Source organism: Pinus tabuliformis, chromosome 2_2 (assembly GCF_031772625.1).
Source record: "Pinus tabuliformis cultivar Carrire ecotype Pingquan chromosome 2_2, CPIR1, whole genome shotgun sequence".
NCBI lineage: Eukaryota > Viridiplantae > Streptophyta > Pinopsida > Pinales > Pinaceae > Pinus > Pinus tabuliformis.
In genome coordinates, this window is record NC_142300.1 from 1215736743 (window position 1) to 1215880921 (window position 144179).

General features: G+C 38.6%; 1 protein-coding gene across 3 annotated transcripts; it reads right to left on the bottom strand.

The window, feature by feature from the left end:
• Window positions 1-689: 689 nt before the first annotated feature.
• ATIM (timeless family protein) lies at window positions 690-120303 on the bottom strand. 3 transcript variants are annotated; one of them, XM_089406000.1, is made up of 27 exons: window positions 120104-120303; window positions 119778-119936; window positions 101360-101512; window positions 100408-100567; window positions 99983-100301; window positions 99693-99830; window positions 99207-99399; window positions 98879-99009; window positions 98053-98262; window positions 62142-62320; window positions 61150-61231; window positions 59658-60230; window positions 59156-59550; window positions 58839-58943; window positions 57968-58273; window positions 57770-57847; window positions 36531-36644; window positions 35737-36147; window positions 35232-35573; window positions 34932-35069; window positions 15654-15770; window positions 15224-15445; window positions 14893-15060; window positions 14569-14736; window positions 1831-1926; window positions 1556-1720; window positions 690-1138 (listed from the first exon to the last, which is right to left on the bottom strand). In XM_089406000.1, exons 2-27 carry the CDS (start codon window positions 119878-119880, stop codon window positions 829-831), a joined length of 5376 nt encoding a protein of 1791 aa, XP_089262126.1. In that variant the 5' UTR covers window positions 119881-119936; window positions 120104-120303; the 3' UTR covers window positions 690-828. The 3 variants fall into 3 exon arrangements, with proteins under 3 accessions (XP_089262126.1, XP_089262125.1, XP_089262127.1); XM_089405999.1 differs by having other exon boundaries at window positions 1556-1726; XM_089406001.1 differs by lacking the exon at window positions 690-1138 and having other exon boundaries at window positions 1633-1720; window positions 1836-1926.
• Window positions 120304-144179: the final 23876 nt, after the last annotated feature.

A 144179-nucleotide genomic window follows, 5' to 3' on the forward strand; every position in this document is an offset into this window, starting at 1 on the left:
CTTCTTTTGACAATGATGCATTTCGTGTAGTCTAAGCAAAGAAGTAAAGAAGTATAATGGAGGATGGAGTTGTGCACTCCATTATCTTTTTTTTCAGCCATGGTGAATCGGTAACTCGTTCGAGTTTGTGCACTCCATTATCCTTTTTTTTAACCATGGTGAATCGGTAACTCATTGAAGTAATCTAGGCAAAGCCCAAGATCAAGCTTGTGCACTCCATTATCAAGATCAACAAAAACAAAAAATTAAAGATTCCCAATTAGTTACCTAAACTTAAAGAACCTTAATAAAAAATAAACGTAATATGTGAATCAATCACAAGTTTATATAAATAATCAAATTGAGTGATTAAAACTCGTGTTCAAACTACTACTATACTTGATTGTGGGAAAATTCTTTTTAAGATCGTTGCTTCAAATGTTGTAATATTATTGGAGTCAACTTTCATCTCCCTATAACCTCAAAATTGCCTCCATTATTGTTAACACGTGTAGACTAAATGCGAAGCCCCACTCTCATAGAGATGGAAAGGTTGGAAACACAAAAAGGTATGTAGAAAGGAGACAAACATGGTTAAGTGTGAAAACAAATTAGAAAGATGAGAAATCCAAACTGAATGAACCAATTAGCCTGGAAAGAGCCTCACTAATTTGTATGGAGCAAGGACTGCTTTTTTTTCGATAATCTAATTGGAGGAACAACTATACACACCTTGTTTTACAAAATTACAATTCAGCTAGTGTACACAACTCGATAAAGAAACATCGAACCACAAATAGTGGATCATAAAGCGACGCTTCAGTAAAGAAAAATCGATTCAATTACTGTCTAATCATCATCTTCAGTAATCATGTGCATCTTCCTCTTACCCCTACTAAACATCGTTTTGCCTTCAAACATTGCTGTACCATACTCCTTGGCAGAAGTGTTGTCATTATTGTCACCTTTTGATATATTTTCTTCTATATCCATTTGCACATTATCTTCCAAGCCCATAGATTCATCCTCCATCTTTTTATAACTTTTATACAAAGAATCATCCTCTACAGATAAAGCTCTCCAATTTTCTTTCCTTGAATGCTTCTTGTCCTGTGGCAGGGCATTGGTATCTCTGACTCCATTTTCGGTAGCCAAAATACTGGATCGAAGAAAATCAGTTAAAACAACTGTTATTTAAAACTCCAAAACAAAATATAAATTGCCAAATATAAAGATATTATTGCAGAACCTCAAAGAACACGTCTTGTACTTCTTGATGACCACTTTTCATTGATAGTGTCAGGGTGAATTTACCCATTAAAAAACAGTACTTGGAAAATGTTTTTAAAGGCACCCTTAGGATACATTTAAATGACTTCAAACCTATTGTGCTACTACTTTGCCAAGGTAATTCAAATGCCCAATAGATCACAACTATATATTGTAAACAATCATTCAAAATGGATGTGAACTTTGCAGCCTAAAGAAACAGACTGCTTAATAGGAATCCAACTGGATCTTCTTGCATATTGCATGGCCTGTGCTTGAAGAAAGAAGATAAAATTGAAGTGCATACCTGTCAGTCACATCATATGATTTCCCCGATGGTGTACTGTCTGCCATGCTCCGTAAACTCGTTCCAGTTTCTAGATCTGAGAGGTCACCTAAGTTTACTTGGGATCGGTTTGTGTTATTAAATCCACCAGCTTTGCCAATTTTAGTACTTGAAAGTTTCTCTAATCTGCTCCTGCGTTAAATTTGTGTAATCATTCTTTTGGCATGGTGCAAGCATTAAAATACAAAGAGGTACACACGACATCCAATTTTTTGTGTTAACAAAAGAATGCTTACTTTACCAGGTGACCTTTGAGCAGTTCATCATCCAACTCTTTGATGTTATCTATTTTCCTGTTGGCATCAGTAGTCTCCAATGTCGTGTCTTTACTCCTGGAATTCAAATTGCCATGAAATATTTTAATCATCAGAAACAATACGAAGGTTTTAGATCATAAAGAACTGTAATTTTAAAACTCCTCCAAATTTCAAACTCTAACAAGATTCCGAGGATAGAGATCTGTTTTTCAACTTCCAAAATAGAATTTTGTTTGGGATAGACTAATCTACTAATAGTATACCTACCTTTTCTTAATCAGTAGGAGAATAATAGTCACAAAACTTAGAATGCATATTTTAACAGTTCGAATTCATGTTGGAGACAATTTTCCAGAAATTTTGTCTCCAATAGTCACAATTGTTTAGCTCTGAAGGACAGGAACAGATAAGATAATTTATTAATGTCCAAGTGACCGCAAAGTTGGTCAATGGACTCTAAAGTACAGCCAATGTAAATAAACAGTGGGAGTGTGAAAGCAACTCTTACCACTACACACATTTAGCTCCGAAAGTTAGGGACAGATTGTTTAGCTCTGAAGGACAGGAACAGATAAGATAATTTATTAATGTCCAAGTGACCACAAAGCTGGTCAATGGACTCTAAAGTACAGCCAATGTGAATAAATAGTGGGAGTGTGAAAGCAACTCTTACCACTACAAACATTTAGCTCCGAAAGATAGGGACAGATGAGATAAGATTAATTAATGTCCAAGTCACCACAAAGTTGGTCAATGGGACTCAAAAGTATAGTCAATGTAAATAAATTGTGGAATACGAAAGCAACTCCTATCATGACAAATGAGATTTTAAAGTCTAGATGTTAGAAACTATTCCAAGACACCAAACACAATGCAGCCCCCTTGTTTATTATTCAAACATAAACACACACAACACATCCAATGGAGGGGAAAGCTGAACAAAAACATGTATTCATCCCATACCATAAAAAATTAGCAATTATATTAGTAGGATGGCCATCACCTCTATGGATACCCCCATTGGTTTAAGGATCATGGTATATCAGGACCTTTATGCTGTCGTGCACACAAAATTATAAACAAAGAAGCGTGATTTATACACTAATAGAGTTAACTATCATTGAGTGGTGTGTTTGATCGACTATCCATGAAATATTCCATTTAAATGATCCATAAACTGTCAAGGATACTCCACTGCACAGTTCGTCGCAATAGATCTGATAAAATTATACTTAAAAATTCAAAATCTATATTTTGCGAGTTATTTTTTCCCTTAGACTTATGGATTTATTAAGTTATTGTTTCGTTCATGCAATATGTAAAATGTGTAAATTAGAGAACAAACAAAAATATAATCACTCAACCATAAGAACACAAGATATACCCTGGGAAACGCTTTTGGAAAAAAACCTAGCTAGAAGGTGAGGCTACTCTACTCTCTATTTCTCTAAATGGAAATGAATGCAAGTACAAAGAAATAAGACTTATGACACGTGGGTTGCTACAGTGCACAAATCTTCTCTGATTGCTCTCTCTCTATCCACTCTTAGCTACTCTGCTTATCTATGGAGCAAAATGCACTTGAATAGAATGGAACCCCTTCACCTAATAGTGGCCCAATTATAACACATCCCAATAGCTTACTAGTGGTTAAGTTTGACTCCTCCAACTCTTAACTAGAGTTACAATATTGACTCTTCTATAATCTTCTTCATCATGATCACGTGGCTAGCCCTTTATCCATTAATAACAGGACTGATGTGGCATCCTCTTAAATTATGGTGATCAATTTCGATAAGTCAACTTCTAAGAGGCATAACTTTCTCATTGAGCTCCAATTGAGGTGATTCTATTGTCATAAAAATGGTCCTGTGTGTTTATTGCTCCACTTTTTCCACTCTAAAAGCATCAAGATGGATGACAAATAAGGAAATGATCTAATCCAGATCATACCTCCCCGTGGGAAGCTTTTGGCCACAAAAAGCTTCTGTTGAATGAGGTGAGGAAATCTCCAAAACCCAAAAAAGGTTTCAAGAGAAAACACCTAGAGATGGCCCAATTAAGTTGATTGATCAATAATTAAATATTTCCTGAGTCTAACTTAGGGAAAGTAATTAATTAACAACGATTAATTGAAAAAGGTGAGATTTCTCTAAAAACTCACGAATCAAGTTGGAGATGATATTATCCTTTGATGGGGATCTAATCATGGTTGTTGGTTCACCAATTGGAGATTATAAGAGCAACTCGATGGGTAGATGGAGAACACAGAAGCGAGGTTGAGTTCCTTAGCAAATCGAGCTATCCAACAACAGCAGTTGAGTAGGGAAGAAGAGTTCGAGCCAGAAGGGACACATAGGCTAGGAGGGAGCAGCAGAAGTGATTCCAGAGGAAGTTTCCAATTCTGGAGAGGCAACAGCAAGAGGCAAAGTTATTCCATAGATAGACTACACAAGGACTATGTAGGCAGCGTTAGTGAGCAGTTCGATTTGGCTGAGGAGCGGGTCTATTCAGGTTCCAGAGGCCGAGATAATTTTCCATGGGGCAGAGAGTCACTTCCAGCAATAGCGGTACGCAGGGCACCTTGATCAAAGGCAGTTTCAAGCCACACAAGTGAGCGTTTGCGCAAGCACTATGCAAAGGATATGTGCAAGGGTTTGGACGACCAGTTTTTCTGAGGTAGGTTGTGTTGGGATTGCTCGTGGAGAAGGGGAAAATTCCCTCAATAATTTTGCCAAAATATCTTGTTGATGATAGCCATGTTTGGGCATCCAGATTGTACTCAAGTTTTACTACTCCTTAATAATAAAAATAAACCCTCATTTGTTGCACCAATTTTCCCTTCGGGGTTTTTTGGGGACATTTATCCAAAAATAACAACGTCAAATTTATTGTGTGTGCTCTATATTTCTTAGTTCCAGTATTTTATTTTCCGAAGCGTTTTTATTTGTGAATAATTGTAGTGTGATTTATTCATTGTTTGTTGTAGCAAATAATTGCATAATCAGTTAGAAGAATAAATTTCCAATTTTCAAGGAAATTTCACATTTCTGTAGCACCTTTGGTCTAATTCTTTAGTGTTTTCAGCCCTCCAACTGCTCGCACCTGAGGCTAATACCTGGATCCATATGCACCCTGATGCAAACCATTTTATGAGATTAGTCATGGAAGACAAGGCCCTTGTGTGGATTGTTCTAAGCAAGCATTGCAGGCCTAATCACACATTAGCTAAGGTGTATTCTCTGGTGTACTTAGCACATATTCTAAGGGCTTAATTGAATATTTGTGGCCTCTCTTTCTAACCCTATTCACTAAAAAACAAGGTACATATTAGCTTGATTTTGACAAACCTATTCAACCCTTCCAAAGGAAACATTTTCTTAGGTGAAATATGACAAATTTCTGAGGTTGCTCTAAGCTGAGAATCCTTCGCTCAAATTAGTCACCTCTGTTCATGCTTCTAGTCACCGCCTTGAGGATCTCTGTTAACATACTTTTGATTTTGGTTAGCTCTAGGGTTTTCTAATTTTTAGAAGTTTGAAATTATTATCTAGACACATATCTGAGCTCCTCTTAAAGTCAAATCCAAAGTTGACTATGGTTTTCTTTTGATATTGAACAATGATATATGATGTGGTGGATTTCTTACACTGATTTCCGTAGCATATTGTAGGCCTTGATCAGTGACCTATTTGTCAGTTTTGTTCTAAGTTTTTAAGTTTGTTCTCAAGGCAAAGTTTAGAAATTGCATATGCCTTAAACCTTTACTAAAAAAAGTAACTTGCATTTGGAAGCTATTCAAGGTTGATCTAGGGTTTGCAAAACATTGTTTCTTAAACATTGTGGAGATTTCTAGTCTATATTTTTAAAGTATCTCAAGCATAAAATTGAAGCAAATAAGGAAGTTGCATTGGGGCAAGATTTTAATCTTAATAGAGTAATCGTAATCAGAAATTTTGAGGACAATCTTGCATTAGCAAATCTTTAGTGGCACCTTTTTCATCAAGAAAACAAAGATCAAAGCTGACCTAAAGCTTTTGAAATCTCTCAAGGGCATCGTTATGGACTGCTATAGCACATCACCAAACTTGAGGTATGAAACATGTTTAATAATTGTTGGAGTAAATATTGTTGACTGAAGGCTCTATATTGTTGCAATCAAAAGAGCAAAGGTTGTCTATTTCAAGTGACAGTTCTAAGGTTTTGAACAGTCAAGGAAGGTTACCCCACCATTGCATTTTTTAAGCCTACATCAGCATCCTAAAGGGTCTACTCTGTATTGATTTAACACGTGTAGAGAAGTTGTCTTGTTGACTATTGCCATCATCATATGCTATTGTCAAAATTTGATTAAGAAGTTGGCGTATTTTTGTATCATTGTTGCTAAGATGACTGTCAAGAAGTAGCTAAGGTTTTGGTATGATGTTGATCATTACTGATGCCTATGTTTTGGCATTGATGCATGCTTGACATGTTATTGTTGAGTTAGGGTTTGACAAAATCTGTTGAGATGTGTTGAGCAAGCAGAGTTATTATTGTTGATGTCTGAGAATGCTATTAGAAGTGTTATTATCTCCAAAGAGAGTTAATGTTACTGATAGAATTTGACAACTTGATGAGCGGAGAGTATTGTTGACAGCTCAATCTCATAAAAGAGAAAAGAGAAGATAGGGTTGTTGAGGTCTACTGAGTAAAGAGCATTGGGTGTTGCTAAATTTTCCAGCTAGGGTTTGGTATTGTTGAAGAATGTAACTACGTTCGGTCTTCATACTTGTATTTGAGTCATAGTGAAATGTATTTATCAAAAGAAAGAAAAAGGAATTTTTATTATTATTATGACTTATTAAAGCATGGGTTTCATGCTTAGGTCATCATGTTATAGGTCAAAATCCCCATTGAGGACTTCTAGATTTTGTTTTGAGTCATTAGAGTCATTATCCATTTTATGAGACCCCTCTTTGGCTTTTGAATCATGTAAAAATATTTTTTATTGAGTCAAATAAGACATTTGTCACCTCCACACCACGCCGACCCTTACCTGATCAAGTCGGCCTACATCAAGGTACTTCGAACTCCATAAGAGGCTATAAATACAGTGCAGATCGATTCATTTGGATCATCCACTCACAAGTTCGATGTTCAAGAGAGAGAAGCAAAAGAATATGAAATTGCATAAGAAATAGAAGGAGATTTGCTGGAGAAAAAAAATCGAAGTTTATGGGTTACCTCTCTCTCACACATGCGAAGTTATTGGGCTACTGTTGGGGTCGAAATTTTGGATTCTACTACAGGTCGAAGTTTTGTTGTTGGGTCAAAGTTATGTTGCTGGGGAGGTCGAAATTCGATCGCTACAAGATCGAAGTGCTAGGTGGAAGTCGTTGCCGGAAGGTCATCATCTGCAGAAGAAAGGAAGGGTTGACTTGGTGATTGGAGGAAGTTTGTGTCTAGGTCAAGGAGTCTTGGACCATCTCGTGAAACTATTATAGGAAGAGTTGTTCACTGTGTTTTCCCCTAGATAGGGGGTTTTCCCTGGATGTTTGCCTACATCTAGTGTCTTTGATCTTTGTGTTATGGTTTTGGTAATTGCTTGATGAACTAAGTTAAAAGAACAACACAAAAAAGTTAATAAAAACATAAGAATATCACGAGTAATTATCAACATAAAGAATATTTTGCCTTTCTAATTTTCTAACATGGTATCAGAGTGAAGGTGAAGAAGAAGGAAAAAGGTTGCCTGGAGATCTATTGAAAAGAAGTCTGAATAAGGGTCATCAAGGAAAAGGATCATATAAGGAGTCAAGCCTATTATCTTCAAGAACCATGTCTAACTCTTTGAAGGGAGAAAACAAATTAAAGGAGCACCCAATTACAGAGCATGGAAAAAGAGGATAGATATCATCCTCAAGAAGAATAAAGTCTTATATCTAGTTAAAAGAAAAGTAAAGAAGCCCACAAATGAATCAAGTGATGCAAAAAAGGCAAATTTCAAAGAAACAGAAACAGAGATATTAGCCATGACCCTAATGGTGGATGGAATAAAGGACAACCTCATCCCATGCATATCCAACATAGATTCTGCTCAAGAGATGTATGAGGCCTTATCGAAATTGTTGACAATCAAGAATCTTGGTCAAATTGCAGTCTTAAGAATGAACTAAGAACTATGAAGATGGCAAAGGATGACATTGTGGCATCTTTCTTTGTAAGAATAGCTAGAATCAGAGACGAACTCCAGGCAATAGATGAGAAAGTACCTGAAAAAGAGCTAGTAATCAATGCACTTCTAGTATTACCAACATCTTGGAGTGCCTTTTCATCAGGTATCAACAGTTGGAAGTAAACTCCTACATTCGAAAAACTATGTAATGCATGCAGCCAAAAAGAAGTCAAATTTTCATTGGTAAGCAACAAAGAGAATGAAGAGGAGAAAACTTCAAATGCCTATCCCGCTCATCACAAGAACAAAGGAAACTTCAAGAAGTCTAAAGGCCCTAGAAGGAAGGTAGACCTATCCAAGCTAGAATGCTACAATTGTCACAAGATGGGTCACTATAGAAATGATTGTCTTGACAATCCTAGGAATAAAAATAGAAACAAGGATCAAGCAAATGTTGCCCAAGAAGGATCTCCAAAGAAGAACAAGACCAAAGAATCGAAAATAAGGGACTTACACTACTAAGTCCTCTACTCTAAAAGTTTTGAATTATTTTCCTTTATGCTTTGATTTCTAGTACTTGTAGGTTTAACATGCATTGAAAAAACATTTTTTGAATTGTTTTGATCAAGTTATAAGTATCCCTCACCGGAGCCCTCACCATTTTTCAAAGATAAGTATCTTACTTCTTGTATTATCCTTTTATATTTGGTTTCCTTCTCTTATCTAAATGAGTCTGTATTAGATGCTAATAACATTTCTTTTTCATATTTTCCTTGTTTAGGAAAGGCTTGATAAATACTCAAGGGCTGTGGAGAAGATCCTACAAGACAAAGCATGATAGAAGTTCTATTCGAATTGATGTCCTATAAGGTTTGTCTAGAAAACAACTCAAAGGTATGTCTTAGACCATAAGCTTTGTTCTCTTCATGATAAAGGTATATTCATTCTAATAAATTTGCTTTACATTACTAACAAGGGTTATGTCTAGGACCTGTGAATCATAAAGATATTATTTGGGTGATTCATTATTAGATTGAATCTACCCTCATTAAAATCATCATGTTTATCGAACCCTAAAAGGTTCTTTGTAAAACCCTAACCTAAGGGTATATCAATGCTAATGTGAAAAACCCTAGTCTACTTAGGGTTACTGATGAAATCTAGAAAAATACTATTCTTTCAATGTTTGGGGTGTTGATGGTAATGTCATGTTTGAAGTTTTAGTATTGTTCTGAAACCCTAGTCCTTTAGGGTTGGATGGTAATATATTCCTATGCCTTGAGGTTTTGGCAAATTAGGGTTTATGATCAAAACCCTTATAATATCCAGAGTAAGCTCCTAGGAATGAAACCTTAGGTGTATGTTTGTTTGTCTGATCAAAACCCTAACCTAATCAAGATTGTTATATGTCTGACTTTAAATGTATCAATATTTGTGTCTTTGGATATCGATATGCTTGTGCATGATTATGAAATCCTAGATATGTATATGTACTAACCTAATTGTTGATGCTAATAGTGTGTAAATTCTAGGGTTTGTAACTAAGCCCCAGTAGCAGTTTAATATTATAAGATATGGTGATAAAATCTAGGGTTTACAACAAACTCTAGTAGAAGTTGATCATATTGTGTTTGGTTTTATTTGTTGACATCTAAGGCTTAGCATCTCAAAGATAGAATCTAGGGTTTGCATTAAATCCTAGTATAAGTCTAACATACAAATTCTGAAAATTGCTAGATGTATTGTAGAATTGTACTTGTTTGAGTTGCTTCTAGGGTTTGCAATATATTATAAAAGAGTCTCTCGTATCTCTGAAAGTAATACTGAGGCCCTAGATATAATGAGATTGTTATCTTGATTGAGTTACTAATGTAATCTAGGCGTTATAACCAAACCTGAGCAACAAGTTGAAGTTTAAAAGTATGTGTCTCTTGTTGATTATGACCCTAACTAAGTTCAGGTATTTGATGTCTAAAGTCTAATTCTTCTATGATTCTGATATAGTTGAATTCATGCTTCTATATGTATTTGGTTGTACGTGTTGTTTAAGTTGTGCATGTACATAATCATCAAGATGTTGAAGATATTTGTAAGAAAAGTTGACTTGATTGGCAAGCATGATGAAGTTATATGAATGATGATGATCAAGATGACTCTGATAAGAAGAAGTGAAGCCATGAAAGATTCTTCGATGTCATAGAAAGTAGTTGATCTCCCTAAGTTAAGAGGGAGCATAGATAAAGGAAAGGGCATATCTCCCAAGTTAAGAGCAGTGTTTTTAAAACCGGAACCGGTGACCGAACCGGTCCACCTAATGAACCGGTTTACCGACCGGAACCGGTCTAACCGGGACTGGTTTGGTCTAAACGAACCGGTTTTTAAAAAATACATTAAATAATTAATTTTTAATGAAACAAAACTATTTTTAAGATGTAAAACCATGATTCCAAGCCAATAGAGACAAAATATGCAAAGTTTGCTCATTTATATACCATGCAAAAGTGAATATATCAAAATGGCACCGAGTGCAATACATATCATCGACAAAATAGCAAAATACATAAGAAATGAGGCTCTAAATGGCCTATAAAGTCCAAAAACAATGCTGCAAGCTATGAGGCCATTGGCCTACTACAAGTCTTCAGTTAAGTTATAAACCGGCCGGATGTAATGTCCTTCAGTCTGCATATTTATTCTCTCTACAAATCTATAGAAGTTAGGAGTAGGACATCTCTTGTTAAGGGAAAAATTTCAACTCTTATTGGTGAATAAATATTATTAGGATCCTTGAGTTGACTGTTGAACAGATCAAAGCTATCCTTTTGCAGTCATTGGTGAATCTTGATAAGCCCTGGATTTATGAGTTTTCGGACTTTGCAATAAGCAAAAGATTAGCAAGTGTTGAAGTGACATATGTGATATATGAATAAAAGACACCTTTGTTAGGTATCCCATTGTGAATATATGAAATTGACCCCCTCCGCAATCTCATTGTCTTGTTGAACAACTTAAAGTATCAAAATGCACTAAGCCAATGATTGAATTTAGTGTTGTGTTTTAGCTCAGAGCATTATAATTGAAGGCATATCTTTAGTTATACTAAGAACAATTGGAGTCATCTTTGCAAGTCAAAAGGCAACAACATTAAGCAAAAGCATCTTGATAATATAACCAAAAAAGGGACTATTATTTCATATTTAATCACAGTGAGAATTTTAAAAACTACACAGTTCATGACTAAGGGTTTTCATCATTTACAGTAACACTAACAGTGACAAGTAGCATTGTATCTTGAGAAAGTCTTTTGTAGAAGGTGACTTTGTATTTATTAGGAAAGTTCAAATGATGTAGGACAACAAGATATTGACTGTCCTATTTTGGTTTTAGCAACAATATTATTGATCATAAGAAGTGACAGTGGTACAATGATAATAACTTAACAGTGAACAGTGTCCATAAACCGGCCGGTTTAGGACGGAACCGGCCGGTTTGCTATAAATCGGCCGGTTCCGCCTTAAACCGGCCGGTTTTTACCGGTTAGGGCCTATTTTTGGGCACGTTGGGGTGTAAACCGGATTAGAAGGGCCGGTTCGGACCGGCCAGCCCTCCAACCAGCCGGTTAGACCGGTAACCGGTTTTCTGGGCCGGTTTTAAAAACTATGGTTAAGAGGGAGGGCATATTATAGTCATGATGGGTACCTTGAAGAAGAAGGAAAGCAAGATCAGGTTGTAGAATATGTTTTTGCATGTGAAGTAGGAAAGGAAATTGTATGGTTGGGGAAATTTCTGTCAAGATTCGTTTGGGAAGTCTCCAAGTCCTACTATGATAAATTGAGACAATCAAGGCAGAGTCAAGATGTCTAAAGACCCCGAAGGTTTGTGTTTACTTATGTATATTTGAAAGCTTGTTACTGATTGGGGTAATGATTGTTCAAGTAAATCTCTCAAAGTTTTGGAAGCATGCTTGATGTTATCGATTTGTTTGATCGGAAGAGATTTGATGTGTTGAGGCATTGTGTGTAACACAAAATGCCTGGGAGGACATCTGGTTGGCCTGTGTGTTGATGTCTAGTTCCCAAAGTAGGGAGGGTGGCGTTGGTCATAGAGCTCTAACCTTGCATTACACACCTAGTTCCTTGGGTTGATGGTTAGCAAGTAAGCCTGATGGTACCTAAAGTGGTTGAAAGCTTTAGTCCATCTTAGTCCCACCCAGATAGATTGCCCTAGTCAGGAATCTAGTTCGTGGCACTGTGTGCCTAAACTCTTTGTGGTTCATGTGTTTTGAGATCTTCCATGTACTTGTATATATGTGTAATTATGAATACCTCCCTAGTTAAGAGGGAGTTTTGAAGAATGTAACTAGGTTCATCTTTATACTTGTATTTGAGTCATAGTGAAATGTATTTATCAAAAGAAAGAAAAAGAAATTACTATTATTATTATGACTTATTAAAGCATGGGTTTCATGCTTGGGTCATCATGTTATAAGTCAAAGTCCCCATTGAGGACTTCGAGGTTTTGTTTTGAGTCATTAGAGCCATTATCCATTTTATGAGACCCTCCTTGGGCTTTTGAATCATGTAAAAAAAAAATATTGAGTCAAATAAGGCATTCGTCACCTCCACACCAAGTCGGCTCTTATATGATTATGTTGGCCTACATCAGGGTAATTCAAGCTCCAAAAGAGGCTATAAATACAGTGTAGTTCAATTCATTTGGATCATCCACTCACAAGTTCGATATTCAAGAGAGAGAAGCAGAAGAAATACAAGGAGATTCGCTAGAGAAGAAAAATCAAAGTTTTTGGGTTACCACTCTCAAACGTGCGAAATTATTGGGCCACTGTTGGGGTCGAAATTTTGGATTCTATTACAGGTTGAAATCCTGGAATCTACTACAAGTCGAAGTCCTATTGTTGGGGAGGTCAAAATTCTGCTGCTACAAGATCTAAGTGCTAAGTCAAAGTTGTTGTTGGAAGGTCATCATCTACGGAAGAAAAGGAAGGGTTGACTTGGTGATTGGAGGAAGTTTGTGTCTAGGTCAAAGAGTCTTGCATCATCTCATGAAACTATTAAAGGAAGAGTTGTTGATTGGGTTTTCCCCTAGATAGGGGTTTTTCCCTAGATGTCTACCTACATCTGGTGTCTTTGATATTTATGTTATGGTTTTGGTAATTGCTTGATGAACTAAGTTAAAAGAACACAAGAAAGTTAATAAGAACATAAGAATATCACAAGTAATTATTAACATAAAGAAAATCTTTTTGCCTTTCTGATTTTCTAACAGGTATTGATGTTGAGCAAAAGCAAATTTGATTGTGACAATGGATTTGACAAATTTTATGCTACTAGTGTTTGATCTTTTGAGAGGAAGTTGTTATTGTTGTTGACGACCTTGTGCCAGTATTGCAAATCAACAAAGGCAACAAATTGTTTTGATATTATTTATTTTATTTAACCCAGGTGGATCCAGTCTGAAAATTGTTAAACATGGTCAACTTGTTGAATAGCGTGTCAGGGTGGTGCACGGAAGGAGATTGGAGTCACCTTCAAGTTGGAGCCTGAAAACACTTCAGGGCGACAAGGTGGTGCTAGGGCAGTTTGGATCCTGTGCAGGGTGTTGCAGCATCCTTCCAGTGAGAGTTGGTAAACCAGGGCATTGGAGTGTCCTTCCAATTGGAGCTAGTAAACCAAGGTGTTGAAGCATCCTTCTAGTGGGAGCTAGTAAACCAAAGCATTGGAGCATCCTTCCAAATGGAGATAGTAAACTAGGTTGTTGGAGCATCTTTTCAGTTGGAGCTAATAAATTTGGAAGTTGGATCTTCCCATTGATGTAACATTGTAATTTGGAAAAGACCTATATTAAGAAGCATTCGATGGTTTTTCTCCCTAAAGGGTTTCCACATAAAAATCTTGTGTATTGTCTTTGATATTGTGCATTGTTGAATGTAATTGTTGATTTATATTTTAATCTTATGCTAATGTTAATTAATGCTCTAAAGATTAAAAATTTGATTAATTGAAGTGAAATACTAATTCGCCCCCTCTTAGTATTTCCAACAGTTTCCCTTTGGGTTTAACAACTTGTGCTTAGGGAACTTTTGCACCACACAAGAACCTATAATTCAACATGGGGCATCATTAAATGGACAGGAGAGGGGTTCAGACTTGGTTTTAGGGTTACAATTTTAGGTTTCATTTTCAATTGAATGTAGTAGGCCATGGTACTCTATTACATAACTGGACAGTTCAAACTGAAAAGACTGGTTCCATACAAAACTGGCCAATTCAATCATTTTTGGCCTGAAGGGCCAGTTCTGACCAGGAATCCCCTAGAACCAGTCCAACCAGCCAACTTAGTCAATTCCACTTTGGGTCTAATAAATTGACTTATAAGTTATCACATTTTCAATCTCTACAATTCACACCCCCTATGCTTAATTTTTTGGAAAAAACTTGTTTAGTAAAAATTCAAATGATGCTTCATCTATAAATCCAAATAGATCCAACTTATGAAAAAAAAATTAACACCGAAATAGTGGCAAAAAACTAAAAGCATACTTCAACAATCTCATCACAAGAGCCTCATCATCTGAGTCATCTTGGCCTCCCAACCCTGCTGCATTCTGATCATTGTTATCACCGACATGCCTCGCAGCTCCAGATTTCTTGACAGATTCATTGCATGCTTCTATTGTCCTTGTCTTATGTCCTTTTATGTTTTGAGCACTGCAAGTTAATTTCATTGTTGTTAGTACGACGGTATACTGATTTATGGACAAATCCTGATCAAGGGAAAAACAATTAACACACTATCTCCAAATGAAATAAACTTAATCGTATGCAAACCAAGTTAACACAGGAACGTCAAAATATGCCATTTACATTAACAATTTAGTCATAAGTGGCTCATCATCAGAGTCAGCTTTGTCTCCCACCCCTGCTGCAGTCTCAACATCTTTATCACTGACATGCTCAGCAACAGCAGATTTCTTTCCAGGTTCATTACATGCTTCTGTTGTTTTTGCTTTGTGTACTTTCATGTGTTGACCTCTGCATGTTATTTTCATTGATGGAGAATTTCAGTACACTGCTACAACTCTTTGTGAACATATCTCGATCAGGGAAAAATATAAAATCATCCCCAAATGCAAATAAGGTTTAATCATATAAAAAAGATTAACATAGAAACAACGGAAAACGGAATTTATAGTACTTATATAATTTCGCTGCAAGTGGTTCATCATCGGAGGTATCTTCATCTTCCACCCCTACTGCAGATTTATCATTCTTATCAGTGAAATTCTCAAAAACTCGAGATTTGGCTTTTCTTGAGGCAACACTAAGGCCAAGCATCTTGAGTTTGCGCTTGACTTGAGCTACTGATAGACCAACTGCTTCAGCAATCAGAGTGCTGCACTTCACATTTTCTTTGTGCCTGCAAATGGGGAAAGCTTTATGAGAAACATGGTAACCAATACACTGCAATCTATCATTCAAAGACCCCCCATTATTTCAATAACAAATAATTTCCCTGCAAAGATAACGCTACATAGTATCCTCAAGATAAAGTCAAAAGGAAGTCCAACAACACTGAACATTAAGACATGTTTCAAGATCAATATCCCGTCTAGAGAGAATCTTACTGCTTGAAAAGATCCTTGATAAGACCCTCCTGTTCTCCACTGGAAGGAAAGCTCTTCCTCCTCCTGGGAGATTTGTTGTTCTTATCTTTCACGAGAGACTTCTTTTTCTCGAAAACCCTGCAAGGAGAATTATAACAAGAATCTCTGAATAATGAAGTAGAAGAAAGACTCCAGCAAAAAACCATGATGATGTTTGTCAAATGTCATTACAAAGGTAGCCAACAGAAGGGGCACAAACATGCAATATAAATTTAGTTATATATTTTACACAATGTTTGGTAATGTCATAGTTAAGCTGAATACATGCATCTTGTATTACTCCTTAAATCATAATTGGTTCAATTATCAATTTGTTTACAGAAAAATTACTCTATTCTCAAAAATCATGATTCAATGTTTATGCTTTATTCACCTTTTTACTTCTGTATTATCTATGTTCTGTTATCGTTAAGCCAATATAATTGTTAAAGCACTCCTTTCACACATGCAAGAGTAGCAGGCCAAAATTCGACCTATTGACCAGAATTGACTGAATTCTCTGAGCAACAGTTGGGCTTGGCTTGTGGACAGTTTGACCAGGTTTGACCTGGGTTTTGTTGCTGGTCTGTTTGACTTTATTTTGACTAGAAAGGCCAGATTGCATCTCTTGTTGAATTGAATAATTTCTCTAAGAAAAGGTTGCTGGGTTTTTCCCTAGAAGAGGGATTTCCCAAGGTAAATCTTGTTGTCTTTGTGCATCATTATTCTATTGTGATCTCTCTGTCCTACAGCATTTTATGGTTGAATTTATGAAGTGTAATTGCTTAATGATATAGAAGTGCTAAAGATAATATCAATATCCTTAGAAGTAACTATCAGTTTCAGAAATTCGTGCTTGTATCTATTGCACTTCAACATGTAAAATCCTAGGGTAATTGTTTCCCTTGGGATTTCTAATGTTGGCTACGACTCCTTCAATAAATCATTACAATAGTACACATTTATAAACAGTGTGCATGCACTATTGTACAGACTTTCATCAACAAGATAACGGAAAGTTTTCACAGCAGTATATTACTTCAATCAAGAACAACAACTTAGAACTGACTGCCCAATACAATGGATATGCCCAATCAGAAAGTGCAATAGAGTGTCAACAAATTTGTAAACCAGTACTATAACTATGCTATATTAAATAAGCAGTATCAATTTGTCATGTACTATATGATTTCTAAGCTTACTACACAACCCAAATTGTTCTAGGGATAGCTCGCGGATCTGTGACTGTTGACTTCAGAAACTCCTCTGATTTCAACCTGTGGCCTGCAGTACTGCAGCGCTGCGACACTGCAGCCAGCAAATTTTGCTATCTTCAATTATCTGCAGACCAAACTCCTTCACTGTCCTCAAATCAGACTTTTCCTTACAAGCTGCAGACAAAATTCATGGTATCAAACAGTGAAGAGTTTTCCCTAAACAGTGATGACCTTCTGCGGCTTCCTAAACAAAGATTGTAGCTAATTGGTAACCAGAAGAATTGCTTCAGAATAGGGCCAAGCTACTTCAAGATGAGTTGTTGTGCCAGAACAAGAAAATCGGGTGTCTAGGTAGAGTGGGATCGACTCCACCAATACTAGAAGAAAGAATTAACAAGGGTGGGATCACCTCCAACAAAACTAATCAAAGAGAAGGGATCTTAAAACCCTCAGCGCCTCAAGATCAAGAAAATCAGAGATATTTCAATCCAAATTGATGATGTCAATTTGATTCCAACTCTCCTCTATCTATAGATATCTCTATGGGCTCAATAATGTGACGGGTTGTGAGTGCAACCCCCAAATTTGGGTTTTTTTTTTGCCCCAGCCGACCCAAATTTTGCACAATGCTGCCCCAACATTAAAAAATTTGGGTTTTTACACATTTATCAAGACTATAGCCTACAGTGTTGGATAGGCTACTTCGTCCCCCTTGGCCACTCAATCAATAGGGAACATTACAGTCCCCCCTTCCCAACATTGCTTGTCCTCAAGCAATTGCAAGTTCTGGTGCTGCCAACTTTGTTCTCCTTTGATATTAGAAATCAAACCAAGTAGTTGTTCAATAATTTTGATGGCTCCTTCAAATTCACACTCCTTATAGCCATATCCACAATAGGTTGCCCAATGTTCTTTAGCAGTGTCTGCAACAGCTACCAACTTTTCACCAACCCTTTTATCTTTATTCTTATGAGCAATAATTGAAAGCCAAGCTAATACAACCCAGATTTCATCCTTCTCATGAATGTGATCAGTACCAGTCTCGATTCTACCCTCCCCACATAGTGACAGTCTCCCTATATCCATTTGATTGCCAAGAAATCTAGCAGCTCCAACTTCTGGTGCATTTATTTTATGCATAATATTCACCAACTCCTAAGCAGGCATTAGGTTGGGGTCTGGATGTCAAATCCAAAAGTCCAGGTATCCATCCTTCCTTAACATTGCTTCCAGAATTGCATATGCCATATCTTGTATTGTTCTTCTCTTGAATACCAAGAAGCTAGGATAATCTTCAGAATTGCAACTTTTTTCTAAAATATCTTGTTTAAAAGCATAATTTGAACGGCCTCTTGAAATGCAATAAGAGCATGTGTTTTCATTCCTATTATGCAAACCTTCTTCTACATCAATATTGTTTCTATTGCTATCAGACATACCTCCTGTTCGTCACCTCTTGATTATCCTCATCTGTTATTGTTCTAACACCTAAATTTTTGGGTGCACAATTTTCAACAATACGATCTTTTGTTTGTGTCATGGTACCAAACATATGGTCAATAGCTATGTTGCACAAGACTTCTAGGAAACCAATTGAATGTGGGTAACTTGATTCATTTACAAGAATCTCTTTTATGTACATGATCGCAAGAAGAACCTGGTGTCCATTTCGACAATGGAAGTCAAAGGTTTCAGGGTGGCATTCATCAATGGAGAGGTATGTGTTTGAAAATAGAATTTTCAAAGATGCTTTTACCCATGGGTTCAGGGTTGGCAATTTGTATCAAGTTGCAGGATGGTCCATTGGGGACCATGTCAGTTGACACATCTCATCTATAGCACCAGAGGTCTACTTATTGTGGGGCCCTACCCGATGTGAGTCAGATGGTGACTGGGATGCCTGAATTCAAAAAGAGCATGAGGGTACATGTCTAAGATGTACCGAAGGAAAATCTTACAAGGGGACCATTCCCCTCCTGTAGCAGGTCCACAAATTTGGAACAAAACGAGGGGTTTGAGATTCATGATCGGGAATCTCATGTATGCAAGTGGAAGAAAGCCCTCTACGGCTTCAAGCAAAACACCCCGAGCATAGTATGAGAGGATTGATAGTCGTCTGATGACGCTGAAATTCACTAGGAGTGAAACTAATCCAAACCATTGCTCGAAGGTTGTGGATAATAGACCTCTCATACCGGCACCTTCTCAGGACGACCTATTTCTGACAAGTGCAAACCCTCTCATTTACAGAAGTAAGAGGGAGTTGGATTCCGAATGTGGAACGGTAAACTGCAAGCCTGTGACTACCTCGAGGACCTTAACTTTCAGAAGTTATATGGTGGTGATGCCGGACCAGATTTGGGAGAATACCTCTGAGTTTCATAAACTCATTCGTGTTGATGTTCTTGGTGAACTTTCGTCCGGACATATGATTTGCAGTTAGCATGGTGAGCTCATATATGGTTGAGCCACACTAGATTGGTGCCTAGAATCTTCTGAGATATCTTCGGGGCACAATCTCTCATGGATTGAGATACACTGCCGGAAACATGAAGCTGCATGATTATTCAAATGCTGACTGGGTAGGCAGTGTGGGGGATCACTAGAGCACTTCTCAGTGCTGGTTCTCTTTCGATTCTACTTCGATATCATGGATGAGCAGGAAGCAGAAGTCGGTTGCTATAAGCATCGCCGAGACTGAATACATAGCTACAAGTATGATCTCGTATGAAGCTGCCTGGTTGTGGAAGTTCTTCAGTGAGCTGTTTGTACACATGATGAATACCACCATGATCCTCTGTGACAACCAAGGGGGGATTCGATTATTGAGGAAATCTTGTATTCGATGATTGCTCCAACAGATAGACATCAGATACTACCTTATCTAGGATATGGTAAGTCGATGAGTGAGGAGGCTCCGTCGCATTGAGACTGATGTACAGGTCGTAGACATTTTGTCAACGCCCCAGGGAAAGGCCAAATCTGTGACTTTCTCGAACGACTTGGAGCCGTTGTGAGACCTTCTTATAAGGGTCCTGCATGTTGCCTCTGGGGGCTTCGGGCACTTACTGGAGCAACACACGACCATAGGGCGACTCACCCTCCCCTAATGGTGCGTTGTGTACAGGGTGAATGGCTCAGCCTTCCCCTGTAATACCCCGAGGCGACTTTGGGACAGGATGATTAGTTCTCTTGTCGAGGCATCCTACCCATGCAGTCTGGGACTCATGGGAAGTACCTCTCATCTAATCAATGAGCAAGGAAATGAGGTTAGGCACCATAGTAGTACTATCAATGGACGCATCGTTGTATCTATCGTACTCCATATGCTAGAATGACCTCCATTGATCTGGGATCAATATGAGTAGTTTGAGATACTCTCTTGTGATATTGATCTGCGATCAATAAAACTGACTTCGGGTAAGTAGAGAATTGTATGAGACATTCTCGATCAATTCTTCTTCTTCATGGTTCAGCAGAGAAGAGCAGAGCATAACAGAGCAGAGCCCAACAAAGCAGAGCAGTGCAGGGCACTGATGACAGAGATAGTACAGTCGGACATATGGATTAGCAGATGGAGTTCTCCCTAGTTAAAATTGGCAACTAGGGCCAAACTCCATGTGGGTCATCTTATTAATGGCAGCTGATATTTTTCTTGGATCCCTCTCATCGATAGGTGTAGGATTGATCGAAAGACCATCCGATTCCGATAAGTATTCATGGAGATATGAATTTATTTGTGTTATGGGACAATTTGTCAAGGTCGGCCAGCAACCAAATAAACCCCACTTGTGCTCAATGTTTTAGTATAAATAGAGGTGGCCTTCAAGTCATTTCAACACACTCACTTGGGATCTCTTCCTCTCTACTTGTCTTTGGGTTTTAGTAGGAGGAGAGATCCTAAGGGATAATGTTTCCCTAATGGATAAAGGCTCTACGCTGCCCTAATGAAGAAGCCCTAATCAACCTTAACGCAGTCATGAAGGAGACTACTATAGCGCAGCAACGAGAAGTCCTAGCTGCCCTCAACGTTGGTATAGAAGAAATCTAACTTGTTGTCCTAAAGAAGAGACCTAGCCCTAGCCGCAGTTATAAATGGAGCCACAAACAAGCCCTAGCCACAGTTGAAGAGGTGCCCTAGCTGCAGACAAGAGAAGAGGCCATACCCTAGCCGCAGTAAAGAGCAAGCCCTAGCCACAGTGTTTGAAGTACGGATTTTGGTGTGGTTTCTCTGTGGAATAAGGCTGCAGCTCTAAGCAGCTAGGAAGTTGCTTAAGGGCAACTTTATGGGCAGCATAGGTATGTCTTCTTAGTCAAATTACGCTGCAGCAAATCAGAGGTAAGTTATTTATGTGTGGGTTATCTCTGTCACAAGGCCACTGAATAGGTTTGTTGCTACAGCTACGTGGGAGGACATTTTGTGAGGGCCGAAAGGCTAGTTGAGGCCCTCTCTCTAGGCCGCATATGCCCGAACAAAGCGCAGTAGAACAGAGGTTCTTATTGTTTGGGGCTGCTTTATGTTGCTGGTTGGTACAAGTTGGCCGTAGGATACGTGGAGGAGGAGCCTCATACCCTACAACAGATTTGGATGCCTATCATTGGACAGCAAATCCTTGATGTAGCAGCTCCGAGATCTGTAGGGTGCCTTGAGGTGATTGGGACAGCTAGTACATGGCAGCAAGGTACAACATGTCTAGATGGGACAGCTAGTACATGGTGCACCATGGTGATGTGTACAACATGGTCATGAGGTCCAACAATGTCGTGATGGGTGCAGCATGAGCAAGTAAATGAGACAGCAGTACAGCATGTACATGATGCAATACATGGATAGCAGTACATGAAACAATAGATGGGACAGCTAATACATGGTGCAGCAAAGTGCAGTATGGTACATGGGACAACAATGGCAACATAAGGTGCAACATGATGATGTGTACAGCATAGTCATGAGGTATAGCAATGTGGTGATGGGTGCAGCACGGTGAGGTGCAGCGTGATGACGAGATGCAACACAATGATAAGTGAAGGAGTCACCTTGGAGAATCAGTTGAAGCAGCGTGTCTTCAACTGATCTCATGTAGAGATGATCAATTCTCTTATCTAGAAAGTCTAAGTGTTGACTTATGTTGTAAATGTACTATCTCTCTCTCTCTCTCTGTCCATTGAACTATTGAAGAACATATAAGAAGAATTGATCAAGGGTTTCCCCACATTGCGGTTTGTCCCTGGCTAGTGCCACATCTTGTGTCCTCTTGTCTTGGCTTGTCATTTGCGATTTATGTTTATGTTCTATCTGCAGTTTACTTTAATGCTGATGTAATTGCTAATCTGGACAAGATATTGAGCTAACTATGAAAATTGAAATAAATTGCTCTTAGCATAGAACATACCTAAAATTAACATTATCGACAGCCATAGTCATATCAATATTGTGAAATCCTTCATCAACTGCCATATTACAATCAAATTTGCATGCATTCTTGTCAACTGCAATGGTAGGAGCAACAACCTTACAAAAATTTTCATCTGTAGTGTTACAAGTTGGGTCAGAAATTTATTGTGATAGAGCAATGGGTAGATTCCAACTATATTCACTGCAAGAGCCATTTGATGTAGAGACACTCATTTCCAAAGAATCATGGTTAGCGAACACTTCATCATGAGATAACTGACATTTAAAATCAATATCAAAGTGGAAGCCAAGAGAAATAGTAGAATATATAGGCTTAATTGGTAAGAGTTGTTCCAAAATCTTTGACTGGTGAACATTCATACCATCACCCCTCCTTTTTGTAATGACCCATCTCGAATTAAAGGGAGCATAGGAATATTAGCTATGCATATGAGGCAAGCATAAGATAGCTACCTATGCATGCATACCATGTACTGCACTAGTACACATACTAGCTAATACTGAAAAATGTTTAAGTTTAGGGTAACGAATTGATTAATGAAGTAAATACCTAACTCACCAGAATATAATGAATATATCGACTTCAAGTGGAGTACTTGATATTTATACCACCATCATAATATGTAATTAATACATTATTCAAGAATAAAGTAAATACCATGGACTATACAAAAATAAAAGGGAATTATAATTATATATTATTTATTATAGTAACTAAAATAAATTATATATATTATGTTAACTAAATAGAACTAAACAAATATGTTCAAAGGACGTATGACAATATCATTTCAATAATTAAAACCAAACAGCATCAATAATTAATTTAAAAAAATAAATGTATAAGATATGAAGTAATAAACTTTAATAAAAATGTAAGTCAATAAATAAAACTTGAATTAAAGTTTTTAAATGAAAAATGAAACTCTTAAAACTTGGTTGCCTCATGAACTAAATAAATATAAACTTGCAACCATTATTCATAACACTATAAAAAAGTGACCGCCTCTTCGGGGATGTCAGGTGACTGACAGAAGGCAAGGAAAACCTTGTTATAATTGGGAAGGCAGTGAAATTTCGAGATATAAGGAGGACAAAGAGGGCATAGAAAGGGAGGATTTTCATTTGGTCTTTCCGAAGAAGCGAAGATTGAGGAGGGAATACTGAGAGAGCCACAATTTGGAAGACTTGAGTAATTGCTCTTGGAACTTTGGACACGGGCAAAAATACCTCTATTTCGAAGTCTTCTATATTTGGAAACCCAATAGGTGGATCCCAAATAGGCTGGGAGGAAACAGCCAGTTTGGTAGGCATATTGCGAGCAACAACAACCGGAATCGACCCCACAAAGGATTTCCAAGTATCGACATTTAAATTTTGGTATCAGTAAAATTCCCAGTTAACTGTAAAATAGGCATTAAATTTGGTTAAATTAGGTTTAAATTTGTTGTATGGTTAATTTTAAAAAATTTGGGCACTAAACTTTCTGACTTGAACTCCTGAGTTTCAACATGGGACTGTGTAATTTTGAAAACCATGACCTGATTTACTTGCAAGGAAGTGGCACTATGAACTTCAACACTCTCCTGAACATGAGAGGCTTTATGACTGTTACTGATTTCACTTGAATTTCTCTGATGCTGGGAAACACTTACTTTATTTTCCCCAACAGGTGAGTGTTGTTGTCGTATTTCAGCAATATCTGCGTTTTTAGTTGTCCCCTGTTGACAATATCATTGGTCAATTTGAACTTGAGTTCATATTGATGAAGCTACCTGCTGATGGTAATTCTCATGAATTTGTGCCTGCTCATTAGCAACAGGTTTTTCATTATTTTTCAAAGCATATAGCCATGACCAATCATTTGGACGTGCATTTGCCCCAGCTTCAGCTTCTCTTGTATTTTGTTTTTTCGTCTTGGGTTTACCATCCAGTATCACCAAATTTGTCTCTCCTCCAGCTAGCCCAATAATCACTGATTGTTTTTTGTTGTGTGCCCCTATCCTTCAATTCAAGTGCTTGATCAGTCTTGGGAGTCACATGTGTTTGACCCTTGCAATCCTTTGCAGTCTCTGATCCTTGCACACTGATCCCAATGCTAATTTGCCCGAGGGCATTAAATTGAACAAGAACAAGTGGGGCAAGAAGCTGAGACATCACCTGCTGGTGTTGCTTCCACAACTTTTCCCAAAACTATTTGTTCTCCATTGAGCCTTACCTGAAGACCCCGAGTCCTTGAATCAACCTTATTTCTCACAAGCTGGCAAGGTGAGGTAGCTCTGATACATTGTAATATCCTAGGGTAATTGTTGCCCTTAAGGTTTCTAATGTTGGCTACGACTCATTCAATAAATCATTACGATAGTACACATTTATTGAGCCGAGAGGCTCATTCTACAGCCCAGTATGGTGTGTAACGTTGTCCATCCATCATCAAAGTTGAAATTTTGTTCATGTCAGCCAAAATTAAAAGAACAACAAAAAAATAAAAAAATAAATATCTACAAGTAAAATAAAAAAAATAAAAATAAAAAAATAAAAAACTATACAAAACATTTTAATAATGTCAACACATAAAAAAATGCACGTAAAGAAATTTGATCCCTCTTGGCTCATGTTAGATTCGTACTTAAGATGGATCTATGCTGGTAAATAGTCTGCATGCATGAATGTACAGACTTTCAACAACCAGATAATGGAAAGTTTTCACAACATATATTACTTTAATCAAACACAACAATTTAGGGTTGACTACCCAATACAATGAATATGCCCAATCAGAAAGTCCTCAATATAGAGATGATATACAGTGCCAACAAATTTGTAAACCAGTATTATAACTATGCTATATAAAGCAGTATCGATTGTTCATGTATTGTACTATTTTTAAGCCTACTGCACAAAACCCGAATTGTTCTAGAGATAGCTCTTGTATCTATGACTGTTGACTTCAGAAAACCCTTCGGTTTCATCCTGCATCCAGGCTACAATCTGCAACACCGCGACCTGCAGTATTGCGGCCCTATAACACTGTGGCCTACAAATTTTGTTGTCTTCAATTATCTGTTGATCGAACTCCACTATCTTCAAATCAGACCCGTCCTTACAAGCTACAGACGGAATTCATGGTATCAAATAGTGAAGAATTTACCCTAGACAGTGATGAACTTTTGCGGCTTCTTAAACAAGATTTGTAGCCAATTCTTAACCAGAATAATTGCTTCAGAACAAGACCAAGCTGCTTCAATATGAGGAGTTGTGCAAGAACAAGAAAATTGGGCGTCTAAGTAAGGTGGGATCAACTCCATTGAAACTAGATGAAAGGATTAGCTAAGGTGGGCTCACCTCCACTGACACTAATCAAAGAGAAGGGGTCTTAAAACCCTCAGAGCCTCAAGCTCAAGAAAATCAGAGATATTTCAAACCAAATTGATGATAGCAATTTGATTCCAACTCTCCTCTATTTATAGATTTCTCCATGGGCTCACAAATGTGCAGGGTTGTGAGTGCAACTACCACTTTTGAGGTTTTTTTTGCCCCAACCTACCCAACTTTTGCACAATGTTTCCCCGACATTGGAAAATTTGGGTTTTTACCCTTTTATCACGACTATAGCCCATAAGGTCATATAGGCTACTTTGCCCCCCTTGGCCAATCAATTAATAGAGAACATTACACAACATATCTTATAATGAATCTTGGTCAGAAAAAGTTCAAAAGATGCCTCATCTCTAAATTCAAATAATGTTAGCAAATGAAAACAAAATCAATATGGAAAGATTTTCATGTTACTCCAAAAGTGATTACCCCGTGATTGGGGACCATTTCATGAAATTTTTTAGTACAAGGTATATGTTCAACCCCTGGATGGTCCAAGATGGATCGTACCATGAGAGATGGTCCATCATGGATATGCACAATTGAAATAACATGCTTAGAGAATGCTTGACCCCAACTAATTGTAGGCTCAATGTTCTTCCCTTAGGCATTGGAGATCTCTTGGTAGTTTTGTGGATGCCCTTCACTGAGGCCTCATGGATGAGTCACATGTTTAAAGAGTGCTACAAGGAATGTGGAGTATTGTGCATTATGGAGGGCTTCAAGCCCTAGTTGACATCTAGCAATTTGGTTTCCTTTTTGGAGGTTGGAGATGGCAAGGGGACACCTGGGGCTTCAAAACATGTCACACAATTCAAGGTCAAGTTCGGGTTTGACAACAATTATGTTTGATTTGAATATGAATTTTCAAATAAGATTCAAATAAGGTCTAACATTAAGCTTAGAATTATATGTGTGTGAGTGTGTGTGTATGTGTGTGGCAAGGGAACTCCTAGGGCTTCAAACCATGTCATTCAGTTCAAGTTTGACAACAATTATGTTTGATTCGAATATGAATTTTCAAATAAGATTCAAATGAAGTTCGACAGTAAGCTCAACTATGTACATTTTTCTATATATATATATATATGGGGCAAGGGAACGCATAAGGCTTCAAAGTTCAAACCATGTCATTCAATTCAAGTTTGAGTTCGTGTTTGACAATAATTATGTTCAATTCAAATTTGAATTTTCAAATAAGGTTCAAATGAGGTTCAACATTAAGCTCAGCTATATACATTTTGTTGGAAATAAGGAGGTTTTTAACTTATTACCATTACATGATAATTACTTGACAATCTAACAATATTATTATTATTATTGTTTTCTTTCTTCATCAAGCAATTACATAAAACATGAAGATCACAAAAGACAATAGAACACAAGATATAAGCTCCAAGCCAGGGCAAAACCCCTCCTAGGTGAAAACTCACAAAAATCTCTTCTTATAGAATCAAATCGAAGGAGATATCCAAGACCCATAACCAAATAAATCTCCACCTCTAGATTCCAAGTCAAATTATTCTTCCTTCCAACATATTCATTAGCAAGAAAACAACAACAAGAGATGTATCAAGGTAGATCTTCTTTCAAACTTCAGCCTTCCTCATCTTCCTCATCTTCTCTGCAATATTTCAGACCAAAACCATCCAAGTGTGTGTATCCAAATGAGCTCCATCTATCCTCTATTTGTACAATTCAGAGAGGTGTGAATAGACATGTCCATTGGGGCAAGGCTGACTTGACATGTAAGCTGACTTGGCATCTAGAGGGGAATCTGACCCAAAACCTAAAAGCACAAAGAACGTGCTTATCTAGAAAATAATAATAATTTTTCTTTTTCTTTTCATTTGCTTTTTGCATAAAATACATAATGGTACAAATTATGAAGACCGAAACTAGTTACATTCTCCAACACTCCCTCTTAACTAGGGAGGTATTGATAATTGTACACCTGGTGCATGGATATTCTCAAACTAAAATATTCTCATAAGAAGAGTCAGATTGGTAAGCCATTTGTAAGCATCAACATCATAATCAACATTGTCATTGAGGCCTAACTTGACAAGCTCAACTTCATTCGAGAGCATTATGCTGGGAGGCTTTACGTGAGATACCACACTACATCTAAGGCACATACCCCACCCGAATGTTCACCAAGTATGTCCCTTTAAGATTATTCTTATCTTGGATTTCCAATCCTGAATCATCAAAGAATATCAATCCCATCTTTGACCACTCTTATCTTCAATACCTATCCAATCCTCAAAGAGTGTCGATACTTTTCCTTTCTTGGATTGTTTATCCTCAAGGAAACCACAAAGTCTTATCCAATCCTCCACCATTCTCCCTCCATGGCCTTCACTTAGACTTGCGGTTGTTAGTCCTAGTCAAGTGCATGACACATGAAGAAGAGAATGCACATGTGATGTTTTAATCATCATCCCTCTCAACCAAAGAAGAGATCCCTATTCCCATTTGAAATAGCTCCTTTCTTCTTCACAAATATCAAGAGACTTCATACTTCTTCTAAGGCATAGAAGAGATCCTTTCACTTCCTTTTAGTTGGGAAGTCATAACCACAAGCTCTCTAGCTTGTTCTCATAACTATCAAATTATTTGTTCTTTATGGAGATATATGCATGGTTCCTTCTTTCCTCAGTATCTCTTCCTTCAATCTAGTGAAAGGGTTTGGGCTATCGACCTTGCATATCACTTTCCTTTCTTCATCATCAAAGAAGGCATTATATTGAGCCTTATCAAACTTCAAGCCAATCATAGCTCCCTATAAAAGTGATCTTCATTGTACGAACTTGAATTTCAGGTCATCTCTTCACACTGCTACCTTTCAATCCCAAGATGATGATGCAAACACCTTGACTACATGATTGCCAAAACCATATATTCAATCCATACAGTTGAACTTGCCTACAATAATGGTACAAATTATGAAGACCAAAACTAGTTACATTCTCCAACACTCCCTCTTAACTAAGGAGGTATTCATAATTGTACACCTGGTACATGGATATTCTTAAACTGAAATATTCTCATAAGAAGAGTCAAATTGGTAAGCCATCTGTAAGCATCAACATCATAATCAACAATGTCATTGAGGCCTAACTTGACAAGCTCAACTTCATTCGAGAGCATTATGATGGGAGGCTTTACGTGAGATACCGCACTACGTCTAAGGCACATACCCCACCCGGATGTTCACCGGGTATGTCCGTTTAAGATTATTCTTATCTTGGATTTCCAATCTTGAATCCTCAAAGAATATCAATCATCTTTGTCCACTCTTATCTTCAACACCTATCCAATCCTCAAAGAGTGTTGGTACCTTTCCTTTCTTGGATTTTCTATAATCAAGGAAACCACAAATGCTTATCTAATCCTCCACCATTCTCCCTCCATGGCCTTCACTTAGACTTGTGGTTGTTAGTCCTAGTCAAGTGCATGAAACATGAAGAGGAGAATGTACATGTGATGTTTTAATCATCACTCCCTCTCAACCAAAGAAGAGATCACTATTCCCATTTGGAATAGATCCTTGCTCCTTCACAGATATTAGGAGACTTCATACTTCTTCCAAGGCATAGAAGAGATCCTTTCACTTCCTTTTAGTTGGGAAGTCATAACCACAAGCTCTCTAGCTTGTTCTCATAAGAGCATCAACCATCTATTCTTTATGGAGATATCTGCATGGTTCCTTCTTTCCTCAGTATCTCTTCCTCCAATCTAATGACAAGGTTTGGGCCATTGACCTTGAATATCACTTTCCTTTCTTTATCATCAAAGAAAGCATTATATTGAGCCTTATCAAACTTCAAACCCATCATAGCTCCCTCTAAAAGTGATCTCCATTGTACGAACTTGAATTTCAAGTTATCTCTTCACACTGCTACCTTTCAATCCCAAGATGATGATTCAAATATCTTGACTAAACGATTGCCAAAACCATATATTGAATCCATATAGTTGAACTTGCCTCAATTGTCATCATGTATTCATGCAATATCCTTCCAGGTAGCAAAACAATGCATTAACCAAATAACTAATAACAAAAATATTAACATCAGAGTCCAGACTTACCTTATCACAATGGCTTTCTCATCAAAGCATTAGTTTACTTGAGTTATTCGAGGTCAACATCCTTTCACATAATCCATCTCCACATGAATCTTTCTTCATGCATTCATTTTAACGAGTGCCCATGGATCGAGCTTGATTACCAAGTTGTAATATCTTCCTTGGAGTTGTCATTGTTAACTCCCTTTCTTTCTTTCGAAGACTATACTTGATGTTGATCTTTATGATCTCTTTCTATACCAAAGCATGTCACATTTCTTCTTTCGAACATCATGCATCCATATGGAAGGCTTACCGAGCACATTTTATATCCAACTCTGTTTGCAAGATTCTTATAGATATGAACCTTTCCCTGAAGAGTTACTTACAATATGCATACCTTTGCTTTTCATACAATCATCTAGCCATCCCTTCTGAATGAGCTTACTTCTTGCCCCTAGAACTTTGACCATCCGCATTCTTTCATCCTCCAAGAGTATTGATTCCATACTAGATGGAATATATATCAATCATAATGTTGCTACCAAGAATCTTCCAAAATGAGGATTCTTATAGGATCTTTATGATCCCTCTTTGCAAAATGACTCCCTCTAACATGATGTTAGAAAATACTTGGATGAATAATAATATGCAATATGATTCCAATTTTCTCATTCTCTTTAAACTAGATGATCTTTCCCAAAGCAAATCAAATAAGTAGATTCTAATTTTTCTACTATCATGTGCTTCTATCTATGATGCCATGCTTCATAACAACAAAGACTCTTTTAGAAAATGCAACAATGCATGCTTACTCTTTTAATCATTAATGAACTTGTTTCAAGGTCCTTATAGTTCCCTCTTTCCATCATGCTCATCATTTTCAAAAAGTCATTAACAAGCGTAAGAACTACTTTGCATTGCCATCTTTCTCTACTTGCTTCCTTTATATGTACCTGCAATGTTCACCAACAAGTACAACCAAGCACAACATACAAATACAAAAGCATGATGTCAATTCTATCAATCTAGGGTATCTATGGTACCTCAAAGGGTGAACTCTTAGGGTTTTTAAATACAAACCCTAAATTCCTTGATCTTATCCTTGATAAGATTTTTACTTTCAGCGGAAACATTAGCCCTATGGTTTTGATGTCACAACTTAGGGTTTATCCAATTCAATTCTTGTTATGGTTTACCATATACCCGAGATTATCTGTAAACCCTAGTATTTTAAATTCAATTGCAAGGGTTTCTATATAGGAATAACTACAAATTAGGGTTAGGGTTTTTCATCTTTCTAGGGTTTTCCAATCCAGGTCCCATCAAGGGTTTACAAGCCTTAGATACAAAAAAAAACTTGGAAAATCTACAAACCTTAGCTACAAAACCCTGATTACTTTATCGACCCTTTCTAATGACAAGAAACAATATTGTACATACCTTTGCACTAGTTTCATCTGATCTTTCTATGCAAGGATCCATTCTTTCTTTACGTGTCTTTTCTAGCTACGTCCATCAGTTCAAAACACTGCCTTTCTTACACGTCGGCTACATGATGACTGATTCTTCTTGTCCATATCCATGCCTTATAATCTCTCATAGATTTTTGTTGTAAATCACAGCATCAAGTCTTCTTGCTAGTTACATTCGCACTTGTATCAAACATTAGATAAATGTCATTCCTCTTCTAGGAATATTATATGAGCCATAGGAACTACGTATGTGATCTACAAAAGCCACAGTCTTATGTTTGATGTCAATGTACAACCATATTGTATACAAGTCACTGTGTAAACCACAAAACGAGCCATCGAATGATGTAGTGCAATTTGTCGTGTGATAACATCATATTAGAGCCATTTCTCATAATTAAACCAACTGACGCCTCTTTTCAGAATCAAACAACACCATTCTTTAGAACGATGCCAAATGTTAATTAGAATAGCGAGCCGAGAAAATGTGAATAACATAATGCCATTGACATGTATCTTTGTTACGACCACTTCTCAAATAAGACTCGACACTGCACAACACCAAGCCATTGTAACAATGCAGCCCTTTGCTACAATCTGCATACGAATCACAAGATCCATACAATTTTACGCGGGCCACAAGAATTAAAAAGGTGTGGACCTTAGTCAACCCAGTGCCATCAAAACTAACGAGTAATTTCCGTCGCACTGTATAACAAATGCGAGCCCTTCACCTTAACTATATGCAAATCAATACAAGTCTTTGTGTCATAAATATAAGGTCACAATATATATACCACAGAGCTTGTGTTATATTGGAGAAAGAGTTATTTCTTGCTTTTATAACCATCTTTGATCGTCTGTCATATATTCTTGTCACCACAAAAAAGAGCTACAGGGTAATATGATCAATAATTACTGTGATCAATCTCAAAAATTTACAACGAGCGAATGATATTGTAAATCTCTGTGAGTGTGAGGGCTCCAGATTAAGCAAGCCAAAACCATTGAATGCGAACTTCACAGAATCGACTCTCTTGAGTAGGGTTTCCACAAAGTCTTCAATTTAATGCTAACCGAGTGATCTCCAAACCTCCTTCTATAAAGTGCCTTGCTCTGATACAATGTTGGAAATCAAGAGGTTTTTAACCTATTGTCAGATTCCCATTCCATAATGATTATTTGAGAATCTGAGAGTATTATTATTATTATGTTTTCTTTCTTCATCAAGCAATTACATAAAACATGAAGATCACAAAAGACAATAGAACACAAGATATAGGCTCCAAGCCAGGGCAGAACCCCTCCAAAGGGGAAACACAGAAAAATCTCTTCTTATAGAATCAGATTGAATGAAATATCAAAAACCCATAACCACAGAAATCTCCACCTCTAGATGCCAAGTCACATCATTCTTCCTTCCAGCAGATTCACCAGCAAGAAACCAGCAACAAGAGATGTATCAAGGCAGATCCTTTTTCAGACTTCGGCCTTCATCTTTTTCATCTTCTCTGTGATATTTTGGACCAAAACCATCCAAGTGTGTGTGTCCAAATGAGCTCCATCTATTCTCTATTTATATAGTTCATATACAGTTCAGAGAGGTGCAATAGACATGTCCATTGGGGCAAGGCCAATTTGAGGGGTAGAGGGGTTTCTGTCCCAAAATTTACATTTAAATGTTTCTTTTTCCTTTTCTTTTTTCTTTTCCTTTTTCTTTACAATTGGTCCAAAATAGGACTCTGACTCTGTGACTCAAAAGCCTAAAAACACGAAGAACATGCTTACCTAGAAAATAATAATAATTTTTCTTTTTCTTTTCATTTATTTTTTACATAAAATACATAATGGTACAAATTATGAAAACCGAAACTAGTTACATTCTCTAACACATTTTTCAGTGTGTGTGTGTATACACACCCCTTAAAATAAAATATAACATAAAATAATAAGAAATCAATCTAAATAAATATAATGAGTAAGAATTATATCTAAGATAAATACATAATAAGTTATATAATATTTAACTTAAATAGATTAATTTATAACCATATAACAAAATTTATATATTTTAAATTTTATATTCATTTTATAAAATTAAGATAAATTTATATTGTAATATAAGTTACTTTTATATAATGAATATTATATTTTACATAATATATATGTAATTAATTACCCTTCAACAGTAGCAGGGGCTGATTTTACTGCTGTAAAACTGCACTTTCAGGTCTGATTACTGGCTGATGTGTTGCCCTAGAAGGGGCAGAGACTTATCTCTTTGTTTGGCATCTTTTCTCCTCAAATCGCTAGGAAGTTTGAGGTGCTTGAACTTTGAAGTGAATTATTGTGAGCTTTCCGATATTGTTTTATACTCTAATCTACAGCAGTCCTAAAGGCTGAAAATTCTAGCACTAAGATCTGAGAAACCTTCTAGGAAGAAGGCGACATTTCTGTTTTGCATCAATTGCCCAAGGGCATGAAATTTCTACAATTCATAATTGGTTCAATTATCAATTTGTCTATGTTGCATGGGATTCTGGACCATGGGAATGTTAGGAACTTGGGTACGGGTGTCGGGAACGACTAGAGATTTCCCCAAAATTTACAGGAAACGGCTAATTGGGAGCGGTAATATTATATAATAATAAAAAATTAAAAATATAAAAACAAAAAATATTTTTTTAATTATATAATTTATATAATAATTAAAATTAATAATGAATCAAAATATTCAAATATTAAAATCAATCTAAATATATAGATAATAAATATATAATCTCTCTTATATATAAATATATTCTCTGGTTGTCTCTCTCCCCAAGTCTCTCCCTTTTATATATATAATATTAAAATGTCAAGTTCATTATCAGTTTTCTGACACATGACCAGTCTTTGAAACACTCTGGCTTAAAAATACAAAGGAACAGTTTTACATATGTTTCTCTAGTTATTCTTAAGAGAAAAATTAAAGCAACTCTAATGTTTAAACATCGATTGCCACATACAATATGCACACACAATCTTCTGGGATATATATACATAAACAGCGAAAGAAATACTCATCAGCATGACATCTCAGATATTGCCCTTACATCGAGGTACCACACGCTTCCTTAACCCATCAAGAGATTACTTCAGTTTCTCAATTAAGGATATCGGTGTTAAGGATTTCTTTGGCCTTTCTTCCTGCGAAAGTTTCAACATAGGCTTATGTTTTGTGGGCAGTTCAGCATATTTTTCTACAGGCTTTGTATTCACCAACCCCAGGGAACGCCGAAACTCCAAAAAAAACAGTCTTCAAAGCTCCCGGAACTTTCCCCAGCTCCCATTGCAGCGTCCGTTGAAAAGGGAACGTTCCCATACAGTTCCAAAGCTCCCAGGAGAGCGGGAACCATTGGAACGGGTTTCCCACCTCTCGAGAGTGGTTCCCTCGTAACATGAATTTGTTAATAGATAATACTATATTCTCAAAAGTCGCATTTCAATGTTTATGCTTCATTCATTATTTGCTTCTATACTATCTATGTTCTGTAATCCACAAACTAATATTAATGCTGAAGCACTGTACTGCAACCCTATGCCTATATCTCACAACAAAGATGAATGAAAAAGGTTTGAATGATGCTTCATCTCTAAATTCAAACAATGCCAGCAGATGAAAACTAAATCAGTATGCAAAGCTTGACAAATAAAATTGTACTTCAATAATCTTGTCATGAGAATCTCATCATCCAAGTTATTTCCATCTCCCACTCCTTGCGTATTCTCGTAATCCTTGTCACACAAATGTTCATCAACTCCAGATTTATTTTCCTCCTGTATTCTCATGTTTTGAGATCTGCAAGTCAATATATCAGAGACCGTAAGTATACCAGTATTGTTTCTAAAGACAGTATGATAAGTGAAAATTCAAGTAGAGGTTCATTTACAACCATAAATAAAACTAACTGTATGGAAAACAAGATAACATTTAACATTTGAGAAAGGACGTCCAAGGTACTTCTCTAATTTGGTTATAAGTGGCTCATCATCTGAATCATCTGCTTCCCCCACCCCTACTGCAGCCTTATCATCCTTATTGGTGGACTGTCTAACTCCAGAACTGGATTTTCTTGAAGTGACCTTAACGCTAAGCATCTTAAGCTTGCGCTCAACTTGTGTTACTGGTAGACCAACTGCTTCACTAATAAGACGACTGCACTTCCTGATTTCATCATCATCTCCCTGCCCAACGGCAATCTCATCATCCTTACCACTCAAATGCTCATCAACTCCAGATTCCTTGACAGACTTGTTGCATGCTTCAGCCGTATTCCCCTTTTGTATGCTCATGTTCTGAGATCTGCAGGTCAATATCAATGTCAGACCTTAAGTACACCAGTGCTGTTTTTATAGACATCTTGATAAGTGAAATGTGAGAAGTGCTTCATCTCCAATTGCAAAATAAAATGAATATGTGAAAAACAAAATAAAATTGAAAATTGAAAAAATGTCATTTCCAGTACTCTAATAATTTGGTCATAAGTGGCTCATTATCAGAGTCATCTGCATCCGCCACCCCTACTGTAGCCTCATCATCTTTAGCAGTAGAATCCTTAACTCCAGATTTGGATTTTCTTGAGGTGGCTTTAAAGCTAAGCATCTTAAGCTTGCGCTTGACTTGAGCTACCGGTAGACCAATTGCTTCAGCAATCAGACAGCTGCAACTTCTGAATTCTTCATCATCATAAAGCTTAACAACTCCAGATTTCTGTTTCCTTGAGGTGGCCTTCTCACTAGAATTCTTAACAATTCCAGATTCTCGTTTTCTCGAGGTGACCTTAAGACCAAGGAGCTTAAGCCTCTGATTCACTTGAGCTACTGTCAGTCCAACTGACTCCGCAATTAGATGGCTGCACTTTCGGTATTCTTTGTGTCTGCAGACAACATCAATCAATGATGAGCAGAAAGCTTCTGAAAAGTAAAGCAACCTCAGATTATTTAAAGCCATTTGCTGATGTCCCCGTATCTTAACAATAACAAATATTAAAGAAATAGCTGCAGAAATCCTCAAGATAGGTAAGATAAGATAATTTTATTAGTGCACATGAATGACTTGTGACAACTGTAGGAGTACCAGAGCGACTCCCATAAGCTAAAAGAAGCTAAACTACTTTAAGAGAGAAGTAAACAACAACATAACCCTAGAAATAACAAGATAAAGGGCTACACATCATCAGAAGCAGGTGCAACGTAGTCAAACCAAAGTTCTAACACAGGCTTGGAAATAAATAAATGAATGTTTTACAGAGAAGCTTACTGCTCAAAAAGCTCCTTAAGAAGACTGTCCTGTTCTTCACTTGGTACAAAGCTCTTTCTCTTCTTAGGAGATTTCTTCTTATGTTTTAATACAGAGTTCTTTCTCTCTGAAATCCTGCAACAAGAATTATGACATGAATCTCTATTAAGAAAGCAGAATAAAGAGCCCTGGAAAAATGAGATCAAGGTGCAGACTTACCCAATACAAAACATTACAAAAATTTTGCTGACGCTTTTGCTGTGAATGTTAGGTAATGTCTTGTTATGCTTAGGGTTACTAGAAAGTATAAATACAATATTACAATATCATTGCTGAGTTTTTCAATTGCATTTAGGATGGGTAAGAATCTACATATATTCGGCCCTAATAATGTCAGTAGCTATCATAGCAACTAATCTGCCATTCATGATGAAGCAGATTGCTTTTACTTTCACTTGCATATTTTGAATGGCAATTCTTTCTTGATTCAAAATTATTTGTATCAGATGAATCACATATCAGTATCACCTACATTATCAAATCCTTACAGCTTGCTCCTGAATCCTCACAAATATGATTTGGATCTGGATACTCCAAAATATGAATTGGATCAGGATACTTCCTGGATGTCTTGGATACTTCTTAGACGCATGTCTGAAATAGAGTATAGCATGGATAGGTAGATAATCTCATATAAACACAAACAAAAGGCAGAGAGCCAAGAGAAAATAAACAATCAAACAAAAGGACACGAGAAAGGCCAGAGTTGTACAGCTACACATGCTTTACACAACATTCATGTCTTTAAATGGGCTTAGGGTCACATAAAACCCACTCTAAAAAACTGTGGTTGCCCAAAACTAGCTGGAAACCACGACTCGAATCAAACCTGGAAACAAAAGTACCATTATATTTTATTGACTAGTGCGTTATGCACTGCTAGTAGGTGAGAAGGATTAATGTATGAATAGTATAATTGTAGTATTACTTGTTCTACTAATTGTTATGTACTGAATACCAAACATAGCATAATAAACCAGAATATACACAATGTACATGATACTTTAGCATGGAGCACTATTCCAAAACAGATAAGAGAGATGAGTTACACAATAACTCCTTACATAATAGAAAAACCTCCTCCAAATATCCCAATACATTCATATATCCAAATCATTTGTTCCCTTTCAATAATGACTACATAATCTCAATATATACTTATTCACACATTGCGCATGCAGGTCCTTTATTAGGCCGACCACCCTCACATATACAATTACCCTACTACGTATGCATTTAAACGCCATATATTCCCTCCTCAGGGTCATAATACTAACCTACACCTCTCATCATTTCCTCCCTATTTCGAGTAATGTGTCTACAATTTCTACAGTAAGTGGGAGAAACTGCTGCTCAAAATCCAATTGATGCAGTCACTTAGCTAGGGTAAGTAGTTTGCTTTCCATCCAACCAAATACAAGGTTGTCTGCTTCAGCCATACGGTTCTGGTTTAGACATCAAGCAATATATCATCAAACAAACGAGGCTGAAAGTTGGGAATAGTTGCTCAAGGACGAGTAACAGCAACCTATTCTTCCAAATGTGATAGCTCATGTAACTTTAGTTGGCTAACATCTACAATGTCGTGGTGATCCAAGTGGATATCGGTGGCCACCCCACCATGCCACTGGCTCAGAGCACATTTCTCCATCTTTGCAGTTTTTCAACAGTTTTTTGGGTCCTAAACTTCTAGGGCCATTTTGAGGCCCTAAACCACATTTTTTTGATGTGGCAAGGGCCCAAGCGATAGCCACAGGGATAGCCTAAGCTTGATCAAAATGTACACTTCTCAACTACACCTTTACAACAAGCTACCAAGCGCGTGAAACAGAGATTATATGCAAAAGTTATGACTGGGAAGTTGAGGTACCAACTATAACCCCATCAGGGCCCGAAATCTTTTAGCATTTCATCTCCCAAGGATAGGTTTTTGGAAGTTTAAAGTTTCCTCATTGTTTTATGTTAAAACCAACCTAGATCCATCTTAATTCCGCATCTACCAAGCGCCAAGAGGGATCAAATCTCTTTTCACTCTAAAAGATGTTTACATATCAAGAGATTTGATCCCTCTCAGCACTTGGCAGATCCAGAGTTAAGATGGATCTAGCCTAGTTTAATTTCTCCTTTAAATAGGCTTATATTCCACATGAATACCATGGGTTCTAAGTACCATGGGCCATTTTTAGTTTTATTATTATTTTATTTTTATAGTTATTTTTATTTTGTCATTTTTATTTTTATTTTATTTTATTTCGACTGAGTTAAAATGTTTACATTACATTAATCTTTCTTTCTTTTTTCCCTTATTTCTTTTTTATCTAAACATTACATTAATCTTTCTTTCTTTTTTCCCTTTTTTAATTTTTTATATAAACATTACATTAAAACATCTCTACCATACTAGGTTGGAGAGTTCCTCTCGGCGCGAAGAGTTTTTCGGCCTCATTGTAATGCGCTCTGGCAAATGCGCGTAGCCATCACATCTATTTTCAGAGATAAGCTACCTCCATTCGAGAGAGTTTGTTTCAGTACACATTATTTACAGTTTCAACACATTCCATTTATTAACAGAAGTCACATTTTATTGTATCTCTATGTTGTTGTTATAGATGTAATTCATTTCGTTCCCTTCATAAATCCAGATAAGTGGTATAAGAGTGGTTTGCTCTTTATCTGTCTTTTTGTGCATGTCCCCAACAAGGTCAAGGTATAAGGAGTTGGAACTCGAACTACTTGAGCCTTTACAAGACTATCCTCACCAACCCCAACAACCCCCCATGGCAAAAGAAAAGAAAGGCGATGGAGCAGGAGATCTTATTAAACCATTGTTAGAGGAAGCCCTCGCACAACAAAGGAACGAGATGATGGATATTTTTTCTCATATTCTTTGATGGATTCCAACAGTCAATGCATCTTTGTCAAGAGACAATTATGAAGGCGTCACCCCCTTCAAGGTACAAGTTATTTTTTATATTCCTATATTTGAAGGCCAAATAATTGTGGATGCTTTAGATAAATGGTTAAATTTGCTAGAAGGCTACTTTTTTGTCCACAATTTTTCCGATAGAGGAAAGATTACCTTTGCGCTCCTTATGGTTGTCCCCCATGTAAACACCTCCTCATTGGGCGTGACGTATTAATATGTCGTCAAAATTGAGCAAAAATTCAAACAAAAGAAGTGTGAGTATGGATCTACGAATTCCTTATAACAAAAGTAAGGCAAAGGCAACACTAATCCACAAAAGAAAGGATAGAGCCAAGATGGACCACCCCAAGACAACCCCTCAACCACAAACAAAGAAGGCTAATAAGAAGACAAAGAAAGAAATAAGAAAGTGGTGCGAGTTCCATAAGAGCCCTTGGCATAACACTGATGAATTTCGCTCAAAGCAATCATTGGTGGTCGAGCTAAAATTCTCAAAAGTCAAATATAGGTTCTGACTCTGAATCAGATCTAGACAAGGGGAAGCGAATCATTGACACAGAACACAACGCAACCATCACTACCACCAAGGTCCATCCAAGTGAACTCGAAGAATCGAAGGAAGGTGAGCGCCCTTTTCACAGAGGTCATCAAGCAGTCGGATCTATAAATAACACCACACACACAACCATACACCGTAGGGTGGCTCTGCCAAGGGCGAGAGCTCCACGTCAACCAACAGTGCCACCTACCCTACAGCATCAAGCTTTTCAGGATTGAGATATCGTATGATATTTCCCCCTTTGAATTTTGTGATGTTCTTTTAGGCCAACTGTACTTGTGGATGTGTCATGTTATATATGAGTCTAGGCCTCACAGTGTTATTATTACTTTGGGTACACAACTATGCAAGATACCAGAGGTATTTGTGATGTTCTTTTAGGCCAACTGTACTTGTGTAAGTGTCATGTGGTATATGAGTCTATACCTCGCAGTGTTATTATTACTTTGGGCACACAACTATGCAGGATACTAGAGGTAGCTCCACCTACCAATGTTTCTTTGATCTCTACTACGTAATGCACGAAGGTCATCTTCCAGACTAGGAAATGTGTCTTCTTCTTGATTCGCACTCAAAGTGAGGAGAATGTCTCAGCCACATCCATGGCCTCCACACAAGGCCTCTCCACGCAGTAGAAGCAAGTGAGCAAGGTCATGGAAGAATATAAAGATGGTTTATCCTCATCCACGAGGATTGATAAATTGGTATCGTGGTGATCCAAGTGGACTTCAAATCAATCTAATCCCCGAAATCGTGCATCGTGCAAAACCACGACCAAAATGCCCTTGGAACCACACTTCCAAAAAACAAAATCATGCTTCAAGCTAGATTTGCACGTTTCCTCGAATTTTGGAACTGTTATGTGACAAATCGTGCTTTCCTAGACAGTCCCTAGGTGCTCCCTTGATGCTCCTTGAGTCTTCCTAGATGCTCCCTAATGGTCATGTTAAATTCTGGAAGTAAAAGCATCATCCTTTTACTTAAATTTTTACCATGACCATGAATTGACCCAAGTTGTTTGAGTGCTTCCAACCTCATCATACTTCAAATGGAGAAAATATGATTTCATATCCCATTCAAAATTCAGCAAACTTAACAATTTTCATGATTTCAAGATCAATGAGATTGTGATGTTTCATTAGATTCTATCACGTATGGAGGTATGTACTGGCATTTAATCAAGAGCACCAAGCCCTATATGTACCCCAACGTTGATGGTATTAATTGTTGAACTCCTTTGTCATGATCTTAGCAAAAATGTACCCTTCACTCAAGCCAAAACCATTGCAAGCATGTTAATCTTTTTCTACCATATTTTAAGGCTTGGATTAGGAAGTTTAATAAAAATTGGGTGATGTTGATTAATGTCCCTAGTGAATTGAGGTAGAGGCAAAGGCTAGACAAGAGGAGATGAATGAAGAATGATACTAGTGATGAGGATCTCGATATAAGTGATGGCTAAACATTGTTTGTGAAGTTGTGATGGAACATGCATGGCGATTCTGCCACATAGCTACAACATTTGGTAACATGGGTGCTTTCACAATTGATGAAAAATTCTTCTGTACAGAGGTGCGTAGCAACTAGCTCATTTTGGTGTGTATATGGCCTATTTTGGAAACATAACAATTTGGTCATGTTATTGTTGACAGTTGCTAGATAACTGATGGTCTACTTTCTATTATATGACTCAAAAATTTGTACGTCTCTTTGTGATTGATAGAATCTAGATTCTAGATGGTTGATGCAAGAATAACTAATCATTAATGTACTATAAATGCCACTTCTGTGAAAATTCCTTATATGCAACAACTAGAGTTTAATCTTCTAATTGTTAGCAATTTATTTGTCTTTTGTTAATTATTAACGGAAAATAACAATTAAATCATTGATGCATTCTTCACCATTAAAAAAAAAAACGTTGCGGAAATACAGAATACAAAACTAAGAAATAGATGTATACACACAAAAATTGACACCGTTATTTTTGGACAATTGTCCCTAGAAAAAACACTAAGGGAAAATCAGTGCAACAGACGAGTTTATATTATTCTTCAACAAATTGCGGATTATAATAATTTGCCTACAAGATTGCAAGGCTCCGACAATCTACAATTATCAAAATATAATGGAAGACACCCTTGTCTCCCTTTGCGACTGATCTGGCATCTTCTAGCTTGCTCACAATCTCCTTGGCCACTTGCACTGCAGCCCAAAATATGCATTGGTTGGTTGAATAAATTTGTACAACCCCGGATCTGCCTCCAGTTGAGACAAGCCTCCCTCTGCCTTTGGAACCTACTCGCTCTGCCTCCGAAACACCAATCCGGCATCTAGCAACTGAAACAAGTCCCTTCCGACAACTCACACTGGGGTTTCTGGTTATTCGCACTGCTCTGTACCGCCTCCTCTACAGATAATTCGGCCTCTCTCTTTCCTGTCTCCCACACACTGGAAATACTGAGGAAATCTTCCTCCAGAACCTCTTCTCCCAAAAACATGTTGATCCCTCACTCTAATGCTTTCCCTAGCTTCAACTACGCCCTTGTTGAATGTTGCAAACTAAGTAGTCGAACTGCTCAAATGTTACTCGATGCCCCTTCTCCAAGCCCTCAACTTGCTCTTATAATCTTTTGTTGGGCAACCAATGGCCAGGATGTAGTCTCGATCAATGGCTTAGATCACTTTGACTCCATCAATAGAAGTCTCTAGAGGAAAATCAAATTACCTTAATTAATTAACTTTAATTGACCAACTTCCCTAAGTTAGGCTTAGGAAAAATTAAGTTATTGGCTACTTAATTTAATTAAGGCATTTCTAAGTATTATCTCAAGAAACATTTTCTAAGTTTTGGAGATCTTGTGTTCCTTAGACTCTTAGACATCATAGAGACTAGAACACTTGTCCGCTGCAACCATAAACTAACAATTTCTATCTTGACTTATTTACAAGTATGCATTCTCTCATATATTATGCAACTAATTTGGTATTCTGGATATTTTTTAATATAAATGCAATGATATATATATCAATGTTGCAAGATCCACCCCCCCCCCCCCGCAAGGATGAGGAGGTCAAACTGCATCTTGTATGGATCCGCCACCGATCCTCTGGTGGAACTGCGGATCCAAAAATCTAATCTGCGTTCCTGCCATTGTTTGGCAATTCCTGGAAAATTGGATCAGTGAGGACTTGATCCGTGGATCTGTGGAGGTTCAGGGGTGTATCTGTCGCAGATCGCGGGAAGATCCGAAAGAAGGTGGACGATTCACATGGTTTTGTGGGGCTTTTAAAGTTTTTTTGGGAAATTTCAAACTGTTATGTGATGAATTATGCTTTCCAAATACTCCCAAGGTGCCTTTTGATGCTCCCTAGACACTTCATAGATGCTCACTAACAATAATGTTAAATTTTTAAAGTAAAAGTGACATTCTCCTTTATCTTTCATTTTCATCCTTTTACTTAAATTTTTAACATTACCATGAAATGACTTTGGATGTTTGAGAGTGGTTCCAACCTCATCAAACTTCATATGGAGAAAATAGAATTTCATATCCCATTCAAAATTCAACAGACCTAATAGTTTTCATGATCAATGGGATTGTGGTGTTTCATTGGATTATATCATGTATGAGGCTTGTGATTGACATTCTTTCAATTCATGACTCGTGCTCCCTGTCGCAGGTTACCCCTGTCGTCGTCCGCACCACGTCCCAATCTGCCTACGTTATCTTCGTCCACATTGTTCATACAATCTTCTCCTGACCGTCCGACTATCTAGGCCACTTGCATCTCCCTGTCGTCGTTGTTCACCGCTTTCTACTCCCCAATAGCCCATTCCCTTCTTCGTTGTAACATTGTTCCTTGTTCGCTGATTTCCGTCCATCCTTCCCCACCATTTGTTGACCCACACCAGTCGTCGTCCATTCTGCTCCCATGCTCCCCAACATCCCTACCCTTTTACCTTCCAAATCACATATGTTCACCACCACAACCATATTCGTTGGATATATATATATATATATATATATATATATATATATAATGTTATAATTATATTATATAAATATAACTATATAATTGATTAATTAAATTATACTATTTTTTTTAAATTAAGTTGAATAAATATGCACCACCACATACCCAATCAATGTAGTCATCAATATCAATGGCTGATTTTAATAAAAAAAATTGATAGATCTTGAGACTAAGGTCACCGGATATGTCAAAAAAATCGAGGAGCTCCAAGATGCAACGAAGAGAATAGAGAATCAACTCAAGCAGAATCATAACGAATTTAAAAAAGATCATGCGATCTTTTAAAATAAGGTGGATCGAAATCATAATGCAGCATCAATAGCTCATGATCAAGCAATGGCGATGTTGAAATGTATTTGTGGAAGGTTGAAAATTACAATTGCTATCCCAGAATGGCTTAATGAAATTCGAAGTGAGTATGCAAGAGATCCACAAACAAGTGTTATAATCAATAAACCTCCTCATAATTTAAAATTTGAATGGAAAACAATATTTTGTGATACAAAAGGGAGAATTTACGTAAGTCCAAATTCTAAATTTCAAGTCAAAGTCCCATGACTCAATGTCAGCTAGACATGTAGGTTTCTTTAAAACCTACTATAATGCATGCCAATCATTTTCTGGAAGGGAATAATGATATTAAAAAATATGTAGCAGAATGCAATAAATGTCAGAGAAACAAAAATGAGAACATTATGACACCCGGATTGCTCCATCCCTTAAATATTCCAAATTAAAAGTGGTAGGAAATATCAATGGATTGTATCAAATGATCAACTGTGTCGGATGGCAAGGACAAAATTCTCGTAGTAGTCGACAAACTCACCAAGTATGCACACTTCATTGAAATGAAGAAATCAAACTCAACAAAACAAATCGCAGAGATATTTTGCAAGAATGTCTACAAATTACATGGGTTTCGCAAAGTCATTGTTAGTGATAGAGATGCCAGATTCAAAGGTAATTTCTAAAAGGAATTTTTCAAACATATAGGAACCTACCTCAACATGTGTTCAGCATACCATCCTCAAACAGATGGTCAAACAAAAGTTGTCAATAAATGTCTAGAAGCCTACCTACGTTATTATGCAATAGACAAACAAAATAAGTGGGCTCAATGGTTACATCTCACCGAATGGTGGTACAATTCCACTTACCACACTTCAGTGAAAATGACTCCATTTCAAGCTCTGTACAATTACGAACCTCCTAAATGGAAGGACCTTGCCATTATCAAGACAAAACTTCCAATAGTTAAAGATCAGTTAGAAGAAACCCAAAAGGTCGTCCAAGCACTAAAGGAAAATCTAAATATTGCAAGAAATCGTATGAAGTAGTAGGCTGACCGAAACAGAACAGAGAGAGAATTTGAAGTTGGAGAATGGGTATTTGTTAAACTTCAGCCTTACAAGCAGTTATCCTTAAAACAGAAGGGAAAAAACAAATTGGCACCAAAATTCTATGGACCATACCAGATTAACAAAAAGATTATCCAAGTAGCATACAACTTAAGCCTTCCTGATAAAAATCGTGTTCACAATGTTTTCCATGTATCTTGCCCATGGTTGCGAGGGAGCAACCCTCCTTGTCAAATCTGCTCTCGAAGCACATCAAGAGTGACCCCGGGAGTGCACTCCCGAATTTGCTCCCTATGGGAGTGAACTTCGGGAGCGTGCTCCCTAAAAAAAAATCAATCCCTGCATTTTAAGGAGTGATAGAGGGAACTATTACAATTTTTTTCGAGTGTGGCAGCCTAATGTTCAATCCTATGGCCCTAGTGTTGATATGTAGTTCATGGTAATGTTAAATTCTTAAAGTAAAAGTGTCATTCTTCTTTATCTTTCATTTTCATCCTTTTATTTAAATTTTTAACATCACCATGAAATGACTCAAGATGTTTGAGAATGGTTTCGACCTCATTGGATTTCATATGAAGAAAGTAGAATTTTAGATCTCACTCAAAATCCATCAGACTTGTCATTTTATTAGGATTTCAAGATTGTGGGGGATTACAATGTTTCCATTTGTTAATTTTAGGTATGTTCTATGCTTAGAGCAATTTACTTCAATTTTCTTATTATCTCAACATCAATATCCAGATTAGCAATCAAATCAGCATGATAGTAAAGTGCAGATAGAACATAAACAAAAACAGTACAAAACAAGCCAAGACAAGAGGACACAAGATGTGGCACCAGCCAGGGACAAACCCCAATGTGGGGAAACCCTTGATCAATTCTTCTTATATTCTTCAATAGTTCAGCAGAGAGAGAGATAGTACAAATACATAAATCTGAGATTTTATGACAGCAGTAGAAAGACCATCATTCTACTAATGATGACAGTTCAGAGATGCAGTCCTGAATTCCCATGACAGTCTTCAACCAATAAGAGTGTTGTAGTAGATCATCAATCTAGAAGCCCTCCTTACTGCTGCAACATTCCACTGATAGCTTGCAGCACCTACAGACTTCAAACACTCATGAAGAGTAATGCATCATATCCTTTTGGTAGATCATCAATGCTGCTGCAATATTCCTCTAATTGCCTACTCCTGCAATTCTAGTTAGGGCACGAGAAGAAGCCCTTTAACCTTTTACGTTGTTTGCCAACTAAGCCTACCAAGGGTTGCAATCCACCTAGGAGAGTCCCTCCTAATCCATGTTGCCACCTATACTCAATGTATACGGCAATGTTGCCTTGGAACAACCTTAGCTGCTTGTTATGGCTTGCAACCTAGCAAAGTAGCTAGTTGTAGCTTTAGATTCTTCCAACAGGCCCAAGTAAATCCCTAACACATGACTAGTCATAGCCTTTAATGCAACGTTGTCACCTACAGCAATTTATGCTGCGATAGGACTCCTTTCGTTGTGGCTAAGGGTCTCTCTTAATAGTGAATAAGGGCCTTTCTTAATTGTGGTTAGAGTTCTTGACAGCAGATAAGAACCCTTCTTAACTGCATATAGCAACCTTCCCTTTGACTGCGGCTAGGGCAAGATAAAAGCCTCTTGAGACTGCGGATTAGGGTTCCTTGTTTGGACTGTGGATTAGGGCCTCTTGACTGTGTTTTAGACTGCAGATTAGGGGAGCTTTTAGGCTACGTATTGAAGCTCCCTTAGACTGTGTCTAGGGCTAGAGCTCTCCTCTAATACAGCGGCCAGATCTATGCGGCTAAGACTCTTCCTCACTACAGCTAGGGTAAGGTTAGATCCCTCCCTTTAGGACTGTGGCTAGCTGTGAATAGAACCCTTCCTCTTGTCTGCGGCTTAGGGCTCTTTTAGAGCTTCCTTTGACAGTGAATAGAAGCTTCCTTAGGCAACATATTGAAGCCTCTCCTTGCTGCGTAGAAGAGCCTCCTTTAGGACAGCATATAGGGCCTTCTCTACTAGATCTCTCCTTCCACCAAAACCCAAACGAGTGGAGTGAGAGATCACAAGAGATGAATGTGTATGAAATGACTTGAAGGCCACCTCTATGAATACATGTTGGAATCGGATGATCTTTAGATCAATCCTACACCTCTCGACGAGAGGAATCCAAGAAAAATGTCAACTGCTATAAATAATAAGAGCCACATGGAGTTTGGCCCTAGTTGCCAATTTTAACACCATTAGATTTTGTCATGTACTAGGGTATGGAACTTGTATTTAATCAAGAGCACCAAGCCCTCTTTGCGGGGAGACTCCCAATGATCAAGAGCACCAAGGTCGTTCAACTATGCAGGAGGAGACTCCCAATAAAGCACGAGACAAGAAATTAGAAATTTCTCATAGCAAGAGGGTAGGGTCAAGCCGTAGATAATAGATTTACTTGTCTTTTCTAGTTTCTAGTACTTTTTATAACTATTGACTCTTTCATATTTATTATGGTATTTTTTGTAAACAATATATGACAATTTAAGTTTGAAGTCTAAAGTTGGCATTTATAACTCATTGGTAATGAATTATGAATATGATGCTTCGTGAAAGTTGAAACATTTCATTTCATGTTAGATATTCTTTGTTATAGTTTGGTTACATCATAATGGTAATGGTTAGTGATAAATGATGACAAATGTTATATATTGAACTTTGAAAGCTTGAAACTTTAAGATTGATGAATAGTGAGACTCGATATGTTGTATGTTACTAACTTGTGGACATGGTTGATGAAGATTATAACTTCTAGATGACTAATGTTATATGGTTCAAACCATGTTTTTATGTTTTTTTATATATAATTCATCATTCTACATGCTTTTGTTGACATATGCATCAAAATATATAAAAAATATATATTATATAAAAATTCACTCCTGCCTCGCTCTCAAACCGGGAGCTTTTGAAAATGTCGCTCCCCGCTCCCGCTTTCGCTCCCACTCCCCACTTCCTGTCCCGGTCCCAAGTAACCTTGATCTTGCCTAAAAAGGCACTTAGCAAACACAAACCAACACAAACAACAATTCCAACTTTCGATACAAAGGGAGGATCATTTTAGAACGAGGAGTCATCACTGTCAAGGAAAAGAAGCTGTGATCACGAGTAATCAAGGAATACTTGATTAAGTGGAAGGACTTACCAGAAAAAGAAGCTTCTTGGGAGACCGAAGCATTCCTTTAGCAACATTCTTCGTTACCTACGTTTTGAGGACAAAGCATTCTTTCGAGAGGAAGGCAATGTTATGTATAAAATTATTGTATCATTCATTTAATTTAATTCCTAAACTAAGGGGCAAGATCAAAGATCATGCCCCCTCATGTAATGGCCCCTAGGTTGTATTTAAAGCCAAGGTTTGTCTTCATTGTAATCATCATTCAATCATAAATAAAATATTTATAAATATTCATGTTTGATCAATTAATGAGCTTGTACACTCCAAGCATTGTGACCTATATGTACCCCAGTGTTGGTGTTGTTGATTGTTGAACTCCCTTGACATGGCCTTAGCAAAAATGTAGCCTTCACTCAAGTCAAAATCATTGATCATGTTAAGCTTTCTCTACCATATTATAAGGCTTTGATTAGGTCAGTTGATCAAAGTTGGCCATTGTTGACTAATATCCCTAGAGAATCGAAGTAGAGGAAAAGGCTAGACAAGAGAAAAGGCATCTAGATTCTAGATGGTTGATGCATCTAGATGGTTGATGCATCTAGATGGTTGATGCTGGAATAATTAATCATTGATGTACAATGGATGCCATATCTATCTTTATTTAAGTAAACATATGCATGTTTTCATGTCTCCTACAACTAATTTGGTATTCTGGATTTTTATTTTTAATATGCATGCAAAAAATATATAAAATATACATATATATATATATAGTAGATGCTTCTGAGACACTTTGCTTCCTAGATTTTTGGGAAATGACGCTACCGCGGATCTACTTCCATAAAACATCCCCACTTAGTGCAACACTGATATATATAGACACTTCTGGAACACTTTGCATCCGAGGATTTTTGGAAAATGATGCTTCACTTCCAAAAAACACAACCACTTCATCCCTGCTTCATGCAACATTGAACTAGACAGAGGTCGCCAATAGGATGACCGTGCACATCTTGCGCATGTATAACTCCAAGCATCAATGCACATGGGATGAAAGTCTCCCCTCTGTTCAGCACAGTTATAATAGAGCTCTCCATAGCTCAATCGGCCACAACGCTTTTCAAGTGGGCCTCAGATTTCAACCATTGGGTCTCTCGAGGTAGCACTACCCCTTGTGTCCACACAAGCAGCGCCTTCACATGCTCACTCTAAGACCAAGAAAGCCACCAAATTCTTTGAACATATCCAGCACATTCGTCAATAGGTACATGATAGTTTACAGAAAACCAAACTAAGAATAAGCAATGCCATGATCAACATCAGGTGCTACATAAATTCCAGGTGGGAGACAAGTTTTGGTCGCATTTGCAAAAAGAATGCCTTAACGGACCCCATCAAAAGCTTCATCCACGATGTTATGGACCTTACACCATCACCAAGGCTATGGGTGACAATGCTTTTGAATCAAGTATTCCTCCCTTCCTTGGCTTACACCTATTGTTCAATGTGGACCTCTTTCAACCATACTTTCCATCATTATTCCAAAAATCAAAGATAACAGAGCAATTGACATTGACAAAGCTCAACCCCGATTGCATGGAACAGGCAACCATTGATCAGATCGTGGACACATTGGTTAAGGTCACTCGCTAACAAAGGATGTAGCTTTATCAAGTTGTCAAGGCAAGGCAGCGCTTGCACCAAGGCAAGTGGCTCACCTAGGGCCAAGTTCAATGGAAATTTCCCCATCTAATGGGAGCTCTCAACACAATGGAGACAATTGCTTCCTGAAGGGGGAGGACTGATTCAAGTGGATATCAATGACTGATCCAGGAGGATATCAGTGGCCACCCACTTATGCCACTGGCTCAAAGCACATTTTTCCATCTTGGTAGTTTCTCTACATTTTTTCGAGTCTTGGGTATCCAGGGCCGTTTTGAGGCCCTAAACAATGCTTTTTCAATGTGACAGTCGTAGGCATTGCCTAGGCCCTATCAAAATGTGTATTTCTTGGCTAGACCTTTTCAACGAGCTACCAATGTTGGAAGAATGTTTGTTATTGATGTCAATGGGCGATAGATTGGAAGAATAATTGTCATTAATATCCAAAGAAACACCATCTTGAGAAGATTATTTCACAAGCTTGTAGACGGCTTAGAGCCCTTTCCAACGGGTATTTACTTTCCCTCTAACTCCTATTTGTTGGAGAGAAAATGAATTTACAAGTTGAAAATCCATTTTGTTCAAGCCTACATGAGTCATCCTACATGAAGTCAAGTCAGCCCTACCCCAACTGTCACGTCTTTTCACATGGTCAAATAAGTATATATTACGGCTAGACCTCCTTTTGAGCACCGAATTCAAGCAAGAGTGATTCATTTCAAAGGTCATTTCGTGGGTAAATCCAAGGTCCTGAGGCAAGAACTATCTCCTTTATTTAGCTTGGAACCAGACCTAATCTTGTCCTCCCTCAACCCTATAACCAGGCATTTTTTGGCCCTTAGATAGAGGGCAGTCCATTGTGACTTTCAGCCGTATTGAACAGACCTTTATTTTCGACCGAAGGCGCCTCCTAGTCTTGGACCTGTGGTTGTCATATTTCGGACTTGAGGGCCCTCCTAGACTCAAACCTGTGGTTGTCATATTTCGAGCCTAAGACCTTTGTTTATATCGAAATTGTGGCTCGACTGTCCCTCATTGTCGGCCCCCTGTGACTATTTTCTAAGATTCGACAACCCACTATATTCGACCTTCTACAACCCATCATACTTGGCCTTCTCGTGCTCAAACTTAAGGCTTGATCAAACCTATGTCCCAACCTATTGTCCTCAAACCTGTGACCTTTTACCTTTGGACCTAAGGCCTCCTACAACCTTTGTTTTGTGGCCTACAATCTCAAATCAATGGCCTTCTATACTCAATCCTATGACTTGAATTAAAACTTTGATTTATGGCTTGAATGGGCCACTATATTCAGCCTTCCTCATTTGTCTCGAGGCTTGAACAGGGCATCATCTAAGTCCTCTATACTCGGATCTGAAATTTGAACAAATCTGTCTTTGGACATAGTTTGGAATTCGTCTCCCTGTGGCTCAATCAGACAAAACCTCTTGTACAATTGTTAGATTTGTGGAGATGATCGAGACATCTTTTGAGCAGCCTAGTTACATATTTTGGAGTAGACCAGAAGCATCTTTTGGAGCAGCATCATTGAAGATTTTTGTGTTGACTTGAAGAAGCAAGAGCAAGCATATTTGCATACACTTGGAGCACTATTGGTGGCAGCCTTTAAAGCATCTTTGAAGTTGCTCTTGGAAGCAATTTGCAAGGACTATTGAAGACATTTTGGAGCACTAAAGATTGTTGAAGACACTTCAAGTGAAGCTTTGTTGAAGATCTTACTAGAGAAGTGTTGAAACCTATTGATGACAGCATATTTGCATACACTTGGAGCCCTGTTGGTGGCAGCCTTTAAAGCATCTTTGAAGTTGATCTTGGAAGCAATTTGCAAGGACTATTGAAGACATTTTGGAGCACTAAAGATTGTTGAAGACACTTCAAGTGAAGCTTTGTTGAAGATCTTACTGGAGAAGTGTTAAAACCTATTGATGACAACAAACTTGTTAGAGAAGCTTGACACCATGATGTCATCAAGTACAGCAGAGCTCAAGTTGACCTTGGATAATGTACCAATCATTTAAGACTTTTGAGATAATCCTTGTGAAGTCATGAAGCGATGTTAAAGAATGTAGCTAGTGTCGGTCTTCATAATTGTATTTTTCAAAAGAAAAATTCATTGAAGGCTTCTAGGTTTTGTCAAATGTCAAGAGAGTCATTGTCATATTTATTAGACCCTTCTTAGGCTTTTATATCAGGTAAAGAAATTTATTTTTGAGTCAAAATAGTCATTTTGTCCCTCCTCATCAAGTTGGCCCATTCGGAGAAGTCGACCCTATTAGAGGCAATTCGACCCTATGGAAGCAATATAAATAGAGGCAACTCGAATCACTTGGAAGTACACTCACACAAGTTCAATCTACAAAGAAAAAGAGGACGAAAAAGAGAGTGAAGTGCAGGAGAAGAAGACCTAATCCAAGAAAGAAGGAAAATCAAAGTTTTTGGGCATCTCTCTCACACGTGCAAAGTTTACTAGGGTTTTTGGACTAAAGTTGGGGGTTGATATTTCTAAATTAATTACAAGTCCGAAATTCTGAAGCTGAGGGTCGGAATTCTGGATTGAAGCTACATTTGAGGAAGCTGACACGTGGAAACTTTACCTAAGATCATCTACTTAAAGGAACGACTGACTTCGTGATTGGAGGAGGTCTTTGTCTAGGTCTAAAGGGTCATGGATTGTCTCATCTTGATTTGAATCTACAAGTGGAAGAGTTGGATTGGGTTTTCCCCTCACTAGGGGTTTTTCCCTAGTTGAGTGTCGACATCTTATGTCTCTTGTTCTTGTGATCTTCATACATGTTTAATTTGGTAATTGCTTGATGAAAGACGAAATAATAAATAAGTAAAAGAAGCCAACATAAATCATAAGAAAGAGGAATCAAACCCTAATACCTCTACATACATTGATTTCTCAACATTGGAGACTCCTTCAATGAATCTTAAAGCCTTGCTAAACTGAACTAGACCTTGAAACATATCGGAAACTCCCTTGAAGATTGTTGTAGTATAGTTGGAGATGTTCTTGGATGCCTTGTTGAAGACAGTGACTATTGATGCCATTTGAAGCATTTGCTAAAGCAGATCTTGGAGCTATTTAAAGGCATTGTTGGAGTAGTAGCATTGTTGAAGAAATCCTTCAAAACTTGTTGAAGAAGCTTTTGGAAGTCTTGAGGAAGCATTAGAGCCATCTTGAAGAACTAAAGTGAATTGAGAGGGTTGGAGCCCAAGAGGATTGGATTCCTCGGACAAGATTGGAGCCTTGTGAATAACTAGGTTGGAGCCTGGATTGAGATTTGAGGAGTGGAGTCCTCGAGTAGACCAAGTTGGAGATTGGATTTTTAGTGAGGATTGGAGTCCTCACCCAAGGTTGGAGCCTTGGAGAAATTGAAGAACCTAATGTACAAGTTGGAGCCTAGTTGTTTGTAAGAGGACTGGAGTCCTCATCATTTCTTATTAATAAAATGATTCTCTTGGTGTACATCTTGTGTTATGATTTTATTAATGATCTTAAATGACATAATTTAACAATTGCGAAGAAATATTGATTCACCCTCATGCCCTCTCAATATTTCCAGCAACGAAGTGCGCCAAACAAAGATCATATGCAAAAGTTACAACCCCAAGAAGTTGATGTACCAACTAACCCCATCGAGGCCACCAACCTTTTGGCATTTAATCTACTAGGGTTAGGTTTTGGGGCATTTAGGGTTTCCTCAATGCTGCTTTATGTTAAAAAGGGCCTATCAGCCTCATTGTAATGCGCTCTAGCAAATACCTGTAGTTGTCAAACCTCATCTTAGAGATAAGCTACCACCATTCGAGCGAGTTTGTTTCATTCCACATTATTTATTGTTTCAGCACATTCCATTTATTAATAGAAGTATAAATATGTATTTCATTTCTTTCCCTTCATAAATCTGGATCATGTCGATGCCAAACAGAGCTAGTAAGCCCACCAGAAAGGCACTGAGGCCACTACATGAGGAATAGTATATGTCCCATAATGGATTGGATTGAGCTGGCAATATTTATTCATGAATTGTTGCTTATACAAATGTAGCCACACAAACTAGCCAACCCGGAATTGACGAGGGACTCTGTGCAAGTCATTAAATGTTCCAGATTTGGCTTATGTTTGAATCAAGATGTCATGCCCCTTGGCATTCATTTTGGCTAAATTTTAGACGAATGCAGCTTTATATTGTTCCCCCATGAATGGGACGTGGATGGTGCAGGAAGAACAATTGGTATCTAAAGGAGCTAAAGGTCAGTACACATAACATACCTCAATGGGGATAATCTCCTGTAGATGCATGAGTTTCTATAGTGTAGTTGTGCTGGATTATCCCATTGCTTGTCTTTGTGGTAAACAAGAAGAACATGGACTAATAAAGTTCTGTTTATGGCCTAAATCTAGCCATCAGTTCGAGGATAAAAGGTAGATGGCAACTGATAAATGAAAATTTTTCCTAACGACAACCAAAAGTGACTAACAACTTTGGAATCATGGTCAGAGATAATGACAAATGGTTGCCTAAATAGTAAAATGTGTTCAGACATGTCAAAAAAATATGTCAGCAATTGTAGGGGCATCGGTGGACTTGTTGCTAAGGAACACAAACAACAATTTTGGACAATCAACAAAAAAAGACAAAAATGCAGTCATGTTGACTCTGAGTTGTGGAAAAACCATCAATAAATCCCATAGAAATAGATTCCCATTGTCTTGAGGGCACCAGCGAAGGCTAACACAATCCAAGTTTCTGATTGGAAAGCTTAACTAGACGGCAGAAAGAGCACATCTGAATGAAGTCCTCCACATTGTTAATAGAAGGAAGGTTTTGCAGCATTTTTAAAGCATTTAAGTGGCCCCCATAAGGGTAAGTCTCATTTGGATAATGTTATCAGGTGAATGCAACTGGGCACAACACTGATTGAGCTTATATAATAACCCATCTCACAAAGTTAGTTGACCCTGGTTAAGCACAATTCTAGATTTGCACATACAAAGGGAAGCCTAGCCAATCTGTGACATGTGTATGCCTGCTTGGTGATTAACAATCAGGGAAACTGCGCTGGGAATCATGTTTATTATTGGCATTGTTTGCTAACTGTTTTGTGCAGGCTATACTGACAACAGAGGCTGTGTAGCCATTTCGACGGCAGAGATCTCTGCATATGACAGATAGAGAGATTAGAAGTGAATTCTGCAGAGTATCTGTGTTGTAAAGCAAGTGGACTATAATTCCCTTATTTATGGATCATAAGATATCAAAGAAGTTGAATCCTCGCCTATGACATGACTGTAAGAACTTAGAAGAGAATGCAGACCTAGCATGGAAGATGACGCGGCCTTGGCAAGCCTCAACCTCCACCTATACTTAATTTAGCCTCCCTGTATGGCTGTGCTGGCAGCTACGGTGGTTCCGGAACTGGCGGCGACACCTTTGCGGAAATCTGTCTACTGTGTATGGTAGCGCGGGAGGAGCTAGCCACAACACGGTTTGTTTTTTTTTTAATACATAACTTTTATATAGTTTTTTTTACAAAAATAACTTTTTTTTAATTTTTAATTCTTTTATTTTTTTATATAATTTTCTTTTAATTATTTTTTTCAATTAATCTCTTTTTTTTATATGTAATTTTTTTTCTTCTTAAAATAAATGGCCAAGGGCCTTTGATGAATCAACAGCGGAGAAACTCCAAACGTGTAGTGAATGCTTCAGTCACGACGGCAACAAGGTTGACGATTTTCGATGGTCAAAGACCTGGATCAGAAAACGAGCTCTGTGCAGCGGTTAAGCGGCCTAGAGGACCGAACTGCTCCAATACCAAATGAAGCGAACAAGGTTCATTCTTCAGGTTAAATGCTCCAGAAGACTTGGAATATAAAGATCTCCATTGAGATACAATAATATATATTAATTGTATGAATAAGAATGATACAATGAGAGTGAGAAGCTTGCTTATATACCAAGCAGGTGTCTCTTCATGGGAGTCATGTCTCATTTAAACATGACTCTTCAACCTAATTACTAATTAACTAATCATTATTTATGATTATTATCATTTACATTATTTCCTATATATTTGATCATAACAGTTGGAAGACCTGCAAGCCATCAATGTGCAACGTAAAGAAGAGAATAAGCACTTAAGGAGGAGGTCCTGATGTTTGACCAAAAGATGGCAGAGTTGGAGAAGACACTTGAGAGTCAAGACCTCTACCAAACCGATGCCATTGCTAAAGAACCAATTTGATGAATGCCAAGGCTACCTCACAGCTGTCATGGAAGATTGGGACAAGTCACAAGATCATAGTGCAATTGGGAGAAAAGATCATCCAGATGGATAACTGGTAAGAAGAGAGGCTAACTGGGATAATGGCTCAACTGCAAGAGTTGGAAAAGAAGAAAGAAGCATTGGGAAAATTTTCACATAGAAAAACAAGAATATCCTAGAACATGTCTGGCTAAAATGAGCATCTACATCTACACACTGGAAAAATGCCACAAATGTTATGAGCCCACAAATTAAAGATAATAGCCAACGAAAAACAAACAAGAAATCAACTAGACAAAAATGCAGAAGGTACTAATCAGGGGTACATGTGATTTACACTCAATATTTCATGCCCTAAATAGGACTAAGGTTTCATAAAACCTACTCCACAAAGTTGTGGCTGCTTGAAACTATAGCCATTAAACCACAATCAAGGTCAAACATCTGTCCTCATGAATACAATCTTTTATGAATAGCGTGTGCTATGTGTGGTTAGTAAGTGAGAAGGGGAGTAAAATTTTAGCACAACTGGCCCAACTACCTACAATCTCATCAGGATCTATTCCAAATAAGTCTCAGACAAAATGCAATGTTGCATTCCCACCAACCCTAGTCCCCTCAAGAAAAGAACATAGAAATAATAAATCATCATTCGTAGCTATCTCAACAACTAGAAACTGAATATGTCACGAGACTTGATTTGTGGTATACAGCTGCCCATCAACTACATCTCCCTGTCTGGGATATTTTATCATGTATTTAGTTAATGGCCACATTTTGAATAAAACTTTCAAACTACTTTTGGTTCTTGCATCCTAGAAAGCATTTGATGTAGAATTAGAAAGATATTCTCTATCACCTATCCACTAGGCCATTGTTTCAGTAGTCATTTAAATTTACAAGTTAAAATATTAAGAACCAAATAAAATTGCAAAGAGGGTCAAACATAAGAATACTTATTTTGATGAATACCTCTACTTCTCAAAGAAATCTGATTTATAAGAAGTATTATACATAAGAACAAATATATCTATATCATTGATCCATGTGTATCCTTCTCCATTCTCTTTTGAAATCACAATTTCCTGATTAACTTGTTTCCTTATCTATATATCCTTTTGAAATTGAGACAGCAACCAAATAAAAGAAAATGTAATAAAAAACTATAGTGGGGAATTTAGAAACTACTTCAACTGATCATTCTGTTTTGTCTCATCCTCTGACTCATTCTCTGAATCCAAAAATTGTCTTTTTCTGCTTGTTTTCCTGTGAAATCACATTTTTCTGATTAGTATTTCCTTATCTGTAAATCCTTTCACAGTTGAGTCAGCAATCCAATCAAAAGAATATGCAACAGAAAACTATAGGGAGAATGTTGGAAATTACTTCAACAGATCAGTCTGTTGTGTTGCATCTTCTGAGTCATCCTCTGAATCCAAAATTTGTCTTTTTCTGCCAGTCTTGCCATGGATACCAACAGAAAGAGGCTTGTCCAGAACACCATCTTCAACTTCTTCGGCAGTCTCATCATCCTCATCATTAAAAAGCTCAACAACTCGAGATTTCTGTTTGTTTGAGCCAACCTTGAGACCAAGTTGTTTAAGCTTGCGAGAAACTTGGACCGCTGAAATTTTTCCATCAGAATGAAGTGCCTCTGCAATCATATGGCTGCACCTTCTGTTGCCTTTGTACCTGTAAAAATACATTAGATATAATCAATAAAGATTATGAATGAACCTGCAGGACAGTTTAGATAATGCAAGCTTGCTGATCAAAACATGCATTTATAAAATTAGAAATAGCCTATCGATTGGCTTATCTATTTGTGGTGCTATTTGATGCTTTTTCAGTAGAATAAATTTGATATGTACAACATGAATATGGGCAGACAACTATCCACATGATCTAGCAAATTACCACAATACATCCTTAACTCCATTGCATATGGCAAAGGCATTCTTTTAAGACCTTCAATCCTATCTAACATTTTTGATACATTTTTTTTCAGGCTCTGTTCTCTATTAAGAATAATTAGAAAAACCTATTTATCTATGCTCTCTTGCATAGAAAATTTTGAATTCTATATTCACAATTCTACTGTTCCAGCTATACATTATAGAGATGTCATGTCCTTTGATATACACAGTTTAGGCTCCAGAAAACACAGACTAACAAATGAAGTTAACAAAAAAAAAAAAAGCTTCTGCCAGGATTTTAACTTCACCAAAACTTTCGAGGCGTACAACAAGAAACTTACTGCTCAAAAAGCTCTTTAATCTGAGCTTCTTGTTCATCATTAAAAATAAGGCTTTTCCTCTTCTTAGGAGATCTCCTGTTCCACTCTTTTCCAAGGGTCTTCTTCCTAAATAATCTCCAAGAAGGTAGCTTTTTAGATACTGTCTAAACAACAGGAAACAATCTTTAATCTGGTAAAATACTTCTGAAATAAGGAAAACTAAGATGTAGCAAATTAGAAGAGAATTGAGTTTCCATGAGTGGCCTTCTAGAAAAACCATCAGAAAGAAGAAAAAACTAGCATTAGCATATCTACAGTCAGTGAAGACAGTTTCTTACTCATGATGATCAAGTTCATCTAATGGCAGCCCAGCCTCATCATCACCAAGGGCTTCAGCAAGATTTCTCTTATATGACCCCACTGTACTCTTTCCCGTGTTAGTGCCATCAGCTTCATCATCACCCAGAGCACCAGCAAGGCCTCCTTCCTTGGATGAATCCCCTTTTCTCTTCAATTTGTTCATCTCAGACAACAAGTGATCTGTACTAATAAAATTACACTCCCTACGGGTCTTCCAGAAAAGTATCTCCAACAAAAGAAAAGGCTGATTCTTCATCTTTTTGAAAAATGTACGCAACAGTTTTGTGAGGAATTCAACAATACTTTTGTAGCTGTCTGACTGCAATGTCTTTTGATCAGAAAGAATCTCATAGAATGTACAAAATAGAGATAGCTGCACAAAATATTTCTTCATTAGAATCTTAAAAACACCTTAAATAAGGAATTAAACATTCCAGGACCTCAAAGATCGTTATAATTGTAATTTAAGGTTAAAATGACCTGGTAGAGCATTGGTGACAACATGCAATCATCACAAATACGCTGCAACATGCGGATTATATAATGGTTTGTGGCAGGAGAGTTGGTCTTGTAAAATTTAAGCAACCAACAGTAATTCTGAATAATAGTGTTGTCAGCAAAAGAGGAGATATATTTGGCAATATCAAAATTTGCTTCTATCCTGCCTGCATGGTTGTCATCTTCTGAGATACCTTCAGTGTCATCTGGTAGGTTTTCTGATCTATCATCACAGTTCTCTTCCATGCATTCTATTTCTTCTTCTTCACATTCATCAGCATTATTCAAAGAGCTCTTGTGCTGCACTTTTCTATCTCTATCATCTTTGAACAACCTGTCACCTTGCTCTGCATCATCTGTTTGCACATCTGAGTTATCTTTCTCTTTATGGAATTCCACTGTCCCATCTGTTACTTTTTCATCATGGTAATCTTTCATTTTGCTCGCATCTTCAGTGGCGTCTTGCAAGCCACTATTGTCCCTAGATTGAACTGGATCTAGTTGACTATCATCCATCTTTTTCTTCTTCCTCCCTTTCTGAGTTTTTCTGAGAACCTGAAATGGAAGAAGTAAATTTATTAATAATATAGTTGGATCTAAGTTATCTGAAAGGAGAAAACATATACGAGTTTGGAAAACATCTTCAAACTTCTAGGAAATGGGAAAATGTTAGTGTGGGTGTGTGTTTAAAGAGAGAAAAATGAAATGAAATTTTATGAATGACCACCAATGACCAAAATAGGTCAATGGAACTCAAGATTAAAGTAAGCACTAATAGCAAAATAAAGAGAAATGATGAACCCCAGACCTGCCCTCTTTTGCTCATTCTTATTCTGTCTACTTACCCACAATAAGCCCCAAACATTCCATTTTTTCCATCTTAGTTTATCTAGTTATTACTTGTATATTGATGTATTTTGGCAGCTTTAAGGATTGTGATGGATTATTTGGTTTGCAAGTGTTATTAGATCTGAATGTGCTAAGTATTCCATACTTATCGTCATGTCTTATACCGAATGCAATGTGTTACTCCATAAGAACTAAGTTGCACGAAACATCGAAACCTTTCGGAGTTTCCGAAATTGGTACGTTTAGAAACGTCACCTCCCAAAAATGGAAACGTTGGCCGAAACGTTGTCTGAAACGTCATATATACATACATACATATATATATAAATAAGTGAATAATACAATATCTTGCAAAAAAAAAAGGGGACTAAGACCCATAGATGACAATTTAGAAGGAAAACCAAGTCTATATTAACTCTCATAGATGATTACATTATGGTCGAGTTTCAGTCGAGTTTCAGCCGAGTTTCGGGTACGGGTACATCCCAAAACGTCAGGTTCCTAGAAGTTTTGTGCAACATAGCATAAGAATTAAGGTAATTTTAAAAAATACATAAAATTACAATTCTATGCTATTCAAAATACAATCCATGTCTGGAACATAATATGAGAAGACTTCACACACCCTCAAAGTACCATCTGCTTCTTTGAGAGCTTCCATTAGTCGTAACATGATATGTGTTATTTCCACCAAATCTGCTAAGTAACTGCAAAACAAGAAAACAAACATAACATGATCATTTGACTTAAAAGTTAAAATATAGATCATTGTATGTAGTGTTGTAATGAAAATCCTGGACACTGGTGTACTTGAAAATTTTATTTACTATAACTTATTGTTTTCACATAAATATTTGAGCTGGGCAGTGGTCAAAAAATTAGCAAAGCAAGGAGAAAACATATTCAGGAGCTTAGCTCAGCAGAAGAACTCCAATGTCCACTAGATACAATTTCAACCAGCAATTCCAATTAAGCATGAACATCTCGGCCATAATAAAATTAGCTGTGGACATAATAAATACTTCCACATAATAGACATCTAAAACATTGTATCAAGCTGCAAGCAGAAAAATCACAAGTACAAACTTACCCATTAGACAGAATGCTACAGAGTAAAAATTTAACAGACTTAATTCAAAGTTAACCTAATATCCCAAATCTGGTCAAAATGTCAAGGTCTTATTCAATAAGAAATGTCGGTCATAAAAAAACCCAAATATATAAAGATAAAAATGCTCCAAGGGTCTCAATAACAGTCATTTCATCACTAAATGGCATTGCTAAAATATAAAGATATTTTGGAAAAACAGGAACGCACAGGTCACATTATGTTGGAAGATTCAAAACGACCAGTCATTTGAGATGAAAAGTTTAAACCCCAAAATGCAAGCAATCAATCAAGCACGAGATCTTTCCCACACCAAGGAAACACGATTGCTTCTGACGATTAAGATCCTATTAATATCAATTCCCTTCTTCTGTTTAAATTGATTATATATTACAACCACAACTCCAGAAACTATGTTTTAAAATTTATATATATATCAGATATTTAAATACCAGTCCTTTTGCAGAATAGCAATATGTTGTATGATCACAACCCAAAACTAACTTCACCTTCGTGGTTGTTTATGATAATCAAAGGATTTTATGAGTGTCCGAAGAAACACAGAAATTCCATTCTCAGTCTGATCATAGAACACTTTATAAAGAAGTATCCGTGCAGTACGAGCCTCATGTTCTCTCTCTCTCGAACCATTGCGGGAAATTTTAAGCACAAGATCTAACATGTGAATCTGCAAACAAGAAACCTAAAACTTTTAGTCAAGACTCAAGAAAGTCGCAATTTTACACTTTTACAAAAAAAATACATGATTGTAGCAAGGAATGAATAAGCTGCAAGTCCATATTCTCCAAATATGCATTAATTTCAAAGCAACATAAACACACGCCTTAAATATGTGAATTAATCTCCTATAACGACAGTATTCAGATGGCAGACACCTTATAAACTACAATGAGATGAGATAGGATAATTTTTTGAATGTCCAACAAATGACCACAATAATAGGTACAGAGCAGGAGTGCAAAAGAAACTCCTATGACTAATCTACAAAAAGGATAAAAAGATAAATAGCTAGACAACAGTGATCATAAATAATATAGTGACAAACAAATGTAAAAAATGTGGACATCAAGGCAAGTAAAAGTTAGAAGCAGAATGAGGTGAGCAAGAATAAGAGAAAGGGCCAATACACTATCCGATAATTAATTCCAGAAAGAAACCTACACTGACGAGACCAGGGTGTGTGATCCTGAGCAGAAGTCAACCGTCTGCTGCAATTCTTCTAATGCTCAACACCATTAAGAAGAATCTTGTGATGGAGCTCAGTGTACTTGAGATGATGGAGGGGCAAGCGACAAAACTGTGTTGTGAATGAAGCCTACTAGAGACCCTAATGCAAACCAGTCTGCCCACTGCAAGTCTAGAAGTGTGGGTTCTCACCAATCTGGAAGTTGATGTCACATGGGACTCTGCATGTTGCTTATAATGATCTTCTACTAAGAGGGAAAAAACAGAGTGATTAGCCTAACAAGGTTTGTCTTGGGTGGATCTTGTAGAATTTGCCTCTTAAAACTCTGTACTACCTCAGAAAGAGAGTTACACACATATGGTCCAAACATTGGAATTAAACGTAGGTTCTAATATTACATTAATAAAAATCCAATAATGGTTAGAGAAGCCTGCTACTTGACAATAAGTAGATCAGCTCCACTTCCACTGTTGAAAATGTTGTCAACTTTACTTTCAGCTAAGGCTGATCTCATTACTATATTTAAGTTTGGCTAAGGCCAACCTAGCCAACATGGGCCCAAAGCCCCTATTGGGGAAAGCACACAAACACTTTAGTTGTGTATATATACACAACTATCATTTGTAGTATTCTATATCCTGTGATCATTCTTTAATTCTCTATAAAAGTGATTGAGCGTATGGTACCATAAACTCTAGCTACTCTCTTGTTCTTCACTTCTATTTCTGTCTAGCACTCTTGTACTTGGCTAGTTTTACTCCCTCTCAGGGCTGCGCTATTTATTGTTGTCCTAGCGTTATTATTTTTTTTCTCTTATTGCAAAATTTGAATTTGTTGGTTGGTCCCTGTTGCCTCAAAATCTAGCAAGTTTTGTGAGAGACCTCACAAGGCAAGAGCCAAACTAAGACACAACAATGAGGTGGATGCCACTGTCACCTTACCACTCCACCTCTTGCTCTTTAATGGAATTTCATCACACAGGAGGCTTCCCAATATAGATCACCTAAGGGTATTCTAGGTTGATAGGATCAAAGTGATACTTCAAGAAGTTTGACCAAGGTACTTCTCACTTGGAACAAGGCACAATTCTCTGTAATAAGGAACAGCATACCTATGAAGAAGCCTAGGAAATAGGGGTTGTGGCCTAGGATTTCAAGATGTAGCTCAACAATGCCACTGAAGCGAACAAAGTTCCTTCTACAGATTAATTACTCCAAAAAACTTGGAATGTCAAATTATCCATTAAGGATATAGATATTATATTAAAATATATGAATAAGAATAGAATGAATGAGAATGATTTACAATGGGAATGAGAGGCTTGCTTATATACCAAGCAAGTGTCTCTTCATGAAGAGTCATGTCTCATTTAAACATGCCTCTTCAACCTAATTACTACTTAACTAATTATTATTTATGATTATTATCATTTACATTATATTTATATTATTTATATATTTTATTCGTTACATTGCCACCTTCCTCAAAAAGCTTTGTCCTCAAAGCTTGTCGATGAAAAAAGGCTTGATCTCTTTTTCGGCTTTGAAAGTCTTTCTCTTGGAACAGTCATCTTCGTCGATACAAGCTGATATGATCTTCTTAGTGACAAACAGAATTGTTGCACCGAGAAGGGATCACACCATCCCAAATTAATTTTCTGTATAGTATTCTGATCACTGGAATTTTGTAACGACTTGTCAGTGTAAGACTGGATGGATGTTACGTCATTATTCTCTGAAACATTAATTTGTTGTCTTTGGTTTGAAGGGTCCTGATACGTAGCTTGGTTGATTTGTCTACTCTCGTGATTCGGATAACGATATAAAGTTTGTAGATTTTCTTTTGGTGAAGATGTTGTTGAATTGGTTATGGAACATTCACTTGGGATGTCCATTGTTTGAACTGCAACATCTAAGCGTGTCGTTTCTTCAACTGACTTGTCTTCTTGAGTTGTCATATTCACTGGATCGGTATTCGTTCCCTTATTTTCAACTTGAATTGTTGTGACTGGAGATTTCAATACTTCTTCTTGAGTGACTTGTTCCAACTTATCTTTTAATGCTTTCTTATCCTCCTTAAGTTTCTTAGTTTGATTGAGCAGACTTTGATTATGGTTTCTCAGCAGTAAAATTTCTTCGGTTTTTGATTCATCAGCGTTATTTTCAGTGTTTTGAATTTTAAGTTTTTCATCTTTTAGATCTCTGATTTGTTCTAATAAATTTTTATTAAGGTTCTTTAAATGCAAATTTTCCTCTTCTTGTTCTGATAAATGTTGCTTGAGTTCTTTCTTTGAGACTTTAGTCTTCTTTACTTGCGCTAGTAATTTTTCGACGTGGTCCTTGAGACGAGAAATTTCTTCGTCCTTTTCCATTATTTCTTTGTAATGTATATCCACAAGATTTTTATGTTCGCATTCTAACACTTCCTTGCTTTGTTGAATCTTGGCTATTTTGTCATTCTCTTGATCTTTTAGCTGCACTTTCTCAGTACACTGGATAACATCATTCTGTGGAAGTGATGATGGATATAGAGAATCTAAGAAGGAATTCATTCTCTTTCTCTCCTCAGCCCGTCGCTCCATTCTTGTAATTAATTGTTCTATATCTCTTGCGATTGATTGTTTTTGTTCCCAACTCAAGGATTCCATATTTTTTTCTTTTTTTTTATTATATAATTTCTCTCTTCTTTTTTTTACTCTCTTTTTATAAAAAATTTATATAATAATAATTTTTTTTAATATATATAATTATAAATTATATATATTATATAATTTTAATTTATATATATTGTAAAATTATAATTATATAAAATTTATATATAATTATTTTGAGACCCGCTTTTCCTTTTATATGTAACTATATAAGGCTTGTATAGTATCCCTTTTTATAATTATAATAATATTTCTTTTTCTCAGAAATTTTGGATGAGACGTGACTCTTGGTACCGTCACAATCTTTAGATTTGAACGATTAAAATTATTTAGATCACACCTTTTTTCTCCAATGTTATCAAAATATCTTTTACTTTTAAAATACCATGGGTTGTTTTTAAAACCTCCTGTAAAAAGTAATATTTACCTTTCACGTAAGAGCTTTTGTATCCTTGTTTTTTCTTTAACTTTTAAAATACCATGGGCTATTACCATGGGTTGTTTTTAAAACCTCCGTTAAAATGTTCTCCACGTAAAAAGTAAAATGTATTCCTTTTGTTTTTTGTTTTTCTTTTTTTTCTTTTAACTTTTTAAAATACCATGGGCAATTACCATGGGTTGTTTTTAAAACCGCGGGCTTCTCCACGTAAAAAGTTTTAAATATACTTGAAAAGATTCCCGCTTATCTTTATTATAAACTTTTATCAATAATGTAACACCCTTATATATATATATATATATATATATATATATATATATATATATATTTCACTTTTTTTTGGTTTGTTCGGAATATATTATTTCCTTTCCTATTTTTTTTATATGCCCTTCTTCTTTATTCTTTATTAATTTTTTCTTAAATAATGGCCAAAGACCTAAAAAATGGAGAATCTCCCAATATGTAGCAAAACGCTTCAATTATGACAGCAACGAAGTTGATGATAAGTTGATAGCCAAAGGCCTGGTGATCAGCCAACGTGGCTCTGATACCAAATGAAGCGAACAAAGTTCCTTCTACAGATTAATTACTCCAAAAAACTTGGAATATCAAATTATCCATTAAGGATATAAATATTATATTAAAATATATGAATAAGAATAGAATGAATGAGAATGATTTACAATGAGAATGAGAGGCTTGCTTATATACCAAGCAAGTGTCTCTTCATGAAGAGTCATGTCTCATTTAGACATGCCTCTTCAACCTAATTACTACTTAACTAATTATTATTTATGATTATTATCATTTACATTATATTTATATTATTTATATATTTTATTCGTTACAGCCACATCTAGATATACAAGCAAAAGGAAAAGGTTAACTTTACAAAGATATGATCAACCAATGGTGTGACAAACCTTCAAATAGCCCTAATTTAAAGCTTTTGTGTAGGATTAGGGTTTTATAAGGCCTAGAATTATCGAGGGTTGATGACATCAGCCCTAGTGAGAAACTTTTTACCTTGCAATATACTAGATTTTGATTTTGTAGGATCGAGCAAAGTTGGGGAGTGCCAAATCAGCTCCAACATTCATTTCCTAGTTGAATTCATCCTTAACCCTAACCCTAGTGGCTTTCCTTGAAGGGCCAAAAATAGAGAGAGAGAGAGAGAGGGAAATATAAAGTTTTTGGAGTTTTTGGTCATCAAGATGGTTGCCAATTATTTCCCCCTACTTGGTCGATGGAGTCTTATGAACTTTAACCATGGAAATATCAAATTTTTGAAGGGAGTAAGGGGGAAAACCCTAGTTTTCACTTCCTAACCCTAACTGTCATTTTATGAGGAGAGAAATTCACTACAAAAAAGGATCTTTATGAGGTTTTCTAGGGAGTTCAAGGATACAAAATTAAAACATGCAGTAATTACCAAGCATTTCATGTAAACATATGCTTTTAGACAAGGAAAAAAAAACCTAGCCATATTTCATTAAATGCAATAATCATAAAAGATATTTAACAAAAATACTCGCAATATATCCAAGAACCCGTCTTCTTTCAATCCCAAAATGACATATGTGATCATGATTTTATGTATTTGATGTAATGAGAAAAATAAATTTATTATTGTTGATCTTGAGGCATGGGTTTCATGCTTAAGGAAATCTGTTTTTAGGACAAGCTCTCATTGTGAGCTCCTAGGGCTTGTCATTGAGTCTACAAGTCATTAAAACCATTGTCATGTATGAAAGACCCATTTGGGGCTTGTTACATATTGTAAGGAAATTTATTTGAGTCAATGTTAGAGTCAAAAGACCCTCCAAGACCTCGTCACAAGTGCTACAAGAAGTCAACCTTCAAAAGGAGGAATCGGCATATCTAGAAGGACATGTTGACCTAGGAATGATGACAACTCGGCCTAATAGCATGGGAGAGGAGCCTATATATAGGAGGACTCGACCTCACTCAAGAGATCATCCATCAAGCATCCACAAAAAGGAGAGAAGTGTGAACAGGAAAGGAAGAAAGCCTCTTGAGCAACGAAGAGAAGGGGAAGAAGGTCGAAGTCTTTTAGCATTGTTTTTGGGTCATTCATCTCACGTGTATGACTGCATCTAGGGTTTCTGCAGTTAGGTATTGCAAACCTGAAGGACCCAAAATATAGCCCAAGGAAGAAGTGTATTTGCTAGCTGAATTCACCAAAAGAAGTGTCTAAGACAAAGGAGAGAAGCCTCACAAATCTGCCCCAATCAACTCACACAAGTGGGATCTCTGAAATTGCAGGCATGCCGAAAATTGCAGGCCTGTAATAAGAGGCTGAATTGAAGAAGAAATCAAAAACAGAGGTGTAGCAATCAGTTTGACCAGCGTTGACTTGAAAGGAAGAAAAGATCTTCAAGGAAAGAATTGTGCATTGGTCTTGGAGAGGTTCTTTGGTCAAGGGTCTAGATCAGGAATTCATCAATTGAAGATTCTATAAGAAGAAGAATTCTTGCGAGTTTTCCTCTCAGAGTTGGAGAGGTTTTGGCCCTGGCTGATCACCTATATCTTGTGTCCTTTGTCTTATTGTTCTTTATGGTTTGGTAGTTGTTTGATGAAGAAAAACACTAATAATAACAAGTGAAAGAAGAAGCTAATTAAGTGAAGTAAAAATGCATCACAAACAATTATCAAAGAAGAGAAATCACCCTATATTCTTGTCCCTAAATTTCTCAACATAGTATCGGAGCTAAGGTGACAAGACAAGGAAGGACGGCTTAAAGAAGGACACTCAAGGACCAAAACACTAGAAGATCATCAAGAGCATCAATCATCAAGGACCTCTCATCTCAAAGGCATTACAAGGACAAGGATTACATCATCATCTTGAAGAAGGAAGTTTCTAAAGAAGACCTCAAAAACCCTAGTTCGTTCAAAGGACTCTACACTTGAAGCATTCTTGGGAACCTTGCACGATCATCACCTCGAAGAAGGAGACCTCAGGAGACCCTACCTCTACTCAAATAAAGAATAAATACAGATTGGGGCATCTTGAAGAAAAAGGCAAGGAGAAGGCATTATCATCATCATCATCATCAAGAAATCAAGGTGATCTCCTTCTCTTGGAAGACCACTTTTGAAGGAGGACACCTTCATCAAGAAGACATATTTTATCAATATCATCATAAAAATCAAGAAGGCAACAGATTGAAGATATTGTCATCAAGGAGTTCTTCTCAAGTATGTATCTTTATGTCCACATCTAAATCTATCAAAATGTCTTTTTTCATGGAAAGGAACAAGTTAGTTGGGGCATCAAACTTTCTTGTATGGAAGAAGAGGACAAATTTGATCCTCATAGAAAATGAAGTTGCAAAACATGTTAAGGGACCAATCACTAAACCTCCAAAGGAAGAAGCTCAAGCTCTTACAATGTACATGAAAGGGGAAGTAAGGGCTCAAAGGATTCTCATAGACTCCATCAAAGATCACCTCATTCCCTATGTATCAAAGTTGGAAACATCCAAAGAAATATATGACAAACTTGTAGAATTGTTCTCCATAAGCATTGCAGCAGAAGTGATATCATTAAGACAAGAACTCTACAAGATGAATATATCAAAACAAGAATGAATAGCCTAATACTTTATGAGGGTGTTAGAAATTAGAGACCAACTACAACAGTTGGGAGAAATAATGTCTAATAAGGAAATGACCACCGTAGTGCTCAATGCACTACCAGAGGAATGGGGCAACTTTACATCAAGCATCTATGGAAATAAGGAAGCTACTCCATACAATGAACTTTGGTCACTATGCAAAATTGAAGAAACCAAGCTGAAGGCAAAAAGCGATGTAGGATCAAATGAACAAACACAAGCATTTGCTGCCATGGCTAAGAGAAAAGGGAAGTTTGGGAAGTTTGGTCCTCAAAAAAAGAAGAATAATATGGCCAAGGTCCAATGCTATGGTTGTCATGAATATGGGCACTACAAGAGAGATTGTCCAAAGCTTAAGAAGGACAACAACAAAAGAGGAAGGGAAGAAGCCCATATCACTGAAGAAGTGGAAGAAGTTGAAAAGAAGAAATCAAATAAGGAAGAAGTGAAAGATCTCTACTATGATTGAGATAATCTTCTCCACCAAGTTCTTTTCAGTTTTTGTATAGCTATCATGGTAGGAAACATTAGGAACATGATAGGATGCATCATTTTAGTAGATGGCATCATAAGAGCATACGATTGAAGCAAGAGTTCATGACATCATCATAAGAAGCTTGAAAGATAGTTGAAGTAGAAGTCTATGGCTAAATGGCAATCATCATTAGAAGGAAGTAGCTTTTGGTAACCTCATTGGAAGCATAAGTAGAACTTATGAGTAGAAGAGAGTCATCTAGTATAGAACTCATCATACATCATTGGGAAGGAGTATTTGCAAGATGAAGATAATCAAGATCCTTTGTTGGAATCTTCATTAGAAGATTCCTCTCTTAGAAGAAGCGTCTTGCTAAGAATTCCATCTTAGATGGGATTCATGAATGATGGTATGATGACAAGGGAATGTAGCAGATCAAGATGACTGAAGTACTTTCAATCAAAAGAAAGAAGTTGTTGAAATAAGTCTGGATGACCAAAAGAAGAAAAGAGGCATGTATGCATATGTTTGATAAATTAAGTCATGTCATCATAGCATGGGAAAATACTCTACCTCATGAGTATGATCAAAGAAAAGGGATCTCTTTCAAGGATTCATAAAGGCATGGTTCACATATTGACTAGATGAAATCAACATAATATGTCCCCATATGGAATATGAGCTCGTTGACAAAAATGAAGAAATTGTGAATGGAAATTCCTAGGAAGCAATATGTGAAGAGAGAAAGAAGAGATCATGCAAGATGCAATTACAAAAAAGAAAATCAACATCCGAAGACTAAAAAAACTGGCCATGATATCTCCATGGGAAAGATATGAAGACTTTGGGATAGTCTGGAAAGAAAGAAGACCCTTGACAATTGAATATCTTGGAGATGTGTCAATATGTATGCAGGATGTTGATTTTGCAACAAGCAGATGTCATGATGAAGGGCCATCACAAAAAGTAATTTTGATTTGATGTTCATTTTTTATTTTTGAACAACATTTGGATGGGTTGATACAGGGCTACCAAAAGGGAGTAGTAGATGTTATCTACAACTACCACTCATGTGATTGCATGGAAGATCTTGAAGGAAATATAACGTGGAAGAGGTAGTTGTATGAAGGAAAGCAAGATGTGAACTAGAAGATCACTTTCAAACAAGAGGAAGGATGACATGACTAACTTGAGGAAAGTGTTGGATGGCCAATACCCTACAAGATGAAGGCTCCATAAAGATAAAGATAAAATTCATGACTTCGAATGGAGGAGCCATACAAGCAGTTGAAGGTCCCATGAACTCCACCAAAGAAAAGATAGTTGATGTTGGAAACAAGTCCCTAGGTAAGAGGGAGCTTGGAAGCAAGTTGTTGGTTAAGAAGGAACTTGGAAGCAACTCCCTTGCTAAGAGGGAGCTTGGACAAGTCCCTGGTTAAGAGGGAGCTTGGGTACATTCCTTCATAGGAATGGCCATATCCTCCCTAGTTGAGAGGGAGAGATAGACACGTGAATCTTGTCTTCACTTTGGAAGAAAGAATGGAGGATTGGGTAAGCATCTCGCCTCTGATACTCTTTGAAGATGTGGTAGGAGATCCAAGATAAGAGTAGTCGTAAAGGACTAATATTCTTTGAGGATTGGGAATCCAAGATAAGAATAGTCTTGGAAGGACATACCCTGTGAACACCCGGGTGGGGTATGTTCCTTGAAAAACAATGATGAAGGTGTCTATAAATCATTGGTCACACTAGCATTGTGCTCTGATCTTGTGGAGAGATAGAGCTATTAGTCAAGGCCTTGCTATGTGACAATGTTGGATGATATGATGCTAAGCAATGGGTTACCAATCTACCTCTTCTTATGAGAATTCTACATATTGAGAATGTCCAAGTACCTTGTATGGATTATGATTACCTCCATAGTTAAGAGGGAGTGTTGAAATATGTAACTAGGTTTGGTCTTCACAATGACATAAGTGATCATGATTTTATGTATTTGATGTAATGAGAAAAATGGTTTTCCTCTCTAAGAGAGAGAGGTTTTGCCCTCGCAAAGAGCCAACATCTTGTGTTCTTGTTCTTATGTTTTTGGTTGCAGTTTGATGAAGTAAACACACATGCATTAATAAGAAGAGAAGAAGATTAAGCTAACAAGATAAATTGTAAAAGAGCTTCACAAATTGTTATCAAGTCTAGAAGAATCCTACTATACATTATTGCCCTTGATTCTTCAACATGGTATCAGAGGTACGGTGACACATCAAGGAGAGGGCATCTCTAGAACACTCATAAGGTGACTCATCAAGGAAGAACATCTCAAGGACATCTACAAAATCACATCAAGAACAAGAAAGGACTAAAAGAAGACTACAAAAGCAGGAGGGGAAGCCTTTTGTATAAAGGCACCTACAAGAAGAGCAAATCAAGGAGGGACCTACATCAACCCACACCATATTCAAAAGGAAAAGCACTACAAGCCAAGTCATCAAGCAATCAAACAAGTCCATTTGAAGAAAGAAACTTGAAGAACATCAAGATCTAAGGAAGGCAAGCCATCAAGCCTTCAAGAAAAATGCAAGTCCACCACTTTTCAAATTCTATCAAGTAAGTATATGTCCCCTACTGATTATACCTCAATGTCTTTTTGCAAGGAAAGCAACAAATTGGTTGGGACCACTTGTTGGAAATACTGAGGGGGGGGGGGGTGAATCAGTATTTCTTTTTCCCACTATTGTTTTACCAATTAAAACATATATATTCAGAACACAAGATGAACAGCAAGAATAAATGCTTTTATTAATATAAATTGTGCGGTAAAATAGATACATTATATAGATGGTTACAATCAGTTGCCAAGCTCCAACTTGGACTTTGGTGAGGCTCCAACCTCCAGAGCACCAACTCTATTTCGCCAAGACACCAATCTTGGACTTAGGAGCACAAACTCCCAAGGACTTCAATCCTTCCTACTTCTGAGGCATCAACCCCAAGGACTCCAATCCTACTCACTTATGAGGCACCAGCCCTAAGGACTCCAATCCTTCTCACTTCTAAGGCACCAGCCCCAAGGGTTCTAATCCAATCTTGTCAAGGCACTTTTGATAATAATCTTTTGCTCTCAGAACTCTTCTCTGCTGAGTTCTGTCTATTTACAACTTCTCTGTAGTCTCCAAGCTACAGCATCAATGACAGCCAGTATTCTTATGAAGTAGTCTTCCCAATTCTTCATACTGCCCACACAGAGTGTCCAGTACCCTTCATGACTTCTGATAATGTCTTCACACAGCTTTAGTCAGTCTACTATTAGCTGCACTAAGCTCTGCATAAAGAACAACTTTCTATTCAAGCTTATGTTCTCTGTTGGCTACTTCTCCCCTTCAACTGTCTGTTGTCTTGTTGGCCCTTCGGCCCTCTTTCTGTTCTGTTGGATCCTCTCGCTCCCTCTGTCTCCTCCAGCTTATTTTCCACAAAAATGTTCAACAGCGTTCAACAGCATTCACCACTCCAACGGTCACCACAATCTTGTGTTTTTACTGTTTTATGCATTCCTCATTCTTCTATCCATTCGTTTCCTCTTACACCGCCTCTTAGACTTCCTCAACGCTCGCTGTCATTTCCTCTGTGCTCGCTTGCTTCTTCAACTTCCCATCTTTCGGTTCCCTCTGTCTATTCATGCTCACAAGACACGTTGAATCAATGGCAAGAACTGAGTTATACGCAGAGGACACATATTCAAAAAACAGTAATAGCGCTCCTGTTTTCTCATGATAGCAGGCATACACAAGGATGGCATTATTTAACGGACCTGCCACGTCCTGATCGCAATCGCCATCAACATTATTTCAGCCTCCTGAACTTATCGGGACCATTCCTTAATGTATTTCTGCCTCTAAATGCCGCGTAAGCCAAAAAATTCATTTACACAGGAAACACAGGCAAAATGGCTAAAGGGCGGACTTCAATATTAATTCACCCGCAACTATACTGTATCGGGTCCGCAGCTTAAATCGCAATCGGCAATTCGTGAGGTCCTTTATATATCAGCACCCATGACTCCGCCGATGGCCGACGGCCGATCCTCCACTGCTCCGATGGACCGGATGCGATATGGTATTAAACCATAATTTATATGCCCGTTGGGTCCACATGCTTTATCGCAATCGGCAATCGCGGCTTCTGGGGGTCCTTTACACATCGAGACCATGGCATCGTCGATGGCCGATGGCCGATTCTCCTACGGACGCGATATTATATTAAGCTATATTGCAATGGTGTAGTCTGGTCCGCATGCACATCGCTATCGCAGTTTTAACGTGACAAGGCTTAAACACTGCGATACATAACTCCCGATATGACGGACGCGATATATCATAAGGGGGCAATATAATAGGACCATCGGGTTCGCAATTATATATCGCAATTGGAGGTTTCGAGGGTGACAGCCCTTTGAGACTAGCGACACAGCGGATGCGATATTACATTAAGGCGGTTTATAATGGAGCTGCAGGTCCGTGTTATTATATCGCATCTATATATATATCTATATATATATATATATATATATATATATATATACTCCTCCGCTCTTTGTACTCCTCCGTCACATATTGGATATCTGAATCTGCAGAGATATGTACAAGAACACAAGGAAAATATGGCTCATAGGAAGGAGAATGTTGTGCAGTCAAGCATAACTTAAGCTGATACAGATCACTTAAGAAATATAGCAACAGTAAGGCACAACCCCTCACATTTTTGTCCAAATGCAATGATGATTGAATACTAGATGGCAGTAACTTAAGAAGAAGCACAGAGACACAAAGGAACTCAGATCTGAAGAAAGATAGCAAGAAAGACAATCTCAAGGGCATTTTCTCTTGATTCGGACTATGAAGGTCTCTCAATTCTGCCTATGGAGACATCAATATGGATTGAAGCATGAAAGCCTGGACTTGGACACTTGGTGTATGGCCGTTTGCAATCTAAATGAAAGCATTAAAGTAGAGCATCCTTAAGCATTGTTGAAGCCATGATAAAGCAGTTCTGAAACATGAAGAGGGAATAATGTGCAAATTGATGATAAAATATCAATTCCTCTATCTTGAGTAAAAAGAAGAAGAGCACTATGACAGGGGGAGTCACAGACCCGTGAAGATCTACCATTCATGAAGAACAGAAGCAGTTTGATAGGGGGAGTCCCAGAGCACTCCTTTGCCATTGATGTCAAAGGGGGAGAGAAGAAGAATATTGCCATATTGACATCAATGACAACCTAGATCAACACCACTAACTTCCTTGCATGGAAGAATAGGATTGATTTACTTCTCAAGGAAAATGAACTTCTAGAACACATCAAAGGGAACATCAATATCCTTGTTAAGGAACAAACTCAAGCCTTAGCCAAGTACAATAAGGATGAGACAAGAGCTCAAAGGATTCTAACAGAATACATCAAAGACTCTCTCATTCCTTATGTCTCCAAACTTGAAACATCAAAAGAAATCTATGACAAGCTAATAGAGTTATTCTCAGTAAGCACAGTTGGAGAAGTGATATCTCTTCGAAATGATTTGTATAAGATGAAGATATCAAAGGAAGGAATAGCTCCATATTTCATGAAGATCTCTGAGATGAGGGATCAACTTCAAGAGTTGGGAGAAGTCATGTCTGACAGAGAAATGACAACCATAGTACTCAATGCTCTACTTGAGGATTGGGGCAACTTCACATCAAGCATATATGCCAAGAAGGAAGCTACCCCACTAAGTGAATTATGGTCTCTATGCAAGATAGAGGAAACTAGACTCAAAGCAAAAGAGGATGTGGGATCAAAGGAGCAAGCATTTGCAACCATGGCCAAGAAAAAGGGAAAATTTGGCAAATTTGGTCCACGAAGAACAAACAATAGAGATATGTCCAAAATCCAATGCTTTGGATGCCAAGAATATGGACACTACAAAAGGAATTGTCCAAAACTTAAGAAGGACAACAACAACAAAAGAAAAAGGGAAGAAGCTCACATGACTCAAGAGGTGAAAGAAGAAGACAAGAAGCAAAATAAGGAATAAAAATGCATGGCTAGAAACATCTTCTAGAATCTAGAAGCATGATGTACATAGAGTTCAAAATACTCATGTAGAAGGAGCATTTAGAAATAGAACAAAATGCATGGTTAGAAATATCTTCTAGAATATAGGAGCATAGTGTACATATAGCTCAAGATATTCATATAGAAGGAGCATACCTATTATAAGACCTCATCCATGATAAAAGAATAAGTGATCATGATTGTAAATCCTAGAAGGCCACCATCATCAAAAGAAAGAGACATTTGCAAGATGAGGATCTACAAGATCCTATGACAAGAATCTTCAAAAGAAGGTTCATAAATAAGAGCAAATGCGTCAACAAGAATTCCATTCTTGGAATACAAGGAAGAATGATGTGTAGGCAAGAATGGATGAAGCAAAGAAGGGCTACATCAATCAAGAAGGACCATCGAATGATGCCGAGATGATCAAAGCAGAATCAAGATGAGGTATGTATGCACTAAAAGGTAAAGTCATGTCATCTTATATATTATTAAAGTCATGGGAATAGATCTAAGACATGATCAAGTACAAAAAGATCTCTTTCACTGAAGACATACTCAAGAGCATGTACAAGTCAACAAGAGAAGTGCTCACATAAGGAGCATAAGGTTGTTGACTACTCCATGAAGCAAGTGAAGAAGAAATACTCTCCTAAGGAGTATAAGATTGTTGACTAAGAAGCAAGTGAAGAAGAAATGTTGACTAGTCCAAGAAGTAGGTAATGAAGAAAGTGCTCTCATGAGGAAGTATAAGGTTGTTATCTAAACAATTCAAGAAGAAGCAAATGAAGAAAGAGATCAAGCATGTGAAGAACACCATGGTCATAAAGAATCACTATCTGACAAGATCCATTAAAGACATCTCCCGAAAGAAGGCATGACAACTCTGACAAAGGAAGAAAAAGATCAAAGGACCCTTGACACCTATGAAGGCCTTGGAGATATTAAGGTGCAGATAACTTATTCAACTCTACAAAGATGTCATGATGAAGAAGCCATCCAACAAAAGCACTATTGAATGTTGAAACAATGTCAGGATGACGGAATGAAGAGCTACTAAGTTGAAGAATGTAAACAAGCAAGTGCAACTAAGCATCTATGTAATAAGTATTCTAAAGCATAGACAGATGACAAAGGAGTAGACAGATGACAAAAGAACCTGACATACATCAAGAAGGACACTTTCCACGAAGGAACAATGACATGACAAGCCAGGAAGGAAAGTGATCGATGGTCAATGCCCTATCAAGAAGAAGTTTAAACAAAAGACTTCATGACATCAAAGGAAGGAAGGAGATCAAGCAACTGAAGGACCCACAAAGAAGAAGTAGTTGATGAATGGACGAGTCCCTAGCTAAGAGGGAGTTATATCAAGTTCCCAATTTCAAAGGAGCTTGGACAAGATCCTTGTCAGAGGATACTTGGGCATGTCTTTCTCAATTAAGAGGAAGAGATAGACACAACATTCTTGTCTTCACTCGGGAAGAAAGAATGGGAGGATTGGGTAATCATCTGGCATCCGATATTCTTTGAGGATGTGAAGGGCATCCAAGACAAGAGTAGGCAAGAGGACCGATATTCTTTGAGGGTTGGGAACCCAAGACAAGAATAGTCCTAGAAAGTCATACTCAGTGAACACCAGGGTGGGTATGTACCTTGAGAGACAATGATTAAGGTGTCTATAAGCCATTGGTCTCGCCAACATCGTGCTCTGATATTATGAGAGAGTTGTTAGTCAAGGCCTTGCTATGGACAATGTTGGTTACTATGATGCTATAACAGATGGATCGCCAATCCGGTTTCTCTTATGTGAATTCTTCGAGATTGAAAAATAGCCAAACACCTTGTAATGATCTATGAATACCTCCCTAGTTAAGAGGGAGCGTTGAAGAAAGTGTAACTAGGTTCGGTTTTGATAAATGTACTTTTGATATTTGTATTTATTCAAGAAAAAAGAAAATTATTTTTGTTATATTTATCAATGAGTTTCTTGCTCATTGAAGTAGGTCAAGCACATATTTAAGTGCTTCTAGGAAGTCAAAGAATCAATGTATTTATTGAAGACCCTTAAGGGCATGTTACACCATGTATATACTTCTATAGAAGTTAAAATAAATCTCTCCAAGCAAAGTCAAGTCCTCTCCATGCAACGACATCATCCAAGGAGCAAAAAACGGTGAAGAATCTCCAAGTTAGCCTAAAGACATCAATTCAGCCTCAAGTCGGCCTAAAGGAGGGACATTCCTCTATATATAGAGATTGTCCACTCCCTCATAACGACAAGCAAGTATCTCTCAAATCAGCGAAGACAAGAAGCCGAGAAAAGAATGAAATAGGACAAAGATAAGAAGCCTCTAGTGTAGTGAAGGAGAAGAAATTCTAAGAAAAGGTTGTAAGACTGTTTCTAGGGCAAAACACAGTCACACGTGCAAGAAAAGAAGGGCTTACTGTGGTCATAACAGCAGCAAGACAACAATCTCATACTCCTCATTGTTTGGGCTTGAAACTTAGGCCTATAAGGCCTCCCATTAGAGCGAAGAGACTCTCATATGAAGGAGAAAGGAACCAAATACACCACGAAACCTCCCACACGTGAGGGAATTTAGGGCTGCTGGACTGTCATATCAAGTCTACACCTACACATTGAAGAAGGAGCTCGGTTGGTCAAGAAGGAAGAAATCATCTTTAGTAAAGGGCCTCACTAGAGACCAAGCATAAGTGTCTCTTCTAGGGCAAGTATAACAAGGGCTAACAACAAGTTGTAAGAAGAATGAAGTGCCGAGAGAAGGAGAACAAAGTGTCAGGGAACGAAGTGCAGAAAGGAAGGACTTGACTTGTGCTTGGAGGACATTCTTGTCTAGGGTCTAGGGTTTGGCATTGATCAATAGAAGCTTCAATAAGAGAAACTTACAAAAGGGTTTTCCTCTCTAAAAGAGAGAAGTTTTGCCCTGGTAGAGAGCCAATATCTTGTGTTCTTGTTCTTATGTTTTTGGTAGCAGTTTGATGAAGTAAACACACATGCATTAATAAGAAGAGAAGAAGATTAAGCTAACAAGATAAATTGTAAAAGAGCTTCACAAATTGTTATTAAGTCTAGAAGAATCCTACTATACGCTATTGCCCTTGATTCTTCAACAGAAGTGTCTGAGACAAAAGAGAGAAGCCTCACAAATCTGCCCCAATCAACTCACACGTGTGGGATCTCTGAAATTGCAGGCCTGTAATAAGAGGCTGAAATTGAAGAAGAAACCAAAAACAAAGGTGTAGCAATCAATTTGACCAGCGTTGACTTGAAAGGAAGAAAATATCTTCAAGGAAAGAAATGTAACTTGATCTTCGAGAGGTTCTTTGGTCAAGGGTCTAGGTCTTGGAATTCGTCAATTGAAGATTCTATAAGAAGAAGAATTGTTGCGGGTTTTCGTCTCATAGTTGGAGAGGTTTTGACCCTAGTTGATCGCCTATATCTTGAGTCCTTTGTCTTATTGTTCTTTATGATTTGGTATTTGTTTGATGAAGAAAAACACTAATAATAACAAGAGAAAGAAGAAGCTAATTAAGTGAAGTAAAAATACATCACAAATAGTTATCAAATAAGTGAAATCACCCTATGTTGTTGCCCCTAGATTTCTCAACAGGTTAGGGTCTTAGAATCACTGACGCTACCAATCCAAATACCACAACAAACTAATTTGCACAACAGAATATAAACAGCAGTAAATCAAAACATGCACAATATAGACAACTTTTTACAATTTTTACAACTCAACTTTGTTATATTAACAAATTGTAATACAACTATCTAGGGCTCTCATACCAAGGATAATGGCTCTCATACCGAGGATAATGGCCCTCATACATCCACTGACACAAGACTACAATTGGGACTTGGTGTCAACAACTATGACAACCAAACTACCCGAACAAGATACATTAACTGTATGCCTGATGTAGTGCGCTCTCTCAGCTCCTCTTGTCGTATCCTGAACACACATGCCCAGTCCTTTGGCCCGTGATCTGTAGCAACACCTCTCTGCCTCTAACAATGTCCCAACTCCTTTAGGTCACTGAACATGGCTCCAATCTACCCTCTAGTTGACCATTTGCCCATCAATGCATCAATACATAAGGTCTTCTTGTGAGTTGTTCACAACTCCGTTTGTGAACAACTCTAGACTGCCCACTACTGCTCCTCGGCTCCTTTGGGACTTCTTGCCCACTAACTGCTCCTTAGTCCTTCAAGGACACAACTCTTAGGGACTTTCGTCCCACCATTGTCTTCATGTGTTGCCCGATGAAGACAATCCTTAGGGCATGGAGGGTTGCCCACTTCTGTTGTAGATGTCCTTCTTTACACACAATCTAGGGCTATTCAAATAGCTCCCTTTGACCTCTTTTTGTCCTTCAAAGATCAGTCACTAAGCATCCAAGTTCGCCTTTCCTAGCAGTCCAAAAGTCCTTTGTCTTGCACTTAGGGCTCCTAAGTCGATCCACTTGCTACCCTCCTTACAGCCTTAGGATGACCTTATACTTCTATCCAAAATGGACTCTATCCTCTAACAAATAACATCAACCATGGGCGAGAGTCTTCATACCTTTTCTATCCCGATTCTTCTAGATTGGTGCTCCACTACAGATCTACACTTTCAACCTGGTTAGGATTGTTGTAACAGCTGCTACAGCCTACCAACATGACCTCAAAACCCACGCACTTCCAACTTAACCACTATTTGCGTTGACCCTTATTACAGCTTTGCCCTCAATGCAACCACTTGTTAATGTTGAGAAATCTAGGGCATTCAGAGTTACAAGATTTCTCTGCTTGATAATTGCTTGTGATATACTTTTACCTCTTAACTTATAGTCTTCTTTCCGTTAGCTTATTAATGTGTTCTTCTCATCAAGACAGTTACCAATATGCACAATAAAAGACAAGTGACACAGTAAGTAGGCTTCTCAGCCAAGGCCAAAACCTCTCACTTCTCGAGAGGAAAATCCAATCAAAATTCTTCTTCTAGATCTTCAATTGATAAGTACCAAGACCATGACACAGACCCTTGACTCTAGTATCCTCCCAAGAACCTTGTCACTAACCTTGATGCTCTACCTCTTCCCTTCCTCACCTTTCTTCTTGACCTTGAACTGCTCTCCTCGGCTAGAATCCTTCTAGAGAAACACGGTCTCTATCCTTCACAATCCTTCTTCTTCACTTCCTCTAGAGAAACTCGGTCTCTAAGATATCACTGTTCCTCTAGAGAATCTAGGTCTCTAGATCTATATCTCGATCTCCTAGAAGGATCCTTCCTTCACTGCCCTAGGAGAAACTTCTCCTTCGTTGCCCCAGAAGAAACTTCTCCTTCGCTGCCCAAGAAGAATCTCTTCTTTGCTGCCCAGAAGAAACCTCCTTCTTAGTTGGTCCAGAAGAACCCTTCTTGGCTACCCAATTAGAATGTCTTTCGCTGCCCTAGAAGAAACTCTTTCATTACCTTTTCTTCGCACTTCTCTTCTGCCTCTTCTTCGCACTTCTCTTCTGCCTCTTCTTCGCACTTCTACTTAACCTTTGCTTCACACTTTTCCTTCATCGAATTCAAGTTGAGTTGCTTGACCAAATGTATGACCTCAAGTGAGGCCGAGTTGGGCTATTTATACACCTACACACATGTCCTTTAGGCTGACATGTTCACTTGAGATTAGGCCGAATTCATTTAGCAATTTCTCCCATCGTTGTAGGCCGACTTGAAGAGGATAGGTGACAAGGTCTTGGAGGATACTTTACATAGACAAGATTGACTCTTTTACAAAGTATAACATGACTTCATTACATGACAATGACTCTAAAATTTTATGACTAGATGACAAATAAATCCTAAAGACTCTCAATGGGAGTCTTGACTCAAAACAAAATCCCTTGCTCATGAAACCCATGAAGCAAGTCAATATAATAAATTTATTTTTCTTATTAACATCTCATTACATAAAATCATATTTACATGTCATTATGAAGACCAAACCTAGTTACAATTTTCAACACTCCCTCTTAACTAGGGAGGTATTCATAACGGTACTTGGACTTTCTCAATTTGAAGAATCTCTCATAAGAAGAATTCGGATTTGTAACTCATTTGTATAGCATCATATCAACCAGCATTGTTACATAGCAAGGCCTTGACTAACAACTCCATCTCTCCACAAGATCTAAGCTCAATACTAGCGAGACCAATGATTTATAGACACACTCATCATTGTCTCTCTCGGAACATACCCTACCCGGGTTCTCGCAAGATATGTTCCATGAGGACTATTCTTCTCTTGGACTCCCCAGTCCTCAAATAATATCAGTCCTCCACGACTACTCTTCCATCGAATGCCCTATATCATCCCCAAAGAGTATCGGAGACCAAATGATTACCCAATCCTCCATTCTGTCTTCCCAGGTGAAGATCAGAACAACATGTCTATCTCTCCTTTTCAAACCAGGAGGGCATATTCCATTAAAGGGATGTACTCATTACTATCACAAAGGAATATACCTAAGCTCTCTGCTTAGGAATTTTCCAAGTTTATTCCAAGTAAGAAACTTCTTTTCAGGTTCCCTCTTAACTAGGAATCTATCGCAACTCCTCATTTGGAGATCCTAGAATAATCAACTGCTTGAAGAGCTCCTTCCTTCGATGTCATGAATTTCTTCTTTGTCAAGGAGTCTTCATCTTTTGGGAACTTCTACATAGGGCACAGATCATCCATCACTTTTATCCATAAGTTGGTCATGTCCTCAACTCATCAGAAAGTGATCCATCAAATTTTCCATATGGCTTTGCTTCATGTAATTCTGCTTTCATGCCATATTTTCCATAAGGACATTACAACCTTCTATATGGTTTTCTTGGAAGTCATCCACAGATTTCCCTTTGGCAATCCTACATAAGCCCATCCAGATATTAGTTCAAAAAATAATCAATGAACACTTCAAATCAAAATACCTTTGTGATGATATTTCACCAAGACATCTTCCTGTAAGTATCAGCGTCCTGCATGCAGATTGACACACCTCCCACAGATATCCATTGTCAAGGGTCTCTATCTTTTTCCGACTTTCATCAGAGTCTTCACATCTTTCTAGGAGATTTTCTAGTCAGATCTTCTTGGACTTCGAATGTTGAATGCCTTCTACTTTTGTTGCATATGATCTCTTCCTATGTTTTCACACTTCATTCCCAGGAGCTTCCAATCAAATTTACTTAATTGTAGTCAACTTCCTTATGATTCATATTACGTTGATTTCATCTAGTGTGACTTATTCCTTTCTGCAATCTTTCGAAGGAGGAGATCCTTTCTTCTCTTGATCATATTTCCCAAGATGGAAATAGTGATCCATATTATCTGCAACCATATGACATGACTTTCATAATAATCTATGTAAGCATACATACCTCATCTTCCTTTCGGTCATCCAGACTTCCTGTAGCAGCTTCATTTGAAAGAACTTTATCCTTTAGACCTACTTTCTTGTTATGTCATCATACCATCATCCCTTGAATCCCATGAGTTGGAATTCCTGATGAAACATTTGCTTCCTTTCTAGATCAGTGAATCATTTGACAAGGCTTCCATAATTTGATGAATCAGATAGCTTCCTCTCCATTGGTAGATATGAGGTTACCTTGTTCATCAATCAATGCATTCAAAATAACAGAGAACATTTCGTTATTAGATACCTTCTCTCCTTGATCCTGTAATTGACCTTTTATTTGAGATGCCTTTGAGAGACATGACAATATCCCTTCATCCTTTGACACCTTCAATTTGTATAGATCAGATCTAAGTGATATGGTCTTTCCTATCGTTCTTTCAGATAAAAGTTCTACCAACTTACCATAGATTTCTTTAGATGTCTCCAGCTCGGCTACATAAGAAAGGAGAGGACCTTTGATGCATTCCTTGAGAATATTTTGAGCCTTTAGATCCCTTTCCATGTACTCTAATGCTTGTTCTTCAGATGGCTTGGAGACTTTTCCATGAACATGGTCAATGACTTCATTTACTTCGAGTACTATGTCTATTCTTATTTCCCATTCAAGGAAGTTTGATATCCCAACCAACTTATGGTTCTCCTTGAAACATGAAGTCATTTTTACTAGATTAGATTATAATAAGAAGGTATGCACTTGTGAAGATTGAATCTTCAACTTGATGACGAACTTGTTGCTTCTTACTTTGAATTTTTAAGAAGATTCTTACTTCGGTGAGGGAAGACTGCCTTCTATGAGATCTTTGCTTCAATAGAGAGAAGATTGCCTTTCAATCTAATCTTCCTTAGATTTGAAGAGCTTCTACTCCTTTGATGATGTATAAGTGATGATCTCTAAAGTGCTTCTAGGGTTTTGGTCTTTCTTCCTGCTTCCTTCTTGAAGATAATTTCAAGACTCTTGCTTGGAGTATTCTTTGATCTAGGGTTTCGGTTTGATGAAGATCTAGATCTCTTTCTTGGTGTTCTTTGACTTGCTTTGATCCTTCTTTGAAGTTCGATTCTCGTGTGTCTACTTGCTTTGACTGCCCCTTCTTGTTTTCAGCACCTAAGCTCTGATACCATGTTGAGAAATCTAGGGCATTCAAAGTTACAAGATTTCTCTGCTTGATAATTGCTTGTGATATACTTTTACTTCTTAACTTATAGTCTTCTTTTTGTTAGCTTATTAATGTGTTCTTCTCATCAAGACAATTACCAATATGCACAATAAAAGACAAGTGACACAGTACGTAGGCTTCTCAACCAGTGCCAAAACCTCTCAATTCTCGAGAGGAAAACCTGATCAAAATTCTTCTTCTTGATCTTCAATTGATAAGTACCAAGACCATGACACAAACCCTTGACTCTAGTATCCTCCCAAGAACCTTATCACTAACCTTGATGCTCTGCCTCTTCCCTTGCCTTTCTTCTTGATCTTGAACTACTCCCCTTGGCTCCTTCTAGAGAAACTCGGTCTCTATCCTTCACAGTCCTTCTTCTTGACTTCCTCTATACAAACTCAGTCTCTAGGATATCACTGACTTCCTCTAGAGAAACTCTGTCTCTATCCTTCACAGTCCTTCTTCTTGACTTCCTCTATAGAAACTCGGTCTCTAGGATATCACTGACTTCCTCTAGAGAATCTCGGTCTCTAGATCTATATCTCGGTCTCCTAGAAGAATCCTTCCTTTGTTGCCCTAGGAGAAACTTCTCCTTCGTTGCCCCAGAAGAAACTTCCTCTTCGTCACCCCAAAAGAATCTCTTCTTCGCTGCCCAAAAGAAACCTCCTTCTTCGTTGGTCCAGAAGAACCCTTCTTCGTTGCCCCAGAAGAATGTCTTTCGCTGCCCCAGAAGAAACTCTTTCACTGCCCTTTCTTTGCACTTCTCTTCTGCCTCTTCTTCGCACTTATGCTTAACCTTTGCTTCGCACTTTTCCTTCACCGAATTCAAGTCGAGTTGCTTGATCGAATGTATGACCTCAAGTGAGGCCTAGTTGGGCTATTTATACACCTACACACATGTCCTTTAGGCTGACATGTTCACCTGAGGTTAGGCCAACTTCATTTAGCAGTTTCTCCCATCATTGTAGGCCGTCTTGAAGAGGATAGGTGACAAGGTCTTGGAGGATACTTTACATAGACAAGATTGACTCTTTTACAAAATGTAACATGACTTCACTACATGACAATGACTCTAACATTTTATGACTAGATGACAACTAAATCCTAAAGACTCTCAATGGGAGTCTTGACTCGAAACAAAATCCCTTGCTCGTGAAACCCATGAAGCAAGTCAATATAATAAACTTATTTTTCTTATTTACATCTCATTACATAAAATCATATTTACATGTCATTACGAAGACCAAACCTAGTTACACTTTTCAACAATTAAGGCATTTGGTCTTCCAATCTGAGGCTACAAAGGAGCTCGGCCCTTGTTTTAAGGAGACACAAAACCTAGCCTTGTTGAAACAAAGAGACAGACAAAATCATGTTCAGATCAATGCATAAACTAGCACCAAAACTATCCAAAATTGCCCTCCTAGGCTGTGGCCAGCATCTGCTCTCATACCCAGACCTGTCACAAGAAAACAAGACCAAAATTAGACCTTTTTCTCAACTTTGGCTAGGGTTCTTGGGTCGCAGCTACCTCGAACCTCCTCCTATGACATTGTGCTCTTGGATGTGTCTTTGAGGTCTCACATGCCTTCTATTTATATGTTCTTGTGGGTAGATCGAACAACCCTCCAAAGGACACCTCCAATTGCTATCCGACCTAAACGGTAGGCTCTTTTACCCACATAAGCATATAAAAATTCATCTCACTTTGTAGACCTTCAATCTTGGTGCTTGAAGTTGCCCCTTACTCCTTTAAGGGACATCTTCCATCTCCAAGAGTCAAACCAACAAATCTCCTCATGGTTTTGGCCCCACACCTTTGGGTACAAAACCCCAAGCTTGGGTTCTTAGTCCACAAGTGACCTTATGAAGCCAATTCCTCCACAACCCTCTACCTAGGGTTTGGAGTACCTCCTAAGCTACAAATCTCAACAATCTCCACAACAAAAACTAGTCTCTAATAGCCAAAATCCACATAAGATCGCATTTCCACAAGTGATGAAGTACAAAGAACAAATCAAGTCTCTTTAAGAGAGGTTGAATTACACACAAATGATGATAATGTGAAACAGGTGATCCCCTACTTATATGAGGTCTATCACCTCTAATTTATGACTAAAAGACCCTACACTAGTTTGATTTTTGGGTATGCATAAAGTAAAATTGGGTTACAATCCAACCCATTTGCTCAACAAGATATGCCTAAATAAGCCCACACATGTGATACGCGAGCCTCAAAAAAGGATGATGATATGCCCTTCTAGGGCTCCAAATGCTCCATCAAGGCAATCTAAGGGCTGCAAATGCCTACAAGCATCATAATCATCTTCCATCTGAGGAAAAATCCTCAAATCAAACCTTTAAAGTAGCTCCATGTGTCCAAAATCCAACTGCAGGTGCCATATGTCATCTCCATGGGTACCAAGTAGACAATGTTGTTCCTTTTCTCTCTAGCATTATAGCTCCACAAGAGCAACAACCCTCCTCAATCAGCCTAGGGGATGACCATCCTCATTTGGGCTCCAGGTCAAGGCATGCCCATCAAGTAGTGTCAAAGCCAACCTGGGGGCATTCTAGGTCCACTAGTACATCATCAAGAATCCCCCATGCTAAGTAAAAGAAGCTCAGTGTTCAAGCATCTAGGGGTGCCCTAGCATATCCATCAACTACTCATGTCATCAAAGTGCCCAACGCTCTGCTATAAATGGGCGATGTTGAATCTGCCAAATCATCATGCTCTCTCGAAATGTGAAGTGGCTTGGGCATCACACGGAGTAAGGTGTCCTCAAGGCCTCAACTAATTTGGACCACCTGGCAAAAACCGTCTCAAACTCGAGTAAAAGCAACCATTCATTAGAGACTAACATAAATGCATCTAAATGCACCATACTTAAGGGCATATTAATAGTTCAAATTGGGATCACTTTCAAATATCTAACTAGACCAAGTCTTGTAAGTGTGTTCCCTACCTTTGTAGGAGTGACTAAGTAGTCAACCCTATTAAGTGCTTCCAGTTCCCAAGAGGAGGTGGCATTTCCAAAGTCAGCCCTTCAATCCATAGGTGTTAGTGTAAGTAGGTGGCAATGGAGGGGAACGACTTCATGGCTAAGCACTATGGTCAGGAAACTAGCCAATGAGAGTCCACATCTTGAGTGTTTAGATGTAATGCAGGAAGTAATTGTGGAGGCATGAGTTACCCTTCTCAGCTTGCTTTTTCCACCCCTCTAGTGTGCCTTTTATTTCTTTTTTATAATGCTTTTTATTTTGGTGCATAGCTCAAGGATCAAAGCTTGCTCTTTATGATATAGCATTTGTTTTACCCCATAAGACGACACAGTTTCTTGCTCATTACGATTGCGACATGCAATGGTTCCTTTTGATAAGATGGAGCATCAAGTGCTCAAGAACCGAGTGATGGCTAATGAGGAAGGTAGAGCTCATGCTAGGATTTTTCCCATGTGCTAACTTATGTCCTAGCCATCTTTTGCATTTTAACTTTTCTTTTTCTTTCATTGTGGCCATCTTATGCTTTTTCATTCTTTTAGCTACATCAACCTCCAGGGCAATGTTTTCGGCCTAAGTCAAGGATGTGGATAAGAGAGTGCCAAATCCCAATGAACCAATGACAGCGGACATGTTATTTCAATCCAAGTCTTCCAAGTAGTGCCCCTCCTATAAACCCTAAGGCCTTAGGGGAAGTCCCACCGAACTAGGACTAAAGATTTACCCCCTTTGTAAGGTGAGAGAACAAGTTTACAGTCAAGATCAATCAATCATTCGCATAACCCCGTTATCCATACTAAATGCCCAAAACATTAAGTAAAAACACTCGATTGCAAAATGATCAAAGTACCTATTGAGTAGTCTCCCACCTTCATCCAAGAGGAATGTCGAATGGTGCTAGGTGTATGACTCATGCAGATTGCAAAGGAATTGGCATATCATCATCAGTGAACAACTATGTAGGGTTGCTAGTTGGATAGCTATCCAAGATAGGAGAAAAAAATTTCTCCTATAGGGTTACCCATTTTGGTGAGTAATAGTCTCATTTGATTCTCACTATTTCTTGCAAATCTCAACATGGTATCAGAGCGAGTAAAAAACTCCCTTTCTCAAATTTGTGACTAGTCAAAATCTTGCTTTTGGGCTTATTATGTTGATGCTTTTATAAGCAGACTTTGCATGTTGAAGGTGTTAGCTTTCAAGCTTACTCCAATAGTGTTCACACCATCTTTGGGGGTGCTTCGTGATACTTGGGTACATGGTGTATGATCAACCCCTTGATGGTCCATGATGGATTTGCACATGGGAGATGGCCAATGATGAATTTGCACAATGGATATGGCTTACTCAGTGGTTGTTTGGCCTTGGTTGGGTGCTTGCATAACATTTTTCCTGAGAGCATTGGAGATCTCATGACAAGGCCAGTGATGTTTTACATGATGGCAAAATGGATATGGTTACTTGCTTGGAGAGCACCCTATTTAGGAGGGTTTTATATTTACGAGGAGGACATTGGTCCCTACACAAGGTAGTTTGGATGTTTGTATAGAGGCTTGGAGTTGGCTCAAGGATACCTATGTTGAGACAATGTTCATGCAAGGGGGTGGACATAGTGGAGTACATGACTTAAATGGATTGCCGAAACCTTTGGGAGCCTATAAGAAGAGCATTGGACACACCTCATGGAGCGCTTTTCCATTTGGAGCCTTGCTTATGGATGACCTCACCTTGGAAGTTGACAAGTGTAAGCTTGGAGTGTAGCACTCCACATGTATGAGCCTACATGTGTTAATGTAGATTGCTTGTAAAGGCATTGGCCCATTTATGTATCGTTGTCTCCACTACCTAGGAAGGAGAAGGTTCCTTCACTCATCATCTACTCATAACTCATTCTTGTTGATTCTTTTGTTAGAGAAGTAATCAAGAGGAGCGCACCACTTCTCTCTCTCTCTTCATCGAGTAGATTTTCTAACACAAATCTCAACTCCTTTAGGCCAAGCCCCACCCTAGGATGACCAAACCAATCACTTCACTCATCCATGTTGATCTAAGAAGAACTCTAGAGTGCGCCAAACAATAGAATGGTAGACCTAACCAATATTATCGATACTAGCTTGGCGATACTAATCCATACATTAGGCCATATGTTCTCAAAGCATTAGAGAGATCAACTCCAAACGGATTCAAAGTAGAGCACTCTGTTGGACACAGATTGTCATTGATGTCAATAGGGCAACATTCGAGGAGCAGACAGAGCCGAAGTAGAGGAGCACACAGAGCCATCAGAGCAGATGGAGACGAGAGGAGCAAATATACCACAGATAACGCTATCAGGAGCCATCGGGAGCCGTATAGGCCACAAAAGCCTATCGGAAGCTTATCGGGCCTGTAAAGCCCATATATGCGTTTAATATATTATCGGAGCAGAAACCATATAAATATGCATTAACGTAAACAAAGGCGTGCACAGGACGAGAACAATTAACGGTCGTCGGATCCACAGATGAACGGCAGAGGATGAATTGCAGGGGCTATCGGGAGAAGTGGGTGGAGTGCATCGTGAGCCGTCGGATCATATAAATCAACGGTGGAGATCGCATCGGAAGGAGGTATCGGGAGGAAATATGGATGGAGGAACAAAGGCCGTTGGATCTAGATGCGGCAGATCTGACGGTTGACGGAGGCGGAAGACACACGGAGATTAACGCGTGCGAGAACAGCGGTTTCGGGCGACAGGCGGTTTCCCCGCACCACTTACTGGGGTTCGGCGGTATCCGTATACAATGGCGCGATCCCGTAAGATCACGACGCGTGGCAGACAAAAACCACTACCCCCGTGGGTTAACGTGCTCGCAAGTCGCGCGATCAGGGCTTGTGACAGACGGTCAGATGACGAGGAAAGTGCGCGGGGTTTAATCGTGCGGTAAACATAGTGGAGACCGTCGAACTGTGGGCGATCGACGGTGGAGATCAAGGCGGATGATCGAACGGTTGGGATAATCGTGCACGTTTCGGGGTTGATGTGACAGAGAAAGCCGCGGGCCCGGGGTTGATGTGACAGAGGAAATGGTCAATGGTTGGTCCCTTCGTCTCAGACATTATGTTGAGGCGCTGCTGTTAAACCCTTTCTCAAAGAGTGTATTGAAGCATTGGATGATATGAATACCTTGTGACCACTATTCAACCTAATTGCTATCCATCTCAAATCCGAAGTGTTTTGCTGCGACCGTTCAAAAATTTGGGCTTATATATTTTATTATCAGAAGTCTTTCAAAGGTAGAAAATAGAGACATGTCCGTCGTTTATTGGTGCTACCGGCCGAAGCCTCTTTCAAAATAATAATTTATAAAATCCTTACCTAATGGCTTTTAGACAGCTCGGCATTCATCGACATATTGCCAGGAAACTTCTTCACTCACCAGAGAATGCTAGTGGGTCACTTTTTGGCCCAGCTTATTTCTTTGAGCACAATCTCTATCTCAAACAATCATCAGAGTGACTTTCATACTCCAGATTAGTCCCACAAGTACCCATAAATTCCTCGGAAGGACAAATAGAAGACAAAGACAGTAATGAGAAGAATTGGTCACAGCGATCAAGGAGGGAAGCTGAAAGATCAAGCGAGTCAGAGGAAACGACAGCGACTGAGGAGGAAGCCTAAGAGACGGTGTAAGCGGAAATGAATGGACAAAGGCATGGGAATGTATAAAACAGTAGAAACAGAGAACTGTTGGTGCGGTTATGGTGGTGAAGAACCCGAGGGTGAGATAGTAGAAGCAGCAGAGGAAAAAGAGGCAGAAAAAGCAGTGGAGGTTGTAGAGGCAGCAGAAGCAACAGAGGCAGGAGAGCAGGAGTGAGACAACCTCAGCTGAATAGAGTGCAGCAGCATACCTGTTTATACCAAGGTTGGGTTGGAGCCCAAGAGGTTGGAGCCTCAGAACTGAACAGGAGTGAAGTCATTGGGGTAGGTGCTCCTAAGTGCAGAACCACTACAAAACAAAGTTGGTGCTCTAGAGGTTGGAGCCTCACTGAAGTCCAAGTTGGAGCTTGGCAACTATTCACAATCAGATTTGTACTTATATTGTGTTTATTTCTTTGCACTGTCTTGAGTTTTAATAAAAGCATTAAATTCAGCTGTTGATTTCTGTGTTCTGTGTATACATACATATACATATCTATATAGGTTGTTGGCAATCACTAGGACAATTAAAAATATATATATATATATTGTAAGAAATATTGATTCACCCCCACCCCCCTTAGTATTTCCAACACACTCATTGCACATCAAACTACCTCCCTGTTGACAGGCTAGAATGTACCGCCAACGATTCAGGGATCTCCCCAGTGTAGAATCCCAATCAGACTATACATTGTTTGGTCTAAGAGTCCCATCCAGTACATAGGCCTGGCTACCATCTCCTTGGTTAAGATTTGCCTCAGACAAAGCAAGTGTCAACTTAAGAGAGAACCAATGAAAATCCAATAAGACAAATACCATGAATAGCAACAACATAACTTCAAAGCATGAATCCCAAGAAAAGTATTGTTAGCAAGACTTCAAATAAGATCCACACATGCATGTTTCAAAACGATACCATTTTCCAAAGCAAAATGTTTCAAAAACAATACCATTTTCCAAAGCAAAATCATACAATTTGAATGATGAGAAATAAGTAGCATTATCAAATACGAGGGAGATGGGAACACCAAACTTGGTTATGATGTTCTGATTAATGAAGCACATTACCTCTTGGTCGTTGGTTTGACGTAAGAGCACAACTTCCACCCACCTTGTCAAGTAGTTTGTGGCTATGAGTATGTACCTATGTTGTTTTGATCAGTGTTGATAATATCGCCGAAATATCGGCGATATTCATAAATATCGCGATATCTTCAACGAGCCGAAATATCTCCGATATTTCGGAAAATATCGCGCGACGATCAAAAATATCACCCAGCGACAGTCAAAAATTTCCGCGCGGGTTATAAAAGTCCAATTTTGGTTTTTTTTCCATCGTTTTCATTATGATTGTTGGAGAAGGAAGGGGAGAGCTATGTGGTTGCTGCCAAGGAGGGTTTGAGCGTTCCAAAGCTATTATCGCCACCAACAACAAAAATTTCATTGATCTAAGCTTCAAGAACAGTGAGACAATTTCATTTCTTCCATTAACAGGTATGTTCAAATAAACCCCTATTTTAATGAATTTTTTGTTAGTTTTAGGATTGTTCTTGCTTGCCTATTTAACTACAATCATTTTGCTTGATTTTTTTTTCCATTTGAAAAGATTTTCATGCCCATGAGCAAATGCAAGGGTTTTAAGTTTTAAGTTTTCAAGTTTTCTCCATATTTGGAGAGCAAACTCCATTTTTTTTGAGTTCATAACTGCAGAGGCTATTTATTAATTTTATTATATATTAGGGGTTCATCTCTATAAAATTTCTTCACCTTAGAAATTAGTTTCTTATTGTGCAATGTGAAGTTGTGAACAGTGAGGTAGGTTTACCGTTTGCCTATTTCTAAAAGTAAATTCTATGTATGAATTTATGAAATTTCAAATGAATTTATGAATTTTCAATTTTCAATTCACATTGCAAAATTGCAAATTTGCAAATAATGTAGCAAAAAAACTATTTAGTAAAATGATGTGGTTATTAGTATTACTTATTAAGTTACTAATTCCAATTTTTTTTGGTGCCCTAGGTTTGAGTTAGCCCACTACAAAATACAAATATGCCAAAAGCCTTGGACCCATTTTGGGAGTATGGGAACCTTGATGGTGGGACAAATCGTGCATATATTCCATGCAAATTGTGTGGGACCAGGATGACAAGTGGGGTTACACGACTGAAATACCATCTTGCTAGACTCAGTGGACATGATGTTGGGGTTTGTACAGTTTCTAGTCCAGAGCTTATACAAAAAGCTCTTGAGGCAATTGATGAAAAGGACAAAAATAAGGACGAGGCAAAAAGAAACAAAGCTGAACATGCAGGTAGATCTTTCGGGATACCTTCTCCTGATTTTGATGTTGAGGGTAGTGGCCCTAATGGGAGGGGCTCCACAGCTGGCACACCATCACATGCTACTACTAGTGCAACTGCGAGGTCATCATTTTTTGTTCCACGAACAAGACCTGGAGCACAACTTGGCATAAAATCGCTTGTTAAAAAGAAGGAGAAGCAAGAAGCAGATAGAGTCATCGGGAGGTGTATTTTCTGGAGCGACTTACCTCTCAGCATCACCAAAACCAATCCATTTTGGCAGCCAATGTGTGATGCTATTGTTGTTGTGGGCCCAAGGTACAAAAGTGCCACATATGAGGAGTTGCAGGGGCCAATTCTTCAAGCAGAAAAGCAAGACATCAACTCTAGATTGGCGGAGTTGAAAAAGACATGGGAAGTTACTGGATGCATAGTGATGTCTGATGGTTGGACAGATAGGAAGGGTAGGACCCTTCTAAATTTCTTGGTACATTGTCCTAAAGGTACCATGTTTATTAAATCGTTGGATGCATCAGAACATATCAAAGATGCAGCAACAATATGTGAGTTGTTAGATGGGTTCATTCGGGAGATTGGTGTGCAGAATGTGGTGCAATTCATAACAGACAATGCAGCTAATTATGTGTCTGCTGGCAAAATGCTTATGGAGAGGCATCCCACATTGTTTTGGACTCCGTGTGCAGCACATTGTCTACATTTGTTGCTTGAGGATATGGGGAAACTCTCCTTCATCAAGGAGGCAGTTGATATGGCTAGAAGCATCCCCAAGTTTATTTATAACCATGCTTTTGATCTTAGCCTCATGAGGAGGTTCACTAGAAACAAGCAGTTGCGGCGTCCTACCATCACACGTTTTGCCACAACCTTTATTACTCTTCAGTCTTTGCTTCAATGTCAGTTCGAGTTGAAGCAAATGTTTGTGTCTGATGATTGGCGTAATTGTAGATACAACAGGAGACATGACAGGAAAGCCATTGCAAAAATGGTGTACTCTGAGACATTTTGGCATGGAGTAGAACAAGCATGTGTAGTTAGTGAACCTATAGTAAAGGTTCTTAGATTGGTGGATGGGGAGAAGCCTGCAATGGCTTATTTGTATGAGGGCATGGATAGGGCCAAGGAGGCCATTCGTTCCTATTATGCAGACAAGGGTTCTGTTGGCCTTGGTAGGCAGATGATGTTATGGGATGTGATTGATAGTCGATGGACAGGGATGCTTCATCGACCCATTCATACAGCAGCACTCTTCCTCAACCCCGCATTTTCATACAAATGCAACTTTGATTTTGATGGCGAGGTGATGGAAGGGCTCCATTCTTGTCTTCAGAGGATGGTACCTGATCCTGAGCTTCGTAGCAAAATCAATCGTGAGATACAGTCTTATCGGGATTGTGTTGACCTATTTGGCTTTGATGATGCTATTAGGGAAAGGACCCTCTTCATGCCACGTAAGTGACAAGTCATCACTCATTAGAAATTAGAATTTTCAATTTAGAATTTCCTTACTTATAAATTTATAATTCTATTTTTTTTAAATTCAATTATGTAACTTTTATTTGAAAGTTTAATTATGTTTTAAGTTTTTGAATTTTTTATTTCATTATTTTGTTGTAGATATTTGGTGGCGAAGCTATGGTGCAAGGGCACCAAATTTGTAGAAATTGGCCATACGAATCTTGAGTCAAACATGTAGCTCTTTAGGGTGTGAGCGCAATTGGATTGTATTTGAGAAAATACACGCCAAAAAGCGCAACAAGTATAACTTTGAGCTCAAGCCTTCAGTTGAGCAATTACACTTATTGTAATTTTTAATTTTTAATTTATGACCTTCAAGTGTCAAGAGTCAAGAGTCAAGACTCATTTCTTTTTTTGACACTCTTACAGGTTGGAGTTCGCACGCCTCAACGATTTGGTGTATGTGCATTACAATATCCAACTTCGAGTGAGACAAATAGAATCACCAATGGATCCAGATGCCATTTCCTTAGACAATATTGACATATTGTCTCCGTGGAGGGTGGTGTCTGAGGAGCCCATCTTGGAGGAGTCACCTTCATGGTTAGAGCCAGTGGCAGATGATCCATTAGAGCAGGCACAGCAAGAGGAGGACTCGGAGTCGGAGGAGCAGTAGCACTCAGAGGAGGAGCAGGAGGAGGAGGACACTACAGGAGCATCAACATCAACACCATCTGCTATAGATATAGGAGAGCATAGCCCCATACCTATAACTCATTATTTGACATTAGGTGCAGAGGCAGGGTCAGGGCCTTCTACTACTAGGGGCAGGCCTGGCAAACAACCCATCATGTTTTCCCGTAAAAGGGGGAGAGGGCAGTGCTTTCAGATAGATAGCTGCTAGTTTTATTTGTTATGCTACATATAACTCATGATGATGAGATACTTTTTTATATGTGATGTTATTTTGTATTGGTTCTCCACATTTGAGTCCTTGAATGAACAATTATCAGAGATCAGCAAGATTCGGTATCGCCTTTGATGTATCATTTCTATTTGACATCATATATATTAGTGTTTTCTTCATATTTATGTCCCAATGTGTTTATTTCATGTTGTTATTGCTTTATATGTTATAAAAAAAAATGAATATATTATGCATTTTTTATGCTTGCCGATATTGCCGATAAGATATTTTTTGGACCCTCGCCGATATTTTCCCAATACCGATATTATCAACACTGGTTTTGATAAATGGGGCACGATCTCTCCAATGACATCTAGCACCCACTACTGAAAAGGTTCTACAATTGCTATAGATTGGAGTGGTGTGGCCGACCGTGATTCCCTTATGGCGCATCTTTGACACATTGAGCATTTTCGCACATATGTGTGGGCATCCTTAAATAGGTCAAAACAGTAGAACTAGGCTCTCATGATTTTATGCATTGTAGTATCACCAACATAATGGCCACTTGGTAGCCCATCATGTAGCTCCTTCAACACCTTTTGTGCTTCATCAGATTCTAAACATTTGAGCAACACAGCATTGTGGTGTTTACGAAACAAATTACCTTGAACCAACTGATAAGAAGCGGCTTTAAGCCTTACAGCTCTTTTTTGTTTTGCGAACAAGGCAACAAGCAGGGTTCCCTATCCCAAATACTGCTTTAGATCTGTATACCAAGATGAAGAATCATGTGTTGATGTGAAGTCTTTTTGGCACATTTCGATCTCATGATCCTATCCTTCTAATTCTTTGTCCAGTTGGTCAAAAGCTTTAGCGACCAGTTTACATAATAACCCATATCCTTTGACCGTGTGAGCAAACTTGAACTCCAAGTCATATTCCTAGAGGCAGGTCATCCAGTTAGCTCTTCTTTCCAGAGTGTGAGTTATATAAGATGAATATTGGTATGTCAAGGCTCTTTTAGAGAGATTAGGGATGGAGTTTTGGTCAACCATTGCTACAATTTGAATCCAATTGCTTGAACTCAATTCCTCAACCACGACATCCTTTTTTCCCAATTCTTAACACTCACTAGGTATCTAAGGATCTACAAGGGCATTGGGTGACACACCTACACAATGTTTAGATAATTCAGTTATCTTATAAGATGAGGCTGTTTGCTTGGCTCGTCATTTATCAAGGGCTTCTGTCTAAGGCTATGTCCGCGAAGACAAGTATATCAGATTACCTTTTCCTATTTGTCATAAGGACAATTAGGGATATTTTCTAGGACTACCAATTTGCCAAGTGTTGTTGGAGCTGGTTTGGGGATATTCACTCTAAGCTTCTTCAAGGCAGGGTTCACTGGCGGGCAGCACTACCGGGTGAGGCTGCGCTCTTGTTTATGCTGCTTTTTATGGGCTTTGCCATTGTTTAAGGATAGTGGTGCTTTTTGCTTTATGGAAACTATGGTGTAAATTTGTTTTTGATCATCAGCCTAGCTCCCTGTCTACTTTCAGTTCAGTTTGGAAAATGAAGTTCATCATCAATGGTTGACAAAAGGAGTGTTGTCGATCAAAGATGCCTGATCTTTGGATCACACCAAGTACTCTACTTTTATGTCTGCCTTAGTAGCTCTTCAGAGGAGGTTCTGATGATCATTGCATATATCCTTTCAATTTTTGGTTTTCAGATTGAATATTTTTCTGTAAATATAACACGTATTTTTCAAACAAAAAGAAAAGATATTGAAAATGCCAAATGGCCTAAAACAACCCCTCATTTAAATGATAATCTCTGGGTGTCATAATAACAGCATACAAAAAACTATAGGAACTAACTTATAAATAAACTTTGAAGGAAGAATGCATAGTATTACCATCTCCTTTATCAGAGCTCCTGCTGTTGTCAAAGACTTCAGGTCATGTGTTTCTTTTAAAGTTTCAAAAGCATAATGCCATTTAGAAATAACCATGTTGAATGTAGGTTCATTCATAGTTGATGCAACAGGGGCACAAATGAGACCTCGGTATACAGTGTCATGGACGTCCTTGTTACATGCATTAACTTCAGCACTACCAGTTTTTGCCTGCAATCAACATTAATATTAATGTCGAATCTTATTTAGGGGACTATAAAGACATAATGCTACTTCAAATATTACAACTTGGGAGATTATGAGGATCAGATTTCCACCTTAAACCTGCTGACAGTAATATGCTTTTAATGATAGAAACTACCCGCAAAGCCCCAATTTGAGAATTAATCAACACTCAACTCTAAAATGTGCTATATAAGCAGAAAAGTGTTCAAGTCATCTCACAAGTGGTAGGTGTGAATACCACATGCAAAATAGTGCATAAGTAACACGTGGCGTTCCACAATGATGTATACTCTAAAAAAATGAAAGTACATAATATCAGAATGTGATATCAAGCCACTTTTTATTAACCATGATAATTTTCTTTAAGAAAGACAAGTGACTCATAAAATCCCCAGTTTTACAATGGAGTAGGATTTAATTACCATTCTTAGCAGGCTCTAGATCAGTTTCTTCCATTACTTATCTATGATAAAATATCTGGGTTGATTTCTTCACATTTTCTTACCAAAGAAGAAAAACATCAAGCTGTTCTTTTATGGTGCAAAAAATAAATAATAAAATAACAAATCTATTTATATTCAGCTGAGACATAACATCTGACCTTACAATTAGAGACACGGCAACGCTGGTATGCTGTGAAAAAATGAGCAACTTCAAAAAATACAATAATATCACTGGTCTGTATGGAAGGATGCTCTTTTCTGATGTCCTCCCTCACAGACTGCATCAACACTGGAATGATTTTTGAGTCAGCGCATGGAATATTTGTTGTATCAAAATAGAATACTATTGTAAATTATATTCTGGTTCATTACAATCTTTAAACATGTTCTGAATAGTGTCTAAGAAGCACCACCTTTGAAGAGATTAAATACACGATGTGCACAAAACTTTCTACAAGCAGATCAGTGTCATGTATTGTCAGTTACCATTATATCCAGAATCCAGAAACTGATCTGCAAAATGCTGGAGGAGTCCCAGAACGCTGTTTTTGGATGACACTGGACTACTAGTATCACATGCAATCCGCTTTATAGGGCCTCGCTTGATCTGACATGTTTTAAGTATACTCTCAGCAGGAGTGATAAATGGGTTCCTCTTCACAATCCTCTTTGAACCATCCTGGTTTACATAATTCAACAGTAAGATATTACATCATGAAGATTTGAAAAGCTCTAATCAAGCAATCTCTTATAAACTTTAAAAGTAGAAGAAAGTCTTTCGGATTAATCACATTGTTAGGACTTTCTTCTACATTATGGATCACATAAGTCTTAGATCTAACTTTAAAAGTTTGAATTTTGTGTTAAGCTGGATTAGAAAATGATTTAATGCAAATCAAATCAGAAAGAATAACCCCAAGTTTAGGTCATAGATTACATGGTACCACGGCCACCTAATTATAAGAACCATACCGGAGCAAGCCTAACAAATGTTCCACAAAATTGTGAATGACGGGGCAAATCTCTTAGGCGTAAAAGCCTTCTCTGCTCTTCTTCCTCTTCCATAATTGACCTTAGAGTTCCTGATAATCGATGTGATTTAGTATCACTCTGCATTAAAATAAGCCCAAAGATGGTGTTAAATTCATAAGATAAAAGTTACTGCTAAAGCCTGACTGAATTCCACTTTAGTCTCCATTTATGCTTGCTCAGAAGTAAATATCCATGATTCTCTAAAACTAATAAAAAGGGCCACTCTGTACCTTAAGAATTTTCTGTTGCACGGTAGCTACTAGCTCAGGCCGCTGACCCAAAAAAATATAATGGAAAATCTCCAGTAAAAGTAAATTATCTTGCTTAAGGAAACCATGCGAGCCAGCGACATGTTGAGTCAGTGCTAAAAGAAGGTCCATCACATTTTCATGAAACAAATGCTCCAACAAACCATCCCTTAAAAATTGAAATTGAGAATTAGATCTGCCTGTCATCTGCTGTGGTGAAGGATCCCGAATAGCTAATAGGTTACGAAATAGGGTGAGCACTAATTGGATCACCTTCCAATCATCCTCTGTAAAAGATTCACTGTTCAACATATACACATACATAAACAGCACTGTCATAGAAGTGTCCGTGTAATAATAATACCCCCAACAGTTCACTGAAGAGTAGACCTCTGGTTAGACATTACCATTCTAAGTGTTCCAGTGGTTCTTCTAAAAGAGAAACAATGACAGCAATTGCATCATTGCAGGAAAACGAAGCCTTGAAGCTCCAAAGGTACTCCATTTGTAGTGAGATGTCATCAGAGGAAGGATCAATGGGCATAGTGAGGAAAACTATAACCTTCACTGCAAAAAGAAGAAGAATCAACTGTATTAACATGGAGAAAAGCACAAAATATATCCATTGCTTTATGTAAATTTTGTTGAGGTTACGGTAAAAAGAGCTCTGCAATAGCTGGCATGTTTCAAGAGCACAACAGCATGAAAGTTTGAAACAAATTGACTGCAGGAAATCAATTCTGAAAATGATGATCTACAATAGCAAGAGCTATGCTTCATTCACTCCCAAATTGCATTAAATGAGATATAACAAGTTCTTGACACAGTGTTGTGCAGAGTGCTCAAAAGTGGAAATTTGTCTGAGAATAGAATTGAGTTTTGTGGAAAGCCATTTAAACAACACTAGTCAAGCAGCAAATTTCTGGGCACAGCTATTGAAGAAACAACCAGATTGCATCAAAGAGACAATTTCCGTTGTGCTGATTAAGCTGAGAAAAACTTTGGTTCAAACTAAAAAAATTCTATATTTTTAAAACAAAAACTAATACAGGCCAATGTGAACTTTAGCACGTAGCCACAAATTTGGGAGACATTTTTGGGGTCCTCATCAAAAAGAAGGCTTTAGTAAGCATCGGAACACCAATATATATGTTCTGCCAAGAATAAACTTCATATATATTGGTCTCAGAATAGAATGAAATACAGTTCATTGCGTATCAATAAGCACAATTGAGAAAACATTATAATTCAGATGGGAAATTTCTCCAATAGCTGGAAAAAGGTCTGGAATCATTTACTTGTCACTCTGGTCTGCTAGGAAGTGAGAAACTAGCAGACAATTGAGAATCAAGATCGTACCGGTGTTCATTACAAGTTCAGTCTCGTTTCGATATTGTTCAATGATGGGTATCAAGTCCTGAGACAATGTATTCCACTTGCCAAGCTGTTTAAACACATCTCTGGTTTGTGGGTGGTCTCTGCGAAGAAATCGCTGCAAGTCCTTCAAGTTCTCTGCACAGGATAATAGAACAATTCAGAAGTGGGAAGAGACATTAAAAGCAGCCCAGTAACCAACACTGAGACAACATCCATGTGAGCCTTTTTTTTCTGCATATCTGTAAATTTATTTAATGTAATATAATGTTCATATAGATATTCACATATGGCTATTGGTCAAGTAACCTAGCTTTTCTAAGCACATTATCTGAAATTAGAGACTAACCCAGTGACAGATAAGCTAAGCTCACCGACAATTTCATCCAACAAGCATAAGTTTAGAAATTTTGGATTGAAAAACTTCCAAATGTCCGTCTTACAAAGCGAAATCTTCTTAATAACAGACATGTAAGTGTAATTACCAAATAATGGTCATTTATTAGACTTCAGCATTTACTTTAACTAAATAAAAAGTCCACCAAGTAATTTAGAGTTAGCAATGAATGAACAAGAAAAGGTTACGTAACATCTTTCTCCTCCACATTTGTACATATTTAAGAAAGCATATGATGAATTAATGAACAACAATTTTATGGTTCCATTCTCAAAAGTTCTGTTTCCTCTCAGTTCAACCTGTGTGAAATCAATATGGTATCAGAGCCACAGTGAAAAGAAACTAGAGTGGAAAACAGGTGAAGACCTAGGGACTGGCCTGTCCAGTGACAGTCTGAGGAACTGCAATACATGTGAACAGGGAACAGAAAAAAGGAAGCCAAGTTGGGTCTGCTAGGAGCAACTAACAAAGATATATCCAATCCAAGACATGCCAAAGGAGAAATAATCCAAGGTTTAAAAGCATTAAGTGTAAATGTGCAGGCATATGCCATTTGATAAGTTGCCACTCATACCATAGCCACTGCTTAACCAGATGATTTGCCTTGAGAAGAGAAATACACTGCAAGTCTGTACAAAACATGAACAAAGTCTGTCCCACCACAGTACAATGGTGCCTGCGTCAAGAAAAGTCCATCTCAGCACTGTACGTTGCTGCCCACATGAAGTGAATCCAATAATGCTGCCATACAATGCCACCTGCATGAAGTGATGTCTGTCTTGCCATCATTCTGCAGTCGTTCAGTGGGAAACATACTTGTGAGTTCACTGTAGTAGTCAGAGCGCAATCATGTTGGGATCAAGAGATTTGTCATGAGAATCAATGAAAGTTTTGCAGAATAGTTTGTTAGCTACAAAAATTTGTTTTCATATAAATTTTCAACAGATAGTTTGTGTGCCTTGAGAAGATCTTAATAGACTATTTTTCTATGAATGTACAGTTGGTGGAAAATTTTTGGCTTGGTAATTTGAACATGGACACTTTATCCAATATTGTGCCTGACAATAGCCAAAAATTTAACAGACAGAATAGCAAGTAAGATATTGGATTGGTAATTACATAGCTTACTTGCTTGAGAAGCAAGGTGATAAGCTCTCTAGGAAGGGCTAAGAGGACACTTGAGCCTAGGTTTAGAGGATATGTCTTGACAAGGGGCTTCTTAGACATAAGGATCCTTATGGAAAAATGGACTCTATGTAATCCTTGTGGAATTTGAGTTAGAAAGTTATGGGACCATAAAGAACCCAAGTGGACCCAAACTAGGTCAAGGGTATGAAGTTGATCGACCAAAGAAGGGCTTGACCTAATTAGGAAAGAGACTAGGATCAAAGGACTAATTTTCTTTTGAAATTTCAATGGAATGATCCAAATGAGGACACTAACCCAAATCAGCCTAGGGAGAGATGATCCTCGAGCTAGGGCTTGCGATATCTCGGGATTCCACCGTCGAATTGTGCTCAAATTTGGAGGACCCCTTGAGAAGACCCCAACGTAGTTGTGGACCAATTTTCAAGGTGTTTGGATGGCTACAAAAGATTTCGCTTGATGCCCTAGGTGACCCTCTAGGGTTAGGCCTAGAATTTGGAAAGTTAAGAAAAGAGAGGTAAATTTGACCACCAAAGGGATACGAGTATCAGTGCCTTATTGCTTGGGCTTAATGGAGTCAAGATACACATAGATCGATAATTTTCGTGAGCTAAGGAGCCCTAATTGATCTTTGCTAGCCTCTCCAAGGGCAACAACAAATATTTGAGATCAATAGAAGGCTATTTATAAGATGGAAGGGGAAGATCTTGTCACTGGAGAGTTTGCCCCCCTTCGGGAACTCTATTAAAACTTTGAATATTACTTTTAATATAGAACCAACATTTGAACAACTCAACAATAAGCTTTTTACAAAACAAAAGGTGGAGGATGTTAGAAATACTGAGCATGGGGGTGGGGTTGAACCAGTATTTCACGCACTTAGTAATTTTACTTTTCATTTACAATGTTAATTGAACCATTAATAATTGTGTTGTCAGGTAACTGAGTAGAAGGATTTTGGTGGAAATTTTTCAGCGAGGAGCAAGAAAAATTCAATGCAGAGAAGACATGGCCATGGTAACGAGATCCGTATTTTCATGGCCAGACGGGCCTTCCCCCCTCCAAATGAGATTTTCAGCTTGCTCAAGTGGCCTTCTGTGCAGCGGCAAAGGAGTCGCTAGGTGGTCTCAAGACCAAAATACTGTGTTCGACGATGTTTACAGCCCGAAGGCACCATCAGGCAAGAATGAGATCCCGGAGAAAGCCATCCTTGAGTTTAGTTGGAAGCCAAAGACGGGTCTATCTGGGCAGGGAACGGCGATCGGAGGAGCAGGCGGCTCCAAAAAAAAGTCCTACTCGCGCAGCAGAGCATGGATGGGAATGCGTGACTTGGCAGAGGCGGCTGCCAGCGCCCCTGCTGCAGCGGCCAAAAGGGTCCAAAAGGAGACAAAATGGAGAATGTTGGGAAATAGGAGCGTGGAGATCCAAAACCAGCGACGAAAGCTATCACATTTCAGAGCCAAGAAGGTTGAGGGGCAAGTGTTTGACGAAAAGCCTCACCGAGATTTAGTCCAAAAAAGGGGCCTGTTCTCTGTCCATGCTCAGAATGGATGTGCTGAAGAGGTTTTAGGAATCCGGCATAAAACGCAGGGTTCAGAGGACGATTGGCCTCTGCTCGGTCATGCAGAACTAAAAGCCGTGAGTTTCAGGGGGACCTCATCCCCATGCAAGCTGAATACAGCGGTGAAAATTACTTGCTCTACTGGGCAGAAATTAACAGAACAAGCACAGTTTGGGCCCTCAGCTGGCTGTACACGCACCAGCTTCCTCTTGCTTCAGGAGCACAGCGGCAAGCAGAAAACAGACATCGCCGCACCATTCCAGATTTTGATTGTGCTCCTATCCGGCAAATCAATGCTACAGTGGGTGAGATCTTCAGATCTAGTGCAGGACCTCAAGCAAATCATGGAAGATAAGGAGGGAATTCCCACAGCCTTTCAACGTCTCCTATACGAAGGTAAACAACTGGAGGATTTTTGTCCCCTTTCCTTTTACAACATACAAAGAAATGCTTCCATCATTCTTTCCCTTCGATTGAGAGGGGGAGCTGTTGGACAGTCATCCTCAGCTGCAGCATCTTCTTATAAAGATGTTGTCCATGCTCAGAAGCCCAAGGAGAAAGCTCCACCAGCTCAAGCTCCTAAACCGTTCTTGGTGGACAAGCTGGAGGAAACCCCCTCCATTGAAATAATGCATCCTACGATGGATAGGCAATACCAGGTGTTTGCAGAGCTTGGCATTATTTGCAGGTTCAATGGGCTATGGCCTCGGACAGCAGATCTGTATCAATGGATTCATTCAAATTGGACCAACAATTGCAAGGTTCTTCTCTGTTCAAAAGGCTTCTTCATTACAGTGTTTGTTGACAATGAGGACTACCAAAGAGTCTTATCTGAAGGCCCATGGTTTTGGAACTCTGCGGGTTTATTCCTAACTCCGTGGTTCCAAGACTTCGATCCTTCCACAGCAATTATCACCAAACTCCCAATCTGGGTCAGACTACCTAACCTACCGGTGCATCTATGGCACTTTGTTGTATTTGAAGGAATCGGCAACTCCTTAGGACGTTTCCTTAGCACATCACATCAAGAGGGGAAAAAGGAATCTACACCTTCGCCAGAATCTGCGCAGAAATAGACATAAGCAAAGGACTACCTGATCAGATCATTCTCAAAATAGGAGATTTCCATTGGACTCAAACTCTGGATTTCGAGAACACAGCCTTTCGCTGCCGAAATTGTCGTCTCACAGGGCACCTTCAAAGCTCGTGTCCTTCAATGCCTTCCCAAAAAAAGAAAGCCAATTCTAAACCAAAATCCAAAAGCTGGAAACCTCATGATCCTCCCCCAATGGATGTTTTCTCCAGCTCAGATGAAGAGGACGAGGAGGAGGATGAGGAAGACATGGACGCAATGCCAGCACAGGTTTCACCCTCGAGCTGTCATGAGGAAGCCACAGTCCCTCCAATCTCTCAGAAAAGAACTCATGAGTCTTCTCCTTCGGATTCAGACAAGGAGATCTCGCCATCAGCCCAACTCAGTTTACAAATCATTCCAGACCAACAGTGTCCTAATGGTTGGGTCAAAGTGGGTAAAAAGAAAGGGAAAAAAGGTCGACCAAATGATTCCACCCACGTTGTGTAGAATCTTTGGCTTTGATCGTGCTTCTTACTTCTTCTGGTCTCTTCTTGTTCAGCTCTGCTCTAGTCTTATCTTCTCTTTGGAGCCGAGGTGGATAGTCTATCCTTTCCGGCTGCCCGTTCTCTTATCGGGGATCTGAAGTAGATCCTTCTAGTGTCCAAGTGTCTTTTTCATCAGGTCTTCTGGTTCTCTGCCGCCCTGCGTGGTGTGCTGTTTTTAGTCTTCAGCTTCTATGTCTATTCTTTTTAGTCTCCTGAAGCTTGCCCTGCTGTTTAGCAGCCCGTTGTCTGCAGATGCAGAAGTTTTGTACTATATTTTCTTTTTTTTAAAACAAAAAGCTGACTTACAAAAAAAAAATTGAACCATTATCTAATTCACAACACATTATGTTGTAGAACTAAGCAAGAGCAATAAACCATGAGTAACATTTAATCATAAGGCATGTGAACAATTAAAATGCAACACATCAACACATAGGGGCATTGAATGTTAGGTGGAAAATCCAACTGGGAAAAACCACTGTCGTTGTTGTCTTTGTTTTCTTCTTTAAAGAAGATCTTTAATTACATCTTGCACTAGTGTAGACTCTCACCAGTGCGCAAGCTCCTACCTGTTAGAGCCTACCACCTCCTCATGTTTCCCCAGCTACCACTGGAAGGAAACTACCGCTCCCTGATCAAATTTATAAACCACCATCAGAAGGAAGCTACCACTCCCTAATTGAAGGCTCCAACTCTCAGACCTTTTGTTGACCACGTTTCAAAATTTTTCACACTGGATCCACTTGACTCAAAGACAACACTAAACCTACAGGCCACATTTCATCCGATTTTCAAACTAGACCCACATGCAACATTTTGCTCAAATTGAACAGCAAGATACCAAAAACCTCTCTGCAATAAATCTCTAATCAATAATCAAATCTACTCAATACACAACTGGTCTCTACACAATTATTAATCAAAACTCTCTTTGCAACAAATTTGTTCATCAAACCCTAGCTCATCAATATTGTCAAATGCCAAACCATATTCTCTGCTCAAAAACCAATCTCAACACTTATCCATGAAAACTTTATCACTTAGCCAATGTCAAACCCTCATTAAGACAATATGTCTGCAAAACCCTAATGGTAGCATTGACGTCTCACCATTCAAGACATAACAATATTTAGCATGTACTATCATCAAACTCAGGTCAACATATTGATCTCAACCTTACAACAAGTAACATATTTCATAGTAACCCAACATGTAACAAGCACAATTGCCCCTTAGCATGCAAGCTAGATCATAATTAAAACAATGCTTTGGGCAAGTACAACAAGTTACCTCTCCCAGCGAGCGACAGCAGATCTACAAGTATACTAGACTTGATTCATACTAATGTCAGTGGTCATATGTCTCATGTGTCTTTGGGTGGCTATAAGTATTATGTTATATTCATTGATGACTACTCTAGGAGGACTTGGATATATTTCCTGAAGACCAAGGGTGAGGTCTTCTGTAACTTTAAAGAGTTCAAAGCTCTTGTGGAAAAGCAGACAGGTAGGAAGATTCAAGTCTTGAGGTCAAACAATGGTGGTGAGTACACCGATGGTGGGTTTTCTGACTTCTGTGCACAGGAGGCCATTAGGAGAGAGTTCATGGTTCCTTACAACCCCAAGCAAAATGGGATGTCTAAAAGGAAGAACAGAGCTATTGTTGGGCTTGCTTGAGCGATGATTCATGATCAGGGGTTGCCTTTATTTTTGTGGGTTGAGGCCTGCAATACTATTGTTTATCTTCAGAACAGAAGTCCTCACAAAGTATTAGGGAATATGACTCTAGAGGAGGCTTTCACTGGAGAGAAGCCTCATGTGGGACATATTCGTATCTTTGGATGTCTCACATATTCTTATATCCCCAAGGAGCAAAGGACAAAGCTGGAGCCCATGGCAGAGAATGGTATCTTTATGGGTTACAACGAGACTTCGAAAGCCTATCGGATCTTCATTCCTTTTAAACAGAGAGTGGTGATTAGGAGGGATGTGAGGTTCGAGGAGGAGAGTGCCTATCGGAGATCACGAGAGTATGATGAGAGAGAGTCACAGACTTCTCCTCAATAGGGAGGTCAAGTACAAGGAGCAAGACCTCAAGGTTCTGGATCGATTGGTACAAGAAGTACTTCAACGTTAGTAACATCTGGGGCACCAGTGACCAATTCACCGAGCACTTCTTTAGGGAGTCCACTGGTACAAAGTTCACATGGCACTTCAGCTGACACAGGAACAAGCGCCAGTACAGGTTCTTCGAGGACAGGTGCTGGTACAGGCATACCAAGGTTAGTTGGCAGACCTTCAAGTTCACCAGACTGGAGGGCAGAGGATGAGGTTCCCTATGGGGAAGCTTCTTCAGGGAAGAGGAGGCCCAAGTGGCTTCAAGACACCTTGAAGGAAGCGGAGTTGGTCCTCTAAAGAGGGTGAACAGGGATAGTGTGCCACCTAAGCAGTTTTGCAGTTATGTAGCCAAGGCTACCAACATTGTTGACTCTGAGCCTACTAGCTATGAGGAGGCTGCCAGCTAGGAGATATGGAGAGAGGCTATGGTGGTGGAATATGCCTCTATCATTAAGAACAATGTTTGGGAAGTGGTGCCTAGGCCTGCAGGCAAGTCAATTGTGACTTCTCGGTGGCTCTACAAGATCAAGCATGTTGTGGATGGCAGTGTTGAGAAGTTCAAGGCGAGGTTTGTGGCTAGAGAGTTCTCACAGATAAAGGGAGTTGACTATGATGAGACCTTCAATCTCGTAGCTCGGTACACTTCTATCCAATCCCTTATTTCTATTACTTCAGAAATGGGTTGGCAGATCCATCAGATGGATGTGAAGACCGCATTTCTAAACCGAGTTATAAAGGAGGAGGTTTATGTTGAGCAGCCACAGGGCTTTGAGGTACTTGGGCAGGAGACCCATGTATGTCAATTGAGGCGAGCACTCTACAAACTTAAGCAAGCTCTAAGAGCTTGGTATTCAAGGATTGATACTTACTTGCAATAGATGGGTTTCACGAAGAGTGATGTAGATCCAAACCTATACTACATTGTTGTAGGGGATGATCCGCTCATTCTTGTGTTTTATGTTGATGACTCGTTCATTACTGGGGCAAAGACACTGATTAGTGGTTGCAAGGAGGATCTTGCTATGGAGTTCGAGCTGAAGGACATTGGGCTGATGCATTACTTTTTGGGGCTTGAGGTGTGGCAGGAGGAGGGGCATATCTTTTTGGGGATGGGGCAATATGTCATGGATGTGTTGAGCAAATTTCACATGGCAGACTGTAGACCCATGTCTACACCTATTATCACCAACTAGAAGAAGCTTCATGCTTCAGATTCTAGTTTGGTGGTTTCCACATTGTATAGGCAACTTACTGGGTCCTTGATGTATCTGGTCAACATTAGGCTAGATATATGCTTTGCAGTGAACACACTTAGCCAATTCATGGTTGAGCCCAGAAGGGTGCACTGGGTAGCTGCAGAGAACATTCTTCGCTACGTGCAGGGGACTGTTGATTATGGTCTGGACTATAAGCAGGGAGATGGAGTGAGGTTGGCAGGTTACACAGATGCAAATTGGGCAGGTTGTGCTTGTGACAAGAAAAGCACTTCAAGGTGTTGCTTCAGATTGGGTTCGACAATTGTGTCATGGTTCAGTCGAAAGAAAAAGTCACTTGCTTTGAGCTCTTCTTAGGCTGGGTATATGGTTGCTAGCGAGGCTAGTTATGAGGCCATTTGCGTTCGCAAGTTGTTATATGTCCTATTTGATCAGGAGTTGAGACCGACGGTTATTCACTGTGATAATCAGAGTTGCATTAAACTCAGAGAATCCAGTGTTCCATGACAGGTCAAAACTGTTAAAATTGGCAACTAGGGCCAAACTCCATGTGGATCACCTTATTTATGGCAGTTGATATTATTCTTGGATTCCTCTCATTGTGAGGTGCAAGATTGATCTAACGATCATCCAATTCCGATATGTATTTATGGAGATATGTATTTATTTATATTTCTTGACAATTTGTCAAGGTCAACCAACGAGCAAAACAATGTTTTACACCCCCAGCTCATCCTCAATGTGGCATATAAAAGGACGAGACCTTGTGGCATTAGGACACTCATCTCATCATCTCACTCCTCTCTCTCCTAGTCTGATTGGGTATGTGTAGGAGGAGCCAGTCACTCTCACGTGGGAAAAAGGAAGGACGCAGGTCTTATCTTGGGCAGCATTGACCTTGGGTTGACCGTGGAGCAACAAGGCTGAACGTTGACTGCGTTGACCAACAAGGAGGCATCTTTGACTACAGAATAGTGTGGGGAGTCTCTTCCAAGCAAGCCGCAATTCTGGACAGCAAAGCGTTGACCTGTTTGACCATACATTTGGCCAATGTTGACTGTTGAAGGTTGACCACAAAGCTGCACATGCATTGACTGTTGCTTGACCATTTTTCTTGGACTATTTTGGGGTGCCTATCATTGTTGTTGGAGGCCGAGTTGATCGAGATTGACTTCAGGTCATTTCTGACGTGTTTGACCAGCTTAGACTTTGTTGGTTAGGGTTTAGTTGTTGTTGTCATAAAATTACAAAATTGTGTAATTGTACTATCTCTCTCTCTATTGAATTATTGAAGAATATGAGAAGAATTGATCAAAGGATTTCCCCGCATTGGAATTTGTCCCTGGTTGGTGCCACACCTTGTGTCTCTTGTCTTGGCTTGTCTTCTATTGTTTACATTTATGTTCTATCTATATTTTACTATCATGTTGATGTGATTGCAATTCTGGAAATTGATATTGGGCTAATAAGAAAACTTGAAGTAAATTGCTCTTAAGCATAGAACATACCATAATTTAACATGGTATCAGAGTTGAGGTGAAGACAAAGCCCAAGCAAGAGTGAAAGAGCAATCACCGAAGACAATTGGAAAGGTCAAAAGGCTTCATGGGTTCCTCATCCCACTTCCCGGCCGAAGACAAACTCCGTGAGAAGTCTGACTAACATGGATGGTAGATGTCTCTTGATCTAACATTGGAAGAGCAAGAAGTATTGGACTATGTGAGGGGTAGAATTAAGGAACCTCCATCAAATGCACCCGCTGCTACAAAGAACAAGAACACTAGAAGTGAAGTCAAAGCAAAGAAGATTATCCGAGACTCGATTGACAAGCGTTTGGTGGCCTACATTTCCGAGTTAAACACCTCCAAGGAGATCTACGACAGACTGATAAGCTTGTTTAAAGTTAGTGATACAAATCAAGTTTTGCTCCTCAAAAATACGCTGAAGGATATTAAGAAGGGCAAGGACGAAGATATTCAATCCTACTTCTTAAGGATCACTGAGATCAAGAATGATCTTCTATCGATTGGAGAAGTCATTCCTGATAGGGAACTAACTATCACTACCCTTGGAGGGCTCCCATCTAAATGGTATATATTTAGAACCACTCTTCTCAACAATGATCGAATTCCGGGATTTGAAGAATTGATGTCGAGATGCATTCAAGAAGAGACAAGGATGGTGGAGCAAGAAATGCCTTCAAGCAAAGGCAACCCCACTGCTTTCTCCTCTCATGCCAAAAGGAGAAATAATTCTGGGTCTAAAGGTCATTTCAAAGGAAAGCCCAGATTGAAGGGTGGAAGGAAGGGAAGATGCTTCGTTTGCAATAAATTTGGCCAATATGTGAGGGAGTGTCCAAATAGAAAGGACACATCACATGATGATGATCAAAATCACTCCAGGGGCAACTCCAACCATAAACAAAGGAATGGCAGGTTCAATGGCAAAGGAAAGAGGAATGCAGGAAATCAAGGAAGTGGTCAACCCTCCAAGAAAGCAAGGAACTCCAAGTATAAATCAAATGTTGTTAACAATAAGCAAGATGAGTATTATCTGATATCGGCCCTCTCCACTACCTCTCCTCCGGATTTGTTGGGTAATTGGCTTATTGATAGTGGTGCTTCAAGGCATTTCACTGGTTACAAGGAAGCTCTCTCTAATCTGATAGAGAAAGAGACAAATTTGGAGATTATTCTTGGAGACAATTCCACCTATCACATAAAGGGTGTAGCGAATGTTACTCTTCAATTAAATCAGGGTAACACGATCCATTTGCAAGAAGTCTTATATGTACCTGATCTCAAGAAGAACTTGGTGTCCATTTCGACAATGGAAGACAAAGGCTACAAGGTGGCATTCATCGATGGCAAGGAACGTGTCTAGAAAAAGAATTTTAAAGATACTTTCACTCTTGGGTTCCAGGTTGACTCTTTATATCAACTTCGAGGAAGTCAGTTGGGAGTCATGTCTTGCGACACATCTCTTCAGTCTGAACTATGGCACCGGAGGTTTGCCCACCTTCATTATAAGGCTCTACTCGATGTGAGACAGATGGTGACAGGGATGCCCAAGTTCAAAGTAAAGCACGAAGGTGTATGTCCAAGATGTGCCAAAGGAAAGCTCAAAAGGGGACCATTCCCCTCAAGCCATAGCAAGACCTCCGACATTTTGCAGTTGGTTCACTCCGACATATCTGATATGATGCTCGTGAACTCTTTGGGAGGATATCTATATTATCTCACTTTTACAGATGATTATTCTCGCAAGACTTGGATATACTTCTTGAAAAAGAAGGATGAAATGTTCACCTAGTTCCGTTACTTCAAAGCCTTGATCGAAAATCAAACCGAGAATCAAGATTTTAAGGACAGATAATGGGACCGAGTATGAATCCAATGAGTTCCATGACTTTTGCAAAGAAGATGGCATTAAGAGGGAGACCACAACACCATACACTCCTGAGCAGAATGGTGTAGCTAAAAGAAAGAACCGTACGATTATGAAAGTTGTTCGTTCCATGCTCCATGATTAAAGGCTTCCGAAGTTTCTATGGGCCAAAGCTACGAACACCGTCGTATATGTTCAAAATCAATGCCCTCATCAAGCATTGGATTCCAAGACTCTCGAATAAATGTTCACTAGTAAGAAACCTAATGTCTCTCATTTTAGAATTTTTGGAAGTCCCATATATTTTCATGTGCCGAAAGAGAAAAGAAGCAAATTGGGTGCATCTGGAAAAAAGGGAATCTTTGTGGGCTATAGCGAAAATTCTAAGGGCTATAGAATCTATGTGGTTGGTCAAAGGGAAGTCGAGATAAGTCATGATGTCACCTTTGACGAAGATATGGCTCTTAGCAAGGTTGACAATCTTCCTATTCTAAGGAAAGATAAAGAAGCTGACACCAGGAAGCCGAATGAGAAGGAAGATGAATCAATGCCCGATGTTGAAGAACCTATGGATCCTATTGATCCCCCTCCGCAAGACCCTTCCTCCTCTAGGAAGAGGCCCTCATGGCTTAGGGGGACTCTTGAAGATGCTGAGAGACATATTGCACCCAGAGGGACTTTCCGTGAAAACAAGAAGCCGACCAGGTATCAAGAATACTTGACCATTATGAGCACCATCATTCAAAACAAGCCTTCATCGTTCGAAAAAGCCGTAAAGCATCAAGTATGGAAGGATGCTATGAATGAAGAATACGAGTCCATCATGAAGAATGATGTCTGGGATGTGGTTCCCAGACCCCAGGACAAAACAGTTGTCACCTCGAAATGGCTTTACAAAATCAAGCATGGAGTTGATGGGAATGCTGAAAAGTATAAGGCTCGCTTTGTTGCTCGAGGCTTCTCTCAAAAGGAAGGTGTAGATTATGATGAGATATTTGCACCTGTTGCCCGATACACCACCATTCGCTCGATCATAGCCCTTGCTGCCTCGCAAGGGCAAAACCTACATCAGATGGATGTCAAGACTATGTTCTTGCATGGTTCGATTAAAGAGGAAGTCTATGCGAAACAACCCAAGGGGTTTGAGATTCATAATCGAGAATCTCATGTATGCAAGTTGAAGAAAGCTCTATATGGGCTGAAGCAAGCACCCCGAGCTTGGTATGAGAGGATCGATAGCTATTTGATGAACCTAGGATTCACTAGTAGTGAAGTCAATCTGAACCTTTACTTTAAGGTTGAAGATGATAAGCCTCTCATATTAGTGTTGTATGTTGACGACCTCTTTCTGACAGGTGCAGACCCTCTCATTCACAAATGTAAGAGGGAGTTGGCTTCCGAATTTGAGATGAAGGACCTAGGACTGATGCACTATTTCCTAGGGCTGGAGGTCTGGCAAAAGCCAAGAGAAATTTTCCTATCTCAAGGAAAATACGTGGTGAAGATATTGGAGAGATTCGATATGGTGGACTGCAAGCCCGTGACTACCCCAATGGAGCTTAACTTCAAGAAGTTATGCGGTAGTGTTGTCGGACCTGTATTGGGAAATGCTTCTGAGTATCGTCAACTCATAGGAGCATTGATGTTCTTGGTGAACTCCCGTCTGGATATATGTTTTGCAGTCAACACGTTGAGCCAATATATGGTTGAGCCTCATCACTCACATTGGATTGGTGCCAAGAATCTTCTGAGATATCTTCAAGGCACAATCACTCATGGACTGAGATACATTGCCGGAGATGTGAGGTTGCATGGTTATTGTGATGCTAATTGGGCAGGCAGTGTGGTGGACCAAAAGAGCACTTCCAAGTGTTGTTTCTCTTTGGGTTCTGCTTCGATATCCTGGATGAGCAGGAAGCAGAAGTCGGTGGCTTTGAGCACCGCTGAGGTCGAATACATTGCTGCGAGTATGGCCTCCTGTGAAGTTGTTTGGTTGCAACTTGCAGAAGCTCTTTAGTGAGTTGTTTGGTCATACGCTAGATACTACCATGATCCTCTGCAACAACCAGAGTGGGATTCGTTTATCAGAGAATCCCGTATTTCATGATTGCTCCAAGCACATTGATGTCAAGTACCACTTTATCCAGAATATGGTACAACGAGGAGCAATAAGGCTCCATCATATTGGGACTGATGAGCAAGTCGCCGACATTCTGACGAAGCCCCTGGGAAAGGTCAAATTCTTGACTTTCCGAGAACGACTAGGAGTCGTGGAGAAACCCTCTTATGAAGGTCATGTATGATACATACATTGAGCTCTGGGAGCTCCGAGGGGCTTGGGGTACTTCTTGGAGCGATGAGCAACCATAAGGTGAGTGGTTCAGCCTTCCCTTAGTGGTTTGCTATGTACAGAGTAATGGTTCAGCCTTCCCCTGTGATACCCCGTGGCGACATGAGAAAGGATGAGTGGTTCATCCTTCTCCTGCTGAGACATCCTAGCCATGCAGTCTAGGACTCATGGGAAATACCTCTCATCTGGCCAATGAGTAGGGAAATGAGGATAGGGACCATAGTAGTACCGATGGACGCATCGTGTATCTACCGTACTCCCTATGCTAGGATGACATTGATCTGGGATCAATTGGAACTGACTTCGAGTCAGTGAGAATGGTATGAGACACACTCTTTATTTGGAACTAAATTCAGGTCAATAAGAGTGATATAACTCACTCTCTTTTGGAACTGATTTCGGATCAATAAGAGTGGTATGACACACACTCTTCATTAGGCCCGACTTCAGGTCAGTAAGAGTTCTATTAGACACTTTATTTTATCTAGGACTGACTTTGGGTCAGTAGAGGATGGTACGATACATTCTCGATCACTTCTTCTTCTTCATAGTTTAGCAGAGCAGAGCAGAGCAATGCAAAGCAGTGCATTTGATGGCAGAGATAGTACCAACAGACAGATGGATTAGCAAATGGAGTTCTCCCTAGTTGAGAGGGAGTGTTAAAATTGGCAACTAGGGCCAAACTCCATGTCGGTCACCTTATTTATGGCAGTTGATATTTTTCTTGGATTCCTCTCATCGAGATGTGTAGGATTGATCTAACAATCAACCGATTCCGACATGTATTTATGGAGATATGAATTTATTTATATTTCTTGACAATTTGTCAAGGTCAGCCAGCAAGCAAAACAGTGTTTCACACCCCCAGCGCATCCTCAACCTATCATATAAAAGGAGAAGACCTTGTAGCATTAGGACACTCATCTCATCATCTCACTCTTCTCTCTCCTAGTCTGATTATGTATGCGTAGGAGGAGCAGGTCACTCTCACATGGGAAAAAGGAAGGACGCAGGTCTAATCTTGGGCAGTGTTGACCTTGGGTTGACCATGGAGCAGCAAGGTTGAACATTGACTGCGTTGACCAGCAAAGAGGCATCTTTGACTACGAATTAGTGTGGGGAGTCTCTTCCAAGCAAGCCACAATTCTGGACAGCAAAGCGTTGACCTGTTTAACCATACATTTGACCAATGTTGACTATTGAGGGTTGACCACAGAGCTACACATGTGTTGACTGCTGTTTGACCATCTTTCTTGGACTGTTTTGGGTTGCCTATCATTGTTGTTGGAGGTTGAGTTGACCAAGGTTGACTTGAGGTCATTTCTAACCTATTTGACCAGCTTTGACTTTGCTGGTTAGGGTTTAGTTGTTGCTGTCATAAAATTACAGAATTGTGTAATTGTACTATCTCTCTCTGTTGAATTATTGAAGAATATAAGAAGAATTGATCAAAGGGTTTCCCTGCATTGGGGTTTGTCCCTGGTTGGTGCCACATCTTGTGTCTCTTGTCTTGGCTTGTCTTCTATTGTTTACATTTATGTTCTATTTGCATTTTACTATCATGTTGATGTGATTACAATTCTGGAAATTGATATTGGGCTAATAAGAAAACTTGAAGTAAATTCTTCTTAAGCATAGAACATACCATAATTTAACAAAAACACATTGACATCAGATATCATTTCATCGGGGACTATGTTCAAAAGGGGGCAGTGAAGCTGGAGTATATATCAACAGATGAGCAGGTGGCCGATGTTCTCACGAAGTCCTTGCCAAGAGGCAAGCATGTCCATTTCAGGGACAAGATGGGTGTGGTGAGAAACACTTTCCTCCGTAAGAGGGAGTGTTGATTTTTAAAGTACCTTGGGCAAGTGATTTCCCATGGGATTAGTCTCTAACTAGAGAAAAGTGTCCAAAATAATTATTTTCCTAAGTGTGACTTTATAAAGTGAAAGTGACTTTATAAGTGGTGAAGTCAATGTTAAATTATAAAGTGAAAAGTGACTTTAGACATAAAGTACAATGTGGGTACTTTATTTAATAGATGAGTTAAAAAATAGAAAGTGAGAATTAAATGCACATTTATTCTCATCCCTTGATCTAAATGAATATGAGCCATTAGATCTTAAGGTTGCCCAAAAATCATTTAAGAAAACAAAAGGGGAAAAAGAAAAGAGAGGATGCATTCATTTTTCATGAACAGATTGGAGAAGGAAAGCCGAGAGCTAGAGAAAAGTTTTGAAGGAAAAATTTGTTGCAGCAAGTTGAAAGAGTGATTTCTGGGCAAAGTTGGGCACGGAAATCGAGGCATAGAAGACAGCATGGTATACAATACGAAAAGCATTTAATGATGTGAGTTGCAAGCTGTTCGAAAGAAGATTTTGAAAAAGAAAGAAAGAAAAAATCCTTACAATCCATACAGCAGTACAGAAATTTGTACAATCATATTCATAAAGTACATATTTCAGCTTCAAGTGGGCATGGAAATCGAGGCAAAGTGGGCACAAATTTCAAGGACTTTTGCACTGAAGAGATAAGTTGTATTTTGTTGTTTTGTTTTGTCTGCAAATGTATTTTTCCTGAATTTGAAAGATAAATAAATTTGAAGAGCTCTCTAACAGGTTTTCCCCAAAGAAGATTGAAGGGGTTTTGCCTGGGTCTAAGTTGACCGCAAGTCTGTGTGTATTTTTATGTGTGTGGCTGGTCTATTTATGTCCATATTTATTTTCAGCATATGTTGACAATTCCATGTGTTCTAATCTGAAAATTTCATTTCCAGGATTCTATATGTTGAATGTATGTTTATGGAAAAAAACATGTAACTAAATGAGAGTGATAAAGTGAAATTAAAACCGGGTTGGGATTGCAAGAAACTTTTTTCAGTCATTAAATTTCAACAGTGCTATAAAGCCCACTGATCAACAAGATTTAATCAAGTGGTAAAAAATTCAAGCTACAATGGAATTCACAAAAATAATGGAATACTCTAAAAAATGGAAAAATCTCAAGGAGAAGAAAACATATGTTGGCAGCAACGTGGAAACTGGAAAGTCCTTAAAAATCAAAGAAAAAATAGTTAGTTATCTCTAATGAATAAAATTTTAAGGGATAACTGTTAAGAGAGAAGTTGGCAAGGTCTGGATAGGTGTATTATGCACAACGAAAGAGAGGAAACAGTAGAACATTTGTTTGCTACTAGCTCTATTTCGAGATCGGACTGAAATAACGTACTACTAATATCAATTGGGATGAACAAATGGGATCAAAGTTCTCTGGTTGATTGTTATTATTCTCGGATAGTAGACATATCTGAAAATACTTACAAAGCTTTGTCTTTCTTTGTAATATTGGGAATTTGGTTGTCAAAGAATATAAAGGGTTTTCAAGGGATATATATGTCTCCAGCTAGCCCCAAGGGTTGTTGCTGATCACAGCTTTGACTATTTTCGATTCCCTTGGGTCGAGGCCCCGTAATCAGGGCCAATGGTTTATCCGATTTATCATCCACGAAATTTGGGGAAGTACTCTGGGCTTTCTTGTGTTTTCATTCCAAGTAAAAAAAGGAAAGAAAGAAAGAAAAAACATGTCTCATTGCTGGTTAAATCAGGGCCTCATTTGAAGGGAACCAAAAACCCCAAAAGAAATCCACAAAGAATGTTAAAGAAACCCTACCTTGATTATGATGTGGGAGGGGGTTTTTTCGACAGGCGTTGTCCAGAAATCCCAGGTATGTGTAGGACTAGAGCTATTCCATTTCTTGATTTAACACGTTATATTTACCTGACAGATGCAGCTCAAGGAACCCCAGGTATGTATAGGACTGGAGCTATTCTTTATCTTGATTTAACACGTTGCATTTACCTAACATATGCTGCTGGACAGGGATCAAGAATTCTATTTGTTGTAGTTCGTGCTGAAATCAGCAAAAAGGCAAAAGACACAAACACTTACAGGTATTTGGCGATTCAAATACACTGGTGGATTGGGTCAAAAATAAAGCAGAATTGAAAATAAGCTGTTGACTCCGATCATAAATTTAGTTACGGAGGTAAAAAGCAGTTTTGATACGTTAATGTTGGCTCATATTTATAGAGAATTCAATTCCGAAGCAGATCGATTATCTAAAGAACAGTTAGTGCAGGAGGGACTTCTAACTAAGCTGGAGTTCGGAGGAGGGAACCAAATCTCATTTTTTGAAAGATTTTTTTATTAATATAGGAGCTGAAAAGTTTATATTTCAGTTTAAAAGCTGAGCCCGTGGCTGGGGTTTTTCTTTTAGAGTCCAGGGCTGAAAAGAAAGTTTCTGAAGATTGCCATGAAGGAGCCTGGGCTGGCTGTACTGCGCAGAGGAAAGATAGCATAGGAAACTGTAACAGGGCTGAAAAGAAATTTTTGAAGGCTGCCATGAAGGAGCCATGGCTGTACCATGCAGAGACAAGATAGAACAGGAAACTATTTCTCAGGACAGCACTTTGGGCTGTTATTTTTTTTAGCCCTTACAGGTAATCTAAATATTCTTATTTCACATCATATATATATATATATATATATATATATATATATATATTGAGTTGTACCTGTGAAAATATACATATAAATGGGGATCATTACCTAAACAGTTTTCACTCTTTATATACTCATTTCGCTTGCCATCAGCATCTTGAGACGCGCAGCCAAGCCCTGCGCACACCACCGATAACCCTTCTATCTCCATCTCCAAAATAATTGAAAAACTTCCACAAGGTCCAGAGTTTGAATCCTTCAAGTTTCCTGTCTCGGAACAAAGAAATGATAGTAACAATTGTTAAAAATAAATATAATTAGCTCTGCGAAAATCCTTAATAAGCAATTCCTAACTACACTCACATATGGAGTAAGGACTTTGTGAACATTAATCTCAAAATAAATAATACTGCATCAGAATGACCGCGAAATACCTTGGAATGGCTGGCATTCAAAAGGGGATTGAAGCGTTCTAACAGAATCTGGAGAGAAACAGATCGAGTTACTTTGATGCGGGGTAGATTTGGGGGAGCGGAGCCCGGTCCTGTATCAATCTGGATGTACAGAGAAAAACATGGGTATATTGTGAGATTCCCGCGCAAATGTGACCCTCTTCTCTTTGCCGCCAATTATAGCGCTAGTGGGCCTGGGCTTAGCCCGCTCACTCAAAACTCACTGATATACATAAATTTAATTAGTTAATGTAAAATTGATTGGAAAAATTAAGAGGGGTTGCCGTTAAACCAGTTTATACTTTTTTTAAAGTAAATTTATTAAGTGGTTAAAATTTATAATGTCTAAGTTTTTAATAATTAATTTCCATGTATTAGTTATTTTTATTAAATGATTACAAACTTTACATATTAAGAAATTTAATTAATTAATTTCCATGTACTAATTATTTTTATTAAATGATTACAAACTTTACCTATTAAGAAATTTAATTTGTGTTTTATAAACTCATGCATATAGTTTGGTTTGATTATATATTTATATTTATTTATTTATTTTCATTTTTTAATATAGTATTATATCTGTTGGTGTTTAACATTTTTTTTCTATACGAGTGTGTTTAGTAAAATATATAGATCTTTATTTAAGTTGTAATGTCCTTTCAAATTAATATTTTGAGGTAGTCAAAATAAAATAAAAAATAATCTCATGTTAAAATAAAAATCTTATTTTATTTTTTAAAATTATTTTTTGTTGAGTAGTTAATGTAAATTTGAAATAAAAATAACCCTATGTTAAAATAAAACTTCTAAGTATAGCTTATTTGAATATAGCCTATTTGAAGGGGAATTAAACCAACCGATATCTATCTTAACTCTAGATTTACCAAGAGAGGGATCATATCTCTTGAGAGGAAAATATCTTAAGATGCAAAATGATTTGATCCCTCTTAGCGCTTGGTAGATCCAGAGTTAATGGATCTTGGTGGGTATGGTTTCCATATTAACTTGATTTATTAAGTTTTCCTTTGAAGTAATATTCTTTTTTTTAAATTGGCTCGCCCACACCTGAAACCTCATGAGACATAATTCCTCGCTATCAAAGGTGATAGGATCAAGTTATTATCCCCTGTGAACTTCCTTAGATGCAATATTGTGATAATATGATAAGCACAAATTATATGTTGAGACATGGTTGTTCTTTATGGTGTGATAAAAATTGAAAATGTTGTTCATGTTGTGGTAAAAATCAAAGTTGTTATCCATCGTGATTTTTATTCTAAGAATTGTTCATTGGAAAGTGGTCCTTTGTTTATGTACATTGTGCTTTGGTTTAGTGGTAAGTTAGGGAGTTTATCATGATGGTGACCTAAGTTTAAACTTTCACAATGGTGCTCCCCATGATAATGTGGTTGACCAAGTCTTCTCAAGGGGATAGTGTGTGCTAACGTAGAGGTGTCGTTAATGACATTCCTTATGTTAATGTGATTTATGTGGAAGAGACAAGGTGTAAGTTTTAGGTGACCAATGGAATAGTTGTTTTACATTAGCATGCTTTGACTATGCACTAAGCCTCCTTACTAACGTATTATCATGCAAATATGTGTCCACGAACCTACATGACACTTTTAGACATTTAATTTTGTAATAATTGAAAGTCTCTTCATTTGAACTAGTGTTTTCCAGTCTCAAGGGGGTGTTCCTAGATGATGCATGTTGTTATCCATTTAATATTCCCATGTGAAACTTCAATTTGATTAGCATACAACAAAGTTTAGCTCTTGACTTGTTGATGAGCAATCAAGAGTGAAGTAATTCTTGAAATGAAATTTATAATGGTTGAAATCATATTTCTAAAGGTAATATTAGTGATGAAATCGAAAGCAATGCAAGAAACGAATGTGAGCCTCAAGTGAAACAATTCAAAACAAGTGCACTTCAATATACCTTCCCACCCCCAATGGGGGTGAATGCACGTTGGGCCAACTGGCCTTGGGGTTTTCCCCTCGAGGCACGCAGTAGGCATGCTCCTCGTTATGAAGGGATTAATGGGATGGGACAACAGGCGTCCGAGCTCTCCAAAAGAGGTGTTAGAAGTTGTAATGCATCTTAAGCGTTGTGGGATGGTTTATGAGAATTGGGCGATGAGTAGTGGGTGCAGGGTGGTGAGATTGAACGGAGGTGGTCATGCGTGCTCACCCTAGAAGTCGAATAGTCGGTGAAGCGCGGTGGCAAACCGTTACACAACAATTTGTTTTCAAGATGGCTGTCAGCGATTCATCTAGGACCCCGAAGCATGCTTAATTTGTGTCTCAGACTTCTTTCGCAGGTTCAAAATTGTGAGTGGAAATACCAGCAGCTCCTGTAAGTGGTGTAGACACTTCTCCGAACTAGCTTTATGTGACTTAAAGGTAACCCTTTCTCTCTGGTTGTGGTCTTCCTATGCAGTTTTCGCTCTAGTGGTGTTGAGATTATGGTTGCAGGTGAGTGATTTTTTTGGCTCACGAAAATGATTTTATGTGGCTTATGCATGCGGTAGAACCCCCTGTGGTCTTTGAGCTTGATGTGGAAGTGGTGTGCCCAGCCCCTATTAATTAGGGAAATTCCTCAATTGGAATTGCGCAATCCATCATGGGCCTTCCTCTGACTGCATGCACCACCTGTACAATTTGGATTATTATACAACTGATAGTACATTGCCCTTGAACTCCAATCTCAATTGGGTAACTCTCAATTCACACATGCATGAGTTATTTATAATTGAATTATCAGTTAATTGGTTGAACACATGAAGCAACACCCCACTGTTAGACCTCCTACTAGTTCCTCCATCAATTGGAACTAGTTTAACTGACTTTAACTGGGTTAAACTGAATTAATTAATTACAACTTAAAATAAACTCAACCAGGGCTCCTATAAAGTAGGAGCCACTCTACATGACTCAAGTTAGACCCTCAACTCGGATTAATTGAACCAACTAAGTCCAATTAACTAAGTTAACTCGTACAAGTTGTCTTCTGATGTGGAATTACAATTTTTCTCCTAATTTAATTCAAGGGAAAATCAAATCAGGCTTTTCTTTTTGCATTTTCAACACTCCTTCTTTGTTTCCATATTAAAGTAATGTCAGCAATCAATGTTCTCCTTGAGGTCTTTCTCCTCTAAGCCACTGAAGAGATATTTATTCCCCGTCATAACGAGGCACCATTGTCGAGATACCACATGCTTCCCATTAATGTGCTTGTCATGCATGCAATGAGAGTAAAATCAAGCTTGAATTGTGAAGCTATAGCTTCACTTGTTGCTACAACTGTAGGATCCTTCTTACTTGCCTTCTTCTGTGGACATTTCGTGGCAAAGTGCCTGAATTCATGACAGTTAAACCACTTGATGTTGGACAAGTCTTTCTTCTTGCCCTCCTTGCCCTAGGACTTATTTCCCTTGGCTTTCTTGCCTTTGCTAACTAACGCAAAGTCCTCTTCCATTTCTTTGGATGAGGTCTCATCTCAGTTGTCCTGCCTTGTCTATCCTTGCACCAAGTCGAACCACAACCACTACTACTTTGGTTGATGTTCCCTCTCATTTACTGAATCCTGGTAGTTGTGCCAACTCTTGGGAAGGCCTAGAAGTGCTAGATTGACCAGATAATCTTCAGGAATTGTAATACCAACGCTCCTAAGCTCATCTCGACATTTGGTGAACCTGCTCAAGTACTGTGGTATTGTGTCTCCCTTCTCCGCAACTAAAAATCCATGTTATATGTATATTGCATTAGTTAGAAAATATGAGAAGATTACAATGCTTTGCTCAAGAACGAGCAACCTCTGCACTATCTCTATCTATCTCACTACCTCCTAGACAAGCCTTGGCCAATACTTAACCAATTTCTGCTTGCACAAGTCCCTATTTCCTTGTGTTGTTTCCTTGAGAATTAGCCCCTATTAATTAGGGAAAGTCCTCAATTGGTATTGCGCAATCCATCATAGGCCTTCCTCTGACTACATGCACCACCTGTACAATTTAGATGATTATACAACTTATAGCACACTTCCCTTGAACTCCAATCTCAACTGGGTAACTCTGAGATCGCACATTCATGAATTATTTATGGTTGAATTATCAGTTAATTGGTTGAACACATGAAGCAACACCCCACTGTTAGACCTCCTACTAGTTCCTCTGTAAGTTGGAACTAATTTAACTGACTTTAACTCAGTTAAACTGAATTAATTAATTACAGCTCAAAATAATCTCAACCAGGGCTCCTATAAAGTAGGAGCCACTCTACATGACTCAAGTTAGACCCTCAAATTGAATTGACTGAACCAACTAGGTCAAATTAACTTAGTTAACTCATACAAGTTGTTTTGTGATGTGGAATTATATTTTTTCTCGTAATTTAATTCAAGGGTAAATTAAATCAAGATTTTCTTGTTGCATTTTCAACATTATGTCTTAGGGCTATGACCATTGTTCATCAGTCTCAGTTTGGTAGTTATGTGCTATGTGTAACGGTTTTGTGGGTGGGGTGGTCGATTAATTCTTAGTCCATAATCTTCTTTATTAATGGTGATAGTCGACTGGGGTCGGGCAAGATTGCAATCACCCCTAAGTTTTGTGGGCTCTGTCGGGTTATAGAGTTTGTTTCCCCTCCTCCTTGTTTGGTCCTTGAGTCTTTCATTTGGGTTCTGGTGGCCTCATCAAAGAGGTCAGCCTCGCAAAGGCGGTGGTCAGCAGGGGCATGCAGTGCATCGGGCTAATAGCCACAACTCGTTGACTGCGAACTCTATAAGTGTGGAGCACGAACGGGAGGTTTCCCATGACTAGGGTCGCTCTCTAGGACACGTGGATGTGTCGACCACCCTAGAATCAATAGCCGAGCAGTTGCGAAGAATCTAAGCCAACCTAGATATCTTCAGGGAGCACAAATACGAGGATAGGAATGAGTTGATGGCTTATATGAATGACATCATTTTCATTCATAATGAAATTATGAAGTAGTTGAATAACATTTGTCGGAGCCAACGTTGTACCAATGATCGCCTGCATCATTTGGAGGCCATAGTCGAGCACATTGATTTCCACATGCATGAGATCACGCCTATTTGCAACACCTCCTCAGCCACCTTTGTGATATGATGTTTACAGATCATTTGTTATTTTTGTCTCCTTTTTGGTTTGTATGGCTAATCAGCAAGTCATAAATAAATGTTCAATGGAAACATCTTATGCATACTTCGAATCTCCTAGCTACAAATCTGGTCGGAGTGAAGTCGGTGGAGTTGTTGAGACACATTTTGTAATATGTATTTTCATGATAATATAATAGAATGATAGAATAAAAAAAACACCTTCCCACTGCATAAAAAATTATTTAATGGCCTCCAGTGCATTCAAAGAGTTAGAATCAAACATAATTGAATAAAATTTTATATTACCAAAGAAGTTGCTTGCACCATAATGAGTATGAGGTGACAAGTTGCCATGAATTCATTCACCTATAGTGGAGGTAGTGATCCGAGGGCCTAGAACATGGAAAAGTGAGATTTCCACTGCTACTAAAGATATAAGAGAAATTGTCCAACCTTTGTATCGCTACTTTTAAATGTCTATGTAGAAGGTTGTTTCCTCCCTCAAGACTTAGTCAACTTGCTTGTTCAAGGAGGGAAACAAAGCTAAGAAATAGCAAAAAAGTGTTTGTACATAGTTAGCTTTATTGCATTTGGGATATCTTTTCTTTGACTAAGTTTCTTTTTCCATTCAAGATTGTTGGCCAAAGATGTATCCACATTTTTAACAAGCATTTTTTCTCATTGTTTACCTTTTATGCTTTAGTCAACAATTGGTTTTTACTTTTATGGATCAAATTACCTCTTTATGCTCCCTTTTTCACCATGAAAAATGTATCTTTAAGTTGTTTGTTTTTCCAATTTTGACCCATTCAGTTCGCGGCTTTGGAGAGAGGTGTGAGACTGTTGTTTTACAACGCTTTCCATCCAAGAAAATCAATTTTATTGATCTTTCTTCAAGGAAGAAAATCCATCGTTTAACATTTCATGGAAATAAGTGAGTTATCCTTATGGAAGCAATTGAGTTAATTGAGTTATCTTATTGTTTATAACTTCATTTTCCTTGTATCTCCTTTACCATTTGAATAAATTAAAGGTGATGCCTTCCTTCTCTCATGAAAATGGCATCTATGTACATGCATATCTTCCTTGTATTGTAAAAATTCCTTGCTGATTTAATTGTTAAGTTTCAACTTTCAGTCAATTTTCTTCTTTGAATCACCATTCAAATCAAATTTGAGAGACCTCTTTGCTTGTATAGATGTTGAATTGTATAATTGTGGTGAAGGATGAAATTTGCCAACAAGAAGTTTCCAAAGTATGGCAAAATGCCAATCACAAGTAGCAATATGAGTTATGATATGGAGTGGTTGGTTATTACATATGGATAATTCATCTAGTGTGGCAATTTATAAGGGAGAAATATGAAAAGGTACTGACAAATCTATTTATAAGTTCGTGAGAAAAAATTCAGCATAAACTTGTTAAGGCGAGGCCCTCATTATGTACAAAAGTCAAGCAGAAAAATAACAAGCACAACCAAAAATTTGATGTGCCTCCTAGCTTGTATGCCACTCCCTTATGGGTTGGTTATTTTTCATAATATTACTCTTGTGAATCACTTTCAATAGTTCCAATTTATCCCTCACCAAATATGCTAATAGAACTAGTATAGGATACATTTATGCATTATTGTATGTTACCCAAATAAAAACCAATCTTCTTTCTACTTTGGTAGGAGAAGTTTCCCAACCAAAAATTGAGAAAAAGGAATAAATATTGCAGACAAGGAGAATTCAAGAACACTTTTGTGTTTGAGTTTTTAGATCATATCATAAACCAAAATGGAGGATTGGCATGAAATTTGTTGTCACAAATTCTCAAATTTTATTTCATAACAACACTGGGAATGATCATGCTCTAACATATATCCAATGCATCCTTTTATGAGGTTAAGCTCTCAAAAATCAAGTGTAAATGCCAACCAATTTTCAATTGATGCCTAAAGTTTGTAGCAGAACCAGACTCCCTTGTCCATCAAATAGTATTTTCCATGGAGAAAATGATATATGTACGCCTCGATTTGCACAACATGATGTCCTTGTGTGAGAATAGTAACCATAACCCATTCTTCCATTCATTCCCTTATTTCCATGGTTGTTATATGGCTTGAATGATTTGTACGTCCTTCTTCAGTTGTGTACTCCTTTCCTCCACTTACTCAAGAGAATTATTTTGGCAAAAGAATAAAGAAATCTTAATGAACGAGAGCAAATGCACCTCTTACCTCAATCACTTTGGCAAAAACACAAAAACACATTTCTTTGTTTCACTTATTGAATGGAAGCATCAACAATATTTGTTTTCCCATCTCTTTCATGAAATTCAAAAATCTCCCTTTTCCTCACCTTACTCACGAAGATGTTTAGGAAAAGCTCCCATTCTCTCATTAAAACAATTTGACCCATTTTCCATGTGATCAAATAATTAAATGAAGATTTAATTATTTAATCATTGTACAACTTGTGACTTTGAAGTCATGATCCTTGAAAATTTACTCAGAGATATGATTGAGATCCATGCCAAGTGTCAACTTCAGACAAAAGCCAATAACAAAGTGTTACTCAACTCCTCACTTTTACATACAAAGGAAGCTCAGACCACCCCTTAGTTGTTAGTTAGGAATCACAACCAACACCTGCAACTGCCAAATATATAAACTTACTAATGATATACATCCCCTAAAAGGAAATCTTCCTAAAGAGGTAAAAAAACAAGAAAGCACAAATTTTGGCCAAATGACATACACATGGCATACTAGGCCATAATTACAAAAAAGCAAAAAGGCACAAAAGCAGAGAAAAAAGGTTCATTTCGGATCAAGGTGAAAATGTTCCCATTGGACTCGCTTTTTCAACAATATCAAGGAGTAGTCAAATATGATGTGTGGGACCCTAATGGTTCGAACATAAAAAAAGTGGAGCGGCCCAAAGTAACAATTTCCTAGAAGTTAACGAAATTGAACATAAATGGTTCTCTAATCGACGATTATGCAACGAAACATCTAGAAACAATCCAATGTTATTGAGTCTCATTAGACCTTAACCCTTTAGTAGTAAGAATTTATATTGGGGTTAACACTAACAACTCAAGGGGACGATATCCCCTTATAGGATGTGAAGAACCACTGAATCTTTGTACTCTTAAACTATGTCATTCATCAATGAAATGAACTATTAATAAGTGCCTATCCACTAGACCATGGAGTCAACTACATGGTATCTTTGTTGCTCAAATTCAATATAAAAATATAAAAATGACCATGTCTACCCATCTACAACCTACAACTAATCTTGATACTACACTCCTCCCACTAGGAAATGAGTTGAAGTTGACGGATGGGAGAAAATCATCTAGTTAGGTGTCAATAATGAAAATAGTTGCTAGAAGTGAAGGAACCCACCAACAAGGCTAATGGGTCCTAAGGTATGAGTACAATTTATCGGTGTGAACAATGATATGAGGTAAAACCCTGGATGAAGACCATCCAATCAGGACCCAATAATGATCAACCCTATTAGATGTGAAATAATTGTGAATGAGGTTAATGATCATTAAGGTACTCTAACTTATGGATCAATCCCCAAATGATGTGTTAAATTTGATAAGGAATGGTTTGTTGAGAGAAAGGAAATGATGAAAACCTCCCCCACAACACAAAGCATAAAGTCTTGTATTACAAGTGTGTGATGTCATGAACCTAGCATTGGATGAGGCATAAGACCAAGGACATTTGACTTAATAATAAATGAATAAATACTAGACCATAAAATGACTCAAGGCACTTCCTATAGTCTCTTCAACGTTGCCCATGCCTACTCATGTCAAAAGAGTGAAACATAAGGAATATTTGCCTCATCCATACTTCAACTACAATTGACTTGGCATTAAAAGAGGAAGTTGATATGTGATGTCATATTGGAAAATTTCAAATTTGGGCAACATTGTTAGATAAAAATGGAGACAATATCATGGAATATATGGGCTAAATGGTACTTGAACTTCTGCAAAACAACCAACTATGATTGTTAGTGAAAATAAATGAACCGAACAACAAAAGGACATGAAATAGATTACAAAACAAGAATCTAAAACACATGCACACACACACATATAGTGAAATTGTTCTCACTGAATAAAAACCTATTTGTTTCCTTTTTAATTAGTTCAATTATTTATTTTTAATAGAAAAATTGCATATATTGATATTTCAAAATATATGAATATTGTTGTCAGCAAAACCTGGTGTATTTCATACTATCATCGACCCCAAATAGCCTAAATCAACCTTCCTGTATCTGTTTCAAAATTACATCAACAAAACATCATTCTTTTGGTTTGAATGTCAAAAATAAAATATACATCCCATCAAAAAGGAAAAAACAATGTTCATGTACAAAACATAAAAACTGAGAATGTCTTGAAAAACTAGAAAGAGGCATTGGTCTCCCTAGTCTTGACTTCTTCTTCATCAATAAATTCATGATATCCGACCGAGCTAATTGGGAGGGCAAGAGCTTCTTTGGACAAACTATCTACTTCCGTGTTGAGTTACTGGAGAATATGGAAAAATGTGATATGTTCAAAAGATTCCATTGTAGCCTTGTGTTGGAAAAGAGATTTTCCAACCCCATAATGTTTACCTCGACTTTATTGTTTGCCCAATATATGGCCAACTTGGAGTCTCCCATCACTTATAGTAAAGTAAGGCCCTTCTTGCAAGCAAGCTCCAATAGGAACCATAAGGCTACAAATTCAGCTTTATTGTTCAACCCTCTGCTGAGAGAGTGATGAATCTGAATGAAATGGGAGTGACTAAGGTACAACACAATCCCACTGCCACAACAAGGAGGGTATCCTTAGTTGGCACCGTCAAAAAATCCCTAAGGTACTGATCCATAATCTAATTCGAGCATAACTAGCACCCTGGACTTGGGACAACGAGGATCTGACTTGTATTCTTGTATCAGGCCTGTAATCTTAGCTGCACACTTTTCGGGCAAAGTGACGTTGTCTTGAAAGATACAAAACTTTTGAGTATGCCAAATACCATAGATCAACAGGGATGGGAGTGCTTTAAAAGACACAACCTATTTATCCTACCACCAAAACTTATAATAGTTGCCTAGTGAGGATCCCCCCATTTGGATTTTGGATGAAAAATCTGCCAAAGAAGAATGACAACTTGTGATACATAATTGCATTGCAAGAAAAAATGTGGCAATGAGATTCCTTCCTCATAGATTTACAAAGAGAACATTGATTTGGAGCTTCCCAACCCCACTTTTGTAGATTATCCCAAGTAAGCAACTTATTTGAGAGTCAACCAATTTGTCAACTTAGCTTTTAGAGGAGCATAGATGCCCCATGATAAATTCCATCACTAACATGTGGGAATGAATAAATTATCTTCGAACCACACTTTATGTCCCAATTTCGCAATAAAAGATCTTATGTGGGCGTTCTCGAACCAAACAATCATATCTTGCACCTTATCTTTGAGGAAGATAGAATTTTCTATGAGCATATTCATATATTTGTCCCACTCATAAGCACATACATTTGACAATCCAATGTCGATTGTAGACTTCCACCCTTCACACCCACGAATTTGTGGATCCTTAAATTTTACATTCGCTAAAAATAAAGATTGGGGTTGATTAAGTTCATCCAGTAACGGGTCAAATAACCTATATCCATCTTCTGCTCCAATTCAGGAATCTCGTCGTAGACAAACTTGATGTTCGTCCCCCACATGTCATGAGATGCATTTTCCCGCCAAGGGAATATCTTGAATCAAAGATTTTTCAGACAATAGAGCCTTTACATGATTCGTGTGGAACCCTAAACCAATTAACAATGGTCTTACCTGGAAAATATTTAGCTTTAAAAAACTTAAACAATAAGGAGTTCTGCAATGTTAGACATTATTGACTCTTATCGACCAATGCTTTTGCAAAGAGATGTGAGTCCTTTATACCCCTGTCCCCCAAGATCCTTAGGAGCTACCAATCTTGTCCACTTGACTAGGGTGATACTTTTGAGACTCTCAGAGTCACATCAAAGAAAGTGAAAGTTGAATTTTCTGAAAATATTTATATAATCATGGGAAGTATAGTTTCAGTCATTGTCCATTAACTGACAACTCCTCACTTACACCATCCAAGTCAGAAAGATAAAAGGTGTTGGGACTTGTTGTTACATTGATGGAGAATGGTCCCAACCACAAACTATTAAACTTGTTATCGTCTCCATATTTTTATTTATTTTATCCCGTAACAAAACCAAAACACCTACCTCTAAAAATCTATTTTTAGATATAGATCCAATACTTTCTTTATCCAAATCTTATAATCCACAAAATGAACATAGGTAGTTCAACTGTCCTCATAAATATGTGAAAGGTGATGAATATGAGCCTGAAGGGATTCTTGATTTGTTGTAAATTACTTCAATAATTTGTAAATTGTCAACCTCAAGTTGATCAACAAAACCACATTGAGGCCTTAAACTAGCTTAAAAAGTCTCTTACCTATTGCATATTTATTGGTAATACGATCAACCCACAAAGCAAATTTGAGACAATTGTCCCAAGATATTTTATTATCTCCAACTATCCTTTTGATGATGTAAGTGAGTTTCCTGTCACTGGTCTCTACCAAATCATTCCCTCAAGGATAATAATTAATTGAATGAGCTAATTTGATGTTGTATTGGGAACAAAATGTATCAACTTTGCTAAGCGAAAGACATTACCTTTGTCAGTGGTGATCTTGCCAAGTACGACAAATCGTGTGATAATTCTCCAAGGAATATGACAGTAGATGCATTAGAAGAAGTTTTAAAAGGCATTACTTCCACCCATCTGGTAAAGTAATATGTGGCCATGTGTATCCAACTAAATCCATTGCTAGAATTATGTTGAAACTTACCAATAAAGTCAACACTCAATGTTGGGATGGGGCTTGAACTATAGCAGGATCAAGAGGCAATGTTCAAAAATTGAGTTTTCCCTCAAAGCACCGACGAGGATCACATGCAGGCACATAGAATGTGTGTCAGCAAATAAATTGGCCCAATAGTACCCTACTCACGTGATTTTGTGCACTGTGTTCTTGGTTGAAAAATGCTTACCACACGAACCTGCATGCAATTCTTGCAAAAGCTCTTTGGACTTAGGTGGATCAACATACATGAGGATAACCCGATCAAAATTTATCCACCCATCCTCCTTGCAAAAAGTAATACTTAGCTGCACAAAGCTTGGGTGATTGTTTTTTGCTTTGTCAAGATTAGGAAGACATGATTATTTTTTCAAATAATAGATAATGTCAAAGCACTAATCTTACTACTCTAATGAAGGTAATATTGCATTTACCTGATCGAGCAATTGGGGATGCTCAATGATAGCTTTCTCCATTGTTTGTGTAACGACCCCTCCCACATTTACACGCTTTTACAAGCTCTCCAGGGCAAACATGACTTGAGTGCGATTATGACATGACCCGACCTCCAAATTCCAGTGATGGAAGTAGGGCCTACAAACTAAATGCATCAGGAAAGTCTTTAGACCACTGCCCAAAACTACCTATAACTTTCCATAATCATAAATAAGGTGATAACAAGGCTAACCATTAAAAAATTGAACAAGATCTTAACCAGAAGATGCCTACTTCAAAATAGACATTTCGTCAAATACATGATAAACATGAAATCTATAGGTCATGAATGCACATATGATCTTAAATTACTTAACTTCATTTGAGAACCACAAAGAAGGCTTAATGCCCTCTCAAGCTAGCTGCAACATCACTCATTAGCCCATGCACTCATCAACCATTCAATAAATTATCAAATCATGAACAAGAGCCATAACTAAAGCACATCATAGAACCATGCTTATAGCCAACATATAACCAAAATAGAAACCACGACAAATCAACCATAAAATCCACAACGTAACAAGTACATGTGCTCATTAATTACATTAGAATAATAACTCATATTAACTTATGCAAAAGCCAATCAAGTCAGGGACTTCCACGTACCACCCAACCATAGATTTGGTTGAATCAAATATTTTTTCATCTAATCACCCCCGTGCCATATTCCAACCATGAATGTGGGATCTCATGGGATAAACCAAGACATAAGAAAATAGAGAATCCAAAGATTAAACCACCTCCACCCTCAAGCTACCGTGACCTCACCTTTACTGGTCCCGAGATCACAAGACTAAACGAAGATTAGATGCCTCATAATTCCTTCACCATACCTTGAGGGATTTTCATGTCTCCACCCACATGTCAGGGGCTTCCCAGAGAAAACCATCTCCACCCCCAAGGCTTGGGATTTTCCTGAGACCACCTCACCCGGTTCCAAATATTTCTAGCAATCCAAAGCTCAACCAAGAATGAATCCCATCACACCGTGGCTATCCAAGAAATGGCAAGGCAAGGCAAGGCAAGGTTGAAACAACTGTCAATCCATGAAAACCCCATGCCATTGCCAACAAACATAAACAATAAACCAATGCATTTACCTTGCATTCAAATCCAGGCATGCTAAATCTCTTATCTGCAATCCAGAGCTAATTTCTATCCTTACTTGTCATTGTCCAAACTTCTTCTTACGCTTCCTTGCTTGCTTATCCAAGTGCTTATTCTCTCTCCTTTGTTGACCTTGATCAAAAGCTAGGCAAAAATTTTCAATTGTTTTTCAGGTGCCTTTTTATCATTTATGCCTAATCTCTTCATTTCCTTTTTCTTTAATTTTCCTATATTTTCTCTCTAATTTCCCTTGTATGCATATTTGCGTCTCTTCATCTTCCTTTTCTCCTATTTTCCTTAATTTCCTTAATTAGATGCCAAATATTGCCTCTCTGCCTTTGCCAATTTCCATAGTCACGAATAAACCGCAAGTGATGCTCACTATGATGTTTTACACGCTATTTAGCTTGGAATACGTTTCCCATGACCTTGGTCTTATTTTATTTTCATGGAAAATCAATGAGGAGTTGTTAAAACCCCCCCTTGGGGGAACACCATCCTCGGTTTTATATGACACCTATGACCAACAAAACGCTGAAAACAAAACATATTGCCTATGGAGCTTTATAACACAACTCTATGTGACATTAACATCATACCAAATTGCTGAAACCATGAACACCATACTGCTTATGGAGCTTTATAACCCCATCTCAATGCAATATTTACATTAATAACACGTATACTTATGCACATTTGCTTCAACCAACAAACAATCATATAGTTTATGGAGCTTTATAAACACAACTTGATACAATATTTATAATAATACACACATACGCACATTTTCTCTAATGAGAAAATAAAAGGGTACGATACCTGCATCAACCACAAGGGAATTTAGAGGCTCACACCTCCACACTCAAAGTAGTACCAGGATTCACCTCCTTCCCAGGAAATTTAAAATCCACTGCCAAAATTAAAATATGCATCCCATGTCCATCACCAGAATCCTTACACTACTTGTTCTCTCATTGATCAGTTACTGACTCATTATTTCAAGGAATACTCCCAATGTACTTATGATTCCATTTGGCAATGCTAATGACCAAAACAAATTTATTCTCTGACCTTCCCTTCTCTGCTTCCCAGTCCCTCGGGCAATATGGTCACCCCCTTCCCTATAGTCATTCACCTTCCAAGTTCCCCGAGATCCCCTTCTTAGGTGATCCATCCCTTGGCAAGTTTTCCTCGCATCAGAAGGTGTTGACGGTGCTAGACCCGCCAACATGTCAGGGGATCTCCCTGGTAAGAAGTCCCAATTAGACCTCAGATTGTTTTGTGTAGGAGTCTCAACAATGGGTTGTACAGTATTGCCTTGACCGTTGTTGCGCGCAGAGGGAAGTGATATGTCCCTGTTGGTAGCAAGGGTCTGACATGCGCAACAAGACAAGGAAGGTGTATGAACGGTTCTAACACACGGAAAGTGAGGTGACTGCGCCCCTTGGAAACTTGTGAAAGCACGCGGCTAAGAAGGGAACACACGAGTGAAGATGCATCACAAACTAGAAAGCAAGTAAGCTGACAATCCAAAGTGATGGTTAAACCAACAACACATTTCAGTAAGATTCATACATACATATACAGAAAGAGTCTATACACACATGCGTAAGCAAACAGATACATATATCATTAAAGTAAACAAGATAGATGAAATGCAATAACAACATATGCATGAAACGTGCTAACTCTGTTATATTAAGAAGTGAAAGTTCCAATCATGCAGTACAACCATGATCGACCACTAGTCCTGATAGCGGAACGTTATAATCACTGCCGCTTGCTCCTCCAAAGAGGATGTACTAGCTCTGCAATGTGGAGAAGCCAAGGCTCGTTATAAAACTCTCCAAGCTTTCTCTAAGATACTCCTATCGGAAGCTTGGCTAACCAAAAGCCTATACAATGAGTTATGAGGGACTATATATAGCAAGGGTGGGGTGACCCTTGACATTCCCCTTTGTGACTGTTCATCTACCCTCATGACTCTTCAACTACTCTATGACTGTTACATTCAACTGTCGACACTCGAACTTCCACTTGACAAGACGTTACATACAATCTGCACATGTACCCATGTCAGACAAAATAGGCTCGAGCAAGCCATGCAAGACATCACTACGACTCAAACAACTATGGGAAGACCAACTCTTCAACATCCTCACGATGGTTGACAGTAGCAAACTGATGCCAAGCTCGATAGTCCACGGTGGTGTCCGTGTACTCTATGGTGACATCTTTCTGGAAATTAACTCTTGCCTTTGTTGCATCCGGGTACACTGCTCTGGCTCCTTTGTCCAACTCGTCTAATAACATGCACATCATTGTCTTGAGTGCAACCGGACTAGCGACATACTGATGCATGGTGTCTGCATTGATTGCCAAGTCTGCGCTGGTGGCTATGTGCATCAACTCATCAAAGTACGAGTCAAGCTCCAGTCAGACTTGTGCCTTTGTCTTTGCCTTGGTGAGTGTCCCAATAGATGGGATCGCATGTGCGCGCACAACAACATCCATGCTTCTGAACACTCGTGCATGGGAAGCCTGCAAACTAGTGATGAGTTGTGGGAGTTCTTCATAGTTCCGGATCTGACTCCGGATACGTGCCTTTAGCTCGACCGCTCTGGGCTTCATCATCTTGGGAAAGTGTAATGGGGCTCCCTTGTATCTCATTGTCCATGTTTGCATGTGGTCAACAACAGTATGCAAGTTTGAAAAGATACGTGCTCTCCTAGCACATCGTTGCTGCCAACCGTTGAGATGGACAACTGCCTTATGCACGGTACCAAATCTGGAATACAACGCCCACATGACTGTCTCAAGGGACGATACTTCATCCAGTATCGCCTTCTTCAACTCTGCTCGGGCGGATGCTGTAACTAGTTCTCCTCCCTGCTTGGTTGTCTATAACTCCTTAGCCATTCACTCGTTCTCCACTATCAAGAATTGAACACTTGAGCTAGTGGCTTCGACATATGCTCTATTATCATCGGCCCATGCTGCTGGATGCTTGCGCATGTCAGATATGATCACTCGTTCCTCAAACTGCGCAGGAGATGTGTGGTCATCTGGAGTAGACACTCTGCATGATTGCACAACTCTATGCTACGACTCATCGAATGATATGTTGTGCATCTCTTCTTCCGGATTGTCTCCAAGGATCTCATTATCTCCTTGGTCGCCTGGGACTTGCTCTGATTCCGAATCCAGTGAAGCTGGTGGGTCGACCTCTTGGTGGTAAGGCATGAGGTCGATGTCTTGCTCTAACTCTGGTTGCTCCATCTTCGTATCCATCTACTCAAGTGCTCGTTCAATCTCTTGAGCGAAGTCCTGCTCCTGCGACTACTCACCCTGTCTGCTTTGTGCAAACTGCTCGGATGATTCTACTTCCTGTACAGGCGCAGTTTCATCTGTCTGTACATATTGCGCCCCTGTTGTACTTGTCCTTGTTGTGCTTCCTTCTCTTGTCTGTGCAACTCTTGTTCCTTCCGGAGTTTCTCCTTCAACTTATGCAACTCCTTCATTATTTCCTCCATTCTCTGTTTTTCTCTCTGTCTTTGCACGATCCTCCTGTCGCATTGTTGCCTCTTTGCCTCTATTTCCAAAGTTGCTTTCTACACAAGTGGGTATACTCTAAAATTAGAGCTTTGCTCTGCCTCTGCGTTGTTGACAATATTTCTCTTGCCTTTGTCGTGCACCAGTATGTTTACCTCTGTTGTTGTTGCTGCTCTCTTAGATGCTGCTTCGCTAACCATTTGACAACGATGCCGACCAATTCTTTGGCCTTGGAGAAGCTGTGACAGTATCTCCATGGGTCTTCCTCAGCCCAATGGCACGCCCCATGGATCCACGGAAACTGTACTCTCGCGTAGTGATCCTTCACAAAACAATGTGGGTCATACGTATTATAGCTTCTGGTGCCGAAAGGATATTTCTTGAACTCTTATGTTTCGGGATCTGCATGCTTGAGATTTCGTATCTCATACAACCCAATCCGCAACGGAAGAGTGGGCCAAGGTGCCTTCTTCTTTCGGTGTAGTTTGGCTGACAACCCTTCCGATATGTGGTACAATACTTCTTGCATGACGAGCTTGTCCATGGCAAAATTTGGCAAAACATGCGGAGGTTTCTCTGCGCAGTACATCAGTATGAAGGTGCCAGATAGTGAGGCATACCAATTTTCTATTTCAATTAGTGCCTTCATCGTTGCCTTCGACATGTAAGGTGGATCCTGTCAAATATCATTTTGTACACGGGGTGACAAAATGATCTGACAGTTGTGTGATGACTCCTCGAAAGCTGCATTTGGAAAATAGTTTATAATAAGTATTCACAGATGTTTCCGCTGATGTCCATGCCCATTTCAAGCCCAGGAACTCCTGACGGGCACAGATTGCATCCAAGATGTAAGCGGACATGTAGACTTTTGCTTTCTGACCTTTGGGCGGCTGTCGAGCTCCTGCTACCTGTTCCTTAAGCCTGTGAGCCAACATGTCGGACTAGTTGCATGCTTTGCCTTCACTGGCTAGTTGGTCCAACGCGATCACCCAACTCTACGAGAAGGTATTTGTGCTCTCTTGGCCATACAAGCGACATGCAAAGATGACCAAGTACTAATATGCCTTCCAAAGTATCTTCGTCTAGTAAATTTGGTTGGGTGTCATCCTGAATTTGGCTAGCTCCTTCACCTAGTTCTTCAAGATATCCCTGGAGTTGGTATTGTTGTTGGGTATGCTGAAGGGTGTCTCCATGCTGATCACTAGCTTCGGCAAGTGGTACATCTGTTGATAATCATGTGCCTTGAAGGTAGCAATCTCTATCCCTCTGACACTTCTCAATGTCATAATCTCGGGATCAGTGTGTGAGACGATCCAATGTATCATGTCCGCGCATGGGAACGCGGGGTATCTGCATGCAATTCGATAGAAGTCGGACTTGTGAATGTTCACATAGACTTGGCTATCTTCAAAATCTTCCCCAAATGTGCCTGAGAATGCATCATTGACCTCTTGCCATTTCAACTTGATGTCTTTGTCTACGATCAACTTGGTGTCCTTTGATCCTAATCTCTTGGAGGCCATTGATCCTGAACTGCTAAGAGATAACCAACACCTACTATATCTGGCGACATAGCGACATGCATGGCAAACAATCTGTCAATTAAAACCAAAGCAAACTTGAGGGATGACATGCAACATACCCGAGGGAACTACTGGCAAGGATTGCACAATTTTCACCGGGAGGCGGGAGACTAACTGTCAGAACTGCGCAAAAGGTAGTCTAGATTGTCGGGAGGATGGTTGACTACTGGAATTGCACAATGCGCAATCCAGAATGGCATGCTGGGTGCTGAGATTGCGTAATGCGCAATCCAGACTGGCCTGTTGGGTGCTAAGATTGCACAATGCGCAATTTCAGTTGGCAAGTGATGCAGGCCTAGGGACTACATTGCGTCATTTTCTAGGCCAGTAGTCACTGCCTCTCAGAATTGCACAAAGCAAGACTGGAGGGCACTGACTGGCCAGATTTGCGCATTTCTGGGAGGAAGGCATAGCCTTCCCTCTCAGAATTGGGCAATGATGTTTAGGAAAGGTAGAGTCTGGGCCAGGGTTGTCCAGACCTACCGACGGGCAACTAAAAGCAAATGAAGATGTGAATGCATGGCGATACTGAGTGTAAGCAGGAGTGAATGATCATGCATGCGACAACAGTGAGATGCTAACGAAGACTGAAACAGTTCTTGTACATGCTAACATTCATGCAAACAACAACAAGTGCTCACAAAAATCAAGCAGACAACACTCACACAAGCCAAAACACAAAAAGCGACAGAAATGTTGCAAAAGACAAGTAAAGCAGACTTACCCGGAAATAGTTGAGCTGGATGTGCCGAAGACTCCTAGATGTACTGTGGGATGTCAGAGCTCCAAGATCGATGTGAAGAATGAGCTCTGAAGCGTTGAATAAATAAGTTTGAGGCTTATGACATGCATGCCACAAATATAGGAAAAAGTGACACTTAGAGGAAAGTTTCTAAAACGATCTTTGCATTTAACCTCCAGCTGCTAAAAATAGATCCCTAAAATCTAGGGATGCTTTTTGCATGTTGCTTTTTGCTATTTTGGGAAAATTTAGCCCATGCATGCAAGTCAAGTTTTCTTAGTCCCAGGTGGAACCGGTCAACCCGAAGGCACATGCAACAACCTGCTTCAGAGAGAGGGATTTTTGCGCAATTTCTGGGAGGGGCTGGGCAAGTTGTCCAAAGTGATTGTGTAATTTCTAGGAGGAGCAACTGACTACTGCCAAGAATTGCACAATTTCTGGGCTGAGTTGCACTGTTGGGCCAGATTGCACAATTTTCACTAGGAAGGTTGTTTGACAGGATCGCGTAGTTTTTGAGCCCAGCAGGCTACCTGTCAGATTTGCGCAATTTATGGAGGGAAGGTTGGTTCCCCTCCAGAATTGCACAACTTCCTAAGGGAGTTGCTCAGCCAGCAGCTGGACCAAGTCTGGAGTGGCAGCCTCTGAGGGGAGTGAAGCAAAGAATCATGCACAGGCTAGCAAGCTACTGAAAAACCAATGAAGGTTATGTACTTGAGAGGGGAAGACATGCAGTTAGGATGGTTGGTAGGGAGGCTCTGAAACAAAGCTAAGGAAAAATTTTGGAGGGTGGTTGTAGCCGCTACAACAGAAGGACCAAAAATTGATGCATATCCTTGCATCGAAACCATCATACCAGTCAGAGCATACTCATGGAAATCAATGGACACTATTGTGTACTAGTCTCCCACAATGGCCCTGCTTGTGAATGCTTTACCAATACACTGTTTCATGTTCCAAATCCTTTTGTTGTTGCTACTAACATTCTTGTAGTCAGTTCCAACCACCCAAACCAGGCATTTCAATGATTTCCTGTACCAAGCATATAATTGCCATTAGACTCAAAAGGAATTGAAATAAGTTAAAATCATACCTCATTGATAGCTCATCAATGACGTAGACTTGGAATTTTGTTTACTTCCTGACACAACAAAATAAATTAGCTCCTTGACCAAATCATTATGTATAATCATATCACGTCCGGTTAGCTCAAAGCTCAACCATCATAAATTAGAATAATAGATCATGTGCATAATTAAAATAAAAATAAAAATATTGATACTTATCTTTAAATTGTTCCTTGCTTTTGCCTTTGTTCTTTGTTCTTTTCGTACAAACACTTAATCAGTGAACAAACTTGACAAGCACCGAGTGCCTTCTCTTCTCTTTGACCACATACACACCTGGATCAGTTTCCAAACTCGACAATCACCTAGTGCCTTCTCTTCTCTTCGACCACGTACACACACTGGATTGGTTTCCAAACCTGGCAAGCACCCAATGCCTTCTTAACATGTACACATCAATAGTATTGCACATCCAGAGACCACATTGTCTCTACCAGGAAACATTGCCTCTAGTGTCTTTCCACACCTTACTACGTGCATCCACAACCTAAGTCTTGGGTCAATGGCTCTGGGTCGGTGGCTCTTTCCACTATCCATGCTTGTCCCAGCATGTATATTTATCGCTTTGAGTCCTGGGTTTTGATGTCTATTTATCGTTGTTCAAGCTTGTTTAATTTTTCTCGATGATTTGGTATGTTTCATACATGATTTTATGTCTAAAATCATTGTGTTCACCCCTCGTTCTATCCTCCATGCTTAGAAAAATTTTGGTTGCAAAGTGAACCCGTCAAGGCTAGGAGCACATGAGCGCACTCTCAAGCCTTGAACAAGAATCCTTCGTTGTTCGGAAGTGCATGTTGTGCCCTCCAAGAGCACTTAGTGCACCCCTAAAGAATATTTCTCCTTCCTTGTTATGAACTGCGCCCATGAAGAGTCAAGTCTTCCTTTGAGGACACTCCTTTGACTCGAAGAAGTTTGCCCTCCTTAAGCGCACGAGTGCACCCCGATGCTCAACTCCTTCAGCCTTCGGCAATGCGCCCTCCTTGACCTTTGAGCATGCTAGCACACCATGAAGCCCTGAATCCCTATCCTTCATCCTTCAACAATGTGCCATGCAACCCCCTTGCCTTCTTAAGCACATGAGCGCACCCTGAGAGCCCTAAGCTCAACTCCTTCAGCCATCTGCAATGCGCCCTGCTCCCTCCTTGACCTTTGAGTGCATGAACACACCATGAAGTCCTGAAGGCCCATCCTTCGTCCTTCGACAATGTGCCATGCACCCTCCTTGCCCTTTTGAGTGCATGAGTGCACCTGGAAACCCTAAAGCCTCTCCCTTTAGCCTTCAGCTCTATGCCATGCACCCTCCTTGTCTCCCTTGGGCGCAAAACACACTTGGGAAGCCCAAATCCTCATCCTTCATCCTTTGGGCATGTGCCCTGTGCCCTCCCTTGAGTGCCTCTCTCTCTTGAGTGCATGAGTGCATCCTGAAGCCTTGAAGCTTCTTCTCTTCAGCCTTTCAGCCTTTCAAAGTGCGCCCTTGTGCCCAAAATCTCTCTTCTCTTCGTTCAAGCACACTATTAAGGCATGAACAAAAAATATGCATGAAACATGTTAGACTATGAGCTTTTCAGGTTGATGGTTTCTTGTCACGAGTGATTGCAGTTACAAGTATCTCAGGAACAACATGGAAAGCATGCATGAAGAAGATCATGCAAAGATGGCAAACAAAGGAAGCAACGAGGAATAAAGAACACATTGAAGTCTTGATGATTGAAGCACCATGGAGACTCCATAAGATCAAAGACCCTTTGGAGGGTGAAGACATCAACGATCGAAAGCTGCGTTCAGAGAAAATACACAAGTGGTAGCCATGTCACCATTCAATAAAGTCCATTTCATCAGTCACTATGAGTCAAAGTCATCAAAGATAGTGACTTGTCATGTCTCATCACATGATGATTTGAAAATTATGTAATCATTCTAAATATGAATAAGTGGAAATCCAAGAGTCATGTATGGAAAAAAGAGCCATGGAAGTCCAAAAGACATGTAATTCATTTGGAAGTACAAAGGTTGTATAAGTCCAAAGGTAATTAGAAGTTGGAAGGTCAAGAGTCATGAGGATATGAAAGTTCATGCCTCGAGTTATAAAATGATCCTCATTACTCATGCAAAGGACTTTTAACCTTGGCTCCTCCCACAAGGCATTAGAGAGATAGAGTTAGTACTTTTGGGAAGAAAGTAGTGGCTCTCGCACTCCACTATTGGAGCTAGTGATGTTCATTGTACTTATGTATCTTGGAACTTTTTCTTAATACTTGAAGCCTTTTGGCCAACACATTTTCATACATGGATTGTGGATGTTTTAAGACTACTCTGAATATTTATGATTCATGTTCGCTTTCACATGTACTGAAGTAATTGAACTATTTCGATGACTTTTGTACTTAACTTATTGGAAACATGTTGTGATGATTTTAACAATAATCACATCTATGTGAACTATTTTGTTTGATGTTAGACGAGCCTTTCTCATTCATATGTGTCTCCATTAGGGTAGTACTATTACTTATCTCTTAGAGGTTCACTTTATTTCCCCTCGACAGTGAAAGAAACTTGATACATCTATAATCGAACATTCACAAGGCACACTCTCTTGATCATTCAAAAGCACATGTACGCTTCTCTCTCGTGCTAACTGCTACAACCAAGGAATATCTTTAAGTACACAACAGTTAGGTCGTATTCCGGGTGAGACTCCTACACCAAACAATGTGAGGTCTAATTGGGACTTGATATCACGGAGATCCCCTGTAAGTTGGCGTATTTAACACCATTAACATCTTCCTAATATTTCCCACATTTCCTTTCGAAATTCTTTCAAATCATTAATTATTTGATATCCTTTTGATAATGTATATGTGTATTGCTTTTGCAATATTTTGGATATGTAAAAAGTAGGGTGATACAAGTGCTTATTTTAATTTAGCAAAAGTTTTGGTGTATTAATAATCCTAACTTGCCATTTAATTATTCATTACTTATAAAATCTTGTTTATTTTTAAATGTAAAAGTGATAGAGCTCTCTTTTAAAAAATAGCATCCAAGCATTTTCCTACTAATGAATTTTTTTTTTTTATTAAAATAAAGTAATAACAAGCATAATATCCTATGCATAATTTCATATTACTTTATCCTTAACACTTGAATCTATTTGAATAATAAATACTATACTGATTAATCTACATTTCTCGGCAAATGTAACCCATGCTAAAATTTTACAACAAAAACAAAGTAAAAATAAATTCTTTTTACAAAAACAAAAATATTTACAAAGAAAGAAATGATTTTTTTTAAAGGAAGCCAACTTCATTTAGTAAATGGTGGTTCATTTACATATGGTCAAATGATTTTTCATGAAAAGTATCTCTTGAA

What these genes read in the sequence shown, in the direction of transcription:
- ATIM (XM_089405999.1), bottom strand. Translation starts at nt 119,880, where the DNA reads ATGGAGATAGAAGGGTTATCGGTGGTGTGCGCAGGGCTTGGCTGCGCG. An exon ending in AAACAGAATGATCAGTTGAA is followed by an intron (nt 36,645 to 57,769) that starts GTAGTTTCTAAA and finishes TTCTTGTTGCAG; the next exon opens with GATTTCAGAGAGAAAGAACT. An exon ending in CTCATGACAAGATTATTGAA is followed by an intron (nt 15,771 to 34,931) that starts GTACAATTTTAT and finishes TTCTCCTTGCAG; the next exon opens with GGTTTTCGAGAAAAAGAAGT.